The sequence below is a fragment of the Peromyscus eremicus genome, chromosome 3 (genome assembly GCF_949786415.1).
Source record: "Peromyscus eremicus chromosome 3, PerEre_H2_v1, whole genome shotgun sequence".
Taxonomy (NCBI): Eukaryota; Metazoa; Chordata; class Mammalia; order Rodentia; family Cricetidae; genus Peromyscus; species Peromyscus eremicus.
The window spans coordinates 147,957,352-148,101,530 of NC_081418.1; the positions used below are offsets into that span (position 1 = coordinate 147,957,352).

Below are 144,179 nucleotides of genomic sequence, written 5' to 3' on the forward strand. Positions count from 1 at the left end.
CCCTTCTCTGCTGCTGTGACCTAGAATGTAAATTTCCTGAGAATAACAGAAATGTCTCCTTTACCCTCATATATTTAACACTTGATGACTTTGAAAAGATATGTCTTTAAATAGTTCAGGTAGGTTTATAAGTGATACTATATGTGTGTGTATGTGTGTGTATGTGTGTGTGTGTGTAAAATGTATATAAAGCATTAGTGTGTATACATGCATGCCTACAAGGGATTCTCTAAATTAGTAGTGATATTTTGATGTCTTATTATTCACAATAATGTCCACTCCACTCATAGCTAAAGATACACATCCAGCAGTATGGAGTCTATTTCCTTGAATATAAGACACTCGACCTCACTGTCAAGAAACTTTTCAGAGACCCTGTATCAGAGGACAAGATGGGGACTGGGGAGATTGCTTGGTAGTTAAGAGCACCAGCTGTTCTTGCAGAGGACCCATGTGTAGCTGGAGATTTTCTCTCCAGCTCCCACCAATCCCCAGCAGTCCCGCAGCCCACTTACAAAATAAAAACACAGACGCTTATATTATTTAAACTGTTTGGCCTAATGGCTCAGGCTTCTTGTTATCTAGTCCCTATATCTTAAATTACCCATTTCTATAAATCTATACCTTGCCACGTGGCTCGTGGCTTACCTTTACTTTACATCCTGCTCCTCATCATGGCGGCTGGCAGCGTCTCTCTGCCTCAGCCTTCCACTTCCCAGAATTCTCCTCTCTCCTTGTCCCACCTATGCTTCCTGCCTGGCTACTGGCCAATCAGCACTTTATTTATCAATCAATCATCCACAGCACCCATGTTTGTGTCCCAGCACCAACATGATGGATCACAACTGTCTGTAACTCCAGCTCCAAGTGATATGACATCCTCTTTTATCCTCCATGGGCACTGCACACATGTGATACACATATACATTCAGGCAAACACTCATACACATAAAATATTTTTAATCTAAAAATAAACGGATTAGGTGTATGGTGCCCTAGGGAACAATATCTGAGGTGGTCTTCTGGCTGCCACATAAACAACACACAAACACACACACACACACACACACACACACACACACACACACACACACACATACACACATCTATAGCTATTGCAATAGAAAGAAAAGAAGGAAGGAAGGAAGGAAGGAAGGAAGGAAGGAAGGAAGGAAGGAAGGAAGGAAGGAAGGACTCAGTCTCCACCCTGCAATTTAGTGTTTGCAATCTAAGGAAACACTTAATAAAAAGTCACTAGACAGTCAGTATTATTTTAATAAGGTAGAAGTTAATTCATCAAAAGCTCAATGGATTATAAAAACAGCAGTAAGTACACATGCATGAAGCTTATTTTATAATTCTTGCTGTGGACATAAATTTTCTGATGGCTTTGAAATAATCCTAGGTCTTCCTAAATCCATGGCCTGGTGATTCAAAATCACTACAATTCCTTTAGGTAGCTGAAGCCTGCCTAAAGCACAAACAAGCAGTATTTGTATTTTGTACACATTTTAAAGGACAAACAAATAACGTGCATGGAATCCAAACCAGCAGAAATCTGAAGGAATGTGAGCATCAGAGAGTAGATAAAGACTGATCCAGGGACAGTGAGAGGCCAGTTGAATTTAGAGAGCCACAGGACAGAAATAGGTCACAAGATTCTAAGTTTTCTCGTGTCATGTTCTTCATCTGTATCAATACAGCAACGCTTATTATAAAAGATACACAAAAACATACATTTAACTTGACATCTGACTTTATCTTCTCTTGCCCTCAACTGCAATATACGATCCAATTTCTATGATAAGGCTCTGCTTTATTTCTGTGCATCTTCAAGGGCACCCTAATAGATGTCCTTAGTAAGAGACCCGGCGCTTATTAAAGAGCTCAGAGGCCGATCACATGGCACCCATGGGTTTTAAATAGCTCTGCTCTTCCACCTCATCTAAAGCATGCTCATTGCATTAGCCACTCACTACAGCTGGGATTCCTCAAACTGCCAAGGCCTTGCAGCATACTGTGAGGTGAGAGAAAAAGACATTGTTCCCATCTTTGATCTTTGTGTACATCTCTCAAACACATAGAAAAGAGATAAGATGTTGCATATCAATGTCTTACCACAATTTCACTAAAGTAATTCTTCCCTTTTTTTATTCATAGGTCCCTCAGAGGGAGGGCTAGTTCAAGGACTTGGTCCAGTGGCAGAGGCTCCACCCTTCAATGACCAAAGCTGTGCTCCAGGGCCCAGCTTGTCTATTTGACACTTCCCAGTGTGCATCTCAGCAGGCTTTGCCAGCAGTCTCTCTGAATTCCTGTCTTACAGAAATCCCATGGTGCATCTAGGTCAGAGCAGGCTGCTTAGGGCACCATCCTGACAGCTTTCAGAAACAGAGCTGTGTGTGATTCTAGACCTCACACCATTATTCTGTGTGCTCAGCTGCCTCTAACATCTGGTTGAAAACTGTCATTGTTAAGGGATTCATGTAATCAATAATGAAGGTAGAATCTCTACCCTGTAACAGAATTACATGATTATAGTCGATGTGTTCCTACACTGTCCTTTTGGGGGGTATTATACAGAAATTCTAAAGGAAACACTAGAAAGGACGGGACAGGCATGTTACATGCTTTACCTGCCTAAAGCTCTCTTGCAGAGTACCTAACCTAACGAGTGGTGAAGGTACATGGACAATGCTTTAGGTCTAGTCAGCAAGCTGGAGCCATTGTTACCTGTTCGACATCATCATTCTGTCTCTACTCTGTCTTCTCTCTCTCTCTCTCTCTCTCTCTCTATCTCTCTCTATCTCTCTCTATCTCTCTCTATCTCTATCTCTATCTCTATCTCTCTCTACCTCTGTGTGTGTGTCTGTCTGTCTGTCTTCTGTCCGTCTGTGTGTATACATGTGTGCTTATGTGCATGCACATCTCTATGTATGTATATGGAGACCAGAGGTCAGCATTAGGTGTGTCCTTCCTCAGATGCTGTATTTTCACTAGCTTTGTTTGTTTGTTTGTTTGTTTGTTTGTTTGTTTGTTTTTGAGACAAGGTCTCCCAGAATGTAGGCTAGGCTGGCTTCAGATTTACAAAGATTCTGCCCTCCTCTGCCTCTGCCTCACTTCCAAGTCCTGGGATTGAAAGACGTGCACCACTACACCCTGCTACACCTAGTTTTTCTTCCCATGGGTTCTGAGGCTTAAACTCTGGTCTTTGTTCTTTGCTGATGAGCTATCTCCCCAGCCTCAACTCTTCTGATGTTCACAAGATGATAAAACTTGTTCAGTTATATACTACAAGTTTCAGAGGATTGATCCACTATAAGACAGTACTCCCCTAACTTTCTGTCACCTACAACACTGCAATCATCTTCACAAGAGGACAAAGGTCACCAAATGACACTGTTTCAGGATACATCTTTTCGTTAAATGTCAGGTGCGTGTATATGTAAAAGATATTGAAACCCAGAGGGCACAAAGTTTATTCAGTCTCAGATGTGACTGATGGCAGAACCCAAATCCACTCCACCACAGGGTATTGTCTCTCTCACACTTCTCTGTTCTCAGGTGTGCTGAGCTGCTTTTCATCCCTGCCTCCCTGATATTCTTCCCACTAGCATGGGCACACTGATCTCCTTTTTATTACTCTCCCACCACACTCATGAAAATGCTCTTTAGCAATATTTATTAGGCCCTTGTGTCAAATAATGTCCAGTGAATGCCTATGTATGAGTTAATAGATACCCATTACACTCAAAGCTTTCTATTTGAGGTACCAATTCCAAGCCCACAAATTCTGTATTTGTCAGAGGAACTGAAGACTTGCCTCATGCTTATAGGTAAAAATGTATGTATATACTATAAAACTTAATTAAAAGAAATATTTATTCTTTATTCCATTTGTATCAAGACATATTAAGTCATTTGATGAAAACACCACAAAGAATATATTTATCTGTGTTCTTCTCTAGCATGACCCATCAACTATTCATTGTATGGTAAAAGAGTATTAAAAAAAAAAAAACCACAGCACTATGGGTGCACAGAACAATTAGGAGCTGCTATATACCATCAATGCTTTAACTTTGGTCACTTTAAGGAAATGATTTGCATGACTGAGGAAATGTTAAATCTACCAAGTAACATAGGATTTGTAAGTCCCAATGTTTATATTTGGTGCAGGAAAATAATAAATTTCACTTCCCAAGTGAAGTCACTTCCCAAGACTTCCTACTTTTCTGGGTGCATTTGGAAATCACTTGTGTCTGGAAGAATATTCCTCAGCCAAGTGATGAAAAAAAAAATCCCTCTGCTAGTGTATTTGATGGATATTTTAAGTTGATTTATGAGTGTTGAATATTTGGCATAAAGCTTGCATTATTCTTTCATTAATTCTTTTCCACAGTGCTGCAGGTTAGTGTTATTATTAACATATGCAAAAGTTCACAGCTGATGACAGATTCGTGTGAATATGTTATTGCTGTATTTTTTTGAAAAATTCTCCTTTTAGAATTGACTTGTCCAATTCACAGAGACCTTTCCCACTGCTTGGGATTATACCACCTCCCCCTCCCCACTATCATTCCAAAAGGCCCTTCATCTATTTTCTCTGTAGGACGGACAGACGAGGAATTCATTGTTGACAAGTTATAGGAAGCAAAGTGGAGAACAAGTCAGAAAGTTGAAGGTGGAAGGACTTGGGGGAGGAGGTGCTTTCCCTGATGTTCTGGATGGATTTCTGGGCACTGAGCATCCAGCTACAGTGAAAGAACATAAGTTACAGGGAGTGAATTTGGGGATGTTTGAAGCATTCTCTAAAATCTTTCATTATCCCTTTACCCCAGGCCTGGCTTGGGATACTTCGAACAAAAATACTAGAAAATTGAAGATAATTTTCCATGTGGAACTGAAGTAAGATTCTGCAAGATGAAGTAGCTGGATGGGGAGACTAGATAACATTGCATTCCATGTCCCATGATTGAGTTAGTTTTTACTTGCTAAGTAAATTTTTGTCTAAGGCAGAGAACAGGTTGATCTTGAACTAAATGTCATTGATAACTTCTATTTATTCAATATCAGGAAAGAAATCACAGGCAAACACATGCTCAGCAATGGATTACCTTTGGGGCCTCAACCAGTGATGACATCAGGGATGATAAAGGGATGCCAACACCTTGCAATTGCTCAGAAACCCTGTCCCCAAGCACAGAGGAGGCCACCCAGCTGTCTGGGGACTTTCCTCTCAAGCTGCCTCCTATTTTGCATATACAGAGAACCCTTCCTTCTGCCTTGGAATGTGGCTGTAAATAGCAAACATGTAGCACTGTGTGAAACTCCTTCTTTTCAATGTGTTCTAACACGTTTCCCTGACAACCGTGTTGGCTTTCCATCAAGGCCTCCATTCCTTTCATGTCTCATAACTAACATCTTCATCCATACCCCACTTCCAATGTCTCTTGACCTCAACAAGTCTGTAATTGTCATGACTGTATGTCCTGAATATTAGAAAGCAAAGTTGAACAGGCCCCATTGGGGAAAAAATTAAATCACATGAACAACCGTTTATTTATACATATAATACAAGTCATATCTTTAAAAAGAAAAACAAGTAATTGCATATATAAAACCAGAAGAACATCAAAATGTTAACTGTGATTATCTCTCTATGGTGGAAAGTCAGATTTTTTCCTTTCTTTTTTGTTTTTGTTTGTATCATAAGTATTGATTGAATAAACATATTTTTCATAATCAAAAGTCATACATTTAAGTAAATGAAGTAATCAGAAAATGATTCCATCACATGTGCAAGGAAACATTACCTTCTTCATTCAAGCAGCATAAAGAAAACATATGACCTGGCCTGTCTTTCCCCACAGACCTGCAGCACTGTGTGGTACCCAAGCTCCTGTGGCAGTCAATAGATCCAAGGGTGGTTAAAGGCAGAGAGTATTTGACTGTATTCCTAGTGAATAATTGACAGAATCACTGAATTTGGAGGGGGAAATTTTAATGGAATTAGTAACTGTTAAGACTCTTGGAGAAATAGTCCATTATAGTATTAGACCTAGGCTCTTCAGGGTTAACATTGGAAACAAAATATTTTGATATAAACCTATTGTCTCCAGGGTATCAGATGTTAGCATCATTTTTAAAATTCAAATCAGCACGGTGATATATTGTGCACCCCAATAAAAGTTATCTGGGGATCAGAGGACAGAGCCAGCCACTAGATTAGACATAGAGGCCAAACAGTGGTGGCACACACCCTTAATCCTATCACTCGAGAGGCAGAGATCCATCTGGATTCTGTGAGTTCAAGGCCACGCTGGGAACAGAGTCAGACAGTGGTGGCACATGCCTTTAATCCCAGCACTTGAGATCTCATGTCTTTGCTTGGAAGGCACACATGCCTTTAATCCCAGGAAGTGACATGGCTGGGTGGAGAATGGTATATAAGGTGTGAGGAGACAGGAACTAAGAGCATTTCAACTGAGACCCTCAGGGGTGAGGACTCAAAGGCTTTCAGTCGGAGGATTCGTGGAAACAGGATCAACTGAGGAGTTGGTGAGGTGAAGTTGGTTGTGGCTTGTTCTGCTTCTCTGATCTTTCAGCTTTCACTCCAATATCTGGCTCCAGGTTTTGTTTTGTTTTAATTATAAGATGTAGTTGGAAGTTTTCCTGTGTCCCAGCCAGCCAGTGGTTGAAATAAATCTCTCGCACTCACATCCCCCCAAGTAAATACACAGAGGCTTATGTTAATTATAACTTCTTGGCCATTACCACAGGCTTATTACTGACTAACTCTTACACTTAAATTAACCCATAATTCTTATTTATGTTTAGCCATGTGACTTGGTACCTTTTCACAGTTCTACCTTGTCATCTTGCTTCCTCTGTGTCTGGCTGGCGACTCCTGACTCAGCCTTCCTCTTCTCATAATTCTCTTTGTCTGCTTGCCCCACCTATACTTCCTATCTGGCTACTGGTCAATCAGCATTTTATTTATCAACTAATCAGAGCAATACATATTCACAGTGTACAGAAAGACATCCCACAGCAATAAGACCTTTTAAGATTTGTGTTACAAATCAGTACTGAAAAGAAAGATGCATTCAATTGTATCTGATTTATATGTTCCTTCTCTTTCCATTTTCAGGTGGTGTATGATGAAGTCTTGGAGCTCCAAGGCCATGTCTTAATGCTTATTGTGAAGAGCAAAGCTGTATTTGTGGGAGCAATTAACATTCAACTCTCCAATGTTCCCCTCAATGAAGAAAAGTGGTACCCACTAGGAAACAGTATTATCTAACCAATGCCATTAGCATATGCATTATTGATTAAGTACTTGCAAGTTTTTAACTTCTAATTCCCTCTATCACATAAACAAGATATCTTTCTTATGGAAGATAGCAGAGTATGAAGGACATAGGGAACCAGATCAAAATCAGTCTTTTTTAGTTATTTTTCTCTATTCTTTCATTGTTTCCCTATCATAATATTCACCATGTAAAATTCCATATACAAAATAATGGAAGAATGATTAATTTTAATATATGTTTTGAATCAAACATAGGTGCACATCTTGTCTTAATTGCTTGTTGTAGTCAAAATTATACTTTCAAGATGTTTTCTAAAGAATGACAGCTAGGAAATGCTCGTGAATGAGTTTGAAAGCTAAGAACGTCTGCAATTGATTTAAAACTTAAATATGTGTACAACCCACATGTCTAGTCATGATCATATTTATTGAGAGAATTGGTGAACACCTGTCATGTATTATAATTTTTCTATCAAGAAAACTAAGATTTTTCTATTATTACTTAGATTTTTTTCTTTACCAATTTATGTGTGTATGTAATGGCTTTCATTACTCTCACCTCTCACCATATCTCAGTTCCCTCCCACTCCTATCAACAACCACTCCTCCCTACAAATTTCTTTCCCATATTCAGGTAGGGATTTTTCTTTTTGAGACGGGCATCTTACTACATATCTGTAACTGGCCTAGAACTAGCTATGTAGACCAAGCTGGCCCCAAACTCACAGTGGTCCACTTGCCTCTGTCTCCCTACTGCTGAGGTCCCAAGTCGTTGGATGTGGCCTGGAATTCTTAAGTTCAGCTCTTAGAAGGACTTCCTTTTGATATCAGTTAATTCATTATCATTGTTTCTCCCAGCCATGATCATGTTCACACCTTAAACCTTGCTAATGCCCAAACCCAAAACGTCAGACCTTTGAGTTCACTGTCAAAACTCGTTTTCATTTGTTAAATATCATCATTGCTCTTGAACCTTCCCCTGTGCTCACTATGGCCTGACTAGATAATCTTACAGAGTGTTGCCTGCAGAGCAGGCAGACCCAGGGTTGTATGCCTTCAAAATGATCAAACTGGACATTTAAAAATTAAAACATCTGCCTTGTAAATGGTCATTGGTTTTGTTTCTTTAATCTTTATTTGCTTCATTAAAACAAGGAATTCAGATTGTTTTGTTTGGTCATTTATATAATCATATAAACATATGAAAGCCTCTATATTTAGTCACTGAAAACTACATCAGTGACTTATATGAGCCAACAGGGTCTCACTAAAATGCGTGATGGCTCCATCCCGGAAAGTCATTAACATTGTGAGCAACTGCTCTGTTGCTTCTTACACTGTCCCCTGTTCTGTCTTATAGACAATGGTGACACACCCTCTCTTCTGCTGAAACCTCCTCAACATCTTCTCCCTTGGTCCACATTCCCCCCGGGGGACTTTCTTTCCTGCTTGGACTCCATCAAAGGAAACTTCCACAGTCTTCCACAGCTGCCCCCTGCCTGCAGCACTAGCAGCTTCTGTGGTTCACCTCCCTGCTGGAAAAGAGTGATGGGTGCTTCTCCCAAATCAGTCCCCAGCTGTGCGTTTGACACAGCTCCTTAACCACATCATCCCAACACTCTGCTCCTCTTCACGGTTTTCAAATGGCTGTCTCTGCCTTCTGCAGTTTCTGTCTTTCAATGTCCTTCCATGCCCGTTAGAGGCAGCTGTTTATCCCACCACTTCAGTGAAAACCTCCATGCAGCTAAACCCAGCTCTCTGTTTCCATCTCCGGTCTGATCTCTCCCATCAACAGGATCAGGGCCCTCAGTGACTGCTGTCCACACACTCTCTTCCAGTGACTTCTCACACACCCTCCATGCTCTCTTTTTGAAACCTTGGCCTGTTGTTCTCATTCTCCAGCACAAGGGTCTCGTGCCTCCAGGAGACCCCTGGGCTGCAGTGACCCAGGCTCCCTACTCAGTGCTCCCTTCATCCCTGGTAATGGTCTCATCCATTCTCAAAGCTTTAAATGTTATCTGAATGCTAATGGTTCCCAGCTTTATATAACTCCATCCGACAATCCCTCCCAAACTCCAGCTGTGAGTGTCCAACTGACTGCTAAATATCCCTCTGAGTATCTAATAAAGATCTCAAATTTGCTGCTGTCTCAAAAACAGAGTTCCTAATCTTCTTCCCCTACATACATGTCTTATACACAGTGTTTCTCTTTCTCTTGGTTAATAATAAGCCTGCCTTTCAGGTGTTAATAGCCAAAAAAGTAAAGCCCTTGAATCATACTTAACACCTCCTTATTCTCTCTCTCTCTCTCTCTCTCTCTCTCTCTCTCTCTCTCTCTCTCTCTCTCTCTCTCTCTTTCTCTGTCTCTCTCTCTCTCTCTTTCTCTGTCTCTCTCTGTCTCTCTGTCTCTCTCTCTGTCTCTCTCTCTCTCTCTCTCTCTCTCTCTCTCTCTCTCTCTCTCTCTCTCGTGTGTGTGTGTGTGTGTGTGTGTGTGTGTGTGTGTGTGTGTTCTAGTCAATTAAGAAGGCCTATTAGACCTATCTTCAAACTACATCCCAAGTCCAATCACTTACATTCTTTTCCTACTTCCTCTCTAGTCCAAGTTCCTGCTGTCATCTTTATCGTGGGTTACCACACATGCCTTCTACGCAGCTCCTGGTTTCTAGGAACCCTCACCCCTTACATTTTCTTCCCAACACCCTGGCCTCTGGGATGCTGATGTCATTCTGCTCTAAACTCTTCGGGGGCTTCTAATCTCAGAGAGAAGCCCTAGCCTTTAAAATAACCTAAAAGGCCCTATTGCTGACTTCTCCACAGCTGTCTGTCTCTCTGATGTTAACTTTCGTTGTGTCCCTCTATCCTCACAGATCAAGCCCATGGCCTCCTTTCTGTCCCCTGGGCACCCGGGCATGCTTCGTCCTTGGAATCTTTGATCAGCCAACCCCTTCTTCCAAAAATGGTTCTTTTGGCCCCTATGTCCACTTTTCTGACTCCCACACATCCTTCAGATCTTGAGCAAATGTCTCCATCTCTGTCAAGCCCATCCCATGACACTATAGTGACATAGCACACTGTGCTGTCCCCAGATACACACCAGGTCCATCCTACTCTACTCTGCTTCTGCGGACACTGTGAATATTCACTTTTCATTTTACATCTTATTGATATCTGCTTCCCTAAGCCAGGTTTTAAGCCCTAAGCCTACACCAGTTTTTCTCATTGTCAGTACATCCTCAGACAAAGCAAAGGGGAGCTCTTACCCTGGTGTCCTCACTGTGGAGAATCCTGCCTCCTCTAGACGTGACTATGAACCACACCCAGAGCCTCATTCCAGACCAGCCTTGGTACAAAGATCTGCTAATTCTCTCTCCAGGCCTTTTAACTCCTCTCTGGATCTGCTCACCTCCAGTCTGACTGTACCACCAATGAGAGAATGAAAGGGCCCCGGAATGACCAAGGGAAAGCTGGATATGATGTGTGTGTGCCTGTTGAGTGACCACAAAGATGTGTGGTGACATTTTATTTGTGCTGAAATGTGGTGATATTTTATTTGTGTTTTAATAAATAAAGCTTGCCTGGAGACCAGAGGAAAAGGCCACCCATTATAAGTAAACAAAGTCAGGCAACGGTAGCACATGCCCTTAATCCTATAACTTGGCAAGCAGGAATCTGTCTGGATCTCTGTGAGTTCAAGGCCACACTGGAAACAGAGCCAGGTGTGGTGGCACATGCCTTAAATTCCAACACTAGTTAACCATGGAGGTCTGGAGGTCTGTACAGGCAGACGGGAAGTGACAGAGTTGGGACGGTAAGAGGAAGTGATGTAGCTGGACAGAGAGAGCAAATCAGATGGCAGAACAGCAAGGCATATAGTCATGGGTAGACAGGAAGTAAGTCGCATTTGGAAACTGTGGAGTTGGTGAGGTAAGGTTAGCTGTGGCTTTCCCTATTTCCCTGATCTCTCAGGTTTTCACCCCTATATCTTGCTCCATGTTTTTTTATTTAATAAGACCATTTAGAAATTCATCTACGAAGATGGACACAAGACCACCCATGGTAAGGAGCAAGCCAGGGAAAGAAAGAAAAACAGCACATGAGGGGCTCTGGACACAACCAGCTCTTCCACCCCGCCACAATCCACAAAGGATTCTAACAGTCAGAACTCTAAAACCTGTCTTTCTAGGTCTATATAGAAGTATACTCCTTTTAAGAAGGGAAAAACACATTGTATTTAACAATGTGTTGACTTTTATATGCAATATCTAAATTTAGGCAGATGATTTGTGAATATCATGAAAGAGAATGGAATTTATCCTGACCGCACAGTTATAGCTGGTTGGTAAAATATAGTCAGTATTTGCCAAAGGACCAGCTCTGAGAGAGTGTCATTACTTTATCTCATTCAGAACTCTCACAGTGCTGAAGTGAATACCCAAGAAGAATTTTCCCAGGTCATTTTAGAATCTCTGATTCTACTGACTGAGGTAGCCAGACAGCCCACTTGCCCAGAATATTTAAAGGCAAGTGTACTAGTTATGTCTGCTGAGAACAAGGAGTAGTCGTCATCATGACAACAGACTAGCTAAAAAGCCGGTGTGGGTGTGGGTGTGTGTGCGCCCGCAGGGACAGAGGGGACCACAACAAAGTTAGGGAATGTAACACCTTAAAGAGTGAGGGCCGTGGGACTGAAGAGATGCTCCATGGTTCAGAGCACTGGCTGCTCTTGCAGAGGATCTGGGTTTGGTTTCCAGCACCCACATGGTGGCTTACAGCCACTCATTACTCTAGCTACAGTGAATCAACTCTTCTGTCCTTGAGTTCCCATACTTGTGTAGCCACGCCCCTCACACAGACTCACGTGCATAAACATTGACTAAAGAAAGAATCTATAAATTAAAGAATAAGCACCTGGAAATTTTTCCGTTAATTCGTGGAGATCTAGAAAAACACACAAATGCCCAACGTAAATTCACAGTGAGAGAAGACGAGAGTTTATTGGAAGTACCCATCTCTGGCGGCCTTCCAGACTATGCAAGGTTGGCATAAAGGTGAAGGTGGGATGGAGATCCAGATGAAGGATTTATTTATTTACTTAGGTTCTAGGAGTTTAAAGAAATTAGTCAAATTATAGTTGACCTCTAAGCTAACTACAAAGACGTCAGATACAACAGAGAACACACACTTTAAAACAGATTCAAAAAGGCACAAAACAAACTGTGATAATACTTCAACAACAAAAGCAAGCACAACCTGGAGGCAAGAAAATGTGATGGTTAAAGTTGCTACTTTACAAAATTCAAAATATAGAGTCTTCTGCAAGGAAGGAAAAAAGAAAGGGAGGGAGGGAGGGAGGGAGGAAGCTGGGCATGGAGGGTGGCAAGTGTAACCCCAGCCTCAGGATGCAGAAAGAGTGTGAATTTGAGGCCAAACTAGGCTGAAAGTAGGACTATGTGTCAAAAATGAAATGAGATAAAACTGAGAGTTATAAAAAGAAGGGGAAGAAGACCTTTAATTATACATCAGGCTTTACCTACAAAAGTTAGGGAGATGGCTCACTGATGGAGTATTTGCCTGGAAGGTGAAAAGCCTTTCTTTCAGTCCCAGGCAATACAAAGCAAAGCAAAGAAAAGAAAAAAAAAAAAACCTGCCACAGTTGAAGAAGAGGCCACTGTTATTCCAGAATGTTATCATTTAAATACCTGGCTTTTTAAAATGATGTATGATAACAAACCACAGAGACTATCCCACTCAAAGGAAACTAATCAACAGCAAGTGCTCTTGGAGAAGGGCCTCGGGGCAAATCCACGTAATAAAGCCGTTAAAGCCTGTGTCAAAGATGCTCAAGGCCTTGAGGAAGATGCGGAGAACACTGAGCAACATGGAAGGATGGATTTGAAGAAAATCTGACAAGAAGCCAAAATTAAAGTTCTACAGCTAAAAAAGTAAAACAATCAATGTCCAAAGTTCAGTAGAAGAATTTAAAGAGAGATTTCGGCAGGTAGGATATGAAAACAGCAAATACTAAGATGAAATAGTGCGGGCTGAGAAAAGGAAGTGGCTATAGGCCTGGAGGAAAGTGCAAAACAGACTTACACAGACAAGAATAGGAGCTAGGAGGGGAATGTTACAACCTTGTCTTGTAACATTTTGATTTTTATATGATTTAAGAAACTAATGAGGGGCTAGAGAGGTGACTCGGTGGTTAAAAGCACTGTCTGTTCTTCCAGAGGACCCGGGTTCAATTCCCAACAGCCACATGGTGGCTCACAACTGTCTGTAACTCCAATTGCAGAAGACCCGACACCTTCACAAAGACATACATGCAGGCAAAACACTAATGCATATAAAATAAATAAGGAACTTTTAAGAAGAAATTAATGGTTAAAAATCAGTTATTAGTCTGTGTATTTGGATCACTATGTATGAAGATGTGATCTTGCCATATCAGCAAGAAAAAGGGGTGGTGCTGAAGAGTAAAAGGTGAAAATGTGTGTGTGTGTGTGTGTGTGTGTGTGTGTGTGTGTGTGTGTGTGAAAGAGAGAGAGAGACAGAGAGAGAGAGAGAATATGTGTGTTAAGCTGTTATAAAATCATAATTCCAAAATATTAAGCGTAATCTCCTTATAAATACAAAGAAAATAGCTATAAAATATACACCAAAAGAAACTAGAAGAGATTTTTAATTCATCACAGCAAAAATAGTTGACTAAACATAAAAGACAGCAACACAGAAAACCAAGAATGTAAAATCAATAAAGTAAACAGAAAATAACCACAAAATGATCAGAGTTCTTTCTTATCAGTAAATACTCTGATGTAAATGTATTAAACTCTCTCCAATCAAAAGATGCAGATTAGAAACTTCCTTAGTGGGATAAAATCATAGCTATGAAATCCACTAAACATCACTCTCCATGGAAAAAGACTTAAAACTTTCTGTTAAAATCCAGAACAAGGGACCAGCAGGAGGGCTCAGCTAGGAAAGGTGCTTGCTGTCAAGGCTGACAGCCAAAGTTCAATCTCTGGAACCCAAATGGTGGAAAAAGAAAATCGACTCGCATAAGTTGTCCTCTAACACACACACACACACACACACACACACACACACACACACACACACACAAATAAATGTGAAAAATAAAATAAAATGAAATTTCAAAGCCCAGGAAAAGGGCAAGATTGTACTATTCAACTCCATACTGAGTGTTGCAGTTGGAGCAATTAAGCAAGAAAAGGAGATACATTCAATAGAAAAAGAAGAAAGACATCTGTGATCAAAGATGAGGTATCTCACATGTATAAAACCCTGAAATTTCCACCAGAAAAAGAAGAGCAAACAAATCTAACCAAGCAGTATGAAATACAACATAATAGTCAACTGCATGTCTGTTCTTGAAAAGAACAAAAATGTAAACTTGCACTTCTTAATTTCCAAGCTTACTACAAGGCTACAATAATCAAAACTGTGGCACTAACATAAAGACAGTCATATGACTGGTGGATATAATTAATATCCATGAAATAAATCCTCCTATATATGGCCAGTCCATTTTTTGATGAACTTGTCAATTCCACTCAGTGGTAAAGGCAGTCTTCTCAACCAACAATGCTGAAATTACTGGATATTTACATGCAAATAATCAGAAGGACCTAATGCCATATGCAAAATTAACTTTAAATATATGCAAGATCCAAACATAAAATTGTAAACTATAAACTCTCAGAAGAACACACTGGGCAAAAGCTTCATGAAATTGGATCTGCCAATAATTTTTGTTGCTGTGGAAACAATATGTGGTTTTGCAAAAATGAGAAAAAAGGAAAAAAAACAGACTTAACTAGGTTGAGTACACAGCTCAGTCATCTTGCTTTGCAAACATGACTATCTAAGTTCATACCTCCAGAACCTACATGAAAAGCTGAGTGTGGTGGTGTGTGTCCATACCCCCAGCAGCAATGAGTGGGAGAGGAAGGCAGACAAGACAGATACCTGGAACCTCATCCATGATGACGTTTGCGGACAGCGAGAGACCTTGTCTCAGCAAAATATTGGAATACTCTTAAGATACAACACTCCAGTTTTACTCCGCCCTCCACACACAGATGTGCACCTGCACCCATACACATGAACATGCACATACATACACGTGGCCCATGCTTACATGCAATAAATAAATAATTTCAAAAGCAAAATTGCTGTGTGATTCTGCAATTCTCCTTCTGGATTTAACCCCCAAACACTGAAAGCAGAAACTCAAAGAGATCTATGTGCGTCTGTGTGCATCTTTGTTTATAGCAGCATCATTCATAGCTAAAATGTGGGAGCTATACAAATATCAATCATCAAATGAATGTATTGTCAAACTACAGTGCATACATACAGTAAGATATGACTCTACATGGAAAGTAAAGGGAATTTTGACATAGGCTACCACATAGACAAACGTGTGTGTGTGTGTGTGTGTGTGTGTGTGTGTGTGCGTACACATGTACATGCATGCCATGGTGCACATGTAGAGGACAAAGGACAAATTGTAGGAGTCAGTTCTCTTCTCTCACCATTATGGTCCCAGTGATTGAACTCATATCATCAGGTTTGGTGGCAAGCACCTTTACTTACTAAGCCATCTTGCCAGGAATACCACACTGTGGTGGTATTGTGTTCCCCAAAATATTGTGCACCCTAATAAACTTAGCTGGGGTCAGAGAACAGGACAGCCACAATATTAAACATAGAGATTAGACAGTGGTAGCACATGCCTTTAATCCTAGCATTCCAGAGGCAGAAATCCCTCTGGATCTCTGTGAGTTCAAGGCCACATTGGAAACAGCCAGGCATGGTGACTCACACCTTTAATCCCAGAAAATGAGCCTTTAATCCCAGGGAGTGATGGCAGAAAGCAGAAAGATATATAAGGCGTGAGGATCAGAAACTAGAAGCTTTTGGCTGGTTAAGATTTTAGGCTTTTGAGCAAGCAGTTCAGCTGAGATTCATTCTAGATGAGGACACAGAGACTTCCAGTCTGAGGGAACAGGATCAGCTGAGGAACTGGTGAGGTGAGGTGGCTGTGGCTTGTTCTACTTCTCTGATCTTCCAGCGTTCACCCCAATACCTGGCTCCAGGTTTGTTTTTATTAGTAAGTACCTTTAAAATTCATGCTACACCACACAGATAAACCTTTGGAAACATTGTGCTAAGTGAAATAAACCAATCACAAAAAGCTAAATACAGTCTGGCTACATTTATTGGGGAGAGAAAAACAGAAAACACAGAATAGTGGTTACTTGGAAGTACTGAATGAGGAGCAAGATACTGTTTAATGGACATTTACTATCAGTTTTCAGGATCAAAGAAGTTACAGGATGGATAGTAGGGGAAAAATGCACCAAATGAATGTGTTTAATACCACTGAACTACTCGCCTAAATAGTTATAAGGATCTGTCATGTGCACTTTACAACAACAAAACAGAAAAAAAGACCAGTATTGAAGTGTTTAGGCTTAAAATACTTTTGCCTGCATTTAAAAGATTATTTGATAAAATAATAATTCTGAGACTATGTCAGTGAACACATCAAATGAAGTTGTATTTTGTGACAATAAAAACAGAAAGAGAGAGATGAAGTTACATAGGGCCACAGCTTTCATAATACTTGATACTGCATTGATAACAATGTGAACTAGATTATTATACTCTAAGATGTTAATTAGGGTGTACAGGCATAGCATTAAGAAAATAACTATGCTAAGAGAAATAGGAATAAAAATGTTATTTAATATGTCTAACACAAAAGAATAAAATCATAGAGGCCCCAAAGAACCAGAAGGATGTCATCATCAGAAAATAAAGGGAAATTGGTAGGGTTAAGCACTTGTGTCTCTGTAATTACATTAAATGTAAATGGATTAAACTCTCCAATTAAAGGCAGGGCTGGAATAATGCATTTAGTAAAGCAAGATTTAATTATAAACCATCTACAAGAGACTGTATCCGATGATGTAAATAAGCTAAAAGGGGAAAAATAGATTCATGCAAATAGTAACCAAAAGAGCTTAGTAACTATGCTAATATTTGAAATAGAGAAAATAATACTGAAATTGAGAAAATTACAAGAGACAAAGAAGAAATAATTATATGTAACTTATTATATATGGTTTATGTACAACTAAAATGTTTTACAGCCATGTCTAGGTTAGTTATATCCAGTAACACTTGTAATACTATAACATTAATAATATATATAAGGATAAATCCACTAAAAAGTTATAATGAACACACAAAACAAAAAATGGACAAAATTGAAGGAAGAAATAAACATCTTATCAATATTTGAATATTATTTTGGTGTCTCACTATAAATAACAATGTGGATAATATAGACAATCTATGGGTACATAGAACACTTCAGCCAACAATAAGAGTACAATATAATCTCAAGACCTCAAGGACCATTTCCCAGTACAGATAATTGATTAGGTCACAAGTAACATTCTAAACTTCAATGTATTGAAGTCTATGTATCTTATTTCAATTTTTCTATAAATATAAAACTATTATAAAAATGAAAGTTATTTAAAAAAACATTCCCCAAAAGACAGGTGTCTTAAGTGAAGTTCCTAAACAATAGAAAGAAAAATTGTAGTTTCAGTACACAATTGAAGTGCCTGCTTTTCCTAATGCTGTAGCTTCCATCATCAAATAAAGTCCATCCTTTATGCATGACAGGGCCAGAAGTCCCCTCCTCACCCCAAAATGGCCTCAGGTAATACACTGTGTTTATTTTAATTTTTAAACTCATTTTTACTTCTGTGTCTATATACATGTTTTTCTATATGTGCATCAGATGCATGCAGGTGCCCACAGAAGCCTGAAAAGTGTGTTAGATCCCCTGGACCTGGAGTTACTGGTGATCATGAGCTTCCAGGCATGGATGCTAGAAACCAAAGTCAGGTCCTTTGTAAGAGCAGTAAGTTCTCTTAACTGCTGAGCCATTTTTCCAGCTCCTGAGAGACATTTTGACACACTGGGGTCCTAAATAAGTACTCGTGACAAAGGCTGCCTCCATTACAAAGTTGGAAAGAGTAAAGAGTGCAGGAATCATTCACATTATTACCACCTAGTTATTACTTAGTTTGTGACTAACACTTAGCAACGTGGCTGCACAGAACCTTAGAGAAACCTCCCTCCAAGGCAGTGATCATGAACCATGAATCTTCACCTCATGTAGCCTGATGGGCACTTGTCAGAGCTGAAACCCAGGTGAGTGTGTTCATCCACACTCAGTCTCACATCCTGACTTCTTGTGATACTCTGTGGAAACACTCAACTATGTCTTAAAAACATAATTTTACTAAAATAATCTAGTTTGGGGTATAGATTAATTTTCAAGTTTTTAAGATAACCTTTTCTTTTATCTTACCCTTTCTGAGTGAGCCTCGTTGTTTACCAATTTCTATAAAATATATTTAGTATAGCTAATTTAATATGGTATATGATATAGAACTCTGTAAACTAAGCAATGCAGCAATTTCTTCCTAACTTTGAGTTTTAATTCCCTCCCATTAAAATCCATGCTGATAATTTTCTTATTACTGAGAATGTAAACTTTTAGGTTTTCTTGCTGTCCTCCACCTCAATGCATTAAATCTAACCTCTATTTTTCTCAACTACTGCCATGAACAGATGAGATACCATGCTATTTACTTTAATCAACATACTACAGTGGATGTGGTACAATGAGACTCCTTTCTTGCACTCTTGGAATACTTCTACCAGCCTTTGAAGCAGTCCAGGAGGAAAGATAATGTGGGCCCAGCTGTATCAGCCATCACAAATGAGGAACTCATAACGTAAGTGAAGCCATCTTGGAACACCCAGCCCAAAGTCAACTCTACAGCAGAAATTCCCAATGTCATTTCCTGAAATGACAGAAATGCTCCCCCCTATCCAATATGACAGCCACTGACATAAGCTGTTGAGCACTGGAAATTATGGCTATGACTTTTGACTTTCAATTTTATTCAATTGGAATGGATTTAAATATAACAATGAATTGAACAGATCTAATCTTGGTGACTATAGTAAAGAGTAACCCAGGTAAATCTGGCCAAATTACAAGCTCACAAACAGATGAATGATTGTTTCAAATACTATTTGGGGTGGGGGTACTTTTGTGATCATTATAGACTTCTTGATATAATAAAGTGACAAAATCAGTGTAAACGTGTCTATCTCTGCTTTCATCATTCCTCCAATTTTACATAGATATCTGCAGGAGCTTCTGAGAGTCATCTTGTTTACATAGATATTTCCAGGAGCTCCTGACAGTCATCCTGGACCCATGAGGCAGGAGACTACTGGTAAATGGAGACAAAACTGCATATAGAACAGAAAATAAGAGGGAAGCAAGGTCCTATTCAGATATTTGGCCATTTAAGTCTCTTTTGAAGCAAAATTCACCCATTCTATTTAATAGTAAGGGCCACTAAGCCTTGTTGCTCGCTTAAGCCAATTTGACACATTCTCTGTATTTTATAACAGAAAGAATAATGTGTAACCCATGTCTCATTTTTAATGTTTTTCTAAATGTCCTCTTAGCAATCTGGAGTTCAGTGAAATTGTGTGGAATTGCCTTTGAGGTATCCCACTGAGTGTCTTCCAACTGAAGAATGCTGTTTTGACTTATTCATGTGGTACCTATATTATTTTTATAGTTAGGTGTAGATGTAACCAACCATCTTATTCAATAAGAAACACAGAACCAATGCAAAGAAGAAAGCCAAGAGATCAGAGCTAAGAGCCTTACCCGCCTGCTGCAGCTAGCCTCTTCAGCCAAGAGACCTCTCCGAAAGAGACCTACTTCCTGTGTGTCTGTCTTTATAAAGACTTTCTGTTCTGCCTTCTCATTGGTTGTAAACCCAACCACATGACTGCCTCATCACTGCCTGTCTGTACAGACCTCCAGGTCTTCTATGGTATTGAGATTAAAGGCATGAGTCTCCAATGCTGGCTGTATCCTTGACCACACAGAGATCTACCTAGCTCTGTCTACCAAGTACTGGGTTTAAAGGTGTGCGCCACGAACGCCCAGCTCTGTTATGGCTTGCTATTAGCTCTGACCCCCAGGCAGCTTTATTTATTAACATACAAATAAAATCACATTTCAGTACAAATAAAATATCACCATAGTTAGGTATTTAAGAAAAAATGTATTCCTGATGCTACAGTGACTCTGATGTAGACTGCAAAGAGATACTGCCAATGTGTGAGAACAAAAGCCTCCGCTTTCAGAATGTCAACCACTCAAACCAATAGTGACAGTGGAGAGACAAGCAGTGTTAAAAGGGAGGAGACCTAATCAGTATGCTCCTTCTGAGAACAACTAACACAGAGATCCTGAAATATCAAAGCCATCTTCGTAAGGCCAACAAGAACCTTGTGATTTATTTATTTTAGAAAAAGAGAAAAGGGAGGCCTGGGCTGTGAAGAGTTAACAGACCAGATGGTCTTGACTGGTTAGTGATCTGGTGGATCATTATCTCCAGTCTGGCTCTACAAAGGATTCTGGGGATGTCAAAATCACTGTCATCACTTAAAGGGAACAACTGAATTTCATGAAATGATGACTCTGGCTTCAGAATACAGCTTCACAGTTCTGGGTTGTTGTCCTCATGTGGAAGGTGGTCTGCCTTTGAGGTTCATTTTTCTTTGGGGGCAATTTTACTTCTTTGTCATAAAGACATTTGCAAATCCTGAAGTTGACAGAATCCAGTGTGTGGTGGTATTGTGTTCCCCAAAATATTGTGCACCCTAATAAACTTATCCGGGGTCAGAGACAGAACAGCCACTAGATACAAAGGCTAGAAAATGGTGGCACTCACACCTTTAATCCTAGCATTCCAGAGGTAGAAATCCCTCTGGATCTCTGTGAGTTCAAGGCCACATTGGAAACAGCCAAGCATAGTGACACACGCCTTTAATCCCAGAAAGTGAGCCTTTAATCCCAGGGAGTGATGGCAGAAAGCAGAAAGATATATAAGGTGTGAAGACCAGAAACTAGAAGCTTTTAGCTGGTTAAGGTTTCAGGCTTTTGAGCAGCAGTTCAGCTGAGATTCATTCTGGATGAGGACTCAGAGGCTTCCAGTCTGAGGGAACAGGATCAGCTGAGGAACTGGTGAGGCGAGATGGCTGTGGCTTGTTCTGCTTCTCTGATCTTTCAGCATTCACCCCAATAACTGGCCTCAGGTTTGATTTTATTAATAAGACTTTTTAAGATTCGTGCTACACCAGTGTAACTGAAGAACGGGATGATGCAGGAGAAAAAGACCTTTAAATGACAAAAATTGAGGAAAACAAAGTGGACTTAAGTCAGTAACCATTGTTCTCCTTCCAAATAGTCCTGCTAGCCAGGCTGAAATAGAGAGCCTGGCAAAGTGGTTGTGTGCATGCGGGACAGTGGGTTCTTCTTAGATGCACCTGCTCACAAACCAGCCCCACTCTCTTGCCTTCCTCTTCTCAGCAAGGTTCTGAAAGAGGAGTCAATATTAGAGAAACCAGATTTCTGGGAAGATGCTTTGAGGAATAAAGAAAGACGTTTTGCTTTTGTAACCTTTGGGAATCTGAATTCTTGTGCAAATGATGAGAGCTTACATCTTCCTTCTGTCTCCTTGTATAAATACAACCATCCCTAAGGCTGTATTTCTGTTCCCACACACATATATTGTTTTTCCTTACTATGGGTGAGCACTGGGCTCAGCATCAAGCTTTATCGACAGGAGTTCTGGTGACACTGTATAGATACTACGGAGGGAAGACTGACTGGTGATCAAAATTTAGTTTCTAGAAAGCTAAAGCAGGCACATAACCCACAGTGAATCTGCAGTGTATCAGGGTGGCAATGAGTAGAGGTCTAGCCCACAGTTCTCCATTCAACCACCAATAACAACAGTAGCCTCAAACTTGAGAATGAATCTGCATCACCAGGAAGGCATTTTTAGATCACAGGCTGATGGGCCACAGATTCTGAGTTTCTAATTCAAGTGTCCTGGGGTGGCCAGGCTGGGTAGCATATGCCTATAATCCCTTCATTTAAGAAATGGAGGAGAACGGGGAGTTCAAAGTCATCCTGTTCTATATAGCTAGTTCATAATGAGCCCAGACTGTGTGGGACCCTGTCTATGAATAAACAAGAATTTTGAGGTGGAGTCTAGGGGTTTGTATTTCTGAAATATGTTCTGAGCTAATGTTACTTTTCCCTGTGGTGAGGGTCATATTTGAGGTCACTGCATTGGAGTGGCCTGAAGTACTCAATGAAATCACTGTACCCAGGGCAGGCTGCATATTTCATCACAATCTCTAAAAATAGAATGAGGGCATCTGGCTGTTTTAAGATGCTCTCTGTGATTCCAGTGAGCAGATGAAACTGAAACCACTGGTCTAGTCTAAGAACAACACTAAATGTTCCTAGGAATCTTTATAAACCTTTCTACACTGAACAGCCTCTTCCATTTGACTTTGCGCAAGGCTCATTAAGTGGTTAGAACTTCAATGATTGGAGAATCTGGAATGTTCCAAGTCCAGAGACAAATATCATCAGTCATTTATTGCCCTTCTCTGTTCCTGACCTGACATCTTTGTGACCATTAGGTCAGTCCTTTGAAATGTACAGAGTATGAGGTCCTAACCAAAAATAGGGCTTAGATGCTACCCAAGAGCGTCTGAGGTCTATGACAGACTCTCCCGCTCTACTTCGCTGTAACCCACCCAGTTAATGTTCAACCACCATGCTTGGAAGAGGGTCTTGATTTATGGCCTTGTTCTTTTATGTTAAAAGCTTCATCATACTGCTACCACATGGAAACATGGAATCTGGGGTAACCTAAATCTCTACTTTCAGGCCACAGTTTCTCACATTCGGCTCCAGAGTAAGCTATCTCTTATTGCCCATGAGTGAGAGACTGTGTTATATAGATAGATGCTAAAGGTTGAAGTATAAATCTACCCTTTATTTTGGCTTAAATGTTATTTACCAGCATCAATATAAAGTCTATAGTATTTATTTATAAACATACATAAGTCTGTTTGCCCTTGAGTTGTGTCTAAAAGTTATTTTCAATCAAACATCCAAAGAAGTCAGTTGGAATTTTAAACTTTGTAAAGTAGTGATCTATTGGTGAAATTATTAAGGCCACTCCACGTAGTTAAAAGGAGATTTATTTAATGGCATAACTTACAAATTAAGGGATAGGTAGGTCGCGGGGTCTGGGGAAGGTGTATTGCAGTCCAGCTGTGTTCTCTGGAGCTCTGCTTGGCCCACCTCCGCCGTCTGGGGTTCCCGAACAGAGAGAGTGCTCACTCATCCAGATCTTGGGTCTCCAGGCGCCTCCCTTGGCCCCACCTTGTAGGTGTGACAGTTGCTGAAGTCTCAATGGGGGTTGGAACTTCCAGATCAAAGCTGGAATGGCTACCCACTACAATGATCCATGTTCCAGACATGGGTACTCTTAAAGAACTTTTAGCATGGTGCTTCAAGTATCCCTTTTCAGAGTGCTAAAGTTAACAAAATAGATATGAGAAATATACTTTTTGGTGGATAAATAGTATGTATAAAGCCTGTGGGTTGTGTACAAATACTTTATGAGCTTGTCTCTACCAGCTTCTGTCAAACCCTGTGTGCACCAGTCTAGAAGAGCACTGTATGCCTATCATTCATTTAGTCTTTTGCTTCTCATTCAGGGAAGTTCCCATCACCTGACTGAATTAAGTGTTGGCTAATCTTGCTGTCAGAGAATGTATTGTCAGTCCTGAGGCAACTCTACCATTTGTGTACCATTGACGCCATTTATTTGTCAAAATGCCCAAGAGAGAACCGTGACAATGCTGTTTGTTATTGTATAACCAAGATTTATATTTCTTCTATGTTTTCAAATATGATTGAAGGTCATTTTAATTCATGTGTCTAAATGGCACAGCATGCTTAGTTTTGAGATCAAACCTCTGTTATCGTCAAGATACCATTTCCATTAATACCAAAAGTTTCATGGTGGCTCCCTTCTACATATTGCTTTTCCAGCCCCAATCCCAGTGTTGTGTGATACTATTCCTGGGATGACATGAGCAAAGGTCTAGTCTCCTCACCTCAGATAGGAAACTGACAACATATCAAAGTAATGATGCCACCAAAGTCCAATTTGGTCAACCAATGAGTTTTATCAGGGTTACTTACAGGAATACAGGTGAGGGGTTACTTACAGGAGCAGAAATGACTCAAAGATGAGTCTATCATGAAAAGTACGCCCCAACATGAGTGACAGCTAGCTGGAAGCCTGGAATGTACTGCATAATTTATAGGCAGCTCAACAAATTGCAGAGTATCCGTTCCAAGCAGCTCAGTTGGTGTGAGTCTCTTTGAGGAAGATCAGCTGGTCTCTGCTGTTTCCAAGCAACTAGGCTTATCTAAAAGTGTCTTGACAGCTTGTGTAAGTTTGGAGAAGGGATCTAGAGAATCTTGTCAAATTCAGGGACTTCCTGGAGCTTTTGAGTTGTTTACTTACTGAACCTAAGAAGTTTCCCTGCAGATTGGAATGTTTCACCTCCCCATAGAACATTCTACTATTTCACTTCCTCTTAGAACATCCCTGGCTTAAGGAGCTTCCCTCCAAGATTGACAGTTTTATCTCATAGGAAATTGCGACATTACATCTAGTTACTGATTTCTTCTGCTACAATTTTTATTCATTTGGGTGATTTTTTTTTAGTTTCATTGATATTGATGCATGTATCAATAGTAATCTTTTATTTCATTTAATAATGTTCTATTATATGGAAATAACACAATTTATTGTCCATCCCCTGACATTTGAATTGTTTCTAGTTTGTGATTATTTTAAATCAAGCTGTTGAGAAGATAAGGAAGTTCTAAATGTATTGTGTTCTTTCTGAAGCTTTGTGATTTTATTCTATCATCAAACTGGTAGCAGTAAGACTTAAGGAAACAATAAATTTATTACTATATCTAAACACAGTAGCCACACCCATACACAAGGGGGCCAGACAGTTGAAGCTCATAACTTATATAAAGTTAAACAAAGTGGTTATGGACTTGGACTTCTGGGAAAAAAGAAGAGCCAACATGGTATGGAAGGTTGGCTAAGGAGACATACCAGGGAGAAAAACTGACTCACTGTGCAGGTAACAGTGTCTCCCAGGTAACAGAAAGCTGGGGTCAACTCTATGAGAAACAAGAGACACCCCCCCACCCCACCCCACCCCCACCCCCCGCACGCCAACCTCTTCCTGTGAGTGGAAAAGCTTACTTATATCTACTGGCTGTTTACTTCACTGGTGTAGTTTTCCTTTCTAGATATATGGACAGCTGTGTTTTACAGAAGGTCAGTCTGTGTCTGCAGAGGCCTGCAGTTTCTCTGTGTAACAGAGAAAAAAATCAAGGAAACATATCTGTGGTGGAGTATTTTCCTCTCCACTCCACTGTGTGAAATCCTTGTTAGGACACATGTTTTGCTCCTCTTGAGGTAATATCTGGGGGCAAATAGCTGAATACCTGAATAGGCAGGTGGTTAATATATTCATTACATTCTGTTGCTGTGATAAAACACCACAACCAAAAACCACTTATGGAAGAGTTTATTTTGGCTTACGGTACCAGAAGAAGAGTTTATAACAGTGGGGAGGCATGGCAGCAGGCAACTGGAGCCAGAAGCTGGGAGATCACAACCCCAATAGCAGTAAGAAAGCAGAGAGAGCAGAAGGTAAGTGGGCCAAAGCTGTAGACTCTCAAAGCCTGCCCCCCGGTGATGCAGTTCCTTCTGCATGGTTCCACATCCTAAACATCCCATAACCTTCACAAATAGTGCCACCGACTGCACACCAAGCGCCTATAGGGGACTTTCTCACTCTACCCACTGCACTTAGCTTTATTAGAAACTGCCCAGCTGATTCCAAAGTAAGTGCTCCATAGGATGGATGTGTGAGAGCTCCAGGTTTCTACTCCTCCTCAGAATTTTCTGTGGGAATCTTATTCTAGGGAGAGCTAATTAGTTTTAATTTGTTTTCCCCTGATGACAAATGATATTCAGTTGATATTTTCAAGTGCTTATTTGTCATGCACATAGTTTCCCTTGGGAAATAACTATTATTTCCAATTATTTGTCTCATTTTTCTTATTGTTATATATGGATCTAGTTCATATCATAAACATGTGTGGCACATACCATGTATACATTCTACACATATACTAACACATTACATATGTAACATATTATTTATACTATTTGCTCATATTAATATTTATGTCTGTGCTGGGGATGCTGTGCATGTGTTGCTCTGATTGATTGATAAATAAAATGCTGATTGGCCAGTAGCCAGGCAGGAAGTATAGTGTAGGTGGGATAAGGAGAGAGGAGAATTCTGGGAGGTAGAAGGCTGAGTCAGGAGACCACCACATCTAGGAGAAACAAGATGTAAGATACCAGTAAGCCATGAGCCACGTGGCAAGGTACAGATTTATAAAAATGGGTTAATTTAAGATGTAAGAACTAGATAGCAAGAAACCTGAGCCAGTAGGGCAAACAGTTTGAATAATATAAGTATCTGTGTGTTTATTTGAGTCTGAGTGCCTGCCGGCCCAGGAGGGACTGGAAATAGCTCTAGCTACATGTCTAAGTCCCTTTTCTGTTGATGTGAAGAAACAATATGAACAAGAGAACTTATACAAGAAAGTGTTTGATGAGGAGTTGCAGTTTCAGATGGTTAATCCACAACCATTATGTCAGGGAGCATGGCAGCAGGCAGGCAGACATGGCACTGGAGCAAAGCTGAGTGCTCACATCTTGAGGCACAACCACAAAGCAGAGTAAAAAAGCAAACTAGGAATGGCATGGGCCTTTTAAATATTAAAGCCACACCTCCTAATCCTTCCCCAACAGTTCCACCAACTGGGGACCAAGTATTGAAATATATGAGACTATGGGGTTCATTCTTATTCAAACTACCACATATAACTATAGATATGGTTATATGATATATAATATATAAATATGAAACTATTTTCAGAGGGTTGTTACATTGAAAATAAAGCAATTCAACTTTTTTTCTGTAGTATTCATAAGGATTTTAACCAATAGTAAACATTATTATTTTGGAAACTCACAGGGTCTTAACTATCAACCCAGAAGAAATGCAATGAACTCATGATCTTCCTGTAGTAGTCTCAGGAGTGCTAGGATTATAGATGTTGTGGGAATTCTGCCATTCGGCCCAGTGACCAATTGGATGGAGCCCTTTGGATTTATGGGTGTGGCCTTCTCTAGGATACATGACACCTTAAAAGCCATGGGGCAGGGTTTGTGTGCTTTCTTAGGTGGTCTGAGCAGGAGCAAGTGGCAGAGAAGTATGGCTTGCAATTTGTTCCCATCGCCCTTGGGCAGAACAGCAGGACAGTAACAGCTGGATCAGCAGCGGCATCTACTTTGTTTTGTGTTGTGAGTATACCTTATTGATTTCATTCCCTAATAAACTTTACCTGGCCCATTGAATCAGTGTCCCACTTTATATAGGCATGCATCAGAGCCCAGCAACAGTAAGGAATTTTACTCACTACTTACTTCCAACATGATTCTCTCCCTGGGGAGACTCTCAAGTCTCCCCTGTGATGGGCACAAGGATTCTGGTGGAGGCTCGATTCTACAGTGCATGCTCTGTATCAGAAGAGACATCCACAGACTCTTCCTTATGCAAAATTCAAAATGTAGAATCTTATTTTTGATAGCTGAATGGAAGTTGCTTTCAGAGACAGAGCAGCTTCTCTGTTTAGCAACCAGCTTACCATTTAACCTATAGTGCTCACCATTTCCCACTCTGAAGTCAGGCTCATTGAGGCTGAGAGATTCTGTTTTGACTTTTTTGTAACTGAAGGCTCTGAACCAGCAGAAACAAATTGTGGTCAGAGTATAGTATATGAGAGAATCCATTTTCAATTAAAAAAATAAATTTAAAAAAAAATGCTCAGAGTTGACAGCATTTAACTTCCATGTCACTCTGATCCATGTAAGATAATGGGAGATGTCTAAGCTTGTGCCATTTTCTCCAGCCACAGAACCCCACAGCCAAATACAGTTGGATGCATTGCTCTTTGCAGAGAGGGGGATGCACACGGGGATCACTGGATGTCTCTGTAGAGCAGAGGCTCTCAACCTGTGAGTGGCAACCCCCTTGGTGTCAAACGACCTTTTCACAGGGGTCGCATATCAGAGATTTACATTACAATTCATAATAATAGCAAAATTATAGTAATGAAGTAGGAACAAAACAATTTTATGGTGGGGGTCACCACAACATAAGGAACTGTGTTCAAGGGCCACAGCATTGAAAGCAGTTATGGAGGGTCTCTACTGGATACAGGCTTGGGTTAGGTGAGTTAAGTCAAAGAAGTAAAAGTCTCCTCTGTATTGGACATGTCAGGATTAGGTACTGAAAGCCCTGGAGAGGCGGTCCTGTCAGTAAAGGCCTGCTGAACAAGAATGAGTACTCACTCACATAAAATGTCCAAGTGTGGCAGCATGCACCTAATCCCAGAACCAGAGAGGAAGAGATGGGAGGAGGGCTTTCTGGCCAGCCAGTCTAGGTTCAGTGAGAGATCCTATCTCAAAAAATAAGATGAGAGAGATAGAAGACAACACCTGACATCAATCTCTGGCTTCCACATACATGTGCAAACATGCGTACACACACACACACACACACACACACACACACACACAGAGAGAGAGAGAGAGAGAGAGAGAGAGAGAGAGAGAGAGAGAGAGAGAGATAACAAAAAAAGAATGAGAAGTGAGTCCATGATTGGAAAAACCATCTTATCTATACACAGATATAAATGGAAGTTAAAACTGTAACTGGTGATGAGTCCACCCTTTCACATTAGCCAGAATAGGGGAGTACTGGACACTTCAGTGTTCTGACAATGCCTGTGTCTCTGACACACACTGAGCATTGATCACATACTTGCTCCATCACAGTAGAATGGGTGGATCTGGAGTTGTTTATGTTCTGCAAGGAAACCTCAATCCCAATAGAAATTCCACAGCAGCTTCTAGCCACCCCAATGCCCAACTCTGGGTGCAAAGCCTGTACCTAGCTGTCAGTTTTACCAGTTGTAAGCAAAACCAGGAAATATAACCTAACCTGAGCGAGCATGCACAGCTTCCCTGAGGAACTGACATTTTTACTAAGTCTGAAATGCAAAGGCCTTCTTCATCATGGTCCCAGGAGTTCATTTAGCCTTTTCTTCCCGTCATGACACTATTATTTCTTACAAATGAATTATGCTTAAAAAGCAAGAGTTGAAGCTGACTTCCCACACTATTCCCAGTCTTCCTAAGATGTGAGAACATCCCACGGCTGTGGAGCTTCTGTGGGCAATGTCAAATAAAAATTCTTGGGAAAAATATAATCAAAAACATCAGTTCAAATAGTAAATCCCAAACAACACACATTTTTGAAATGTAATCAAAAATGTTTAAGGACAGCACAAAATGGTTGGATGGGAAGTAAAACAATATTTCTTCAAAAATTATATACAGAGCAGAATATTTAAAAAATTAATAGGCAGGGGTGGGATGATAGTTTAGTCAGTGAAGTGATTGCTTTGCAAGCAGGAAGAGCTGAGCTCATCCCCCAATACCCACATAAACACATACATACACACACACACACACAGAGAGAGAGGGCGGGGGGAGAACAGTCAATCTCTGAGGACTGCTGGATAGCCAGCCTAGTGATCTATGAGTTCAAGTGAGAGACCCTCCTTCAAAAAACTAGACTGATAGTTCCTTGGGAATGACGCAGGACACCTATGGCCTCCACATGCACATACGCACACGTGCATGCACACAAGCACATACAAGTGCCGCTTCACAAACACACACAAAAAAATAGCTTTCAAAGTCAGTGAGTGAGTTTAATTGGTACCTTTGGGAAAGGTAAGAAGAGAAGGCATAATCGTTTTCTCTTCTAGTTCAAAGCCCAATGAAGCAAATAAGAAATAGTCTATTCCAGTGCAGAATTAACGCATTATTTGAAAAATTTACTTGAAGGAAGCCTTTAAAAGCCAGTGGAATTCCAGATCTTCAAAAGACCTTGGAGATTAGAGGTTAGAGCCTTGAGTCAGTGGCTGAATGCTCCCCACCCCTGCTGCTGGGTTTACAATAGAGAACTCAGCAAGATCCACCCACTGTCTGCTAAATGGAAGCTGGGCATTACTCCTGAGAAACCTAAGCACTGTGGAGGGCAGATTTTCCACAAAAACCCATACAGCCCTTAAAAGAGTGTAAGACCATGCCTTGAATGCCATAGGACAGCACTTGCTCTTTAATCTTGGGAATATCAATTCACGAGGTATTTACATTTTTAGTATTTGGTGATGAAGGTGACATCTACGAAAAGATTGCTAGATGAGCCATCAAAGGATAATGAGATTGGAATACATATTAAATAAACAATTATATATTGGTTTTTAGTTACATACGAAGCTGGATTTGGGGGTGCTAATTTGCCAGATGTACTGATGTGTCAGCATGGAGGGGCCATCATTAATGTTTTTTGTTGTTTGTTTGTTTTTATCTGTTTGTTTGGGTGTTTTTTTTTTAAGAATAGTTAATAAGGAACCGTATTGTCCACCACTTTTAGCCAAGTAAAATCTCACTGTTGGTGAAAAATTGAGGACTGACCAAGAGACAATCTAAAAGTACATTAAGGACAGATTCAAAAATACTGCAAATTAATTCAAGACCCAAGCATGTAAGTATGCATAATAGATTTCTTTTATAGATACGGAGCCTGACTATAGTGGGAATGCAAATCAATTTCATACACACTTATAAAAATGTCTGTATAATTACAGGGTACCAAATCAAGCACACTGCATCTAAGAACTAGATTGAGAATTCAGGGGCTAATTACTCTGTAGGATATAAGAGGGCACAAAGGGCCTGGCAATCTAATTCTTTCCCACTGCAATAGGTGGTGGTGGGTGTCAGGAAGTTAAAATGTTCTTCAATTTCACATCTTCTGTACTGCTAAATATTGGCCAACATGTCTTTTTTTTTTTTTTTTTTTTTTATTTTTATTTATTATGTATACAGTGTTCTGTCTGCATATACACCTGCAGGCCAGAAGAGGGCACCAGATTTCATTACGGATGGTAGTGAGCCACCATGTGGTTGCTGGGAATTGAACTCAGGACCTCTGGAAGAACAGGCAGTGCTCTTAACCGCTGAGCCATCTCTCCAGCCCCTGGCCAACATGTCTTATATGAACAGGAATACTTTTAAAAGCTGTAAATTCTACTCATTAAAAGTGATACAAGCAATTGAAAATGCAACCCTGGAAGCAGACGCACAGGAGAAATCAGCAGCTGGAGAATGGCACGTGTGCACCCTCTGATGCCTTCAATTTCCCCCTTTCTGTTTTGCCCATTTAAAGGGGAATGCATTGGGTATTTCTGACTTAATGAGTTTTTTTTTATTTTATGATTAATAAAAGAAAAGGTACCAACATTCCTTTGGACTGTTTATTGTGATGTGTAGCTAACATGTCAGGTACATTTAGTCACTCTCTGATGTACCAAACGTAAATGAACAGTGAAGAAGGTTCAAGGTTTGCACCTGCTTTGGAAAACAGAGGAACACGACGATAACCTATGGAAGAGGAATTATATCAAATCAGAAATAACAAATTAAGAGTGATGGCCTCTGTTGAAGAAGAAGGTGTCATCCGCTAAGCGTCTTCACATAGTTATTACACTGTGGCTGTAGTTATGTTTTTTTCAACCTAGTATGATACTTTTCCACAAAAATGAAACATTTCTAGCTTCTGTTCTAACTTCAATAATTCTGTGTGTCCCCATGATGAGTCTACACCTCATGTGTCTCCTCTCACAAGGGCATCATGATCCAAAATTACCCATCACCCTCTGCTTCCAAAAGAGCCTGCCCGCTTCCTGTATGCCTCAGCTGGTGATAGAAAAGTGAGCATCCTGAGAGGAAGCCATTTGTAGCACTAAGTAAACCATTCTGGGAAGGTGACTCTGCATCATGCTGGCAGCCCAGAAAATGATCCAAAAAGGTCTCGCTCCCAGGCTCTTAGGGCTGTGCTCAGGCAGAAGAATGAGTCAGTGTTTCCTTCTGTCTTATCCCTCTCCTTCACATCTTCTTGTCACCATGACTACCTTTTACTGAAAGAGAAGATTTACAGTCCTGGCAAAGAAGCACAAATCAAGTTTCCCTATCATCCTAGCACGCAACATCCCCACATCACTGTCTACACAAAGAACATATCTCTGCGGTTCCACATAAGAAAGTGCATGGATCCACTTCAAACTCCCTTTATATCCCACTGATGTAGGTAAAGAGACAGAGAAACTTGATATGACCAAAGTGTGGCTTTGATAGAGGTAGACATAAATGATAATAAAATCATCTTACATTTGATAACATTACCTTTGTTCATGCAAAGAACTGGTAAAGTGTACTGCCCAAGAAATTCATTTCCTGTTATAAAGCCTTGATTTTCAACAACAAAACGTATCAATGCTAGTTCTGGCACTTGAATAACAAATGTAAACGTTTCATTCCACCTCGGACTAAAAGCTGAAATATAAAGAAGGGGATACAAGAATATCACAGATACTTTCTCTAAGGAAAAAGCAAATAATAATAGATCTCCACAATTTTTCTTTCTGATACTTGGCCAATAAATAACAACAGTAATAATACGTATTTTAGAGCACTTAAGTGTTTAATGTAGTCAGTGGGTAGAAAAATTGCCTAACAACAATGATACTGGGTTTTGAAGACTTTATATAGATCGAAGCCCCATCAGGTTTAACAAGTGAGAAAACTTCAAAGATGTCACCCCACCCCCTAGTGATTCATAGGACAAACTGTAGCGCAGAGATGCAAGCAGGGACTGAATCCTTACGCAACATGACTGAAAAGAAGACCCTCCCTTCACAAGGAAATGGAGACATGAGGAAGTTAGACGTGAGGTTTTTCTGTACCAGATTGTTACATGAAGAACTCCACACACAGCTGGACAAGAAAGGCTGTGAGGCGAGCGCTCTGCCTTACTTTTCACTAATGATGATTTCAAAGTCCCAAGTTGATGAATAATTTGGGACTCTAGTAAAATAAATCTTCCCAAGCAATTAGTCCCTTGCCACAGCAAGAAACCCAAGTTGTTTTTTGACTTGACCCAAATCATCCAAAACTTAGACCCTGAGTTAATGGAATCAGGATCACACCCAGATAAAATCTGTGCTTATAGGTCCAAAGGTTGAAAGAAAATTATGTCTGTTCATATACAAAGACAAACCTTCCAAGTCATGTCAGCATGACATTCTTTGTTATTTTTAGGACCACTGACACATTTGTGAATGATCACAGTGATACCTATGGTATCTACAGACCACCTGCAGTCACTGGGTCACCTTTACCTAGCCTTCCTTATCCAGCTGTACACAACCTTCATGTAACAACCTGGTACACAGAAACCTCACATCTAACTTCCTCATGTCTCCATTTCTTTGTGAAGGGAGGGTCTTCTCTTCAGTCATATTGCATAAGGATTCAGTCCCTGCTTGCATCTCTGCGCTACAGTTTGTCATATGAATCACCAGGGGTGACATCTTTGAGCAGATTTCTCACCTGTTAACCCTGATGGGGTTTCAATCTGTATAAAGTTTTCAAAACCCAGCATCATTGTTGTTCTAAGTGGCAGTCCTGACTGTGCTCTTTGCCTATGGAAACAGTAAATTAATTATCTTATGCTGGAATAATGACCTTGACCTAAGAATGGAAATAATTCTGTAGGGCGAAGGGGTGGATTTAGAGTTGATTCTTTACAAACATTTGGAACCTCCATAGAAAATCTGTATGCAAAGTCATTGGACCTCCTCTAACACCATTTTATCCTGTGTCCTACCTGCCTCCCTCCCTTCCCCATATCTGATCTCTGTGTCTCACTCATATACACATCTATGCAAAAGTAACTTGTAACTTTTAGAGAGAGTATGCAAAACATGAAATTTCATTGGTGAGTGTATTTTCCATGTGTGACTAAACTGATGAATTAACTATGCCTTATCCAAATATGATCTTTCTTCCCAGACATTCATATCTCTAATTACACTACCATTGTCCTAATAGTCTCACAGTTCTTGCTGTCCACAACCCTAGATCTTTATTCTGTGGGGTGGCTCGATTACACACCCTCCATTCCTTTCTGGATGTCATCATCTTCCTTGTAACTTGCCTTCTATATCTTTTAATCACTGGATTCATATCCCGACATTTTGTATTTCTCATTTCTCTCTTGTATTTTCCCCCTTACCTACAGAAACAATCTCCTTAAAGCTCAGTGTCTTATTCCTCTCAAGATGTCTTAATTTTATCTATGCCTGTAGAGAACTCCCTAAGAGCAAGCATGGCTTTTGAAATTGTCCAACAGCAATCCCAATATAACTCACTCACTCTGTCGCTCACTAGTCTTTCCTGAGCATTCTATATTCCACCCAACTTGAGCTTCTAGGCTTCTTCCTAGCATCTCGTAATTGTGTCTTCTTCATGTTTGAGAGTCATGCTGTTCTTTCTCCCTTAAGTCCCCCTATCCCCAACTGTGGAAAAATCTATGCTTTTTCCTATGGCCTTCTTCTGGTGCTTCTAAAAATCACGAGGCTTTAGTAAAGCAGGAGCTCAAGTCTGATGAGCCAAACTGAATTTCCTCAGAGACATTCCCACAAAACCCAGAAGTATAACCAACATTCTCTCTGATGAAATTACTTTTAAATTAAATTTTTCTAAGAATTTGTTTCTAAAAAAAAAATAAATTTTCTCTAAGTAGTGAAAGAGCTCACCGTTTTTCTTAACAACACGAGTCTGGTGTTTTACGTGGTCATTTGGAACACCGTACACCTCCACGATCACTAATGTGTCGTCTTTGCCAGGGAACAAGCTGACAGGCAACTGGATCCCACTGATGAGCTGTGCAAACACAGAAGAGCAGGAGAACTTAGCTAGCAGGAAACTGCATCACTACTTGACCCTAATCAGGTGGAATATTCCCCCAAAACAAAGGCTCTAAATCAGCTATAAAAAAAGAAAGCTGGCAGAATCATGGTAATCTTACATTTTAAGCCTTTTACTATCAAATATCACTAGATATTGACCAAATAACTCACTTCCCTCAAGTGCATTTATGGTGGAATTCACAATGTCCAAGGTTTGTGATTTATTTGTATATATTTTCATTTTAAAAACAATCATTTTTTACTGTTTCAATCGTACTGCTTTGCTCTGATAATCTGCACTGTCTTTAAATGTATGTTATATATACTGAAATACTTCAAAAAATATGAGGATTACTTTTCAAATATAAAACATTGCACTATATTATTTTCATAATAGCATTTTCTGAAAGAATTTACATTTGAATCATTTGAATTCATAAAATTTGATACTATCCACCGCTACATTACCATAACAAGGAACTGGAGCCTGATCAGACCAACTATCTCATATGTAATTTAGGGACAGGGACCAAAAACATACTTTAACAAGTTACAAGTTATATTTCTATTTAGATTTTTTATTGTTTCAGCTAATTAATGAAGCAAAATGTTGTTTTTATTTTAAGAATAAACATAGAGCCGGGCGTGGTGGTGCATGCCTTTAATCCCAGAGCTCAGGAGGCAGAGTCAGGTGGATCTCTCTAAGTTTGAGGCCAGCCTGGTCTACAGAGTGAGATCCAGGACAGGCACCAAAACTACACAGAGAAACCTTGTCTTGAAAAAAAATAAATAAATAAACATGGAGTATTTGTAATGTGTTGATTTAAGGTGAGAAATAAAAGTTACAAACCTACAACACAGCGCTTGCTATAACTACTGCTAGGAGCCATACACCTCCTACATGCCTCCTGACTACATACCCAAGCTTCCTAAGATCTCCTCTCCACAGGCATCTGTTAACCAGAGCTTCCTCAAGATACAGCAGCTAGACTTGGAAAGCCACACCAGAAGGCAGGAGAGGAGAGGGCCAGCTAGAGTTGTGCTGACTCTTGGGTAATATCTTTTTACACAGACTAGCAAAACGACTAGAGATAGAGCCCACAACCCTCAATACAAGTTCCATAAAAGAAAACAGTGAACCAACCCTCTTTCAACTTAATTTTCTCTTGAACATTGTACATGTCTATACTGCAAGAGGAAACTTGACAAACAAAAACAAAGACGCAACTAACAAACTGCTTCAGATTCACAAGTCCCAGAACAGAAGTAAAAGTGAAAAACAAACAAACAAAAAACCTTAAAAAAACAAGACAACATGTCCCACCCAAAAATGACTAGTCCAATAGTAATGAATACCAATGAAAAGAACCAGGAAAAGCCTCCAGATAGAGTTCAAAAGAACAATCATAACTATGTTCAAACATCTCAAAGAAAACGAAAGCAAAGTGCTGAATGAAATGCTGAAGTCAGTCAAAGATACAAAAATTCAATTCAAAACAGATACAATAGAAAAAATAATTCTAGAAATAAATAACTCAGTAAGGAAAAAAAAAACAGTGAAAAACATTCCCAATAGAATAGGTCAGCAGGAAAACAAAGAATCAGGCTAGAAGACAAAGTAGAGTAAATGCATTACTCAGTAACGGTGAATAAAATGTAAAATATATATAGAAGCTTTGGGATAGGACGCCATGAAAAGACATAAGTTTTGAATTGTGGGCATAAAAGAAGAAAACCATAAAAAGGTGCCAAGAATATTTTTAATAAAGTCAGAGAAGACTGCCCAAACCTAGAGAAAAAGATTCCTACCCTTGTACAAGAGACTTACAAAAAACCAACTAAACAAGACCAAAAAAACAACCCCCTATTATATATTATAATTAAAAAATTAAAAACAGAGAATAAAAAAGGTATTGAAAACTGCAAGAGAGAAAGGCCAAGTCACTTGTCAAGCCAGTTCCTCCAGAATAAGAACTGATTTTTCAACAGAACCTTTTAAAATCAATAGGGTCAGGAAAAACATATTCCAATTTCTGAAAGACCACAACTGTCAACTCAGACTATTATACCCAGCAGAATTATCCACTAAACTAAAGGAGAAATAAAAACTTTCCATAATTAAAACAGATTAAACGGACTTATGAACAGTAAGCCAGAGCTCTACAGAGGATACAAGAAGGAATATTTCAGTATGAAGAGGATGATAAACACACCAAGAGTCATAGGGAATAAGTAAGCAGAGCAAAGACAATTAATCAGAAGTCTAAGAAAACACTACAAAATCAACAAAATGACAGGAATTGATATACATCTTTCAATAATATAGCTCCCAATACTAATGTATGTAATTCCTCAAATAAAGTGATGCATTGTAGCAGAATTAATGAGAAAATAGGATTCATCTTTTTCCTGTCTCCAAGAAATGCACCTTATCATCAATAATAAACACTACCTCATAATAAAAAGATGGAAAAGGGTTATACCAAGCAAACAGAACTAGTAAATAAGTAGGTGTAGATATAGTTATTCTAGTATATGACAATAAATTCAAATCAAAACCAATTAATCAGAGAGTATAAGGAAGGTCACTTCATAGTCATTAAAGTAACAACCCAATAACAATGCAAATGCATACACCAAATAGGTGCACCCAACTTCAATGAAGACATGCTACTATATTTAAAACCATAGATAAACCCAACACACTGGTTATGAGTGGATTTAATTCCAACTGTCACCAGTAGACAGGTTATCTTAGCAAAAGCTAAACAGAGGAACTCTGGATACCATAAATCAAGTGGACTTAACACATCTACAGACTATTGTACTCAAACACTAAAGAATACACATTCTTCTCAGCAGCCCATGGAACTTTGTCCAAAAATGATGATATATTAGGACTTAATCAAGTCTCAATAAATAGGAGATAATTGAAATAATATTTTGCATGCTTTCTGACCTTGATACAAGACCCGTTCTGCTGAGTCTGTTAGAGAAGAAAGTTGAAAGCTATATTTCAACCTACAGGCAGAAAAAAGGACTTTCCAAACAGGATCCTGACAAGACAGACATAAAGACAGACAGCTCATGAATGAGACTTCATGAAACTAAAAGGCTCCCACACAGCAAAGGGCATCATCATTAAACTGGAGAGACAGCTTACAGAATGGGAAAACATCCTTTATCAGCTATAGATCTGACAGAGAGCTAGTATCTACAATGAACTAAAAAAACAAGCAGACAAACAAAGAAAACAACTAAGCATCATAAAAACAAACAACCAATTAAAAGATGTGGCATGGAACTAAACAGGGAGAATTACACTGTACATGTATATTAAATCTCAAACAAAAAAGCTATAAGCCTAAAGATGCAGTTATAAAAACTGAAGCACAGTCTCAGTCACTGAAGATGAGTATATGTTTGTATATAAATAATTACTCATATGAAAAAATAAAAGAAAAGTAGAGAGGCAGAACAGAGAATGGGAGGGAAAAGGAAAAGAAGAATTGCTGGTGTGTAACCTGTCCTAAACCTACATGTTGTGACATCAACTATATACTAAGGTGACTAAAAATAGTGGCCTTATTCAGGAGGCAGAGGAAGAACATTGTTTACAGATATTTACTACACTACTCCCAAATATGAGTGCTTGCCAGCTAATTATCAGCTATTCAGGGAAAGGGACTTACCAAAATGGGCCATTTCAGTGTTAGTACACTCTGTGCCAAAGAAAAGAACAGAATGAGCTAAACTAAAACTCTCAGTTCACAAGTGACAGAATAAACTGGAAGTGCTGATTGTCTTCATCAAGGACTCCAGGAAGCTTACAGTTAATCCAACCAAGCCTTCTGGTTTCCAAGTTGTGCTCCCATAACCTGTAAGATTAAAGTAACCAACTACAAGGCTCCTGAGAATAAGCACGAGGGGAGAACTCACTCATGTGGCTGAGGTGTGCAGCTGCAGTGGGTGGCTGCTTCCTGGGAGACTCACTAACCTGTCTGAGTCCAAGCCACTTAACACCTCAACATGAGATTCTCGGAATACAAGCCCAGAACATTCATAAGCATCTCTGAGCACAAACTACCTTGAAACTTCCTTTCCAACAAGATAGCACAGATGCTCTGTCCTATTCTCAGCATGCAACAGACGACGTCACTCATTCAATTAACTTCTGTCTGTGAAGCATGTGGTTCATGTCAGACCCTGTCAATGAGGCTTGAACAGAGCACAGTTCTTATCCTTAGAGAATCCTTAGATAACTCTGAATAAGGACAAGAAAATGACTATAATGCAGTATTCTAAGTGCTATAATATGTACTTGTGCAAGTTGGGACAGAAAAACAGAAGGAAACTATAAAGAAAAAAGAAAGGGGGGAAAAAAGAAAAAAAAAGAGGAAGACAACCAAGAAAAAAAAAGGTTTCCAGAAAGTAATGATTTTTAAGTCATGAGTCAGTCAGGTCATGTTATCTAAATTTAATCCCAGCACTCAAGAGGAAGAAGCAGACAAACCTCTATGAGTTCAAGGCCAGCCTGCTAGCCTAGATAGCAAATTCCAAAGTAGCTATGGTTACAGAGTAAGATCTTGTCTAAAAGAGATGGAGAGAGACAGAGACAGAGACAGAGACAGACAGAGATTGGAGAGAGAGACAGAGACACAAAGAGAGGCACAGAGAGAATTCAACAGAAAACTGAATTATAAAGGGAAAAAAAGATTGCAATTCAAGAAAGTAAATCCTGGTCATGGCTATAGAATAAGTTAAGGCTAGACATGGTGAAACATGGGTAGGGAGAAGTAAGCCAAGCCCTGACTAGGAAAGTAACTGCTAGACAGAAATGAATGTTAAGTCCTAATGAGATCATCACTGCAGCAAAACCTAGTTTTCTTTTTAATGTCAAGAAGAGTGGTTAGGAGGATGGGAACAGGCTGTTTTAGTTTAGTTTCTGTATTGTGATAGAATACCCTGGCAAAAGTAACCTTAAAGAAGAAATACTCCTAGCTCTGGGGAAGGAGGGGGGCAGAAGCAGGCAGATCTCGGTGAGTTCAAGGCCAGCATGGTCTACAAATCAAGTTCCAGTTCTGGCTGTCACACAGAGAAACCCCATGTCAAAAAGGAGGAGGAGGAGGAGGAGGAGGAGGAGGAGGAGGAGGAGGAGGAGGAGGAGGAGTAAGAAGAAGAGAAGAAGAAATGCTTGTTCAGCTTACAGTTCATCATCATTGTGAGGAAGTCAAGGCAGGAACATGAAGGAACTGGTCACATCCACAGTTAAGAGCAAAGAGAATCAATGGATGCAAGCTTGCTGCTCAGCTTACCTTCTTTTATACATCCCAGGACCCAAACCTAGGGAATGGTGCCACACACTTTCAGGCTGGGTCTTCCCAGTCCGTTTAACCCAATAAGACAATCTCTTACTTGGAACTATGGGTCTGTGGCTGCACTCCCACTGAGGTACACCTGGCCTGGGCTCCAGAGAGTAGCACCTAGCCATATTCCATCTTTTGTTTAGCAGACACCGTTTGTTTCTCTTGTTGCCCTATGTGAATCTTGTCTTAGAGTCTCCTAAGGATATAAAGGCCTGTGCAAAATTTGGTTCAGGAAACCCGAAAACGGTGGTGCCTGATGAATCGAGGAATTTGCACTTGGCATTGTATTTTTGGGAGCTTCTTTCAGGTTGTTTTGAACATATGGAAATCAAGTGGCTAAAATGTAAATATTGAGAAAAATAAAACTGCCCTGGGCAAAGGGAAAGTGCATCAGTCCTTAGAGACTGGATCCCCCTGCAACTGCAAAAGGCTAAATTCATTCTTAAGGTTCCTGAGTTTTCTTTCTATGGATCCGCATGAACCCATACACGTGCCGCCACATTTCGAGATATGGGTCAGTGGTTAAGAGCACTTGTTGCTCTTCCAGAGAAACAGAGTTAGATTCCCAATACTCGCTTGGCAGCTTACAACTCCAGCTCCCAAGGATCCAACACCCTCTTCTAGCCTCCATGGGCACCAGGCATGCACAAGGTACGTAGACATATACACAGGCAAAATACCCATAAACATAAAGTAATAAAATATTTTTAAAAGAAAATCTCTTGTAGACATGCCCAGAGACCAACCTAATCCAGTCTCTCACTGAGACTGTCTTCCCTGGTGGTTCCAGACTAGGTCAAGTTGACAGTTAAAACTAACCACCATGCAGGTTGATTGGACATATTTAAAAAGCCAAAAGAAGAGACCCAGTGATGGATAATGAATTCCTGAAACAGGACAGCAGCAGTAGCTAGACCAAGGGAATGGATAATGAAGACATGTGGTGGGCTGGATAGAATTTAAAAATGGATGATATAGGAAGTGAAGGAGATGTATAATACCATCCTGTTTTCTGGTCTGAGCTGGTCAGGTGAATGGTGCCATTCATTGACATGTCAATAAAATATTTAAAGGAAGATTGACTAGGAAGGGATGTTCAGGTTTAAAGTTTTTAAGTAAGGATACTTACTGATTTAAGAGTGTGGATGCTTAGTAGATTGTTTAAAACATGCTTTTCTAAAAAAAAATCAGATCAGGTTAAAGATTTGAGCCTTATTGGTGGTTAAAATCATGAACCATTGCATAAGAGAATTTGAAAAGAGTCATTAGTTTGGAACAAGGGTTAGATAAAAGCTTTATTCAATATAAATATTTTAGGAGTAGGTATAGAAAAAGGAATCCATCAATGAAAGTAAAACAGAACAGATTCCCGTGGCAGATAGACAAAGAATTCAGTGCTAGACAAGCACTTGAGTGTGCTGTGAAGGGCTCTTAGGAGTGGCTAATCCACCTTTTCCCACTGAATCAACTACTTAAAAGATTCAGAAAAGAGACTAATATGATGATCCCCTTGTAAAAGAAGCCCAGTGGTTAATAATACTTCTCCAGATGCCAGAAAAAGTGTCAGCTAATCAATACTCGGGGTACCTATTGTAGGTGATTTCTAGGTTTCTACTTTGACTGGATTATAGTGTCACAAAGCCAGCTGTGTACCTACCAGCCTCAAAGCATTTCCTCCCTGGCCATCTTTGCTCTAGTCTCCTGTCAAAATTGTTTTTGGAAAGTGGCATAAAATTCCTCCTGATCCCTGTTCTTCACTGGGATTAAATGGCTAGGACCTGAAAGCAGGGAGAGTGGGCTCCCAAGCCCTGTAGTGTTATGACAATGCCGACAGAAATGAAACAGAAATTGTAGGTGAAGCATATTCTGGGGACTCTGGGGTTTCAGGCACCACAGCCAAGCTGGCATAGTCCCAGTATAGACCATATGGCTGGAAACAGCAAGATCGCTGACCGGAATTCCAGAAGAGCATCTGAGATGGTTCCTATGGTTGTAGGAGCAACTAGTCAAACAGAAGGAGGCACTCTATAGAGGCCATACCTGCCCAGTTCGTTAGCTAACAAATCCTTCAGTTGCAGACTTTCTAGGTAGAGGTACAACCTAAAGGAGTGGCTTGAAACTAAGTGGAGAGAAAAATGCAACCAGGCCTCTGTAAAGGTTCAGTGACATTTTACAAAGTAAATAAACACTGCATTTAGGTCATAGAGAATGAAGAAAAGTCTGTGCTAATAGAGACAGCTGCTTTTGCTCTCAAGGAAATTGTATAGGAAGCAATAAAGCAAAAGGCGAAATAATGAGGCAGGAGAACAGGGAGGGGCAGGATACAGATAGAGATAGAAAGGAAGCAACATGAGGTAACTGGCAACTGGAGGCTAAAAGTGCAGGAGAAAATGCACATCTCTATTAAAAACGAAAATAAATTCAGATACAGGATTCTGAAAGGATGGCTCAGAAGTTAAGAGCATGCACTGCTGAGGATGAGAGTTCAGTTTCTAGCACCCACAATGGGCAGTCCACAACCAGCTGGACCTCCAGCTCCAGGAGGACCTGATGCCCTCTTCTGAACTCCACAGGGACACACTCATACACACACACATACACACACACACACACACACACACACAACTAAATAAATAAAATAAACAAATCTAAAAATTAAATCTAGATTTAGAATCATCTATGTAGGGAATAAATGTTAAAGCTCTCCCAAACTACAGGGAAAAAATTGAGAACATTCTAAACTTGTAACACATTAATAGACATCCTTGTATGGATGGGTACAGAAGAAAGTATATACATACCTTCCTTTATTTGCAATCAAACAGAGTTCAGAGACTAGTGGGGAAAGAATACTGCACCACAGAAGTAAGAGATTAATGAGAAGGAAATAGCTCCTAGAATGTGCTGGTGAAATTCTTTAAACTTAAGGGACAAAAAGTCGCATGTCCACAAGGTCATCAGCGGGCAGAAATCAAACCACTCCATCACAGTGCTAAATGGCGAAATACAATGGAATAATATAAATAGATCTCTCGGAGGAAAAGGTTTTAGCCTCAATATTTCTATTCCCTGGCAGAAAATCATTCATGTGAAAATGCACAGAACGACATTTTTCAGACAACAGGAAAAGATGCTAAAGCGGCACCCATTAATTGTGTCTAAAAAGATTAACAGGAATTTAAGAGGCATTAGAGCAAATCAGTAGGATTGAAATATTAATGTACACTATCTAGTTTACGTAACAACCAGCAAATAAAAGAACAAGGCATTCTTCTTACTCGTATTGTGAGAGTAATTGGGCGGCCATTTCTTGTTGCTTCATTTGGGTTAAAGTTCAGGGTTGCATCTCTTAGAAAGTCTGGCTTCAAAATGTATCCAGAGCCTCCATTATCCAAAAATTTCCCATTCTGCAAATCCATAGGCAGTCCAGGGGTTTGGAAATTCAAGGCCACTGTGATAAAGAAGTATGTTGACATTGTCAGGAAACAGGGAGTGCAGTTAAAGAGACTCAGTTCAGTGGTGTGTCAAAATCATCATACACTGCTTATCTTCATGTATTCCAAGAATATGGATCATTCCCCTAATAATTCATGGTTTTTAAATATTTTATTGCTGTCTTACTGTGGTAATTTGAATGAAAATGGTCTCCATAGACCCGTGGGAGTGACACTATTAGGAAATGTGGCCTTGTTGAAAGAAGTGTGTCACTGAGGGTAGGCTTTGAGGCTTAAATTACTCAAGACAGACCCTGTGTCTCTCTCTCTTCCTGCTGTCTGAGGATCCAGATGTAGAACTCTCAGCTACCTCTCCAAGATCTGCCTGCATGCTGCCATGCTTCCTGCCATGATGATAAAGGACTAAATCTCTGAACTGTAGGCCAGCCCCAATTAAACCCTTTCCTTTATAAGAGTTGCAGTGGTCATGGTCTCTTTACATGTCTCTTCAACCAATAGAAACCCTAACTAAGACACTTGCCTATGTTAATGTACATCTGTGAATTGTAACATTTAATTTGTAAATTAAATTATTATATAGTTGTTGGTTGGTGGGCTAGTTTTTGAGACAGAGTATCATATATCCCAGGCTGGCCTCAAGTTCTCCATGTAAGAGAGGAAGACCTTGAACTCCCGAAGCCCTTGCCTCCCTTTTCCCCAGTACTGAGATTACAGGCATGTCTCATGATATCCATCTACTATACAGCTTGGAATAAGGAAATAAAAGTGGCATTCAGTATGGATTACAGAAAAGCAATGTGTGTGTCAGATAACATTCACTAAATATAAAAATATAAATATAAAGAAAATAAGGCTGGGGCTCTAACTCAGGGGTAGAGTGTTTGCTTAACCTGTGTGGGGCCTTAAATTCACTCATCAGTACTGGTATATACTATCAAAGAAGAGAAGGCACCAATTATATCACAAATATCCAGGTCCAAGGGGTGGATATGTTCTCTAAGAAAGTGAGTATATATAGTGCCTAATAAGTGGTCCTGGTACACAGTCCTCCCACAAGCCCTCCACATTGCATCTGACCCCACTCCCCATCTCCTCAGGCCTACATGTGCACCTCTCCACAGTCCAGGAAACAAAGAGTGATGAGTGACAATGACACTGAGTGGTTGGTGCTGGTGCCATGTCTGCTCTTTGGTTCGGAACAAGGAGAATCTGGCATGGAGAAATAACCAGCCCGGTGACCCTACTCACCTTTTGAGGCTGTGAATATCAAAGCTTTCACAAAGTGAAACGATGGAGGATACTTGGCTTGAAGAGGGCTTGAGCCTAACTCAAGCAAGGCACCTGGTCTTCAATTCCCCTTCTGTCCCTCTGGTCTCCCTGTCCCTCAAGTATACATGTTCCAGTATCAAGTCCTTGTGAATTAGTCTAAAACTTCCAACCCTCTCTAGTCATTTCGGGAAAACTTAAGCTCTAGAAACCAGTGACTTACCATGAGTGCCTGATCCCACTTCCAGGACCAAAACTTTTCCAGAAATATCCATTAACTCACACAATGAATTAATTTCTACTTACATTTGCAGATAGCTCATTATCCTATGTAACATACCCATCTGACAGCCTACATTCCAAAACTCTTGAGGGTTAAAATTAGAAGAGTCTGCTCTTATAAGTTTTGGGTAAACTCTGGTGATGAATGTCCTGGTGTGGAAAATGAATTCATGTGCTAAAAGAAGAAAAAAGTAATACAACTTTGTGAAGCATTTGTAATCAGTGAAACAAGCTATTTTTGTATATTACTCATATGTGTGAAACAATTCTTTGCATGACCTTGACAAAAAAAATTATCAATCACAAAATAAAAGAGAATCCTATACATTTATGCTTGTAGAATAATTCATAATATTTTATAATAATTTCATGGAACAATTTATGTATATTGACTATATACTTGAACTATTTCACTTTTACACATCCAAATTAATTCCACATTAATACAAGAATACACACAATTTCAAAATAAATTTTTTTAAGTAGCACATTTACCAATTTGTTTTTTTTTACCCTCAATTTTCATATTAAGATGGACTCACATGTAAGTCATACAAGGCTATGTGTTTCTAGTTAAATTAATTTAGCGATCTTTTCACATATTTATAGACTTTGGAGGGACCATCGATTTATCTGGCTTAGTCCCCAGACCTCTGGTCCAGCATCTTTCTTTTCAAGTGTATCCAATCTCTGCTTTCAACCTTCCATTTTATATCTCATATCTCTGTTGCTGGACTATCTACTTGCTTGTAATATGTACATATGTATGCACGCATATGTAATCAATGTGTACTCTGTATTTCCGCTTGTCTATACCATAAGCGGCTTGGGATTAAAAACTGATTTGCATCCTTCACCATTTGCCTGACATCCCTTTAGGTTTTTTGAACACAGATGCCATGTTTTCTTCAGGATTTTGCTTCTTTCACTGAACAGATCTCACTGCCACAACCATTTCTGACAGTATGACAATCAACACTGAGAGAAATGGTTGCTATGTATAGCCCATGGTATTTGCTAATGGGACAGAACTCTTTCCTCCTTGTCCTAAATATTATTCTTTAAGAAGTATTGCTAACTTAAAAGCCAAATGTTGTTTTGAAATCATGCTCCCTTCTGTTCTCTGAAGAAAGTCTATCCGTAAGCACAACATGCACACTTGGGACCTAGAGCTTACCATCTACATAGTGATACATGAATGATAACTAAGGCTTCGGCAATGTTAAACTCAGAGTGTCAACATGGTTGGGTTAAGAAACACCCAGGCATCAGTGAGGCACAACTACATGTGTGCCCATGAGGGCATTTCTACAGAGGATTAACTGAGAAAGACCTCCTTAATATGGGTGACATCAATCCATGGACTAGGTTCTTGCATTGTTAATAAAAAGGGGAAATGAGGAAAGTCAATTGATCACAAACATCCATCTCTCTTGCTTCTTTATCTAAAGAGATGTGAGCAAGCAGCTGCTTCATGCTCCTACCACCATGGAGTTATAGCCATCATTCTTTCCAGGCAAGGATGGACTATGTTTCCCCAAACTGTGAGTCACCTCAGCTTCCTTCCTGAAGTTACTGCTCGTCAGGCATTTGGTTATGACAACGAGAAAAATAGCTAACACAGTCTTGTAATGTGGCATCACTGTGTTGCTTCTGAAATTTGCCACCAGAAATTACACATAATTTATTACAAATGCACTTCATGGTCTTCCTAGAAACATATGGAAATCAAATTAAAAAAAGAGGAAACAAAACTACATACAATCTCATCACTCAATTAAGAATTACCAATAACTGGATGATGTGTTTCTTTCCATTCTTTTCTATCTATATGCTAATTTTTCAAATGGATTTATGTTATGTATTCCCTTTTACTGGTTGCCTTTTAAAAAAAATTAACTGGAATAATGTGAGAATCATTCCATTTTTGATAACATTCCCAGATTTTATTTTTGTGATGTGTATAATGATAAATATAGCAATACTAGGTATCTATGCAGTCAAACCTTTGCCGCTATTATTAATTATTTAATTACTGACTTTTGGTACAAGAAAAAATGTTCTACTCTCTTTATGATGCTATGCACTATATCTGGGCTTACCCCTACCCAATAACTTTTTAAAATTGTTTGTGTGTGTTTAATATACAAGGAGTGAGAGAATTGTGACCACTCCCACTATGCCCAGAGTTCCTGTTCTTATAAACCTAAAAAGCTGCCCAACAGTTTGAGGTGTCAGATGCCAGCTAGTAAAGTAGGTCATCTTGACCATACTGTGCAGTAAGTAATATACACAACCTAAGTTTGGGTGATGAGTCAGCAGATAAGAGTTCCCACTGAACAAACATGCAGCCCCAAGTTTACATCCCCATTACCCATATAAAAACCCAGCCTGGCTACATGAACACCTATAGCCTCGGTGCTACGGCAGGATGGGGATGCATTGGGTGGATCAATGAGGCTTGCTGACTACCAGCTTAGCTCCAGGTTCAGTGAGAGATCCTGTCTCGAGGGAATCAGACAGAGTGACAGAGTAGGAACCTTATATCTTCAACTGGGTTCTGCATGATCACAAGTTCATACACCCACATATACATATCAGTCTCTCTCCTCTCTCTCTCCTCTCTCTCTCTCTCTCTCTCTCTCTCTCTCTCTCTCTCTCTCTCTCTCTCTCTCTCTCTCTCTCTGTCTCCCTCATGGTTTCATAAAATATTCCTTCTTGTTCCATTCTACTCTGTTTTTTTTCATTCCATACCATTGAATAGTACTCTATCTTTTTCTTTTATTTATCAGACCCTCCTGCTGCTGTGCAATGCACCTTTCCAAAGCATGCAGTAATTCATGCCACTCTTAGATTGCAGCCTGCTTCTGCTTACACTTTCTCCGAGGGAAACCCCAAGTGTTTTACAGTGAGCCCTGTCACTCGTCACTCTGTAGTGCCATCTGCTCACCACAGATTTGCCCACAGAAGGGTTCACACTTCACACTCTCAATTAAAATGTCATGACTTAAAGAAGGCAATTAAAGCAAAATGTTGACACACCTTTAATCTCAGCACTTGGTAGGCAGAGGCAGGTAGGTCTCTGTGAGTTCAAGGCCAGCCTGCTCTACAGTGTGTTTCAGGCCAGCCAGGACTCCATAATTATACCTTGTCTAAAAAATCAAGGCAAAGTTTTGTGATGTAAAAGAATGCAATTCAAAAATACAACCCCTTTAATTTTAATATAACCCCTAATAATTTAATAAGAACATATATTCATAAATATGCCCAACCCATGTTAACCCCCCTAGCAGTGAAAAGAACTAACTTAAATACTCTATCCTTTGGAGTTTTAAGCATTTACCTCTCAGTTTTGAAAGTTTTCGAGCTCGAGACTCCCCAATAGAACTATTCTCATTAAATTGCTGATAGAGTCTTGAATGTTGTAAGCTCCGGAACTTCTCAGCTTTAGTATAAATGACAAGATCAGATAAGGCCAGAGCTATTCTTAGCTTCCTGCTCTAAAAATAAAATGCAGTGATTTCACATTTTTACACTAATCATTTGAAAAGTTCCTTTTCTAATAACAAAAATATGCTTTTAAAGAGATCATTTCTTAAGCTTATTTCCCCCAAAATTCTTTGGACTAAGTCAATGTGATTGTTCTTATGATCACAGTATTTAATAATCATATGGACTAGACTGAACTTAAAAATCTAATTAATGTTTCAAGATCTGAGAATAGTAATTTTTACTATTTTCTCATCCCCCCAAAAAAAATCTCAGCTTATTCTTATAAATTTTACAAATTTAAAAACTGTAATCATGAATGTATTTCCAGTTTATTCTGACATTTGGGGAGAGTTTCTGTTGTGTAGTAGATATTTGCTCCTCCACTGCAGTTCCCTCAGTCACTTCTGAGTTTGTGTAAAACAGCCCTTACTCATGCTCATGCTACACATTATTATTTAAGTTAGTACATAAATGACAGATTTCTTCATGACATCCTGACACATATGTATCATTATACTTTGCTCAGACTCATCTATCTCCCACACTGCCCTCCCCGTGATCCCTCTGGCTGCCTCCTCTTCTTTCCCTCCTCAATTTTTATGTCATGTGGATTCCACTATCTTCCCCTAGTCCCATCTCAGTCCTTTATATTTCTTCATCCCCTTTAGTAGTCCTCTTCCTACTTTTGAGTCGTGTGTGTGTGTGTGTGTGTGTGTGTGTGTGTGTGTGTGTGTGTACACGTGCATAAATTTAAATATTGATTTCCATATCAGAAAGAACATGCAGTGTTTGCCTGAGCCTGGCTGGTCTCCCGTAGTGTAATGATCCCCAGCTCAAAGATGGTAGGTGTCAAGAAATAAAGAAGACCAAAGCAAACTAGGATGCCTCCATCATACCTCTGCAAGGCTCAGGGAGCATTTCAGAAGGAGGAGCAGAAAGATTATAGGAGCCAGAGGTCAGGAACATTGCTGAGAAATAATGTTTTCTAGACACAGCACAGCCGCTGCACCGATGAACCCACAGCAGGTGTGGTTGCCTGCACCAGCCCCCCACAAGATCAAGGCAGCCAGAACTCTACCAAGGAGAGGAGAGGAGCACCTGCGGCTCCTTGAGCAGTTTGGGATCACTGAAGGAAAGAAAGCCAGCTTTCTTCAGCAGTGTGGCAGTGATAGGTCGCTCTACACCCATGAGCATATCGATGAACATACAAGATCAACACACAGGCAGCATTAGCTGGACTACAAGGAGGAGAGGGAAGGAAGGAAAGAAGGAGGAGGGAGAGGAAGAGGAGGAAGAAGAATTCACTAAGTGGCAGGAGTGTATGTGGGGGCAATGAAAGGAGGCGCAAGGGAAACACGGAGTGGATATGACCTAAACACATTGTGTCTGTGTATGAAATTACAAAAAAATAAAAATAAAAATTTAAGATGATAAAAAATAGAAACACATATCAAAGACCTGCAACTGAAAAATAATAGAAATCCAGTCAATTTAAAAGATAAGACAGAATTCGATGAAGTGGAAACTAAAAATTGACACATAGAACCCATCAAACAAAAAGTTAGCTCTTTGAAAAAATAAACCAGATCAACAAACCTCTATCCAAACTAATCAAAAGAGAGGATATCAGAAGAATAAAGTTAGAGACATAGAGGGTGTTACAACAGATTCTGGTGAGGTACAAGGGATTATTAGGAATACTTTGAAAACGTATATTCAAAAGAAAAATCTAGAAGAAATTGACAGATTCCTAGATGCATATGGCTTCTCCATGTTTAAATACAAATCATTCCACAAGGTCTTCCCAGACAGAGCTGACCACTCTAGTATCAGCAACTGGTGCAAATGGACAGACCATGGCAGACACTCAAAACAAAATGTCTCTCTCTTAGATAGGCATGCACTGTGTTTGATCCCCTAAAGTATACAAACCTGAATTTTTGCACTAATCATCCCCAAATACACAGAAAGCAGGACCAAAGATGCACAAAGAAGTCTGGCTGCCTGATTTGAAACACCACATCAAGCCATCCCTGAATTAAGATTTGTTCATGCAAGGGAGGAAATAAGCTCTCATCTCATGGATACTAGCATATAACACAATGCATGCATTTTAATATAATATTGTATGTAATACTAATACATATAATACTGTGCAGCATTAACATTGACTCTGTTGCTTCTGTCTCTGCTGCAGGACAGAGAAATTGTGTTATTTACCTCTGCATCCTTTCTACTCTGTAATGTCTATTACATAAGAGCTTTACTCCATAGAAAGTATTTTAGAAAAAGCTACCTCAGAAAGAGAGAGAGATTTTGAATGTTCTTATCCACTGCCAACCTCTTTCAGGTAAGATTTTTAAATTGGACTCAAACTTTCATTAAGAGGAAGCTGACTCCCTTACATAAAATTATTTCAGCTCTCCACTGACAACATTAGAAAGCTTTGATAGCTTATAAGATTCTCAAAAAAACATGTTCTCACCCTTTTGGTGGCAAGTACTCCTCCGGTCAGCTTTGAGAAACTTATCTCCTTTGCCTTCTGGAGCCGTGAGAAAAAGACGTCTTGTGTTTCTGGTCCACTTAATAATTCATCATCATCATCTTCATACATATCTTCTTCTAACTCTAGCACCTGGCCCTGTTTTTGAGTCCCCTTCCTCTCACGGGTTTCCAATAAGGTTCCTATTTTTTTATTTTTCACTAATATTTTGAATTTTAGTGCCTATAAAAACAGTTGGAAACAGACCAGATTTACAAGTAAGTCATCACTGCAAACTTGAGAGGTACCCCAACATATATACAATGAAAAGGAAGCAGGACTGAATCTGGGAATTCACCTACAGTAGCAAGATATGGCAGGGACCTCATTGTGTTTTAGAACACTATTCATGCTCATTAGGACCAGCAGTGTTGTAGTACTGACCATAACTCACCATAAAAGAAGCCTCCTGGGACTTACCATAAGTGATCTTTTTTATATTCCACAAATTGCTACTAATTGATAAGTTTGAAATAGGTTGAAAAGTGTATTATGTGCATTGAAATGTCATATTGTTGAAGACAAAGGATTACAACTTCTGGCAGTAGATAACCATACTCTTATCCAGCAATAAAAGCATCCAATGGGAGTGGGTATATAAAAATGCCCATCAGCCTGTCTGACATCTAGTATGGATTGCATTCAAAACGTCTAAGGCTTCTTCAGTTGAAACTCATACAAGTATCAATGACTTAGTATTTCCAGTCCATCAAATCACAGATGTGACAAAATTTACCACCACCGGGGAGAGTCATTAACTCTGAATTCAAAGCCTTCTGCATTTCTCAACTATCTCCAACGCTTTTCAACAATTCATTAATATATTTGAGTGCCTGCTATATCACATAAAATACTGAAATACACGTTCTGAAGTAAAGCTTGCCCCTAAGGAGTCCTTAGTCTTCCTTTCTTCTGTCATCCTCATACCTTGATTCTTCTCTTTTATGACGGCCCTTACATTACTTTCTAGTATGTTTACCAAAATGTATTCTGTGCCTGCATACCAAAGGCACCATGAATGATGCTTGCTAAAGAGACACATTTTGGGTCTGTATTTCCCAACTAAGAAGTCAGAATCTTAAATCATCTTTCATGACTTAAACATCCATTACCTGCATGCAATCCTTCCTCATCACATCATATTAACCCTTTTTAGTTCCCCACTGGACACCTGAATCATGAATGAGGATACAAAGCTAATTGTTTTTCTAGTCTAATTCTGTTGTGGATTTTTTCCATTCCTTTTGATGGTGGATAAATTCATAAAAATGCAATTCATAGTGAAAGTGTAAAATCCAGCATGACTCTCCACAGCTTCAGAATGGCTATCCTAACTGTAGAGGAATTGGTTGACATCCATGGACTCTGGGTTAAAGTCTTAACAAAAGCCTTTTAAATCTAAAATTGTGGGGCTAAAATAAGGCTAAGTTACCAAATTCCCAGGTAATTATCTTTCACACTGAAGACTGAACACAGTGAGGAAAAGGAACTTTCTCTCTAATCACTCATTGATTCCTCAGAAATCACCCTCTACAGCAGTTGTGGGAGCTGAAGCCTCATTGGAAGCCATGGAGTAGAAAGCAAGAAAAAAAGACATGCTAACAGGATGCAATATTCAGAGAGGGTTATTTAAATTTTTCCCAAAATTGAATCATGGCTCTGAAGTTACATCTTGGGTGATTTATGTCCAGCATTTTGCATAAATTCTTACAGCTTTTATCAATTAAGCATACTTAGCCTTAGAGCATTCTTCCGAGGTAAAAGAATCATGATTTTTCCACTCACCAATAAGTTTATGTTGTCTGTCTTAGTTGTACCATGTGAGCACATTCATTTTTTAAATTTTTCATTCATTTAAATGACATGTGGAAAAATATTCAAATATCACAAAAATAATGCTACATTTCCAAAACTGTAGTCACATCAAAACTCAAGTATTGATTGTTAGAAAATGCTATTGAGGAAAAAGAAAGTTCACTTATCATTTTATGGCATTGGGAGTTATAGGTCAGCCAAAGATATCTAAGAGAAGTGAGTTTGAGAGAGCAGGTCACACTGCATCCATGCCTGAAGCAATGTTGGAACAGAAGGCGGCATTTTAAGGTAAGAAATGAGCAGAGAAGACTTGGGTCCTGTGTGTTGCTGAGGAAACAGATTGTGTGTATTCTGAGACAAACCCAGTGGGATCCATCAATAGAAAGACTGGTGGTGACATGGTAGAGCAGCTCTCTAGGGCAGGCAAAGAGGACATAGACAGAGGAGAGTCCTAGGGTCTGACTTAAAAGGAAGGGAGTTTACTCCCTGTCTGCTGATATTTTGAATATGGATTCTGCTTACAACCTGGGCATCTCACCTCCTTCTTAACCTTTTGCCTATAAAGTATATCAAATTCTTGAAGTTTTACATTAAAATGCCTCCATAGTTTGCACTTATGGATGAAGTAAATCACGTCACCAAAAATGGATTCTACATCTATCTGCTTTGGTTTTTTTCCTGTTACTGTTCTAAAATATCTTGACAAATCCACTTGAAGGAGGAAGGATTTATCTCAGGTCACAGTTCCACATTACAATCCATCACAGCAGGGAAGTCACAGCAGCCGCAGGAAGTCGAGGAAGCTGATCACACAAATGCATGCATGCCAGTGCTCAGCTTTCTCAGTTAGAACAGGTTCCATTCACAAGATGGGTCTTCCCACAATAGTTAATGCAAGCAAGGCAATCCCCCAGCAGGAATGCCCAGAGTCCAACTTCCCAGGAGATTCTAGATTATGTCAAATTGACAATTAGCAGAAATCACCAGTTTCTATGAATGTCCTTCATTTGCATGTTCTCTTCCTTCAACAACATAACTTAAACTTAATAAAGCATTTTTAGGCAACGTGTAGCAAAGCACCTTCTCTGTCAAATGATCAAAACCAAGCATCTGTGCTGGTCTCTAACCTACTCGAGAAGGTGACCACAATGTTCTTTGTTTTTTGTTTTTATTTTTTTCCTTCATCTGGGCATCTCAGACAAAGCATTACCTCTGGAGACGGCAGTCTATCTGGAAACTCATCAAGCATATCGGAGAGTAGGAAGTCTCCAAAGGTACTCTGCAGAATGTCAGCCATCACTTCCTGCTGGCCAGGGGAGCAGTGGTTCTCCAAGGACAGCACCACTGGGTACTCAGATGACTAGAATATGAACCATTGCTATGGTTACGCATCAGAACTTTTAAATTGCCCTAATGCAATTCATCTAAACATTTTATCTCAAAATTCATCTCCAAGAGTCTTTGCTTATGCTTTAAACTGAAAATTATCTTTTCAACTGACAAAGCAAGGGCTTTAAAAACCTACATAAAGAGTATTCACCGGGCTTGGGGTTTAGGCTTGTAATCTCAATTAATCAGGAGGCTGAGGGGAAAAGCACCCACACTCAAGGCTAGCCTGGGCTAAAGGGTCTAAGGGCAGCCTTGGCAACTAAGTAAGAACTGGAGTTAAAATAAAAAGTAAAAATAGAGGTGGAGATATAGCTCATTGGTAGAGCATTTGCCTAGCATGCACAAAACCCTGGCTTCAATCCTCAGTGCCCAACCCTGGCCCCAAAAGATTTGTGAAACTATACATTACCATAGAAACTGTTGTAACATATTCTTATGGGAAGAAAACTTACCTAGAAGACCTTGGGTGTTGAAAGTCCCCCAAAGGTGAGGGTAGATTGCTTAATTAACAAAACAATGAATTTCATTATAATACTCTCATAGATGTCCATCATTGTACATTGTAATATGTCTATATTCACACATATTATATGCTATTCACCATAAATGAGATTTCTTTTTAAATTTCATTTTCACCTAGGTCATTTTTTTAAAAAAATGTTATTAATTTTTATTCTATAAATTTACTGAATTCATTTACTAGCTCTCATAATTGTTTGTGGGATTTTGGATTTTTTTTTTTTTACATTTGTTATCATGTCACCTGAAAATAGAGAAAATTTTATTTCCTCCTTCATAATTTTAGTGTCTTTTACTGATCTATTTCTATGCTTATACTTATTTAGTGTGTGTGTACACACACATGTATGTGCACACCCTTACCATACACATGTGTGGAGGTCAGAGGACAATGTGAAGAGTGTTTCCTTCTTCTGCCATGTGGGTTCAGGGATCTAACTCAGTTTGCCAGACTTGGTGGCCCAAACCTTTACACACTGAGCCGTCTCACCAACCCATCCTTTTATTATTCTTGTCCAATTGCTCATCTCTGTTCTTTGGAGTCTTAGAAAATTTAGACTTTTACATCCTTGTGAGGACTTTGAACTTTAAGACTGTATCTATTACCTTGTAGTATCTTGCTGTGGGATGTTCTGTATGGCAAATGTGTTGCTCTGATTGGTTAGTAAATAAAACACCGATTGGCCAGTAGTCAGGCAGGAGGAAGTGTAGGCGGGACAAGGAGGAGAAGAATTCTGGGAAGTGGAAGGCTGAGTCAGAGACACTGCCAGCCACCGCCATGACAAACAGTATGTGAAGATGCCGGTAAGCCACGAGCCATGTGGCAAGGTATAGATTTATAGAAATGGATTAATTTAAGATATAAGAACAGTTAGCAAGAAGCCTGGTACAGCCATACAGTTTGTAAGCAATATAAGTCTCTGTGTTTACTTGGTTGGGTCTGAGCGGCTGTGGGACTGGCAGGTGAGAGAGATTTGTCCTCACTGTGGGCCAGGCGGGAAAACTCTAGCGACAGTATCTAGTTATCCTAAACTAAGTGAGGGATGTCATTCAAACATTTGGGAAGAGCATTTTAGACAAATGGAGCATTAAGTACAAAAGATTTTAGATGTACCAGAAAAAACAAAACAAAACAAAACCCTAGTGAATAAGGGACAGAGAAGCAAAGGAGTTCAGAGGTCACAGAAAACTGGTCACCTGGGACCTGGTGAGTCAAGGGTGGAGTCTAGTTTTTGTTCTGAAAACCTTTAGAAGTGGGAATGATGTGGCTCTGATGCACATGATGGATAAGAAATAAATATAACCCAATTTCTAGTTTATGTTTACAAATTAAGTGATGTATTCAGAGGGGAACATTGAGTTTATTGAACCTTCAGGTTTTCTCTTTTATGTACATGTTTAGTTAATCTTTTTCCCCCCCTGGAGCTGAGGACCAAACCCAGGGCCTTATGCTTGCTAGGCAAGCGCTCTACCACTGAGCTAAATCCCCAACCCCTGTACATGTTTATTAAGTAATTACTGAGGAGGATTTAGTTAAATCCTTTGATGGTACAACAATTGTCATTCTTTTTTTTTTTTTTTTTTTTTTCTGGTTTTTCAAGACAGGGTTTCTCTGTGTAACAGCACTGGCTATCCTGAAACTCACTCCAGGCTGGCCTCCCAAGTGCTAGGATTAAATGCATGTGCCACCATGTCCTGCCCAACAGTTTCAATTCTTAAGAAAATAATTCAGCTAAATTTCACAGCAGTCTAAAGTTATGCCATGAGCCAGCTTAGAAAATGGAGCCAAGAGTTACTTAAAACTCCTTTAAAAACTGTATGAGAGATTGCTCAAATCAGCCCAAATCAAATCAGACTTGTCAAGTGAAGTTAGTTCTATGAAAATTTAGATCTTTGCATCTGTAACTAATGAATTAGTCAATCTAAACTTGAAAGTACACTTCAGAACACTATTTGTTATTATCATTGCTGTTGTAAATAATGTCAGCAATGGAGATGATGCATAGTTGACACATTTTATTTTTGTCTTAAAAGTAAAATATTTGGGCATGGGCAAAATGGTCATTATTGTCTAGGTTGGTACATCTCAAACTTTGGGTTTATGACACATCAGAAAAATAAATATATTTCTTAGCATAACACAACACACACAAGACTGAACAAGAGGTCCCATGAACACTCACTACCTTTCACTTTGATAAATGTACCTTTAGCTACTAACGACAACCACATGGATTTTGCTGCCCATTGTAGCTCACAATTTAAAATGTCACAGGTTTAAAGAAAGGTCACACTTTGCAGAATTTGGGAGCAGTAAACTCTAAATGACTGTAGCAGAGACATGCACATACCATGAAGGCGTACTTGTTTATTGCTTGGATAACAGTTTTGAAGAGAAGCTTGCTGGTCAATGTGTAACCGTGGTACACAATAGGTTCATTTTGTGCCCCATCCCAGCAGTCAATTTCCAGACAGCGGCAGCCTTTCACAAGAGCACTAACAAAAGTTAAGCAAAATAGTGTCATACCCAGACCATGAACAATGGGTAGATTAAGATCAAATATTTGGACTTTTAAAATAAATATATAAGCCAGTCTGCAATAGAGAAAAGTTTTGAACCTTAGAAAATTGCAACCTTATAAAGTAGAAACATTCGCGTCATACAAACAGACTGGTTCTCCTGAGTCAACCATTTTACTCTGTATTGATCTCTTTACAATGCTTATATGTACTAGGGTGGAAAAGATGGCTACCTCCAGTTACACTTCTGAAGCTTTATGCCCCCAACACAAACAGTATTGCTAATGGTGCTACAGCTGTTGACTTTGTCATCCTTGTACTGTACAAAGGCATCTGGAAATAGTAAAATACATTAATAAGATCGTATCTGATTCTTTTAATCACACTAAGTTTGGGGGAGTGTACTACATGGTGAGAAGGGGAAGGAGAAAAGAAAAATCATGGCTTGTGCGAGTGAAAAAGAGTGAGCTTGACAGCCCAGTAAACATGTTTGACTGTCTCATGTCACCTCATGCAAGGACCACTGGAGCCCTATTCCAGCTATACAAAACAAGAAGTCTGCATACCTGCTTATCTATGCCGCTTTGACTCAATTTCTTTGGAGAAAATTTTGAGTGACTGTTTCAGAATGCACAAATTTCACAGCTTTCTCCAAACTGAGGAAAATAGATTCCCACTTCTACTCAGATCTAAAACTAATTTGATTTTCCATCTATCAAATAAATCGGCTTCTTGATCTATGCATAAATTCTATCTTGGGTTCTGAAGTCAGTTGCACCCACTGAGTTTAAATGGATTTTCAGTGTTCTTACCCAGAGAGTGACTGACACTTTAATAAACATATACTTTTATTTAAACCATGGCAACTAAAGCAGATGGCATTCAGATTTTTCACTGAGTTGATAATGGTGAACGTGCGTGAAGAGAGCTGTTGCTAAGGTCTTCAGGGATAGCCTTGGGCAGTCTTTTACATCAGTGTGAAATAGGTTGGGCTTTTACCAGAGTTTACTATAATTTCTTGATTTTGTTGCAAAAAAAAAAAAATGTTTTACTGTGGTGGGGATACAGCTCAGTGGCAGGGTGCTTTCCAAGCTGCACAAAGCCTTAGCTCAATCCTCAGGATTACAAAAGGTACATTTAGGGAGTCATTCAAATGTGCATAATAGAAATGAGATTTTTGTTTCACATGTACACACAGTTGCTTAGAACTAAATACATCTTCCTTCTTTTGTTTTCCTGTGTTCATGTCATGATGGGGACTAACCTATGCTGACACAGTGCAAAGGTATGGTATACTGCCATAGGTTAGACTCCCACTGTGTCCATTGTTTATTGTGCTCTGAGTTCCATGAAAATGGGAAGCTGCATGCTCATAAAAACTGTCTAACACAGAATTAACAATCCATTGGTGTTCTGTGTTTATATGAGAAAATGACAGGAGCCCTGGTGCCTAAGAAGAAAAGGAAAGGAGACAGAACTAAACTACATCTTTGGAGGAAGCAAAGCTGCATAAAACCAAGCTGAGTTGAAGCACCAGAGTCCTAAAAGGTACTCACTTACTTGAGAATGGGTTAAGCAATTCTCTTGTCTAAGCATAGAACTACTCTCTCCACAAAGAAAAGACTGAAGGCTGACTTTTTCAGAAGAGTCTTATGTTATCTGTTTTGTCTAGGTGGCCAGTTCCCAGGTGGAGGTGTATTGAGTCCCAAAAGATGTCTAGCAATGTCCAGAGGTGGTTTTGGTGGCCACAATTGGGGATGGTGATGAGATTTAAGCAGACACCTTGGAGGTGCATGCAGGAATGTGGGTAAACATCCTACTATGTGGAGCATGGATCTCTCCCACCAAGGGCCATTTGATTCAAACATGAGAGTGTGAGAAAGGCTGGCTCCACATTGTAGTAGCATGGGAGGGAGACTGTGGATTGATAGCCATTGATCACATGCTGCATTCAGGGAAACAATGAAATAACAGATAAATGATGGGAAGAACCTGAGACCCAGGGCAGCTGAGCAAAAGAGGATGGATGGATTTTCTATATTTTGGAGGCATCACCAAGACCATCTTTCTTGGATGTTCTGGGGGTTTAGTTTAGTTACGTTCTGTGTAGTTTTTCATGCATACCTCTCTGTGCGGTTGTGTGGTGATGGACCATAATGGAAAGCTGCAGAGTTGTGGTCTGTGGGAACCTGTCTGGAGGGCTCTGAGAGGGGAACTGATTAACTAACATTAATCCTTGCAGAGGCAGCTAAGGCATTGTCAAATTTTAGGAACATTAAACTGGACTAAGTTTGTAGAATTATAAATGAACACGTTTCTAATTTTTTTTTTACAGGTATTTAGATTTTTAAGTTAGAAAAGATGGAACCTTTACTTGTACTGTTTCCTAATTCCCATGATAGAACATCTGCTTTGCCCTCCTTTTAGGAATTACCAGACCAAACTATGCTGTACTTTTCCATACAGAATATCCATTCTCTAAAGTTCTGTTGGGCAATGAACTTGAACTCTGTACCAACACAAAGAACTGTCTAAGACTTGATGTGGAAGAAAACTTTGAACAAAGATTTGTCAACAATACTGATTCTCACTGCTTCTCTAGACCGTTTCGATTTTACCCATAATTGAACCAACCTTTACAAAAACTGCACATTCAGAACTTACCGTTTGGTCCCTCCTAAGAAGGTTTTAAGTGGGTTGTACTCTCTGGTGCTAGTCACTTTTTTCCTGAGGCATGGGATCTGTTTGTTAGTCACTCCGGTTCTTTTTTGAGAATAAAGGGGAATCATTTCTCATTCACTAAGGGAATACTCTCTCTTAGTAGCCATGTTATTTTCAGGTCACTATAAATCTTATGGCTAGTTCTCTTCTCCCTTAGTTTCAACTGATAGAGGTCCTTTGATCGGGTACTGTAGCATGTGTACAAGACTTTGTGGCATGAAACTCCTACTCTTAACTTTATTTCATCTACTAATCTTTAAAATCTCCCTTAGATACTGCCTAGACAACAGTATAAAATATTATGGTTTTTATTTATGGGAAATTACTTTCTATTGTGTGAATGGTATTTTTTTTTTTTGTAAATGAATTTTAACTGCAAATAAAAAGGTCTGCATTGGGCTGGGGGATGTAGCTTAGTTGGCAATGTGCTCTCTCACCTTGAAAGCAGGAGGCCCTGGATCCTATCTCCTGCACAATGTAAACCATGCACCTCAGGAAACACTTATGGCCTCAGCACATAAGGAGTAGAAGCAGGAGGATCAGAAGTTCAAGGCCACCCTCAACTATATCATAAGTTAGAGGTCAGCCTGGGATACTTGAGACCCTGTCTCAAAAAACAGCCCTCATATTTGGAGAGCTTTTGGTGAATTAAAATGTTTTAATGTTAAATATGGTGCTGCTGGCTTTCTATTTTAAAGATGAAGTAGAGCTATGTGAAGGTTGTAGCTGTCATGTGATGAAGAGGGGAGAGGAGAGAGAGGTAAGAGGAGGCCCAGAAACTCACACACTGACTCTGGTGTACTGCTTTCATCATTTGCGGAGAACAAAGACATTTGGAAGGATGCTCTAATGCTTATCTTCCAAAGGTGTTTGAAGGAACAAGAGAAAAAAATGCAACTAAACACAAACCCAGATTTTTTTTTTCAGTTGATTGGAGCAGTTCTTGGAATTCAGAAGTAATTTCCTGTATGTCTGAATAGATGAAGTTTGAACTTATTTCCCTCTTTAAAAAAAAAATGGAATAGTATCAAAATCTCTAACATAAGGTTGTAACTAGGACTATACTGAATTCTTAAATGATAAGATTTATGAATTTCTATTTTTAAGTATTTACTTGGGGTTTAATTTGGACACACATCAATTTATTTATAGTTTTATGTTATTGTAGGATTCTATCATCCCTATATGATATTTTCCTTTAACAACACTATTCAGTCTCATAGTTTTAAATATCACCTATAAACCAATGGCTTCCAATTACATTTTTCCAGCTTGAAGGTTTTTTCTGAACTACAAACTCACATTAAACTCATCTGCCTACTTGACAAAGGCCTTGGGGAACAGGTTGGTGTCACAAACTCAGCGCAGAAGCCCTAACTCTCTCGCTTTGACCACGTCCTCCACACCGAACCTTTTGAGTAAGCATCAACACTTCAATCAACAGTCTACCTACAGGCTTGGCTACTGGGCCAAGCAACTTGATTTCTCTCCCTAACTTACACTGCTTTCCAAATCACCTGTCACACTTTCATGGTTCTGCCTCCTCAAAGCATTTCAGCTTGTCATCATCTTGGTTGCTCCCCCATGTCTTCACCATCTTACAGTCATCATCACCCAGCACGTTATACCTTCCCTGCTCCTAGGGTGTCAAAGTGTGACACTGTCTCAGGAAAATCTCACTGATGATTCCCCCACCTTTCCATGATCAATAAGATCTTCACAAACTGACTCTCCTCCCCAAATGCAAACCCTTCATTTACCACACACCTGTGGCCAGATGTTTTCGCTAACTTCTAAGATTTGAATATGCCAAGTCTTATTATTTCTCCATTCCTTCATGTCTCCCTCTTTGCCCTCAGCCAGGATAGTTGAGAAACCTTTTCTGACAATGTTAAGTAACACCCTGAAGCCCATATCGCACTCTCTTATGTTGTTTGGTTTATCTTTTTCATAAGTCTCATCAGCCCCTGAAAATACTCATTTACCTTTTTTATCTGCCAATTCCCATGAATTTGTATGAAAACAATGAGGCCTCTAGAAATTCTCATTTTCTGCTAGATCTCTGCTGACAAAGCTGGACCCACTGTTACAGCACTGTGTCTTATAGGATACAAAAGTGGAGTTACCAAATGGCCTGATTTAATCTCTGTAAATTATTTAACATATTGATTCATAAAAACCACTATCTAGAACACCAAACCACACAACTTACTATATTTATGAATTGGCTTTACTAAAAACATTGTGTCCTGATGTCTAAGAAACGATACTAAGTATATTTGTTAAAATCTGGTGTATTCCAAATAAGCATAACAGTCATTATTCCCTGTAAGAAATGTACAAATTGGTCAAGAAACTTCAGAGAGTGTAGACCCATGGAGCATAGGTCAGCAGGAAGGACCAGAGGGGAAACCTGTGATGCTAACATACACAGTATGTTGTATTTCCATTTCATCCAAAGGATAGATCATCAATGTAGGAACAAGCTACAGTTCCTAGTCCCTCTAAGTTTTGTTTTTATGCACAATCTCCTTATGACTCAGCACTCTTACTGAGTCAGTACAACAGCAGCTTTATGCGCAGGAGACTTAAAAGTCAAAATAGCTGATTGTGGTGGCACATCCAGGTAGGATATGCTGAAGAGGCAGAGGCAGGAGGATCATGGGTTCAAGGACAGCCTGGGCTACAGATTCTAGTGGCTGGAAAGATGGCACCGAGGTTAAGAGCACATACGGTTCTTGCAGGGAACCTGAGTTTGACTCCCAGCTCTTACATCCAGTGGCTCACTCCAGCTCCTTGGAGACCCAACACCCTCTTCTAGCCTCTGTGGATACCTACATTCATCTTCACAGAACTATACACAAACACATACACATAAACTTAATGAAAATAAACTTTTTAAAGAATCAAAATAAATACCTTACATATCCCCAAATGTCACTTGATCCCACTAATTGATCAGATATCAAATATGTGTTGTGAGAAGATGAAATAAAATAATCATTTAATGGCTGATTCATATCTTGATAGACTGTTTTACACTTTTCTTTAAATAGCAGACATTCTGGTGAAGACATATATCTTGCAAAACCTTCAAACGACATCTGCCCTTTATTCTTCACTATAAAAAAATAAGTAAAAAGGATGCAGATATACCATTAGTAACTTACAAGTCTTATATCTCATTTGTAAACCTAGTGGTAGAACATATTTATAAAATAGATATTTAGAATTAATATTAATATATTTCTAAGTCTTTCCTGGGAAATAAACTCTTCTTATCTATGTGTGTGTCTGTGTCTGGTTGTCTGTATAGACATCACATATATGCAGGTGCCTGCAGAGGCCAGAAGAGGGCACTGGATCCTTTGGAACTGGAGTTACAAATGGTTGTGAGCCATGGTATAGGTGCTGTGAATCTAACTCGAGTCCTCTGGAAGAGCAGCAAGTGCTCTTAACCTCTGAGCCATCTCTCAAGCCTTGAGAAACAATTTTTCTAGTTCTTTTAGTTCTACCTCATCAACAGTTACACATGTATTATTTTATTACCTTTGATTTTTGCTTTATCTTATAACTATACACAAGTATGGCTGTTATAGGTGACTGAACTTCTGTTTTGGATAACAGTCCAAGGGCCGACCATTGTGGTACCCAGAAACCAGCCCCTGTTGACTCTTCAGGCACTGTACCAAATCAGTGTGTGGAGACATAAAGCACAGATTAGTTTTCCTTTTGTACTTTGTGTAGATAGATTCACATAGTGTGCTTTTGTTGGTTTGGTTTGTCTTTAAGATTTTTAAATTTTTTATTTATGTGTATGTACATGTGTCTAAGTGTGTGTATGTGCACATGAGAGTAAGTATATGCTTTTTAAAGATGTTTCTTTTATTCATGGGTGTGTCTGTGTCTGCTTGTGTGTGTGTGTGTGTGTGTGTGTGTATGTATGTGTGTTTGTATGTCTGTGTATATGCCCACATATATGCAGGTGCCTATGGATGCAAAAAGAGGGTGTCAGATTCCCTGTAGCTGGAGTTATAGGCAGTGTGGGTACTGGGAACCGAACTCTGGTCTTCTACAAGAGCAGCAAGTACTTTAAATCCCTGAGCCATCTGTCCAGCCCAGTATGTGGTTTTTATGCTAGTTTTTGCTGTTGTTTGTTTTTTTGTGTGTGTGTTTTTTACTTTCTTTGTGAGGTTTATTCCTGGGTTACCTACAGTCACACATGACTCATTTCCATGCTTCCTATAGAATTCCATCAGGCAAGTGTACTATGCTTTATTCATGTGTTCCATCCTTCATTAGCATGTGATTTTCCATGAGAAGCTGTCACAAGAAGTTCTGCTGTGAACAGTGAGTATATGTACTGAGCTGTGAATATACATTTCTGCTCTGTGCAGGCCCAGACTATGATCACCCTCAGCTAATTAAGTCTCAACTTTTTACTCACTATAATGTACACTGAATTATAAACCTATGCTCTGGATCCAGAAAGCCAGGTTTTGAATGTATTTGTTTGTCATGTGACCTGGAGGATGCTAGTTAATCTCTCCCAGTACATGAAAAATAGTTACCAGAAGAGCTACCCCATGTAGAGTATTTAGCTCTACAAATGTCCATTGCTATTGTTGCTGTTGATTTCTGTTCAATTCAGAAAAGGAAAATGGAAATGTATATTCACTTTAGACCAGAGTTGCCTTTCACTCTAGAGCCCGGGCCTTTCACTCCAGAGCCTGGGCCTTTCACTTTAGAGTTGGGTCTTTCTCTTTAGAGTTGGGCCTTTCACTTTAGAGTTGGGTCTTTCACTTTAGAGTTGGGCCTTTGACTTTAGAGTTGGGCCTTTCATTTTGACTAGTGTCTGCTCCTTTTACTTTAAACTAGAGTCTAGGTCTTAGAAACCAAGTTAATTTCTAGAAATTAGTCCTGAAGAAGACAAAAGCTAGATAAAAAGTGGTGTGCATACATACTAGCATTAGCATTATTTATGAAAGCAGAATAAATAGAAGGAAGGAAAAAAATGAAAGCTCAAGGTTTTGGACAGTGCTAAGTAGCCATTAAAAATGGTGTATCATAAGAATATAGTGATATAAGCCAGCCAATGTTTATGATAGAATAAAAGTGTAAAGACAGCTTTCAAAACACTGTCACTAAAAGAAAAGCAAACAAAAAAATCCTGCTGTTCCTATTTTAGCCAAAACATAAAAATCTAGAAGAAAACACATAAAATTTTATAGATACACAAACTGTTTCAAAGCCATATAAACTCAAGAATATGGGGATGTTTCAGAACAAAAGCATCATGCAACTTAACAACTATAGTTTGCATTAATTTATTCATTAGATTTGGCTTGTAGTCCTTTAAAGCTACTGAATAGTTAAGTAAATGTATTTAATAATAGGATAGAAAATGAAAGACTAGGGAAATGGCTCAGTTGGTAAAGTGCTGTTCAAGCACGAAGACCTGAGTTCAAACTCCAACACTCGTGTTAGAAATAAAAGACATGTCTTTAGTCCCAGCATTGTGGAGGCAAAGACTGAAGGTCCCTGGGCCATGATGGTCACATGCCCAGCCAAACTACTGAGCTCCAGGTTGTATGAGAGACCCTGCCTCAAAAAATACAGTGGAGAGCAACTGGGGATGACACCCAACATCAACCTCTGCACACACATCTGCACACATGAACACATACACATGCAATAAAGAGTAGAAAACAGAATAACTTTGTGTCACTTAAAACCATGAGATGGAGAGCTCAGAAGATGGCTTAGTAGGCAAAAGGTACTTGATGAGCAAGCTTGCATTCCATACCTGGAACCACTGTAAAAAGAAAACCAACTCCTGAAAGCTGTCTTTCACCACACACATACATGCTTTCTCTCCTCTCTCTCTCTCTCTCTCTCTCTCTCTCTCTCTCTCTCTCTCTCTCTCTCTCTCTCTCACACACACACACACACACACACACACACACACACACACACACACATAAGATATTTTACAAATACTTTCTAAAATTACCAGATTGTAATGAAAATTAATCTCAAGGGTTGTGGTACATATGACATGCAGACATGAGACAAGATCAGGGAGTTCAGCAGCATTGAGGACTATAAGATCTTGAATTACACTGGCTTTTAAGACTAAAAAGTGATCGATAATTATATTGATAATGTAGACTTGACTTCATATTACAGTGTCTATGAAAGGTAGAACTTCAAAAGATGGAAGGGAGAACAATGCAGTGCCCAAATTAAAATGAAAATACAACTCCACAGTGCTGATCACTATCCTTTTGTATATTTAATTTGCCACCCAGAGATAATAGTGCCAGTGTGACTTTTTTTTATAATGTTTACTAAGTCAATGCTTCTGAAAGAACTCATCTGCAAACGACTATTCCTAAACAACAGCTACATAAAGAGCATTAGCCAGACCATCCATCAACTCACAACATCCTTAGGGAGAGCCTGTTATTAAAAGAAGAAAAGGTCAGCTGAACTTACCAGCTAGTATTGGTGACTTGACTGTTAGCTGCGTCACATACTGGTGCAAGTTCTTTATGTTTTTGCAAAGCTAACAAAGGTCAACGGTGTTCAGGTCAAGCTATGACTAGCACTGTACTTCATCATGTCAGTAACAAAGTGGGCACAGTCCTCCCAATATGCTTAAAGCTGTCCTGAAGCTCCAGCCCTAACTCTGGCCTAGAAGGTCCTCTGTGATTTACCTCTGCCTGTCTATGAAACTCATCTCTCCTTCATGCCTCAAGTTCTAATCACCCTCATCAGGGAAGATTCTCCTTGAAGTAAGATCCAATCAACACAGAGACCCTCAACTGGTCAACATGCAAAGTATGAGACATTATGGAATTGCACAGTGCTAAATGGCACTTCTATGCCACACCAGTGCCCATAAGGCTCAGGGATCATTGAAAAAGAAATGAAGGAAAGACTATCAGAGCCAGGTGTGGTAGATGACGTCAAAAAAAGACTATTTCCCAGGCACCACAAGGCAGCTGCCTATGTGAACTCATGCCACATCATAAGCACACTGCCACACACTCCCTGACACACACTCTCTTTGTGACACACTGACTTGCCACAGGTGTGGACCAACAGGGATAGTCATGGGTTGAGACCTCTAAAAACATGGGTCAACATCAGTCTCTTCTTGTTACAAGCTGATCATCTCGGAGGGTGGGGTACAGTGGTGGAAAGCCAGCATCTCTGTATACAAGACAGTTGATAAAAAGGGAGACCATGACTTTGTACATCTGTTTTCATTTAATTCTCATATACGCATTTCACATGCCCATCGTTTCTTACTTAAACATATTTAAATATGTTTAAAACATAAATATGTTTAAAAATGCATAAAATGGCAGGCTGCCTATAGTTTTGTTTTATTTTGATTTTGTCTTCATCATATCCATGAGATTTTGACATTTTTAAAATATATGCATGTGTGTCTGTATGTATATAGTACTTTAGAGTGTATGTGTGTCTGTGCATGTGTATCTACATTCACATGTGTTTGCATATGTGTGCGTGTGCATGTGTGTGTGTGTGTGTGTGTGTGTGTGTGTGTGTGTGTTAATTAACTTGCAGAAGTTAATTCTCTCCTTCCACTATGTGGGTTCTGGGGATCAACCACAGGTCATCAGGCTTGGCAGCAAGTGTCATTACCAGCTGGGCCATTTCAATGGTCCTTCAAGATACTTTTCTTTACAGGCACAGGTAACAGAACTGTCATCTTGCTTCTACAGTAAAGGATCTGAACACTTCTGAAGTTCAGTTCAAAGAAGGGATCTAGCCAACAGAGTAGGGATGAATGTCATTGCTGCACATTATAGCTTAAAAAATACATTGGATATATAAACACAAAAGCAAAATTTATACTTCCTAGAAGCTCATCCATCCCCAAAATTTTAATTTGATGATCTTAATTTACAAAAGCGCTTTACATATGAATATACTGATAGGTTTTAACTGTAATCTTACCTTCGTCAATAGGCTCATACTTTTGGATGATCTCTGTTGAAATGGAATAATTTAACTCCAGTTCATACTGCTCTCGGGTTAAAAATTCAGTCAGATTTTTTTCAGAAAGAATTTTCCGGTTTTCAGAATACGTGTTGAAAATCTCGATAATTTCTTCTCTGTGTGCAATACACCGATAAATGGCTCTAAACTCTTCTATGGTGATTTTCCCTTGTCTCTGTATGTCATTTTCCTACTAAAAAAAATGACTGGTGGGCTCACAGTGGAAAAGTCAAAAATACAAAGTAAATGTCACCATATTCATATACTGCATGATAATCCATAAAAGTTAAAACTTATGTGGGATCCTTATTGAAAATATTATGCACTAACCTGCGTGGAGTGATGTCAAAATCAAAAATGGTTAGTAGCTGGTCGAGTCAGAGAGAAGGTAGAAATGGGTACAGGGGAAGATACAGATTCAAGATTTTTTCAATTATGTATTGCCTTTTCATACTCCATTCCACTTCAACTCCTTTCTGAAGCCAGACCAGGCTGTGATCATGTGCTGCTGGTTTATAGCCTGGACCATACATGCCAGATACAGTCACGATTATGGCAGACTGTAGAGGCTGTGATCCTTAAGAAGCACCTTGAAGAGAAGTCTCAGCAATTATTACAAGGTTTGGTACATGGACAAACAAGATGGGTTCTACCAAGTAAGAGTGAAGTCATCTGGTAGTTATGGGAAATTTATATTTAAACTCTATGAGATAAAAGATAAGGACAGCCGGGCAGTGGTGGCGCACGCCTTTAATCCCAGCACTAGGGAGGCAGAGGCAGGTGGATCTCTGTGAGTTCGAGGCCAGCCTGGTCTCCAAAGCAAGTTCCAGGAAAGGCACAAAGCTACACAGAGAAACCCTGTCTCGAAAAACCAAAAAAAAAAAAAAAAAAGATAAGGACATAGGCCAGGCTTGGGTTTTAAAAGTAACAAAAGCACTATGAGGTTCTGAATCAAGAAAAATGCCTGGCTGAAGTAGGGAAATCGAAAAAGAGCTGGGAATTGGGCTCAGCTTGGGGGTGTTTGCACACCATGTATGACACTATGAATTTGCTTCCCAGTACCATACAAATTTGAGGTAGTGTTGCATGTCCACAATCACCACGCATGCTTGTGAGAGCAGGAGGATCAGAAGTTCAAGGCCATCCTCTGCTACATAGCAAGTTCAAGGCCAGACTGGGCTACATGAGACTCTGCCTCAAAATAGTAATGCAAATTTTTTTAAATAAATTAAAAAGTAGAAGTGGTATGGCTAATTGTTTATTAATGATTGGAAGATGTGGAAAACTGCAGAAAATGCAATTCCAGTAGGAAATGGTGAACACAATAAAAACAGCTATCACTGGAGCAACGGAAGAATTCAGAAAGACTGGGCTTTGCAAAGATTGTAATCACAGTAACAGAATTAGCGTACTGCAAACAAACAAAACCCCACTAGGAAACAGAAAAGTCACGGGAGGAGTTGTGATTTCGAAAAGGGCTTTCTGAGAAAGTATATTGACTCTCTCATTGTTCCGTATGCATCTTGAATACAAAGAACCCCCCCCAGGTTGGAGGTCATCAGGTTGAGGTAAAATGTTTACAGAGATGACGTTGCCTTTCAACCCCCAAAGTGTGGTGGTAGTTTGGAAGCCCAAACTAAACTCTCTGAGTTTCTTATTTTTATCTGAAACATAGGAGCAGATAGTCCCACTTATGCCATCAGACTGCTGTGAGAATGGGAAACACACACCAACTAGTAGAACTGAATAGGGGTGAGTCGTCATGTATTATCTATGTCTGTTCCCTCACATGTCCAGCCGAGCTGTGTCTCATCTTTTGAAGTTTTTCCTGTGAAGTACACAACATTGTAGAACCCCTGGGGTACAACAGGAGACAAGCACACTGGAAATTACCTTTTCATTTCACTGGAAAGAGTTCAGGGGTGATGATCAGAGAATTTGCCAGGAAAGGGTTTAAGAAGCAATCTGAGCTGGGACTCCAACAGTTCAGAAAGGCGTGCTGCCCCACATAAAGAAGTAGCGTGGAGAAGGGTCCAGCTACTATGCCAAGGGGAAAAGAGGGAACAAGCTTTGGAGGGGCCACTGTCCATGCTGATCAACTCAGATCCCAGCTCTTAAGAGTTCTGGAGACAATAACAGCACCTTAAAATTAAATAAGTTCGAAATAAACTACCCTGGCTACAATTACCATTTTAAATTTTGGAATTTGAGGCCCTTAAACAGTGAATATCATGGAATTAAAATAATTTTGTTGTAGTCCCATCCCACTCAATTCTTCATTAAAAATCTTCGTTGAAAATCAGTAAAATTCAAAGTGGGTCTGTAACTCACAAAAGTTCTTGTTACACTTGATTATACAAATCAGAACTCCTAGACCCCCTGAACAGCAATGTGAAAGAAAATGTATGTTACCCATCAAGTATCACAAGTGTTCTTACATTCAACCAAGATACAAAGTTGATCATCTTGAATGTTCTCTGCTGTCTTGATTTTAGGTGTGTGCTTTCCTAGTAAATTAAACGTGCCCTTTGGTACAATAATAATTTGGAGCAAAGACCAAACCAAACTTCACAAATCCACATAATTGTTTCAACTAATCAATACCAAAAGATAATTGTGGGTCACAAATTAATCAAAATACCAAAAATAAAAGCTACAAAAGATAATTAGGACTATACCATTGAATGCGGGTGGTGGGGCAGCTAATAAAAAGGAAAGAGCAGTGGAAGCAGTTTAGAAGTAATATCAGAAGAAACAGGAGGAAGAAAGACAATGGGTAAGAAAATTTAAGCCTGATGCTGAGGCATAGAACAGCTAAAACCTTGAGTATCACTGTATTAATATGTCCCCTGTATGTAAACTGTAGCCAGTCCCATCAATGTACAAGACTAATCTACAGACATGAGTACAAAGAACGCATTCCATTGCACAAACTAATAACACACTTGCACAAATAAATTCTCTACCATGCAAAGCTAATGATTTCCGCTGTCTCTTAAATGATCTCTATTTCTATATATGTACTATGTATGTGTTGTCATAGGCCCCTGAAGACACAGTGGCAGTCTCTGCTCTGTCATCCTTGTGCCTCACACAGCAGATGTCCTGAATTAGTTACTGTTTACACAACATAGGTGCTATGCTAGCCCCTGGGAGGCAGAAGCTGTTCTCTTAGTGTGTGATGCTCTCCATTGTCATCTTAACCTGCTAGCATCTGCTAATCTGTACATAACTGTAGAAATCATTGCTGTTTCATATCTGTTCCCTGGGTTGCATTAGGTATCCATCTCCTAGATCAGTCAATGAGTTTGTTTCTTATATTCTTGTTATTTTAAAGAGTACTTCACTGAAGGTGTTCAGAGCTGTCATTCACGTAAAGGTTTTAGATTTACCAAGAACTTCTATGAATTAAGAATATTTTAGTACATTTATTTGTGTGTGCATCTGGGCACATACATGCCATTCCACACATGTGGAAATCAAAAGACAACCCTCAAAAGTGGGTTCTTGGCTGGGCGGTGGTGGCGCACGCCTTTAATTCCAGCACTCGAGAGGCAGAGGCAGGCAGATCTCTGTGAGTTCGAGGCCAGCCTGGGCTACAGAGTGAGTTCCAGGAAAGGCATCAAAGCTACACAGAGAAATCCTGTCTCGAAAAACCAAAACAAAACAAAACCAAAAAAAAAAAAGTGGTTTTTTTTTTCCTCCACCTTGTGGGTTCTGAGATTGGATTATCAGTCTTGGTGGCAAGTTCCCTTACCCAGCGAGCCATCCCACCAGCCAGCCATCTAACAACAGACTATTACAAAGAAGGAAAAATAAACTCCTGAGCAGCTGACTGGTGGACTAAGCATCTCACACATGAAGTTCTCAGACAGAAGTGTGTGCAAACTGTTTCAGTGGATCATGGAACAAGTGCAGGAATGTAAAGGAGTCTTCTGCTGCTTACTAGAGAATGTAACAGAGGAGGAAGATGTGCAAAGGAAGAGCAAGGTAGAAGGCAGAAGCAGGTGAGCGAGGCAGAATGAAAGTGGCTATGGTTTGTGAGTAGAGGCAGAGGGGAAGGGCTACCTCTACCCAGCTTCTAATTTCCAGTCAATTCTATACTGCCACCATATTATTTACCAAAAATATTTGATGCTTTCCTAGTCATAACTTTATGTCTATCCATTGTCTACAAAAAGGAAATTTAAATTCTGAGGTCTCCCCTCTAAGAGCTCCACTATTAAGCCAGGTATGTTGACTCATGCCTATAATTTTAGCACTTGGGATGTAGAGGCAGGCAGATCAAGAGTTCAAGTTCATCCTCAGCTGCACAAAGTATCTGAGGCTTGCGTGAGCCACATGAAACTCTGTTGAAAATTAGAAGAGAAGAAGGAGAGACGGAAATGAAAGTTTAAAAAGAAAGAGGAAGCTTGACAGTGGTGGCGCACACCTTTAGTCCCAGCAGGGGAAGCACAGGCAAATGAATCTCTGTGAGTTCGAGACCAACCTGGTCTACAAAGTGAATTCCAGGACAACCAGAGCTGTTACACAGAGAGACCCTGTCTCAAAAAAAAAAAATAAAATAAAGAAAAGGAAAGGAAATAGAAAGAAAGAGGAGTGGGGAGAGGAGAGGAAGGGAGGGCAGATGGGGCAGATGAGGGACCTAAAGGGAAGAAAAGGAGGAGGGGGATTTCAGGGAAGGAAAGAAAGGGAGAGAAATAAAGGGAAGAGAAGAGGAAGAGAAAAACAAAGAAAGAAAAACTTTCTGCCTTCTGATCCTAAGCCACTTTTCTCCCTAGCCCCCTCTAGGCATCCTTCTCCAGCCACATTTGATTATTTTGTGTTCACTAAATACTCCTGCTGTGAATTCTCTACACACTGCTTCCCCTTCTGTCTCACAGTCCAGCTTTTCTGGGATATTCATCACCGTCTACTCAGAGGAAGTTTAGTATTCCTTTCTCCTGAGAGAAAGTGCCTCCCTCCTTCCCCACAGTGCAGACTTTCTAAGGGAGTGATGTATTTAACAGTGGTTGCTAATTGCCTGGGTCTACGAAGACCTAAGTCCTGTAGTAACAAATGCTTGATATTCAAAAGGATACAACTTCATACTTGACTGGCAAGCAAAGGTATGATCGAAGACTGGGTACATGTATTGAGGTCACATGTAATACTACTTATAAAATATTATAATGCAATAAATTAAAGACCATTACAAGACAAAGCAATAAATCTTTTTATAAAAGTATAATAAAAAGAAGTTCAATGGATTGTTGCTCAATCCACGACCCAATAATTCATCTTTAGAAAGAACTTCGGAATATGTCCCCAAGATCATAAATTTATATGTTTTTTACCCAAATTTATAATAAAAAGTCACCTTGTAAGAAAATAAATTTATGCCGTAATCTATGTCAGCTCCTTAGGAAATCAATGTATTTGAATAATTCCTAATGAAACTTCATTTGCTGCTTATTAAGACCATACTTTGTGCACATACAAGGTATATCCATAAATAATATCTTATTTATGACTTAGAACAATCCTGTGGGATTAATATCCCCATTACACAGACTAAGAATTTGTTTAGGAAAGTTTTGGTTTGCAAAAACAGTAGCTAAGCCTAAAATCTCTATACTTTGAGACATTGTCGTATTTTAGTTACCCAAGTCAGCTTTATTTCATTAGATTTAATTCAACAGAAAGTGCACCCAATAGATAGAAAAATTTAGCAATTAGAGTATGATGAGAGTTGGATGCTCTGGACTGGAGACAAAACTCAATAGACAAAGCCCTTGCCATGCAAGTGTGAGGATTGGGATTCTCAAAGGGCCAGCACCCACCCGGAAAGCTGGAAGCGGGTGACAGCCCACTTATTATCCCAACTCTCAGGAAGCAGAGACCAGGTTCCTCCAGACAAACTGATTAGTTAACCTCATAGAATTTGCAAGCTCGGGTTCAGTGAGGGATGCTGCCTTGGTAAATAAATGGGTGAATAATCAAGAAGATACCTGATGTCAACCTCTGGCTACTATGTGCATGCCCACACATGCAAACATGTATACACACTTCCATGCACACAATACACACATGCATATGCCTGGAAGACTTGAATGTTCAAGATGATTAATCTGAAGACATACACAAAATTCACTCATCCAATACACATTCCTTACCTTTGAATGTCAGTTTAGCCTAACACAACAAAGTAGCAGAAGGCTCATAGGTAAGTTTACCACGGTCAACACTATTGTTTCTAATATTGTCAAGGTCATGGGATCATATTTTAAGGTTTTTTTAATGTATTCTAAGCATATTCTGGCTCTAATTTTTTTTAAAAGTGCATTCATATATTTACATAAATGGGTATGTATCACAGCACATGTTAAGGTCAGAGGACAAGCCAGAGTTAAGTTCTCTCCTCCCACAATGAGGGTTTCAGGAAGAGAACTCAAGTCATCAGACTTTACTTGACAGCAAGTGCCTTCATCCAATGAGACATCTCCACTGACCCCTCTTCCCTAATTTTTGTGAACATTATTATCATAGTCAGGCCAAAAATATTTCTCCTAATAAAATAAACATGTAGACATGCCCATGTCTAAACAATATAATTTCTATCAGTGACTCATCTCCATACTTTGATAACTGTAAAGTGCTTTGCATGTGGCATTTGCTTTACCCAATCCTGGTTCAGATCATCTGTGTGTGAAAGAAATTCCAAAGCAATGTAATGATGTATGGGTAACATTTATATCAGCTCACATTTGATATGTTTTAATACACTATATATTTATTGCATGTGAAGTCTGTTAAATCAGGAAGAACACGACTTTCTCCCTCTTAGGAGATGCTATTAGATAGAAAACCATATGTGTATACGTCTTGTCCAGGGGCAGGGAACACTTTTTGTGTTATTCAGATGTGAATTTAGAAATGAGCTGATTCCTCACCTCCAATATATATTATTTGGAGGCTCAGTATCCCTAACTATCTAGATTGGCCTCTGGCTTTTTTAATTTTTTCTTTTTTGTCTAATTCTCAAAAAGAGAATTGTCAACTTTCCAGTGGTCTTCTTGTTTTATTCAGGATCATTCCCTCTGATGCTTAGTGATGGAATCAAGCCAGAATCCTTCTTGCTAGTTCTTTAAACAAAATCTAAGTAGAGTTTCTCCCTTGGTGTAAGTGAAATAAGAATATTTCTTCAGGTTATTCATTCTTTAAATTACATTGCTGGGCCATAAATGACATATAAAAGTTTTACATGCATTGAGCCAGCGAGATGGCTGAGCAGGTGAAGGAGCTTGCCACAAGTCTCACAACCTGAGTTCAATCCCCAGGACCCATATGGTAAAAGAACAAAACTGACCCTTAAGGCTGTTTTCTGATTTCCACATGCACACTGTGACACATTTGTACACATGCACACTCACACACACACACACACACACACACACACACACACACAAATGTAAACTTTTTAAAAAGTTGGCACATTTAAAATATCTGACTTTTTGCAAGAATGTTAAGAATCCAAAATCAGGTCCTCAAGTCAAGTACTTTGCCTACTACATTATCTCCCCAGCTCTGACAGTTATTTTTAATTGAAAAAATATTTTTTTATATTTTATTTTATAATTTAATTTAATTTTACAATCAGCCACAGATTCCCTTGTTCTCTCCCCTCCCCCCCCCACGCCTTCCCCCCAGCCCATCCCCCATTCCCATCTCCTCCAGGGCAAAGACTCCCCTGAGGATTGAGTTCAACCTGGTAGATTCAGTCCAGGCAGGTCCAGTCCCCTCCTCCCAGGATGACCTAAGTGTCCCCATATAAGCCCCAGGTTCCAAACAGCCAGCTCATGCACTGAGGACAGGTCCCAGTCCCACTGCCTGAATGCCTCCCAAACAGATCAAGCTAATCAACTGTCTCACTTATCCAGAGGGCCTGATTCATTTGGAGGCTCTTCAGCTACTGGTTCATAGTTCATGTGTTTCCATTTGTTTGGCTGTTTGTCCCTGTGCTTTATCCAACCTTGGTCTCAACAATTCTCGCTCCTATAAACCCTCCTCTTTCTCACCAATTGAACTACCAGAGCTCCACCAAGGGCCTGGCCGTGGATCTCTGCATCCGGTTCCCTCAGTCATTGGATGGGGTTTCTAGCACGACAATTAGGGTGTTTGGCCATCCTATCCCCAGAGTAGGTCAGTTCGGGCTGTCTCTCGACCACTGCCAGTAGTCTATTGTGGGGATATCTTTGTGGATTTCTGTGGGCCTCTCTAGCACTTTGCTTCTTCCTATTCTCATGTGGTCTTCATTTATCGTGGTCTTTTATTCCTTGTTCTCCCTCTCTGTTCTTGATCCAGCTGGGATCTCCCGCTCCCCTAAGCTCTCTTGATTTTTTAATATGATTATGTAATTTTATTTTACTTTTCATTTGGTTGATGTGGTGGATAAAAATGGTTTCTGTATATTGAACCATCCTTGCGGGCAAGTGGAGGATCTCTTATACTTGTGGTTAAGTATAGGATTTGGTCATTTCACAGAATCCTTCTTGAAGGTTGTTAAATTTGGCTTGCTAATATTTTGTTGAAGAATTTTGTACTTATGTTAATCAGACATAATGGCTTGTAGTTAACTGTCTTGAGATGCATGTTTAGCTTCCACATCAGGATTTTGCTGTATTTATAAAGTAGCACTATAATCATTTCCTCTTGTTATTATACAAGTGTTTAAAAAGGAAGAGTCTTGATTCCTTTTAGATCTTCACCTACAAAGTCATTTTCTTTGGGCTTTTCTTTGTTGAGTATTTCGCTTTATTAGTGACTGTGGGTTTTTTGTTTGTTTGTTTGTTTTTGTTTTTTATTGTTGGTCTGTTCAAGTTTTCTAATTCTTTCTGATTCAGCTTTTGCAGGCTCTGTAAATTTAGATATTTCTCCATTTTCTATAATCCAGCCAATCTGCTGCAATGTGGTGGTTCATATTCCCTCATGACGTTCTTTGTTTCTGTGGGGTCAGTTGTAATATCTTCTGTTTCATTTATAAATTCATTTCTTTGAGCCTTCTCTCTTTTTCTTCCTGCCTTGCTAAGAGTTTGCCAATTATTTAATTAATTACTATGATTATTGTCTGTTAATCATTTTCTTTTTTAAAGCAGATCCCATATAGCCTAGACCAGCAGGAAACTCACTATACATAGCTGAACTCTTAATCTTCCTAGTGCTCCCAAACAGGATTAAAGGCACTCCCACAACCAGCTCTTACGCCGATCTTCATCATTCTGTTCCTTCAAGTTTCTTTTCTCCTATGTCATCAAAAACAAAATGAAAAAACAAAACAGACAAAACCACTACCATTCACTTTTCACATTTAATCCTGGTTCAACCGGTCCTAACGTTCATCTTCATCCTAGATCTGGTGTGACTGTTTCTGTACACTCAGGAAACTCTTTCAAGCCAATGTCCTGGTATTGTTTCAAAATTTATTAGCCATTACTTTATTCTGTTCTTAAGACACTGTTTTTCCACATGTATTTTTAAACACTTATTTAGGTGCATGTGTATGTACCTGAATATACATATTTGTGCCACATACTTAAAGGAGCCCAACTATGTCAGAAGAAGGCATTAGAACCCTAGTTCCAGGCAGGTGTGAGGCAATGTGTGCATGCTGGAACTGGACACAGGTCCTCTACAAGAGCAGGAAGTGCATTTAACTAGTGAGCCATCGCTCCAGCCCCATGTGTATTTTCTAAAGAAGTACCCAAATATCTACGAATATCTACTTACACTGTAGCAAATCCTTCATAGGTTGTGACAGGCAGGGGGAGGGCATCATCTCACCTTAAAAACATTCTTCACATGAGAAAAGCTGCATGGAATATCAAGTTTTTCAAGCAATTTGTAAGTATTTTCAACGCTGATTTTTCCACCTCTAAATTCATCCTGAATCTTTGACAAAAACCATGTATGAAGCACAGGAAGTTAAGGAAATTCTCAAAGAAAGTCACTTACTGAGGCTTTAAAATTCTTAAAGAAATCTTTTGTCTTCAGTTTGAATGAATCATCTTTCCTGTGCTCAGGCAGAAGTAAATAAATACTATTTACAACAAAATACTATTGTCACCAATTATAGTACAGGTATAAAAGATATAAAAAAGACACAGCCCAGTTAAAATGCAAGATGATTCTTAAAAACTGGAGAAATAAAGTTAGCACATGGGAAATTCATTATACAGTTGTTACATCCTATTTGCCCAGAAGTCTGATCCTGAGAGCTACTGGACTCCAAGATTCTCCCACCTGCCTGACCTCCATCATCCAGAAAGATGACCAAATCAACACTCAATCTTATAGAAGACAGAGCATTAAATAAGTTCACAAGACATCGTTAAACATAGGCTGAGTGTTCAGTAGTGACTATGACTGATTTAATTACTGCACTAGTCAAATGTCTTGGTACAGGCTTGCCTCAAAATTGGTTCAAGTACCTTCAGAAAGGGTTACAAATATCATAATGTGGGCTGGGGGTATGGTTGAGTTGGTAGAATGTTCTCTTAATCATGCTTGAGGCTCTGGGTTTAATCCCCAGTGCCACATAAGCCAGGAGTGATGGTGCATGCTTATAATCCCAACACGCCACAGGTAAGGGCAAAAGGATCAGAAATGCAAGATTCTCTTTGGCTACATGACAAATTTGAGGCCAGCCTGGACTACCTGGGCTACATAAGACCTATTCTCAAAACTATAAAACAGTAAAAGAAAAAGAAAAAGAAGCTACAATGAGTATATATTTGATATGAAAAGAGAAAGTAGAATAATCAAGTCTACTTATTATATACAGATAAATGTCAAAAATTAGGGTTCCCCAACGTGAAAAAATAGATTAAGAAGAAATAATAGGGTGAGCTATAAAGTCATGGAAGCTACGTTTGCTCCAATTTCTGCTCAATTTTAGGTTGTTAAAACTAGTGAGTAACTCTTCAACTTAATGGCTCTGACTCAATATGGAAAAGTCATTTTCTTATAGCTAGTAACAACAATAAAACACAGGAATCTATAAAAACCCAGAAAACCTCAGAACTGTATAAACAAACAGAAAGTTAATATTGAAATAGTAGACACTTGAGTTCAGTACTCTGTAAAAAGAATGAGAGGCACACGAAGAAGAAGAATCGAGAGCAAGAGGGAGAATGGGGTGGAAAGACCTGAACGGATATTTTGCTTCTGCATACTCATGATATCGAGTTTCCATGTTTTCATGATCTGTGCCACGTGTCCTCCCATAGAGGTCTCTCCGCCTAAGGTGCTGTCACTTAGTCTTGGAAGTAACTCTCCCTCTTTGTGATAGTCATCAGGTGTTCTCACTGCTGCAGCTTTTCTAGAGAAGAGGCAGAGAACACAGTCTGTTGCCTTTGCTCTTTGAAATTAGTGCACACACACATAGAGAAAACATGAAACACACACACACACACACACACACACACACACACACACACAGAAAACATGAAAGATGTGGTCCCTGCATAAAACATTTGACTTCTTATGTTCTGAGAATTTTCAATCCCCCTGGCATTTTCAACAAACTCCGTTTGTGTTTCTATTTGGTGTGTGTGTGTGTGTGTGTGTGTGTGCGCGCGCGCGCGCACTTTCATAGCACGTGTGTTGAGATCAGAGGACAACTTGCAGGAGCCTTTTCTCTCCTTCCACCATGTTGGGCATGGGAATCAAACTCTGGCTGTCAAACTTGGTAGAAAGCACCTTTACCGACTGAGCCATCTCTCAGCCCTCATTGTATCTCATTAGATTTTGCCCATTTTGTTTCTAACCCCTCAGACCTTTCATCACAATGTTCACCCAGAAGGGTGGGGCAGCTATCCTAAGGGCCTGAGTGGAAATCAGTGCCGTATGACAGCTGAAGAGACAATACACTGTCCAGCATCAACTACAAACCCCAGGCAACTTCTCTAGACTGCCAAAAACACATAATGGACACAGAAAAAGACACACCACTTGCGAAGAAGACTCATCAGGAAGCAAGTTCTTAAAACCTTCACAATTGGTATAGCTGGTGGGCTGGACACCACAGTGTCAGGGTGACTATCATTTTCTTCTTTGGTTCTGAGCACTCATTGTGACATCATTCAAGTTCCATGCTTCTCTATGACTTCACCAGGAGATACAGAGCTTGTCTGACTGCCCATCTTCATGCGCGGACATACTGATCTAAGGCTTAAATGATTAACACCTTGAATGGGCATGGATCGCTTTCTCACCCTGTGAACACCATTCATTTCAGAAGCTTTGCTTCTGCTGCAACTAGACATGTCACTCAGCGTCTTGAGTAGGAAAGAGAAAGAGAAGGTCATCCGCAGACTCTTAGTCCAGGCTCCTCCTGGGGAATTTGTGAATGCCTTTGATGATCTCTGTCTGCTCATCCGCGATGAGAAGCTCATGCACCATCAGGGTGAGTGTGCCGGCCATCAGCACTGCCAGAAATACTGTGTTCCACTCTGCATCGATGGCAACCCAGTCCTCCTGTCTCATCACAATGTGATGGGTGACTTCCGGTTCTTTGACTATCAGAGCAAACTTTCCTTCAGGTTTGACCTGCTCCAGAATCAGCTGAGAGACATCCAAAGCCATGGAATCATTCGGAATGAGACTGAGTACCTGAGATCTGTTGTTCTGTGCGCCTTAAAACTCTACGTGAATGATCACTACCCAAGTGGAAATTGCAATGTGCTGAGAAAAACAGTCAAAAGTAAAGAATTCTTAATAGCTTGCATAGAAGACCACAGCTACGACAATGGTGATTGTTGGAACGGTCTTTGGAAGTCTAAGTGGATCTTCCAGGTAAACCCATTTCTAACCCAAGTAACAGGAAGGATTTTTGTGCAAGCTCACTTCTTCAGATGTGTCAATCTTCACATTGAAATCTCCAAGGACCTGAAGGAAAGCTTGGAGGTGGTCAATCAAGCCCAGTTGGCTCTCAGTTTTGCAAGGCTTGTGGAAGAACAGGAGAATAAGTTTCAAGCTGCTGTCTTAGAAGAGTTACAGGAGCTGTCCAATGAAGCCCTGAGAAAAATTCTACGGAGGGACCTTCCAGTGACCCGCACCTTGATTGACTGGCAGAGGATCCTCTCTGACTTGAATCTGGTGATGTACCCCAAGTTAGGATACGTCATTTACTCCAGAAGTGTGCTTTGCAACTGGATAATATAAAGGACTGCTCCTGGCTGTTGTCTCAAGCTAAATGTTTGTTTTCTAGGGAGTGGGTGCTTGCATATAGCTGAGAAGTTCTTGGACTTGTAATTAGCCTGCTGTTAGTCCTATGCAATTTTAAAGAGGGAAGAGAATAAGAAATAATTTTATACAGACAGTATCCACAAATATGGCAAGAAAAAGGGGCGGATACATTTCATAATGTTAACTGTCACAAATTCAGAGATACTTATGAAAGCCTAAAATAACTAGATAGAGGGGGAATTGCCAGGATTAAGACTGTGACTCCTGTGTGTGTGTGTGTGTGTGTGTGTGTGTGTCTATGTGTCTGTGTATCTGTATCTGTCTGTGTGTGTGTCTGTGTCTGTGTGTACGTCTGTTGGGGGTGTTTTTAGCTTCTCTGTGTGTATCTGTGTGTCTATGTGTATGTCTGTCAGTTGTGTTTTTGTCTTGTGTGTGTGCGTGTCTGTATGTGTGTCTGTGTCTTTGTGTGTGTCTCTGTGTGTGTGTCTATATGTATGTCTGTGTGTGTGTGTGTCTGTGTGTCTGTGTGTCTGTGTACCCGTGTGCCTGTATATCTATATGTTTGTGAATTCACCCTCTCTTTGGAACTGAGTAGGTCTGCACATGCATATCACTCTGAAAATGCTACCTCACATTATTCCATTCAGTCTGAGACCAACCAGAAGTAGGTGGACCTTAATAAACGACATAGGGTTTGGATATCCTATGAAATGAGCTCATCTCAAATCTCTCAGTTGTGGGGCAAGAGAGATGGCTCCGTAGTTAAGAGCACTGGCTATTCTTCTACAGCAACTGGGTTCAATTCTCAGTACTCATATGGCTCACAATTGCCTGTAACTTGAGTCCCAGTGGCTCCTGGGTCCTGCATATACATAGTGCCCAACATTGCATACACCTACAAGAAAAACACCCAGACACACGAAAATGAAGGGGATTAGTAAAGCTGCTTCCACCTCCCTCCCCACGCCCTCGTAAGGAGGAGGTGGAATTGCTGTAAGTCTCTGGGCTTCTAGAATAGCAGGATCTAAAAACCTAATGCTTGCTTCATAGCAAGCTTTGTTCTAAATGTTTTACACACAGCATTTCCTATCTGTCTGGTTCTAGTATTAAGCCCATTTTATATTAAAAAAAAATTAAGGTTTCAAGTTGCTCACATCACCAAGACATATAACATCTTAATCTAGTCTGTTCAGGCTGCTACAGTAGCCTATGAAGTGTGGGGGCTGTGAGATGGCTTGGCATATAAAGATACCTGCTGCTAAGCATGAAAGGTCCCTGCTACCATGCCTGAACCTGAGTTCCATCCTCAGGACACACATGGGGGAAAGAATCAACACCCTCAAGTTGTCCTCCAACCTCCACAGGAGCCCCCATCCCCGACTCCATGCACACAAAATGAAATAAATAAAATTCCAAAAAAAACTACCATAAAATGAGAAGCTGTCTAGAAAACAAGTGCTCACCAGTTTAGGGTGGCCCAGGATCAGGGTGAAGGCTGAGACAACACCTGGAGAAGGCCTGCTTACTCATGGATGGTGCTCCTTGTCGTATAGCACATCTTGGAAGGAGCAAGGCAGCTCTCCAGATTCTGTTTTATAAGGAGACTAATCCTGCTCATAAAAGCTATACACTCATGACCTCCTGGAGGCCCCTGAGGCCACCACCCTAGAAATTACATTTCACCATTCAGACTAGCATGCTTAGTGGCTGGCGTGAATGACTAAATATCATACTCCTTAAGATCAGCTACCTGGAGAGGCTTGTTTGATCGTCATGTGAAGAATCCATCATGAAATGCTCCCCTCCCATGGCAAAGGCCTTGATTCCAAATACTTAGTCTCCAACTGATGCCACTATTTGGGGGAGTTTCTGGGAACTTTTAGAGCCTGGGCCTGATGGGAAGGAGCAAGTCACTGGGGACATGTTTTTAACTGGCTGCTCTCTGCTTCTTTATGTCTGCACGAAGCGAGCAGTGCCCTCTCCCACATGCTCCCACCCATCATGATGTCTACCCAAACATGGTCAGGACCCATGGACTGAACTCTGAAGCCATGAAGAAGGGAACCCTTCCTCTCCTATGTTGTTTCTGGCAGACGTTTGGCCACAGCGATGAGAAAACCAAGTAGCACACAGGCGTGGTGTGCTCAGCCGACCATTGTGAGGGCAAGCGCAGCACACAGCTCAACCCAGTCCTGGATGCCATCGCCCGATCCATGCTTCCCTGGATCTTATCTCTACCTACTGTTCTTTCAGTGAGTTCCCAGCTGAAATCTCTAACAAGGACTGGGACGCAGTCGGTAGACCTCATCCTCCAATCCTGATTTATCTGTAAAGGAAAGCAGTTTGTATCTTGAATTCACGCAACTGAAAAATGTTCTGGTTCTGTCCCATAAGCATTAGGCAAACAAGAGCCCATGAGGAATTTTTAAACCTCAAACCTTCCCCCACCTAATGGTTATTATGAATCCATTGACTTCTGTGTGTACATGGTGTTTGCATGCTTGTGGGGGTGGGGGTCGGGGGGTGTGCACATGGCTGTGGAAGCTGCATGTCCATGTTGGGTGTCTTCTTTGATCATTTTGACAGTCTCTCACTGAACATTGGGCCCACCAATGTGGGTAGCCTGGCTGGCCAGTGACCCTCCACGACCCTCCTGTCTCCACATAGCACTCCTAGATGGTGGCCATGCCAGCTTCTTTTCCTCAGGTGCTGGGGATCTGAACTCAGGTCCTCGGCTTACACAGGAAGCACGTTACCTGCTGAGCCGTCTCCTCACCCCTGGCTCTTTAGCTTTATTAGAGAATTCTCTGGGTATGTCTTAAAAAAACACAAATTCTCGGAGTCCATTCTGAAACATTCTCTCTCTCTCTCTCTCTCTCTCTCTCTCTCTCTCTCTCTCTCTCTCTCTCTCTCTCTCTCTCCTCTCTCTCCCCTTAGAGATTGAACCTAAGACCACTTGCCCTTTATTACTGAGGTACACCCCCCAATATCTACATTTTAAAACAAGCATCAGAGGTGTCTCTGATACAAAGGTTACCAGTCAGGACCACACTTTAGGAAATATTGCTGTAACCTTACAATACTATGCCTAATTTCTGTTTACTTAACATCATTTCCCAGAAATCCATTGCCCAGTGAAAGCCATTTTGACTGCTCACTGTGTATGGACCAAATCCAGGATTTCATCTGCTATTTATAAAAAAGAAAGAAAAGAAAAACAAATCCTAAAATAAAGCAGAAAATAAAATTGTTCTCCTGAACTAAAATGAAGCCATCAGAAAAATCCTTTAACAAAAACATGAAGTAGTTTGTGATCACAGGTATAAGTAGTTTTCTAGATCATTCCAGAACAGGACCCAAGAGTTTATGGAAGAAATTCCAGAGACATTTAGCTCCCCATCAATATTATTGCTTTCTTGCTACTATGATAAAATACCCCAACAAGAGCAAGTTAAGGACAGGGAGGGTTTGTGTTGTCTAATGGTTTGAGACTATGAGCCATCTTGGCAGGGAAGTGCTGGTGGCGGGAGCAAGGTCACACTGTACCCACTGTCAGAAAGTGGAGGGTAAGGAAGCCTGGTGCTTAGCTCATGTTCCCTTTAGCATACCGTCCAGAACCTACTCCCAAGGAAAGATGCCACCGACAATTGGGGTGAGTCTTCAGATTTCTAGTAACTCAATCATGCATTTGCATTCCTAGGGGTTAACCTAGCCTAGATAATGCCTTACTGGTAAGGCCAGGGCCTTCTTTCCTGGTTGAGCCTAGATTTTGTCAAGTTAGCGATCAGTACTAATCATCACACACTCCAACATTTGGCCTTGACAATAACATCATTAGCTGTGTTTGCAATCCCAGCCTCCAGAAGGCTGAGACAGGAGGATCACAAACTCAAGTTGAGACTGGCCTAAATGATGTCATATCTCTAAAAGAAAAATAAAAACCATTAAATATAAAAATATTGTTGATATTTTTAGATATCTGTCACATGTACAAATTGTGGGAAGTATTGATCTATTTTTCTCCATCTAACTTTGTGGAGTTGTTTTCAACATTAAGGATACATAACAAAAATTTATATTTGATAATCTTTTACATAATGCATGTATCATAAGCATTGGCCCCATATCATTCAAATTTTCTTAAGCATGTCAATTTAATTATTTACATGGTATTCATTCTATAAATATACCATAACAAGACAGCCATTTCTTTCTTCATATATAATTTAAATTTTTAGGATTTCTTCTATGAGTTATTCTACAATGAGCATATATTTTTCTACACTTTGGGTTATTTCTAAAACAAATTACTGAAAGTTTCATATTAAAAAGAGACATTAATGCCCACACTGCATGTTTCCAAATGCTCTACAGACATATTCTTAACAAATTTATAATCCCTCAGCAACATTGGGAAAGTGCAGAGCTGGGCAAGATGGTGTACATCTATAATCCTAGCACTAGGGAACTGGAAGCAGGAGGATCAGGTGTTCAAGGTCATCCTCATCTATATGAGTGAGTTTGAGACCAGCCTGGGCTACATGATTTCTATCTCACAAAAACACAAAAGGAAGGAAGGGAGGGAGGGTCTAACTAACCACAGAGGTCTTGATAACAAATATCAATTTAGTATTTAAAACAATATGGTACAAAACCTTGAAATGTATTTCATTAGCTTATGCCACATCAATACCAAGTATATTTCCTGAAGGAAACTTTCTCTATAAGGTGACTGGCATAGCCAGGAAATTGCAGTTACTAACTTTTCTTCTCTCTCTCTCTCTCTCTCTCTCTCTCTCTCTCTCTCTCTCTCTCTCTCTCTCTCTCTCTGTCTCTCCTCTCCTCTCCCTCCCTCCCTCCCTCGGAAGCAATGTCAAGTGAAAACTGCTGGTACATTTATTTTCCCCTTTCCTAAAAATCATCAGTTTTTGTATTTCTGTCTCTGTAAGAGCTTTTCTTGTTTCTTTTCTTCACCAACTTATTAATAAACTTTGTTACTTCCCGCTTAATAAGTTTTCTAATTGGCCTTCCTTCATTTCTTATTCTATGAAGCTCTTCTCAATTAACTTCCATAACCCTTTACTGACTACCTGCTGATATCATTCACAATCTTGATTAAACACCTCTTTGTCACATCAACGGACTAGAGAGTACATTTCAAATTCCCTTAGCCTTCCAGGGTCTGAGAGCTGAGCAAGCTTATTACTCTTTACTATGGACCACTCTGGTTCCTGTGGGCTTCCAGAATCTTTTCCAAAAAGCTGGGACTGATCACCATGCACTTTCTCTATCCCTAGATTAGAGCAAAATGTATTTCTAATTAAGCATGAGACTTGTTCATCTTAATCTAGGTGTACATATTTTCCTGTTTCTCTTAACAAAGAAGAAAGTGTCTTTCATTTATTAGCAAGGGAGCAGAAAACTATGAGACTCTGTGTCAGGACACCCAAGTTCAAGTCTTTATTCTAACTATTACTACTTCTACAAGATGGGGGGGGGGGGTGAAAATGCATTACTTCACTGATACTCAGTTTTTCCTTCTATTTCAACACTGAAATGAGACACTTCTCCAGCTGTAAGCCTGCAACATCAAGGTGATATTTTACTGATTTTGTGTGAGCAGTAAGTGATTGATGAATGAATGAATGAATGAATGAATAAGTATCCAAAACAAAGAAAACTTCTCAGACTGCTTGCACATTTCAGGATTCTAACGTCCAGACGTCCTTATTCCAAGCATAGCCTAGGATTTTAAAGGTCTTTTTTGCCTAGGACATTCTCCTGACATGTGACCTTATGACTCCTAGTGTCTTTATTAACATAAAACTGACATCAATTCCTTAAGGAGGGTCCAGTGTTTCTCTAAAAACTGTGGACCTCAACACAAAATATGGCAAATTGGAAAATACAAATGTTTAATAAAAAAAGGCTTAGGGGCAAATATATGGGGCCACAAAGAGAGGTGAAGCAACACGAAAAATTCAGGTCTTCAGGTCTGGATGGCTACCAGACACTAAGAGCCAAGTCTCTTCAGCAGGTCACCATGAAGGTGCTAAATATAACAACAAAGAAACAAAACAATCTCAGCAGTAGTGAGCCTGGAAAAAGGAAGCTGACAAATTATTCCTTCAGAAATGTTTATTGAGAGAAAAGGTCATTTGATAGAAACTGCATAATATATTGAAAATCACAAAACAGGACCTTAAAGGGCTTCATCGACAGTGGGACTAAGAGGGACCAGAGAAAGAAAGCCTCCCTCCGTGGGAGGGATGGCAGGTGGGAGGCCTGAGGGACAGGGAGAGAGAATGTTGCCATTGGAGGGACTGCAGAGGGGAGGTCAGAGGGGCCTTTTCTGCAACGATCCTCTGAGTAATCTCAAGAGCAAAGGAAGTGCCAGACTTTTATTAAGGTTTTGGGGAAGCTGGCAGGAAGTTGCATATCACGTGATTTATTTCAACATAGTGCCTGACAAAAAAACATGGAGGAACCAAGTACTGGTTAGGACCATAAATTAGAAGCTCTTGTTACGCCACAGCACAGGCAGGTTCTTGGTTCTCTATTCCAGGAAGAGCTGCAGAGAGGTGTGGCCTGATCTCTGCAGGCTGTAAGGCCTGGCTGCTTTGTCTTAAGCGGTACCTGCATGTGCTTAAAAAAAAGGTATGGGCCGGGCAGTGGTGGCGCACGCCTTTAATCCCAGCACTCGGGAGGCAGAGCCAGGTGGATCTCTGTGAGTTCGAGGCCAGCCTGGGCTACCAAGTGAGTTCCAGGAAAGGCGCAAAGCTACACAGAGAAACCCTGTCTCGAAAAAAACAAATAAACAACAAAAAAAAAAAATATGAAATCCTTAAGGAAGGACGTTGCCCAGATGAGGAGACCATCAGGGAAGTATCAATATGATTCTTCTACCTTCTTCACTCTCCAGACTCAACAGCAAACCCGATCAGAAAACAAACCCGATCAGAAAGCCATTAGCACAAGCCCGCTCACGCTGGCAGAGGAAGGCCTCGCAGGAAGCCAATGAAGAGATCGGACATCGTCTACCCAAAGGTAGACACTTTAAAGAATTTATTGGGGAAATGAGTATCTAACACTAACTCAGTACATTTTATCTTTTAGTTCATTTAGTAAAGTCATTAGAAACACACACACGCACACAGGCAGCTTTTTTGAGTAATTTTTTTGTACATTACATTCTTTTTACCTCTACTCAAAAAGACAATTCCCTCTTCTTGGTTATAAATACAACAGCTTTCTTGAATTAATTTTGTTACATAAATTTAACTTTTAGCATACTGTTCTTATCTCCCTAGCCACTTTTCACTCTTATTTTAGAAGATGTAAAGCACCTCACTTTTCGAGGACTCTGTTCAGGCTCCATCCTTATAAGAATAAAGAATTTGTAGTGTGGTTATGATTTGCTAACTGGACAGATTGGGTTTTTCCACTCTGGAACGTGATCTGTGACTCTAACAGTACTCAGGTGCCCCATCTTTTGGAGAGAATGCTGGCCGAGAGTATCTTTACTGATTAGTTTTAACAGTGTTGTCCTCTCAAGTCTGATGACAATACTTATGTATGTGTATTTGTGAGTACATGTGCAAGTGTGTCTGAGTGTGTACATGCATTCTTGTGCATAGATGTGTGCAAATATCCCCATAAGAGCCAGAAGAGGGTACCAGAATTGGAGTTATAGGCAGTTATGGGTGCTAGTAACTGAACTCCAGTCCTCTCTAAGAGCAGCAAGCCCTCTAAATCCCCAAGGTCTATCTCCAGTCCCCCAATATTGCTTAATAAATATTCCCACATTCACTTCATCAATTGTTTTCATACCTTATTCTTAATTTTTTAAGTATACTACAGGTGAGAAGAAAGTAAATGAACTGTGAGGACTGGGAAGGAAATGGTTCAATTAATAGCCAAAAGAAGAGAAGTGAGGAGCCAACCCCAAAAGAAGATCCTGAGAGCATAGCAAGGGAAATAGAGGTAGGAGACGGCCAAGTCTGTAAAGGTCCACAAGCATAACCTTCCATCCCTAACTCCTGAGTAAAAGCCGCATGTGGTACTTTCCTATAACCTCACAGAACCTCAGTCCTAACGAAGCAGAGATAGGAGGATTGCTGGGCATTGCTAGCTTTCTGGTCAACCCAAATCAGTGAGCTCGTGGTTCAGTGAGAGGCAGATCTAAAAAAAAAAAAACAGGTGGAGGGCTTACAAGATGACTCAGTGGGTAAAGCCTGAGTTAGATCCCTACAATACACACACACACACACACACACACACACACACACACACACACACACACACACAGGCATACACACACACACACACCAGAATGAACATGGAAGGGAAAATAAAAAGTAAAAACTGTTTTGCCCGTTCAGAAGCAGCAGGAACTTAAAGATGACCTGAACTACACCTTCTCACCACACACTCTCTCCCTGCTTTTACCTCCCACATCATTTCTGCCTCACAAAGTAAGTGGCAGGTCTGTAGAAGTAGGGCTGAAGCTGAGAGCAAGGTGAGGTCACCCGGGGCTTTGACAAAGTGCCACTAACACATCTGACACTGAAGTCTTCAAGCTGAAAGTGAAGGAGTTGCCCTACCACTGTTCGTGCTGGAAGTGAATTTGACTTCGTGTACTGGCATTGGTCCAGGCCATCGATTAGAAGATACTGAAAGAAAGCAGACCTGTAAGGAGTTGGAATTCTAACAGGTAAACTTCCAAACTCAGATATTTCACAGCAGGCCCAAAGATTCCAAAAGCCTGATCATGAAAACCCAACATAGCTTCATTTGGGGCTCACTCGAAATTATAACAAGTTTCCTTCTTCTGGAACTGCTGCACAGAGGCACATATCCATTTCCTACATGTCCTGTTTCTCACCCCGTCACCTTCAACTCCATTCATGTCTATCTGTATGCCACCCCTCCCTCCTTAATGGCAAAGAAAATTAGCTGAAAGAAGTTGCTGAACTATTCGTTTTTTAAATTTCTACTTAGGATAGTTCAATGAATATGTCAGGAGCAACGGAGTCACAAAGACAAAATCCATTTCTTGTTTTAACCAAGAGCTACACTGGGAGAAATTAACTGTAAAATTATTAGTCAGATTTCTTTTTTCTGGGAAATTACGGTGAAGGGAAAGCGAGCTGTCATTTTTCAAATGGGTACGGGAGATGCTCTGGTGCCCTTGACTACAAATCACACACACTCCCAAGAGGCCCTGGAGTTTCTGGCACAAAGAACAGTGTGAAACTGAGTATTAGATAGCCAATTTACATCCAACCCAAAAATGTGATTCTTCAAAAATATCATACTCTTCTGCAGTTCATTTCATAGCAGTAGGAAAATATTACAGACATTACAATAGCCAAACTCAAAATATATACATGAATATTTTAAGTGTATAACTGAAATGCAGCCCTGGGGCACTGAGCCAAAGAGCATTTGGAATCGCGAGGCAGAGAAGAGATTTTATGAAGTCATAAGAGATTCCCTCCCTCCTAGATTGTAAGTCCAGACTCAGAAAACTAGCTAGCATCCTAGTTACACTGCTGTTGTGACAAATACCATGACCACCAGCAGCTTGAGGAAGAGAGGGCTTGTTTCATCTTATAGGTCACAATCTTTCATTGAGGGGAGTCAGAGCAGAAACTCGAAAAGGAACCTGAGGCAGGATCTGAAGCAAAGGCCATGGAGGAATGTTCATGCTCCCCATAGCTCACTCAGTTTACTTTCCTATACAACTCAGGACCACGTGCCCAGGGGTGGCACCACCTATGTATGGTAGGCTGAGCCCTTGCACATCAATCATTATCAAGAAAATGTCCCACTGGCTTACATATAGACTAATCTGGTGGGGGCATTTTGTGAACTGAGGTTCCCTCTTCCCGGATGATCCTCATTTGTGTCAAATTTGACAACAAAAACAAATAAACAAACAAAAAACTAACCGCACCCTAGAAAATTCCCCTCTATCTTCTTGGAAATGCAATGATGGAAAATCCTAAAGTAAAGCTTACAGTAAACACTTCCCAAGGGTATGATGTCATGGGAGCATCTGAAGACGAGTTCAGCAGCGATCAGTAGAGCAGAGTATAAACTCTGACCCACAATGTTCTACAGCACTGGACTTTGAGCATATAGAATTTCTATCAATTTTTCTATAAGTTATGGTTATGAAAATGTCCCTGTACCAGGAACTGTGAATCTTGGAAAACAATCCAGGCAATGGGTCTCTGTTTGTATCTTAAAGGTTCAATGCTAGCAACACAGTGAGGAGACACTTGTATTTTGGATAAATGTCTTCACAGAGAGCAATTCTTGCTATAATTTCTGTGTGTGTGTGTGTGTGTGTGTGTGTGTGTGTGTGTGTGTGTGTGTTGCATGTGTATATGCACATGTAGGTGCAGGTGTGCGTGTGTGTTTGAAGCCAGAGATCAATGTCAGGTGTCTTCCTCTGTCACTCTTCCTCCATTACTCTCTGCCACCTCATTTTTAAATGGTTGTTTTAATTATATTTGTGTGTGTGTGTGTGTGTGTGTGTGTGTGTGTGTTTGCATGCACATGTACCAAGGTGCATGTGTGAGACCAAAGGACAACCTGTAGGAGTCAGCCCTTGCCTTCTGCTGTGTGTTTCTTGGGATTGGTCTCAGTCTGTCAGGCTTTGGGACAAATGCCTTTACCCATTGAGCCACCTCACTGTCCCCACCGCAAACACACATTGCACGATCTCCAACTCTAATGCGGGATTGAACTTGCACGTTCCGCTCTTCTCGGATGCAAATGTCAAATCCAGTCATAAGTATTTCATGGAAATAAACCAAGCTCTGACTTACAAGACATGTGCTTCCAAACAGCTGTTCAATGCCTTACTCAGTGAGCTCCAGATAGCTTCCTACCTAGTTGTCAATCTCACATAAGCAAGCAAGGGTATTTATTCATTCAGTTATTATTTACTGAGCCCATTCCGTGTGTCAGCCCCTGTATTCAGCACTAGGAACACAAAAAGAAGTAAGACAGCATTCCTGTTTGTAAGTAGGTCTCCTCTGTGCAGGGGACAGAGGCCAGTGAAAAGCTAATCATATAATAAGTAGCAACAAACCTCACCCTGTGGGAGAGCAGAAGAGGGTACCAGACTCTCTCTGAGGATGTCAGAGAAGGCTGGTACAGTGGCTGCTGCCAGAACCTCTACCCTACCTTCACGGCTGGTGTGACCACACCTCTCGCTATCAGGAGCCCCACTAGGGTCATACACATGATCACAGCCCCTTCCCAGGAGCAGCTCACACTCACAGTCTGAACCACACTTGGAAAATCTGTGATGTCTTAACACATACACACACACACACACACACACACACACACACACACACACACACACACGGCGGGGGGGGGGAGGAATAGACAGGCAGATATTCAGATGAATGGACGGGGATGGACACAGAGAGACAGACAGGCAGACAGATACATGGACGAATGGACAGGGACACAGATGGATACATGGACGGGGACATGGATGGGGACACACACACACAGATGGGGAGTGGAGGGGGAGGATAGACAGACAGATATGCAGACGGACAGACAGGGACCTGGATGGATACATGGACGAGGATGGACACAGAGAGATAGACACACAGATACATGGACAAATGGACAGGGACTCAGACACGGACACGGATACATGGACAGGGACACGAATAGGATGGATGGACAGACAGACACACACACACACACATACACACACACACACACACACACACACACACACACACACACACACACACCTGACCAGGTCAATAAAGCTGTGTAAAAAGCTCCCAGGCATCTGCAGGACTGGCTAGGCCTTTGCTACATCTCTACATTCCTCCATCCACTTCTAGCCAAAGAATAGACAAACCTTTCTAAAGGAGCTGGGTAATAAATTCAGCCTCTGCAAACTACAAAAGGTAAACCTCAGCAATATCTTTTTCTTTTCTCACAATTTTCTTAAAAAGACGTAAAAAAAAAATTATTCTCTCTTAGCTCAGAACTGTACACAAACAAGCCAGAGACAGAACTGGTTTCCTGAAGGCTCCTCCAAACAGCCCCCAGCTGCTCATTCTAGAAACATCCAATGAAAGCTGTAAGTCAATCTCTGTTTGGAGGCTGCTCCTGGGAGCCCAACTGTGAGAAAGGAAAGTCATGGAGACAGGCAGTTTTAACACCAGTATGCTAGTCAGAAGTGGGGTGACAATGTTAAACTTGACCTTAATCCTGCGGCCCTAGAAAAATAAGTTAATCATCTTTACCCATTCTTTCCCAAAACCCATCTTCCTTTTATACTCTAAGAAAGCCTTTTCTGAAATGAAACCTTCCCCAGGTAACTTCAGTAAATGCTTCTTCAAACTTGTCCACGCATGGCTCCTGAGAAACTTGTACATGATCCTAGGTATTTGGGTACATAACATACAAATAAAACATTTACTAGTAGTCAATCACAAATTTATTTTAAAGCAGTTCTTTGGTATACACATGATTTTACCACTTATTAAAGATTAAAACAAATTTGCATACTGATGAGGTGATGTGCTTGTTTGGCAAACATAGAACAATACAAAGATATGCTAATTTGATATTTGCATGCCAAGGATTGATAGCAGCAAAATATTAAAAAAATCTTTGTCTTCCATAACTAAACCATTTTGTATGGGTACAGAAAGCTTTGAATGTACAGCCAAAACACTGTAATCCCAAACATAGACAGTCTCTATTCTGAGCTGCATTTCAGGCAGGTTTTGTTGGTGGTATATGGTGTGATGGTGTGCAGTGTGCAAAGTGTGCATGTGTGTTTAGACCTAGGCTGCAAAAATTCCTCATGATATAATATAGATGGTAACTACCAAAGACATCTCAATTCATTGCATGTTTTACTTTGAATTAATTTGGGGGCTTTGAACATCCAGAAAACTTTTACACTTGCCAAAATCTTTATAGCTCCCACATCCAGTCACACAACCCCAGATGGGGTCATAACTCACAGTTAAAGACACTTTGAGTTCACTAAGATTCACAGCACAGTTGAACTTTTCCTCCTCACTCCCATAAGACACAGATGACTCCTTCCTTTATGGATGATAAGGCCAGACACTGACACAAAGAATTTCCGTTCTTTATCTCCTACATGATGAACTGAACTGTGTATCCCCATACCCTAAAGAAAATGAGCATGACACAGGGATGAACATTACGTATTCATCTGTCTAAGAACCCCTTCTGGTGACATAAACTATCACAGCTGGCGAACCATTCTGGCTGTATCTTGTCTGCTCTTCCCACCCAGCCCAGGCACTCTGACCTTCAGCTCTGGGCAGCTCTCTATCACAATATTCTAGAAATTTCCCATTAGTTGCTTGTTCTCGTTTGTTCCTTTGATAGTGAAGACATAACTGTAGAAACATAGTGTACCAAGACACCAGGTACAAATGGCCTGATTGGTCAAAAACACTGAGCAGTTTGATGTTGGGGACATAGAGCTCTGGCGACATTCGGGTGGACAGCAAGCTGAGGACATTGCATATTAAAGCAAACTTTTGATCTTTAAAGCTGTGGTGTTCCTGCCTTTGTACTGGCTCCTCTTGAAGACCAAGTGACTTGGCCACTAGCAGAGAACAAGTCCTACAAGGGAGAAAAAAATAGATATTAAAGCTGTCACCAAAAAGAACACCGTACCCTGCAGTGGAGACCTCTGGCTGGCAAATCCTTAAAATCCTCAAGAAAAACAATAATGGAAAACTGTATGTCCACTAGTACATTTTTAACTCAATATTAATACTGAAGTTTCTTTTCCTGGGTTGCTGGAATTACAGACATGTACCACTGTGCCTGGCTACAAGGTGTGTCTGTCAAAGTTTAAAGAGTTCTGTAGAACTGGTGGAGTTTAAAGATTTGCCAGGCTGAGTACATCACATATTAAAGCAAGCACACACTTAAGTGAATAGAAATGAGGAATTTTTGTGTGTGATAATATCACTCAGCTCTTTAAATTCTATTAATTTTTTTAAAAATTCATTACGGTCATTTAGTGTGTATGTGAGGGGGAGAACATTCATGCCAAGCAACTGCAGATGAGTAGAAGCCAAAGGACAACTTGGAGTTGATTCTTTCCTTCACTGTGTGGTTCCAGCGGTAAAATTCAGTTGTCAGGATCAGCAGCAAGCACCCTTTTACCCACTGAGCCATCTTTCCAGCCCCCTTTTGAATTTTACACACACACACACACACACACACACACACACACACACACACTTCTAAAATAATGTCAAATGGCAATTTGTTAGGGTTCTTCTATTGTATTGACCACAGATAAGTTGAAGCTGCCTTGCTGTACAAGGTACTGCTATCCCATCATTAAAGTCAATAGGATTAGTTTAGAGTATGAAGAAAACCAGGACTCTTCATGCCCAGCCTCATGCCTGTAAATCATTCACTCTCATCTTATTTAATCAGACAGGGAAGGAGCAGCTGTAATATTACATTTAATTCATTTTTGAAACAGGTCAAAATCCAGGAACATCAGGGTCAACCTGTTCAACCAGTGGGAAAATGTCCCATGTACCTTAACTGTGCAAAGGCAAACTATGTTGCTAAACCATCAGCTAAATGGAGTGGCAAGGTTTAAGTTTTCATCCAGTAAGTGTTTGTTTACACATATTTTTAGAAATATAAAATTCAGGGCTGGGATCATGGCTCGGGTGCTAGAGAGCTTGCCTAGCATGCACAAAGCCCTGTGGGTCCAATATAAAGCTTCCTTTGTCTAGAAGGCAGAGACAGGAGAATTAAAAACCCAAGGTCATTTTTTCACGAGAGAGTGAGTTCAGGGCTAGCCTGAGATACATGAGACCCTGTCTCAATAAAACAAGAAATATGAAAATCATTGTGAAATAGTCAGATTCTTTAATATTTACCTAAAGCCATTAAGATAAAACATTTTCATATCTAATATAACATAATTTATCTATAGTCTTCCAAATTGGAAATGTGACAAAATGCCATATCATATACACATGAGTATGTTAGACAGCTAGGTTTAAGCGCTCTTAATGAAGTGAGAATAGTGGTCTCAATTGGTTTATAGTCCTTTGGTGTGTGTGAATGCATGCATACATTTAACTCAGGTGTTCAATTTCCTTGTATAACTCAATAAGAGATATGTATAAAATAGACCCAGAACCAAAATTTCCTTGCATTTTATGACAGAAATTATATGTACTGCTAAAAATTATTTTATCTATCAGTTAGCATATTTTTGCCAGCAGAAAGCAGAAAATATTAAATATTTTATAGATGAATGAAAACAGAGTAAATATTTTATGAGGTTGGACATGGAAGCTACAGTCTAAAACCCCAATACTGAAAAGGCTGAAGCAGGAGGATGACTGTGAGTCCCCAGGCAGTCTGGTATGCAGAGTGAGACTCTGTCTCAAAACTAACAAACAAAAAGAATAAATATCTTATGAAGTGACTTAAAAATAAGTTTACTTGAGCAAATGATGAACTCCCATCTAAAAGAAACAAAATGTTCACCTACAAATTGCATGCAGCAACCTTCAAAAATTTAATGGTCCCAATTTTCAGTACCATGTAAAAGAAGCACTTAATGTTCAGCTAGTGAAGCCCTGGGTCCAGCTGTTGACTCTTCATCTTGAGCTATGAACACAGTTGTGAATGTTTCGGTCATTACTGGCCAGAAGCCCTAGTCTTTCCTGAAAATCTCTTTCCATTAGGCTCTCTCTCTAATACCTTCTTTTGTTGTCGTTTGGTTTGGTTTGGTTTTTGAGACAGGGTCTCACTATGGAGCCTTGGCTGACCTGGAACTCACTATGTAGACGCCAGGCTTTCTGCTGGCAAAAATATGCTTAAACCTAGCTGTCTCCCTAGTGCTGGGATTAAAGGCATGCAACACCACACCCAGCACAATCTCTTTAGAAGGGTGTATTCTTCTATTCTTCTCAAAGCAGTGGAAAAAGCTCATTACTGGACCACACTAGCGAAGTTCAGAGCACCGACAGAGCTCAGATGTCCTTCTCGTAGCATCTAAAGCTTTTCATACCCTGGGGAAACACCTTAGTGAGATGAGGTGGTAGGAGGAAGGGCTATGAGAAGGAAAGTAGCAACCAAGACTTTTCTTGAATTCTATGAATTTTCTTGAACAGTATTAACTGTTCTCTACAGACATGCTACAGGAAAACTGCAGTGTATAGAAATTGGGCCTCTAGAAGTTATCTTTTACTTTTCATTGTAAAACTCAAACATAATTCTCATCCCATCTGAACACTGAAGCCATCTGCCTCTCTCCAAGTTACCAGCGAGCAAGCTGTTGCCAAAAGCTAATGTAATACAGGGATGTGGGGATGGAAATGGGTGGGATGGAATGGACAGGATGGAATGGAGTGGGAGGAGAGGGGAGGGAGAAGAAGGAGAGGAATGGAAGAATAGATGGAGTGGGATGGGGTGAAATAGAGTGGGATGGGATGGGACAGAAAAGGTGAGGGGTGGAAGGACAGATGGAGTGGGATGGGGAGGGGTAGGATGGGAGGGGAGAGAAAAGGTTACTGAAGACAGCAACAGGAACCTCACTGTCCAAGCACTTGAAGTAGCTCCAGGAAAGAATGTGTCCCTCCTGTTAAAACAGTATAAGAGTTGGAGTGACAGCATGCTTGCAGTCCCAACACTGAGGAGGCAAAAAGGTGAATCCTGGAGCTCAGTTCCCTACTAGGTGAGCTGCAGGCCAGTGAGAGAGCCTATCTCAAAAAAGAAGCAGAAGATACAGCACCCAAGGAACACTCAAGGTTGTCCTCAGGCCTCCTCACACACACACACACACACACACACACACACACACACACACACACACAGCATAGAAGGCAGGACAATTGACACCAGCAAGAGAGAGAGAGCTGGGGGATAAATCAGAACAAAGTATGATTACATGTACTTTGTCTGGAAATACCACAATGAAACTCTGTAGGCTGACTTTAACAATTATTTTTAAAAGCATTATAAGTAATGCTTGTTTATTGCCTAACCTTTTTGACAAGAAGATAAAAGATATTTTAGCGGAAAAATTTCAGACAAATGCTTGTGTTTTATAGTCCTGCCTGTTCAAGTAACTGGCATATAAAGAGACTCATTGAAGATGTTCAGTACACGTAAAATAGGAAGGGGCCTCTTTCTTGGCTAACAATTTATCTAAATTGGGTAATACATAATTTTGTACTTTCCAAACTATCATACACATGTGTATGAAACTTTATCTGCATGCAATAAGTAATAAAAAGGAATTTGACTGTGAAAACTGTTACAGAAGACTGTGTATTCTTCACATTGATGATGATTAAACGTTAAAGAAAAAGAACGGGAAGGCATTCTACAGAAAACCAAGCAGAAAAATTACTTGAGTGCTTTAATTTCCATTTTAAAAATTAATCTTGCAGCATTTCCTCCTGAATCTTATAATTGGTTCTATAGTTAATTAAAATTTCATTAGCGAGCAGATATGAAAAGCACTGCTTATTTGAAGTATTTATTATTCTTTCTCGGATGGCTAATGAATTAAAGCCTCAAGTGCCTCTGTTTGAAAGTAACCACCCTACCCATCCATCTACTCCCAGAGAGTAATAAGTTAAAACCAAGATGGTCCCATATATTTGGTACTATTATTTTTCATAACTAAATTGCAAATGTAAATTAATTCGATGGTACATCCTGAAAAATTAACTACTGTTTCAGCTAACGTCGTCCGTTCCACTCCACTCACTTCAGTGATTAAGATTCTATTTGAATTTCATTTTCATTTAAGCATATTATAGCTTTTGTCAACATTTTCCTCTTTGCCCAAAGATCTATGTGAAGTTGTATCAACAGCATTAACTTTTTTGGCTTTAGGTTCTCCGTGGAATGAGATGCTCTGTCTCTGTCTGGAGTTTGAGTCGCATCCCATCACCTGCTTTAAAACATTTCTAAGAACCCATCAATAGAAACCTGGGTGCTGCTGAAGACACTTTGGAATGGTTTGTGTCAAGATGCCCCGCCCCCACCTCCCCAGAGGCCTGCACTGAAGCTTTGGTTCCCAGTGCCGCAGTGTACAGAGGCCTTGTGGGTGTTTTGGTTCTGAAGGTGTCACTGGTATATCAGCAGTCATTTTTAGTGGATTGTCGGGAGGTGGTAGAAACCTTTGGAGCTGGATGGTCTTAGCTGGGCAAGCAGGTCACTGAGGGTGGGTCCCTGAAGGATTCTCTCTCTCCCCTTTCTCCCCTCCACCTCTCTCCTCCCTCCCTTCCCCCTCTGCTCTCTCCCCACTCTCCCCCTTCTCCTCCCTCTCCCTCTGTGTCTGTCTGTCTCTGTCTCTCTCTCCCTCTCCCATCTCTCCCAGCACTTTTGCTTCACCACACATTTCCTGACATATTTCCTCCTCACAAGCCCCAGAAACCACTGAACTAACTGACCATAGACCTGAAACACAAGACAAAGGAAGAAACTTTTCCTCCTTTCATCTGATTCTCTAGAGTAGTTCTTCCCAGTGACAAAAACTCTGACTAATATATTATTTCATATATTTCTTAATAACACATGATCTACTAAAAACGGATTCAATCGTCTACAAAGCAAGAGCAGGTAAGAGAGATGCTGACGTTTTTATTAACAGTGAGTTTTATTTAGATCTGTCTCTATATTCAGAAAACCATGAGAAACATTCCTTAAGGGCTTAAAACATTTCCTGTTGTGATCACTTCTCACTGCTAATTAAAAGTCAATTCAAAAAAAAAACTGTTGTAATTATGAACATCAAAGCAGGCTTACTAAGCTGAATATAGGAAGCGAATTTTTCCCACCTGAAGTGGAAGTTAGGCACAGTAGTGAAGGGCATATGTAGCTTTTGGAATACTCTTATTTACACACAGACACAGACACACACACACACACACACACACACACACACACACACACACACATAACCTCAAATCCTAGATTCATCTAAGAGAGTAATATGGGCACTGGTGGCTACAGCTACCCACTTCCTGTCAGGAGACTGACTCACATGAACTTGCTGCTATTTGGTCATTAACTGAACTGCATGACTGGCAGTTTCTTACAGTTCAGCCTACATGGTTGGTGTAGGTTTCTCTTGGTTTCTATTTTGGTGCTGAAATTGAATTCAGCCACTCGAATGTATTAAGGACAGGCTCTTCCACTGAACTATAATCCCAGGCACATCGCTCCATTTTCATCTATTTCCTGTGTGATTTTGGAGCATGCTAGGAGTTCTGTGGAGTGCCCTGCTCCTGAGGAGTGGCAGGAACTGGTGCCATGTAAGAGGATCTTGTGGCAGGCTCTAGGGACCTGTCCCTGTCTGATCAGATAATCTGTCTTGTTCTCTTTAATATTATGAGCACCTAGTCATACACTTAAAAAGAAAGGAGACTTAGCCTTCCAAGAATAATTTTGAATCAGATACATGGGAAGGAGAAAGCATGAGGTAAATATGGTCAGAGTACATGATATATGAAAATGCCTTTGTGAAACTCGTCACCAAGCACGGTGAATATCTAACAAATGACCCAACTGAGAAAGTGCTTGCTGCCCGAGTGTGGGGACTTGAGTTGGAATCCCAGCACCCACATAAAAAGCTTATTGTGAGGGTGCATTCTGTAAACATAGCACTGGGAAGGCAGAAATAGAGGATCTCCTGGAACTCTCTGACCATCCTGCCAAGCCAAATTAGTGAGTTCCAGGTTCAGTAAGAGACCCTGTCTCAAAAACATAAGGTGAAAAGCAATTGAGCAAGACACCCAAATATCAACCGCTGGCCTCTACATGCACGTATATACACACCCACCTGCACACATGTGCACACACACCCACAAAAGAAAGATGTAAATTAAAATTCACCAAAAACTCATAGATACATTACAGAGTCGTAGAAAGATATTGAAATCACAGTATAACAAAATGCAATGACTTCATCCAGTATCCTCACATTAGAGCAGTTGCTGAGGCCCCAAGAGAAGTGCTGTCTCCAAGGTAACAGGCAATTTTTTAGCAAAGTCATCATAGAACTCTTCACCTTACCATCAAATAGCATTATTGCTTCACAAATACATGACCCAGGACCTCCACTTGCTAAGCCATGCCTCTAGTCTTCATGCATGCTTATGTGCTGTGATCTCTAGACTTTCTCTATTTGCAGTCCGTATTCTCAAGTTTCCTTCTGATAAAAGATATGTTGACCATCATGTATACAAGTATTTTAACAGTTCCTACTTCCGTTTGTTCTACACACATAACTGTTTTAGTCTCAGCCTACCAGAAGTGGAAGTACAAACATCAGGTGTCGCTTTTCAGGGCTGCCTCCATATTTCTGCCACTTTCCAAATAGGACCAAATCTATAAAAATATCACTTCAGAATCAGAAAGAAAAAAAAGGAGTTGGAGCACTTTCCATAATAAGAGTGAAATGGAGCATTCTGGGTACAGAAATGGACTGCATAGTCATCACAAAGAAAATCCTAGCCACCCTCCCACAAAGCAGAGCTAGTACAAGAGCTTGAAAGATGAAAATTGCAGCTTATTTCTTTAGCAGATGCAAACCACTCTTGCATAGCACTTGCAAGAGAGCATCTTGATGGAAATAAAGCATCATCCTTAACTAAGTAGACTGCTCTCAAACGGAGCAGTTATAGAATCCAATGTAAAGCCTGTGGGTTAGAGAGGTGATAGAGATGACCTCTGCCTGTGAGGCTCACCTCTTCTGTGAGTCCACGCTATGTGAATTCTCATGGGAGAGTTTAGAATGGCAACCCCAAGGGTCTGGATTTATCACCCACCAAGAACAGAGGGGGGCTATTCAAAAATGCAAAAATCATGTCATTACACCTTGCTGTGCAGGTACTGTATATGGGAGTGGCATGTACCAAAATCTAAAACAATAATAATAGAGCAATCACAAGAGTTCAAACAAGCAAACCTGCTCAAAAAACATAGAAATGTTTAGAGACCCAGAGAGCATAAACAATTTATCACTAAGGTCAAGGGACATACAGAAACTAAAATAAAACACGTTTTCCCTAAGATCTGGGTGTTGGTGTGTTTAAACTTTCATCTATCTGGATTTTACCTTGTTAGTCTGTGTGAAATTGCAATCAAAATGTTTTCTTGTCCACCAGCAATGATGCCATCAGGATTAAAATCCTCAACCCTAGCTCTAGTGTGTACAGCACCCTTTGTGATATACTGAATTCCTATATACGTTTGAGTCTGTTTTCATCCATCTTTCTGTGGCCCTTCCTTTAAGTCTCTGTCCCTCCCCTTACATCCTCATCACATACTTTCAAAAATGTAGCACTGGGATTTTGTCATGGCTCCTTATTGAAAGTCTTGACTGTCTCAGTGTTTTTATTTTCCACTCAATTAACTTTAGAACTTCGCCAAAATTATTTTTCAGTTCAGCTGGGGTTATGTTAGATTATCATCAAGTTTGGGAAAACTGACAGCCATTCCAACATTTTCTAATTATTGTGATTTTCAAAACACTGAGTTACATTCTGTAACTCAATTTATTCACACGAACCCTAGGACAGGTCACTATTATCACTAATGTAAATAGCCAAAAAAAGTGAGTTTAAGAAATTTTTCTTTCTCTTTCCTATTTTACTTATATTTATTCTGCATTTGATTTATTTTGAGAAAGGAAGGAAGGGGGTGCACACACTCTCCTCTCAGCCTCCATGCAGAGTGCTGACGGGGGCTACGTGAGGGCAGGATGAAGGTTGGTTTTTCCTAACGTGACCATTTCCCTGTTACTGAGTCTTTGCCGTTTCTGGTGACTCTTCCTCTCTTCGCTCTCTTAGGTTTTGTTGTGAAAGCAGAGTGGGGGAGATGGCAGTGGACCTTTTCATCCCCATCTGAACGTGCAACTTCATTAACTTTCCCAGAAGTCACTCAGTTTGACCACAGTATTTGCTTCCTGCTCCTACTCTCATGGATGCAATTAGCAAGCATGGGACACAGCATCAAATATGACATACAAGCCTGGAAAGGGTGGAGCACCAAGGAAAGCCAAACAAATCTTACTTTGCATTAGGAAGAAAATGCTAAACAAGACTCGGATAAACCAACTTGATAAAAAAGTGACTGGGAGTCTCTCTTACAGCTATGGCAAAACAATACAATCAATATATTTAGGAATCAACTTCAGAAATGTAAAGAAACACAAATGTAACGCTCTACTGTTGTGCACTTGATGGAAGGTAACACTATGGTTTAGATTATTCTTTAACGGGTTTCACACTATAGCCCAGCTGACCTCAAACACACAAATCTGCGCATTATTTCCCTACCTCCCACCACCATCCTTGCTACTTCTCCAGTGCTTAGATCACAGACTTGAGTCACCACACTCATCCTCCACAAAGGCTATGTGTTAAAGGTGTGGTTCTCAGTCTGTGGCACTGTTTGGAGGTGGTGGGACCTTCGGAAGGTGGCCTGATGGGAGGAAAGAAGGTCACTGAAGTGTGTCTGTGAAGGACACTCAGACTCCAAGCCTGCTTCTTGCTCTTTGCTCCGTGGTGGGCATGAAGTGAGTAACTATTCTCCAGGACACAGTCCTGCCCTGACGTCCTGCACCATTACACATCACAGAGCAATGGACCAACCATCCACACACGGCAACCTCTTGACTCTGTGCTAACCAAAGCTTTCCTTCCGTATGTTGGTTTTTCTCAGTTATTTTTTTACCCCAGCAATGATTAAGATCATGGCTTAGCACCTAACAGACTCAAGCTGATTTTCTAGGTTTGCCACCTATTCCCTCTTCAGAATCCCCAAAGCTCAACACTGAGCACATAGCTTATTTTGTCCAGTATGTGCCGATCACACATGGAGCCTCAGTGTGTTCCCCAGTATCCAATAAAGCTACACATGGCAATGCACACCAGTAATCCTAGCACTTGAGCAGTGGAGGCAGGGGGGTCAAATTTTTGAGAATATGTTCTACTACATAATGAGTTTGAACCAGCCTGGGCTACAGTGGTCCCACCACCTCCAAACAGTGCCACAGATGCATCTCTGTACAGATGATGACTACGGAAGAGGGGCGTGAGTCTGAAGGGACACACACGTGTTTTCACTCCCAGCAAAGGGTGAGCTGCACTGCTCCTGGAACTGTTAAATGAACAATTTTCAAAGACTCCATGACTTTGGAGCCTACATTTTCAGATAACTGGCATGATTTTTAATTTCGTTCTTAATGATTACATTAGAAGGTTTTCTACATCTTGAGTGGATTTTAATACTTTTACCTTCAGAAAGTTATTCGTGTCATTGAAATGTTCACATTGTCTACTTTGATGTGCTGAAACCTCTTAGGATTTCACTCTCCTCTCCACTTATTGTTCATTTCTCTGTCTTTTTATTTCCAAGGGCTCGCATATTCTTTTTTTAGGTTTTCCATTCATTTAATTTATTTTATAAGCCAGTTCTTCTGAACATTTATCACTTTGATTGGGATTCCACTTCTTAATTTTCTTATTTTTAATTTATGTATTATATATATACACACACATTATTTTATATATATATATATATATATATATATATATATATATATATATCCTCCCACTAGTATTTTCTTAAGTCTTTGTTAGTGTTGTATGTTTTATTCCAATCTTTAAGAATTTTATTCATTTCATTTCTTTTTTTTTTTTAATGTTCAACGTGTGCACCCATTTACCCTTAGGTAAGACTACCTTTGGCCAAATAACATAGATTTCATGTGTCATATTTTTTTGATAAGCTGTTAAACTTCTGTTTTCTTTTTGGTACTAGAGTAATCAGTGGACATGTCTTAAATACCTAAGTGGTTGAAGAAGTCTTATTAAAATCATAATATTAATACTAACTTTACTTTCAAGAATCAATTTCCCCTCCTGTGGTCTCTGCCTTTCTGGAGACACTTGTTATCCTGAATTTAGTAGTCATCATTTTCAAATTTTTAATTATTTTTACTTTTAGTTATGTGCATGTCTGTCCATGGGTATATGTGCATAAATACAAGTGTCCATGGAGGACAGAAGATGAAGCCAGACCCCCTGAAGCTGGAGTAACAGACAGCTATGAGCCACTCACCATGGGTGCTAAGAACCCAACTCGGTCCTTCTGCAAGAGCAGCACACACTTTTAACCACTGAACTATTTCTCCAGCCCCTCATTTTTTAATTACTTAAGTTGGTTTTATTTAAGAATTTTCAACAATGACAGCTGTTGTAAGAAGCATCCCAACACAGAATACAGAACTTCAGAAGGCAGCATTCTCACAGCTGCTAACAGTCACGAGAACTTCCAGCCTTCTTTGAGATACCTGAGCTCACTGGTGAGCTCTGCTTCCAAGCCCTCCTGTAAAACACATCAGCTTCAGTTCATGTTCCCACACTTCCATATCAGTAACAGAGGAGAATACACACCATACAGCATCCACGGTAGTTGACAGATGGGGAGGGAAGTACAAGCATCATTTCACTTAACACATTCAACTAAAGTGGGTTTTCAAAGAACAAAGCTTAAAGTCTTCCAATGGATGATGTCCTTTGATGCAAAAACATTCTCACATTACTTGCTACATTACTCTCTGCATAATCTCTCACCAAAGCTACAGGATTGAGTGACACACTCACCAAGTTAAAAAATATCCATTTTTCCCATCAAGTCTCTGCATGCACCCTCTCTCTCTCTCACTCATATTAGCCTTGCATGCTTCTGTGTCACCATCAATCTCACACAAGGCTTCCAAATTTCAAACAGCCTTCTGGTTCCATATCATAGCTTTCCATTCACAGCATTGGTGTGACGCCATGAAATAACAAGTAGCAGATAAAAATAAAAACCTACCATCAAGGAGCCAGCCTGGCTGGGCAGGGTGATGATGAACTCTTTCATGAGAAAGCACGTAGACAGGAGCATTCCTCTTCACAGCACCTCTTTCAATGAAGTGCTTCTTTACCACATATTCACAGTGAGATGAACCACAGAGACTAAATGAAGGATTCATATTGTACTTTCATATATGAAGGAAGACAAGTATTAAAAACAAAACCAAAAGAGCCAAACACCATGACATCATAATCCCCAAAGGGAGGTGTTCCTAAGGAAAAAAATCCATAGCGTATGATCCAAATTAAAATAAGGAGAAAAGAGTATAATTCTAACCAATGGTTTCTACTTTAAACATGCAAAGAACTTAAGAAGTCCAATGACAAAATGTCACAAAGACATCTTCTGGGATGAACTGTTGTGTGCTGGTTTATCAGTTGGACAAACAAGTTCACATTCAGCCACCCAATATTTTAATCCTTTATGTAACAAAACATAAAATTCATTTAGCTTTTCCTCTTTTTCTGAATAAAAATGTCAAAAAATAGCACTGAATGTACTTGAAATTGAACAAACCACTCTGAAAATTTTAGTACATATGTATTTTATATATACTTATCATGATTTCTGAAAAATTTGAATTCCTACCTTTCTATACCAACCAATCAACCAAAACCCACTGCCTCTACATTCCCCAGCCAGAGGATTTAGAATCCATGCTTAAGCCAAAGCCTCCATCAAGACCACTGCCTGGCCCTGCATTTGATGCTGGCCCCAACCAAGACAGGCACCAGAATTAGAGCCACTGTAGGAGTTACTTCCAGAAGCAAAAGCCTGATGTGGCTCCCACTGCATGCTGCCCTGGCTTTGTTATTACCAGGTGGGCTTGACTGGCTCTGTGAACCGGCCAGTCAACGTGCCCATCATCCCTCACCTTCTCTGCAGGAGTCTCTGCTGCAGCTGTCACCACTGGATTGATGCTGGGGACTCCAAAGTGCATCCCTCCACCCATATTACCAACCTGGTTATTTCCTAAGCCAGATCCACCACCTCTATTGCCAAACTCACCCTGATTGCCAAAGTCACCTGGATTACCACCAAATCCTTCATTTCTTCCTAACTATCGGTCACTATTGTGCTTAGTTCTGCATTAGATACATGCCACTGATTCCCTTAATGATCGAATCCTCTCCACAAAGAGATTTTACAACCTTATCGTTGTAAACACAGCAAAGGCAAAAGCCCAGAATGGTTTGGGAATGAAGACACCCACCACTTCCCCATGCTGACAGAAAAACCACTGAAGCTCTCTGGCAGTCATGTCCTCAGTACAACACCCAAAGAACTGACTCCTCAGAGGCTCATCTGGGCTGTGTTTAGATTCAGAAGTTTACAGTCACACCATTGGCTGTCTACCACATGGCATTAGGATATTTCTTTCACTTGGGTTTCATATTCCATAAATGGAACAAAGCCAAAGTCTTCTAGTGTTAAGATCTCTCTAGAGGTGCACCATAGGACCATCTCTGAAAGTGTTGACAAAGTCTGTAGGGTCTTGTGCTGTGGGATGGATGGTCTTTCTGTATGCTGTGAATATGTGTTGTCACCGTTCGTTAGTAAAGAAGCTGCTTTGACCTATGGCAAGGCAGGATAAGAGCCAGGCAGGAAATCCAAGCAGAGAGACAAGGAGAAGTAAGGCAGAATGAGTGCAGATGCCATCCAGCCGCCCAAAGAACAAGATACCAGTGGGCCAGTTACACTACAGCAACGTGGCAAAATATAGGTTAATACAAATAGGTTAATATAATATATAACAACTAGCTATCAATAAGCCTGAATCATAGACTAAACAGTTTGTAATTAATATAAGCATATATGTGTTTATTTGGAACCGAGTGGCTGCGGGATATAGGAAAACTTCCAGCTACAGTCTTGCTCAGTTGTCTTCCACTGGTGAGTCCAGGCTGCAGTTTCCAGGTTGACTGCTGAGAAAGCAGAGCTCTCATGCATTTTCCTTGTGTTATCTTCACAACAGCAGACAGCTTGGACCAGATTTCCCCCAGCCAGCCGCAGGGGCATTCAGAATTCCTTCCCTGAGCCAGACACCTTTCATACACTGAGACACTGGGTTCCTATAGCAGCAGGCCACATGCCCTGGAAACTGGGCTGTAACTGCGAACAGCAATAACATGTCATGGTCTTCTGTTGGTGTTTCATGGGCTCATCATTCTCATCTTCTGTTACCAAATATATTCAGACATCCTTGCTTAGTTCTCCACCAGGCTGCTGCCATTATGCATGTCAGGGAAACTGAGGCAAAAGGGATCTTGTATGAGCCGAGGTACTCCTTCACACCCACAAAACCTAACCCCTCATTTTAAATTGTATTATTCTATTAACAAAATATATTGCCATGTTCTTTGAGATTTATATGAATACCATATTCTTTATTTTACAAGCTTGAGCTTTGGCTAAATCACATTTTAAGATCCATCCATGGCTGCTTACCATCAGAGGTTACTTATTTGAACTGCTTTGGAGTTTTCTATGGCCCTGTATAATCCACCAACCATTCAGCGTATTCTACAGACAGGAGAATACTTGGCACCCCACGTGATGCCACAGCACTCAGGTGTGCCTCGCTTGCTGCAAGAGGGCAAGAGTTGCCACAAGACACCTATAGCTCAACAGGAATGACAGGTAAGGCACATCCTCACCTTAGTATAACAGGAAATTGCATTCAGAAACAACCTGCACGCCTTCTGCTTTTGAAATATGTTGAAGGTTTTCTTGGGTTTTGGCCACATCCAGATTTCATTTGAGTAAGCGCTCCTCTGAAAAATGAAAAGTATTTTCTCTTCATGAGTGACAAAATCATATTCCAAACTATGAATTTAAGATTATTGATCAGTTTTTTCAAGATTATGTATGGTTTATGTCTTCCTACTCTAATATGGAAGTTTGGGAGAGTGTTAAGATCATTATTCTTTTAGTTACTAGTAGTAACTAAAATACTAGTAATAGTAGTAGTACTAATAGTAGTGAGGTGTGTGTGTGTGTGTGTGTGTGTGTGTGCTTGCATGAGTGTGTGCATATATGCATGTGTATGGCATAGTACACACAGAAAACAACTTGTGGGAATTGGCTTTTCCCTTCCACCACGTGGGTCCCAGGTCCTCAGGCTTGGCAGCACGTGCTTTACCGGATCAGCCATCTTCCTTGCCCAGGGTCCCTACTACTTCTCTGAGGATTCTACTTTATGCTTCTAACAAAATCTGGAGTTTCAAGCTATAGTTTATTACATTAAGGTATTTTGTTTCAACTTGCATCTATTTATTGATATTGTGAACTAACCATTTTGTTATGATCTTTATTGTTACCTGCTTATCATTCTTTAAATATTTTCTTAATTTTCCTGCTGTATCTCTTTGCCTCTGTTTAATTTCATAATGATGTGCTCCTGCATGAAGCAGGTCTCTTAGCTAAAGAAAAATTTCTCCATTAGATGGAACCTTATTAATATGGAGATTTAGTCCATTTATATTAAATATCATAATTGCTTCCTTTGCTTAGGCTTCAACCAGGTTATTCTATGCATTCTTTTCCTGGTTCCCTTTATTTATTCTCTGCAGAAATTATTTTAAAAATCAGGTTTGTTCCTACTCATAAGTCTGATAAAAGATTTGTGATGACCTGTATTAAATTAACATCCATGCTCATCAACAGAGCAATATAATTTCACTTTCCCTTCTGAAAAGTAGAAACTCAAACTCTGAATGCCTGCCTTTCTTTCTAATCTCTCTACAAATTACTGGGACAATAATAATACCAATAAAATGGTTATTATTTATTGAATACCTAACTTATTCCACTCACTGTTAAGTACTTTATATGTTGGTTCATTTTACCCATATTACAGTCCTGTGAATAAGTGTTGTTCTTGTTCCCAAATAAAGTGGGAAAAGTGTGCTGCAGAGGGTTAATTTGCCTTGCTCTAAAACCTACAATGTATCAGAGTCAGTCTTGGAACCAGTAACTTTGGAATCAGCCCACACACACTTAACTACTACACTAAAATAAGTCCTTGTAAGTTGATAACCTATTGTTCTATTTTATTGTCTAGATGTTTAGAGAAAACTCAGTATTTAATTTAATGTATTTAAATAGTTATTAAAACTACCTTAATTGAACACCTCATTCATGTTCCTAGTCAAATACTACCACCACCTTCTCACCCTTGACCTTCATATCTAAAATCATAATTATATATAATATATGATAAAGTAATAATAATGCTTCATTCTCCCCATCTTCCCCCCAGACTTAATTCATTCTGCCATACTTATCATCATCGACCCTTGCATACATTAGCCTTGCTTATCTTCCCTCTTCACCTCTCTACTAGAATATAAGCTGTAACACGAATTTCAAAAGGTCTTATTAATAAAAACAAACCCAGGCCGGGCGGTGGTGGCGCACGCCTTTAATCCCAGCACTCGGGAGGCAGAGGCAGGCGGATCTCTGTGAGTTCGAGGCCAGCCTGGGCTACCAAGTGAGTTCCAGGAAAGGCGCAAAGCTACACAGAGAAACCCTGTCTCGAAAAAAAAAAAAAAAAAAGAAAAAAAAAAAAAAAAAAAAAAACAAACCCAGAGCCAGATATTAGGGTGAACACTGAATGATCAGAGAAGCAGAACAAGCCACAGCTAACTTCACCTCTCCAGTTCCTCAGCTGATCATGTTTCCTCAAACTGGAAGCCTCTGTGTCCTCATCCAAATGGATCTCAGCTGAACTGCTGCTGCTAAAAGCCTAAAAGCTTAACAGCCTAAAGTTCCTGGTCCTCACACCTTATATACCTTTCTGCTTCCTGCCATCACTTCCTGGGATTAAAGGCATGTGTTACCATGCCTGGCTATTTCCAGTGTGGCTTTGAACTCACAGAGATCCAGATGGATCTCAGCCTCCAGAAGGCTGGGATTAAAGGCATGTGCTACCGCGGCCTAAACTTATATTTAATATAGTGGCTGTTCTGTTCTCTGACCCCCAGATAAGTTTATTGGGGTGCACAATATATCAACCACAATAAGCCTCATGGGGCAGAGTGCTCACAGCTGCATCCCAAGCACTTCAAACAGTGCCCAAGACACAATCCTCACATATGAACTCTAAGTGAGAAAATGGGGTAATGACTGACCGTGGTCACCTCAAGGCCTTCGAGTTGTTAATTTCATCATTCCTGAGCTTCTGTCTTTGATTCCCTTTTCCTTCCTTCTTGCACAGCCAAGGACTTTGAGTCCACAATGAAAATGTCTAGTTATGACATTGCTTTTTACTTTTCCCTGGAACTATGTGTCTTTTAGCCATTATCTTATAATGGTCCCTGACACAGAACCAAATTCTGGGGATGATTTCATTTTTATCTCCTTATATGTAATTTTAAAAGTCATTTTTAATGGAGACAGATTTTTGAAAAAGGAATATATATCTTACCTCGAAACCTCCCATTATGATGTAAAACAAAATGCTGTGTTTGAGAAGTTCATCCACTGAGATATCATGCAAATGGAAAGAGAAAGAAAAAATGAAATAGTTAAGTTTTAATTTATAAACAATAAAGAAAATGCCAACGGATCAAGCAGAAAAAATTAACTAAAGTAAGAGGCTAAATTTTTCTGTAAAAGGAAATTGTCCTTAAATAGATTTAGGAAAATTTTGAGATGTATTGCTTGTAACCATTTCCTTAACATTAAGAACATTAGCAACCAACCACAAGGCAGGGTTTGGTCTCTTTTGGGTTTAATCACTGTGCAGTGCAGCCTGTTACCATTTTATTAGCATGAATGTTACAGTGGACCAGTGTTTGACAGGAAGACATCAAAAGACACAGGTAACTTCATAGCAGATACCTACGGTGGCAAAGATATTGAACCTTAACTGCGCAGAGGTGGCTAAGAGCAGAGGTGAGGGCAGAGTCGTGGTTGCATGAGGTTACTGTCACTGTGCTAGCAAAACTCCACCAAGAGCGTGCATGTCTTGCCCTGTACTTCTGGAAGTCACAGTCTCCAAGGGTTGGCAGGGCTGTGTTCCTCATAGAGAATCAGGAAGAATCTATGCCCTTGTAGATGCACCTGGTTTCCTTAGCACCTCACCTCAGACTGATTCTATCATTCAGTCTCCTTCTCAGACTCAGTCCCCTCCCTAACCCTATCAGGACCCTTGTGATTTCATCAGCCCCAGCAGGATAATCCATTATAATTTCTCCTTTTGGAAATCTGCAGTTGAGGGACTGGGGAGGCAGCTCAACTGGTCAGGTGTCTGCCATACAAGCATTAGGTCCTTAGTTCTATCCCCCAAAACCGTGTAAAAAAAAAAAAAAAATGAGATCGACTACATGTGTAACACCAACACTTTGGAGACAGAGGCAGGGGGATTCCTGGGGCTTCTTAGTCAGCTTAGACAGCTCAGTGAGCTACAGGCCAGTGAGAGATCATGTCTCAAAACAAACAAAAAAGGTGGAGATGGCCTGTGAACAATCTGCACACAAATGGACCCTCACAAAAACACTCAGGCACACACAAGAAAAGATCCTTAATTGAATCACATCTGTAATATCCCCCTTGCTATGTAAACTATCAGATCTACAGGGGTGAGGTATTAGGAAACACAATTGCCCCAAATTCCTCCTATTCCATGTGTTATGGACAGTATAGGAATATGATAATACTAATAATTCAGTGTCACGGACTGGCACATCGGGGGTACCACGACCGTAGGGGGACCAGAGCTTGGGTAGTCAGGAAGGCAAGGATTCGGCAAATGACAGACAGACAACACACTCAGAAGTGGTTTGAATCTGTTGCAATTTTACTTCTACAAAACAGTAGTTTATATACAGAAAAGAAAACTATCAAGTCATACAAGGAACAACAAGAGCTTGGCAATAATTCAATTACATCATCTTTAAAAAAACAGCAAGCACACAATTATTAATCGGCGCTAGACATATCCCTTTACCCACAAGAACTTTATGACCCAAAGAACAGTCTGTGTTTTTTAAACTTAGTACAGTCCCTAGACTTGTGAAGGCTTCTTTGCGATTGCGGCTGTGTCCTTCATCTTTATCTCAGCCGCTCGCTAGTTTATTATGCACTTCTACTTTTCTGGTTCTTAGCCAGTTTGGATGCTGCAGATCCTCCCTAAGTCTTTCTTCAGTTCTTTACCATGTATCTCTTCTAATATAAAACCTTTATATCTATTAAAATATGGATTCATACTTTTACGCCTGTAAGGGGAAGGGGTTCTGTTGTAGTCCTTAAGTTTTCCATGCTGAACTTCCTCAACAGAGGGGCCCACCATCTGCCTTCTATGAGATAACATCTTTTGTTATAAATCACTTTATTTGAGATTCCTAAAAGATTCCTAATGGGTGAGTGTTCATTCCCTAGAAGTGCCTGAACTATTATACTTTCTATTATCTAGCGGTTTGAGGTCTTTAAAGAATAGCTCATTCTGCTATATCTAAATAAGGTCCATGTCCAGCTTCCCCTTTCCTCCATAGTTCACAACCCAAGCATTCATTAGTTTTGGCTGTGTTTTATAGATTAATTAGAACATTATTAAAAAAGCAGTTATACAAAACCCATAGCCCAGAGAGCTCATGATCTGTAAAGCACGTCTCCTTCGAGAAGGAGGCATAACACGGGCACTCCGCCAGGGACCTCCAGGGAGCTGTAATACCCGTGGGACATGTATCTCCTGTCCGCTATTATTGACATAATTGTTCATGTCACACGGACGACACTGGAGTTGATGTGGCAATTCAGTAGAGTAGAGAAGGTGATTGATTTTAAAGAGGGAGGGACTAAAGACAATATAACAGCAAATTCTTAAGAAGAAGGAGACCCAAAGCTCCATCTCCCTCTCTGACAGTGACTTGTACATTTTAGGTACTTGACAAGTATCTGCAAACACTATAAATATTCTGGAGGACAAGCATTTACTGAGACCCTACCAAGAGACCAAAGCTTGGTTGCTACATTTGCCTTACCCTCATCAAAATTAGACAGTAATGAAGTTATGCAACAGTAATGATTTGAAACTATTGCTGTGAAATAGTATTTAAGAGAAAAAGAAGGATTGCACACCCCAATCTTACTTATGAGGCAGAGACAAGAGGATAACAGATTCAAGGATCTCAAGATTCAAGGCTGAAGAGATGGCTTGGCGATTAAGGGCGCTGACTGTTCTGCCAGAGGACCTGGGTTTGGCTTCCAACACCTGCAATGAAGCTCCCAAACTTCTGTATCTCCAGTTCTAGGGGACAATGCTCTCTTCTGGCCTCTACAGGCATCAGACACACAAGTGGTGCATAGACATACATGCAGGCAAAATGCCCACATACATAATATAAAATATTATGTTTTAAAGTATTTTTTTAAAGAGAATCCATGGTGGTTCTCAGTTCATAGTGACTTCAAGGCCAACCTGGGCTACATGAGGATCTGTCTTTTTAAAGAATATTAGAAAGAGATAGAAAGAAAGAAACAGAGAGAGAGAGAGAAAGGAGAGAGAGAGATCAATTTGAGAATAGTAAAAATCTAAATAAAAACACTAAAATTCATAAGATATTGCCAAAAGTAATATTTAAAAGAAAAATACCTTTTTGAATATGACAGCAGCTTAAAACTCAAGAAGGAAGTCAAATAAAGTTGAGAGAAATGACACAGTGAAGAGAAGAAACAAGTACACATGGAAAAGACAAAAATCAGTAAGAATTGATCAGCATAATCAATGGGAGGCAGGCTCAGAGCACAATAGCTCAATTCATTCACTGCAGCCCTTGGGTGGGAGGATGAACCCTCAGCTCTCACTCAGCCCTTGCAGAAGGCAGAGGGGCTTCTTCCTTATCAGCGGGACCTCTGGATTAGAAAAGAATGTTCCCCTAGACAGCATTTAACAGGAAGCCTCCAGCTATAGATTTCCTACACTAAATGAGAACTGGGTCAATGGGACATGACTTCTGGGAGAATGGAGTTGTCAGCACTCAATTCTCGGGACTGTCAAAAGGGAAGTGTTTAGGTTGTTCCCAGTTTCTGGCTGTCATGAATACAGTCAATGAATGTGGCTGAGCAAGTGTCCTTGTGGTAGGACAGAGTATCCTTTGGTTATATGCCCAAGTATAGTATACCTGGGTCCAGGTAAATCAATTCCCAATTTTCTGAGGAACCACCATATTGATTTGCATAGTGGCTGTACAAGTTTACACTCCCATCAGCAATGGATGAGTGTTCCCCTTGCTCCACATCCTTGCCAGCATGAGCTGTCACTGTATTATTGATATTAGCCATCCCCATTCTGAGAAGTGTAAGATGGAATCTCAAAGTAGTTTTTATTTTTATTTCTCTAATGGTTAAGGATGTTGAACATTTCTTTTAAGTGTTTCTTAGCCATTTGAGATTCCTCTATTGAGAATTTTCTGTTTAGATTTGTACACCATTTTTTAATGGATTGTTCATTGTTGTTGTTGTTTTTTATATCTAATTTCTTGAGTTCTTTATATATTTTGGATATTAGACCTTTATCAGATATAGAGTTGGTAAAAAATCTTTTCCCATTCTGTAGGCCGCCTCTCTGTCCAATTGATGGTGTCATTTGCCTTACAGAAGTTTTTTTTAGTTTGGTGAGAGCAGGTGTATTTCTGACTCTTTTGCCTGCTCTTGAGACTCTTTTCCTCCTATTAGGTTGCCTTATCCAGCCTTGACAGGAGAGCTTTTGCCTTGTCTTATTGTATCTCGTTTTGTCCTGTTTGGCTCTTGGAGGCCTGTTCTTTTCTGAAGAGGAAACAAAAAGGGAGTGGATATGGGGAAAGGGGAGGTGGAGCTGGGGTGGTAGAGGGATGGAAAACTGTGGTTGGGATGTATTGTATGAGAGAAGAATTTATTTTCAGTTTTTAGAAAGCGGGGGTTACTGTTTACAGCTGTGGCACTCACCACCTGGGCTCCTATCACCTGCCAGTCTCTCTCCTGAGCCAGGGGAGGGTTGGGGACTCAGACAGCACATGAAGGAAGGGCTGTTCTTTGTTGTCTCTGAACATGTTGACTGCTCATGGCTGGGGCCTTCTTTAGTAAAGCTAGAAACTGGGCAAGGCTCTGGTCAGTGTGGGGCTGGTTTTCCAGTCTTATGCATTGGTAGCTATTTCCCAGAGGAAAACTCTCACACCATTGACAAATTCTAGGTCAAATTAAACAAATAATCATTTAAAAGGTCACTCAGAGCAGGACACAGCAACCCCAATACATGAGAGGCTAAGGCAGGAGAACTGTGAGTTTGAAGCCAGCCTGGACAATAGTGAATTCAAGCCCAACCTAAACTACATAGTGAGAACCTGTTTCAAAAGATAATAATAAAAGAAGTGGGACTGGAAGCCAACTCAGTGATTAAGAGGCCTTACTGCCCTGCCAGAGGGCTCAAGTTCAGTTCCCTACAGCTACATCTGACTGCTCACAACCACTTCTAAATCCAGGGGATCAGAGGCCTTCTTCTGGCCTCTACAGGCACCCACACGTGTGTTCACACATGCACATACACATACATATAAATAAGTAATATAACACATTTTCAAAGTTATTTAAAGAGTACCAAATATTCTTAACTATAACACTGATCTAAACTGGAGGACCAAGTAACATTGATAACTATTTATAAAAATAGAATTTCTAACAAAGTAACAAAAATGACCACATAAATGAAATCAATAAGACAAAATGTAAGTGGTTGCTACAGAGTACTACATTGCCACAGATTCCTTGTTAAGCTTCACTAAATTTCCAAAAATAATAGATCCACAATAATAACATCCTAGAATTACTCAAAACAAAAAGGCACAAGTTTTCGTGTGAAGCAAGAACAGCTTTGATTGCTAAATCTAAAAGGGAAATGCCAAAAAAGTTTGTTAGACTAATCTCAAACATCCTAGTATAAAAATTGCCAGTGGTCCTGCTGGGACTTCAGATTGATGTATCACAAGGAAATTAATCAGCATGACTCATCACATTAACAAAGGACATAGCTGACAAAAAAACCAGTTCCAATGTTGTCTAAACGAAAATTTTCAAGAATAATTTTTAACTGACCTTCAAAGGGCATTGCTATTTCAAATTATATGTGGATTGCTTAGCACACTCAAGGCTATGAGTTTAATTTCAGTAACATACACACAGTTCAAGTTATATGCTGATGCACTCAATACAGATCTATTTGAGTCATTCCTTAAAAACTACCAGTGAATGAAGAACATTTAACTTTTCTACTTGTATTTTAGGAATTACTGACAGATCATGTGTTAATGTTTTATGATTGTATTATTGTTATTTTTACTTTACGTATATGAGTGTTTGTATGTATGTATGTGCACCACATGCATATAGTGCCCACAGAGGCCAGAAGAGGACATCAGAACCCCCAGAGCTGGTGTTATAAATGGTTATAAACTGTCATGTGGATGCTAGGAACCAAACCCAGGACCTCTATAAGAGTAGAAGTGCTCCTAACCGTTGAGCCATCTCTACGTCCCCATGTATTAATGTTGACGATAGTACTTTAACAAGGGAAGGAGGTAACAACCTTAAGAATGAAGATACAAGCCGGGCGGTGGTGGCGCACGCCTTTAATCCCAGCACTCGGGAGGCAGAGCCAGGCGGATCTCTGTGAGTTCGAGGCCAGCCTGGGCTACCAAGTGAGTCCCAGGAAAGGCGCAAAGCTACACAGAGAAACCCTGTCTCGAAAAAACCAAAAAAAAAAAAAAAAAAAAAAAAAAAAAAAAAAAAAAAAAAAAAAAAGAATGAAGATACAGCAGTGCACGCCTTTAATCCCAGCACTCAGGAGGCAAAGACAGATGCATCTCTGAGTCCGAGGCCAGCCTGGCCTAAGAGAGGGTTCCAGGACAGCCAGGGCTACACAGAGAAACCCTGTCTTGAAAAACAAACAACAACAATGAAGATATAAATGAATCAGATCTTTAGCTAGAGTGAAAAGTGCTTAGAAGGACATACTCAAACTTCAAGTGATGAAGCTATTACCAGAGGCAATAACCCACCAAGTTCTAAGTCACAAATTCAATTGCATTTCCTTCTGAAGTGATACCTGATTAGCATAACTGAAACACAGAATGAATTTCACTGATAATAGATGTCAGCATTTTAAAATGAGAAAACGTTCACTGAATTTAGGTCATTGGGTTTGGGGTGGGTTTTTTTTTGTTGTTGTTGTTGTTGTTATTTTGTTTTAAAACAAAAAAGTACTTCAAAAGTTGTCACCATATAATGTAATTCTAGTTGGTAATGTTAAGTGTGGAGAACATCAAGACCATGGTTGGTTTATAAAATAAGTTAATGGCAATAATGAATTGTATTTATGACTTAGTATGTGGCATTTTCTACGGAATGTACTTAATCATTAATCTTGAGAGGTAAATTCAGTTCTACTTCCTGCTTTATAAACAAGGAAATTGAGGATGAGAAAGCGCAAACTCTGCTGTAGTTTGGGTAGGAAATGTTGCCTGAAGACTCGTGTGTTTGAACACTTTATCCTCAGCTGCCAGCGCTCTTTGGGGAGGTTTGCAGAACCCACAGGAAGTAGAGGAAGTAGCATTGTTTGGAGGAAGTGGGTCACTGTGGGCATCGCTTTGGGGCTTTATAACCTGACCCACTTCTTGTTCACACCTCACTTTCTGAGTATGTGCGCAGTGTGACCAGCCAGCATCCTATTTCTGCTCCCATGCCTTCCCTGCCTGGTTTACATCTTTCTGTCATGATGGACTCCATCACTCTGTAACTGTAAGGCAAAGACAAACTTCTCTTCCCTAAGCTGCCTTTGTCAGGGTATTTTATCACAGCAAAGTTTAAAAGAGCAAATTAGAAACTTGATAGTGAGAAATGGAGCTATTGTTATGTGATAAGCTTGACCTCGGGAATGGCAGGCCTTTTGAGCTGGTTTGTTGGAGGAGTGTGGATGACTTTGGAGCTCTGGGCTGAAAAAGCCCTCAAATGCTGTAGTCTGACAGATTGAGAGACATGGCATCTCTTTAGAATATCTTCATTTCTGCCAGCTAGTCACACGACTAAGAAAATACTTTGTCTATGATTACTATCTAGCAGAGGCTGGACTCAATGACTTCCCAGGTTCTTCATATAAAGTGGTACCACATCCTGCACCCGCCCCACCACCCAAACACACACACAAAGTATCAATGGCAAACTGATGTCATCTCAATGACAAACTAATGTCATCTCATGAAAAACTGAGTCATCTCTGGGTATGTAACTAGGCTGAGGGATTCAAGACAGCTTCTCTCTAATGTCAGTAATTCTGATGAAAATGGCAAAGGTCAAACCCAATGGAGTCAGTCAGCAAAGCTCCTACATACAGCATCTCCGTTGTGAAACCCTGATGGAAGTCCCACATGATAGCTGGTCAGTGTCAGGAAATGTCCTCCTAGGAGGGAAGTGGGGCTGTTGTTTTTGGAAGGCCATTGCTAAAATATGAATATCACTTACTTCTGCCATATTTGATTGATGGGGTAGAGACTCATACCTCTCAGATTTGAGCACAGAGTAAAAAGAGATTTGTAGCTCTTCTAGTACTTAGAACTGCACTTCAGCAAGGGGCCCAAACACTACAGCTCAAACTCCACCTGGTCCCACCGGTGACTGAATGTGTTGGGGACCCACTATAGAAAACATAGAACTCCTTCAGCCACCTTCACTCAAGGACACCACAACATCCTTGCCCAACCTTCCCAAGATGCACAACAGTTTGAGAGTAATCATCCTCCCCCATCTCCTTCACTCTGGGTCAGCCAAGCCTTGCTATCTGTCTGATTTCCAGGCTCTATGGATTCTTTGTTTCCACAGAGGCATTGCCTCTAACAAAAGCTGTGCATATTTGATTCTAGTGGGCCATCTAGTTCTCAAAGAACTCACATGAATATAAAATTTCTATCAGTGCAAGGAGAGCTGAAGGGTGTGTGGCTATTTTTATCTATTATTGCTTATTCTATGCCCTGTCACTGAGTCTCCTCAAAGTAGCCGACTTCACCTGCAGTATCTCCAGCCTGTTGTCCTGCCTCTCTTGCAGCTAAAGATGAGTGAACAATCAAATTCAGGCAGCCCACAAGCTGGGTGGAAAAGTCATGATGTTATATGTATGTAAGTATGCGTATGTGTACATGTATGTCTTTATGTATGTATAGGAAATATATGCATGTGAGTACAGGTGTCTGTAGAAGCCAGAGGTGAGGTGTCAGATTCCCTGGAAATGGAGTTAGAGGAGGCTGTAAGCCCCCTGGCATGGGTGGTGCTGAGAGCTGAACTTCAGTCCTCCACAAAAGCAATCCTCTTAACCACTGAGCCATATGTATCTCCAGCCTTCTTGTGGTGTCTTTTTTTTCCGTTTTTCGAGACAGGGTTTCTCTGTGTAGCTTTGCGCCTTTCCTGGGACTCACTTGGTAGTCCAGGCTGGCCTCGAACTCACAGAGATCCGCCTGGCTCTGCCTCCCGAGTGTTGGGATTAAAGGCGTGCGCCACGACCGCCCGGCCTCTTGTGGTGTCTTTTACTGTTAATTCAACGACAGAAACCCTGGGCAACAAACCGTATGAAGTGGCATTGCCAAAACATCCCCAGAAATAGGAGGAGTCAACATCACAGCAAGACAACGTTACTGGGGACCAGAAAAGATGGAGAGAAGAAAAGAAAACCCACAAGCAAAAGTCAGTGCCAAAGAAGAGTACCATGCAAGCCTGAGGGCAAAGTGGTACACATTCCAGAGCTGCCAGAGTCCTGTCTCTAGAGGCCCAGCTGGGATGTGCAAGGTGTTATGGCTTGAATTCCGTCCATCCCCATATGCAAACATTGAAGTCTTAGCTTCAAGGACCTCAGAATGTGGTGAAATTTGGAAATAAGGTCCTCGTAGATGTAATTCATTCAAATGAGGTAATACAGAAGTAGAGTGGGCTCCTTGTCCAATACATTGGTGTCCTTGGGGAGTGTGGGGACACAAATACAACCTGTGAGAAGACTGTGTTAAGGCAGAGGCAGTGTGATGCTTCCACAACCAACAAATACTACAGCAAGCCAGAAAAACACCAGAACTGGGTGAGAGACCACTTCCTCGAAGACTTCAGACAGACCAACCCCGAATCCTCCAGAACACTGAGGTAATCAATTCTTGTTTACACTGCTCAGCCCATGTCACTTTGTGAGGGCAGCCTTTGAAGCTAATCTAGCCCCACATGCATGCCAGCTCACCTGAGTGGGTTCCTGTTCCAGGAAAAGCAATCATCGTAACAGGAACGCAAGCACCTGACTTTCACTGCCTGAGCAGAGGGAACACCCTGCCCGGACCAGAATTCTGCTCGGAAATTTATTTTTCATCTCCTCCAGGACAAAGATAAGTGAACAATGAATGGGAGAAATTTAAAAGTTCTCTTCTAAGAGCATGATGAAAATAGTTTTAGCCCCAAAAAACTTTGAAGGCAGATAAAACTAAAATCCTGCCTTGGGGAAAGACACTCTCAACCAGACATGTTCAGAAGTCCAGCGTTTCTGCAGGATAAAGCAGTCACCAGACACATAAGTCATTTTCCATGGGATTGCTGTTCATTGCCCCAATAAAATCTAGGGAATATGTTTTAAAACACCTTTAGTTTCAGACTAGAGGAGTAGATTTTTTCCCCAAAAAGTGAACTAGCAGGGCTACTGTGTGCACCTTTAAAACCTGTCTTTTGTCTTCAATCCCAAGTGTGTGCCTCTGGCCTACACTGAAGCTGCTCATTCTGTGATTGTTGCAATCCAGAGCAGACTGTTGCTCAGGTCAGAGTGCCAACAGCAACCTTTCCCCTCTCCTCAGTCCCACAGACACCGGCAGGCACCCCACTGAAAGCCCTACCTGTGAATCGTTAGCCAACAGACTCCCAAGTATTGAATTTCTCAGGGGCAGAAGTGAGTCTTCAGGCTCACACCATGTCAAAGGGCCACCTGTGGTTACTGACCACTGCACCTCCTCTTGCTCTCCCACTTCCCTGCTGCATTCTGGGAAAAATCAAAAGCCTAGATGCAGACTTTACTGAAACCTTACTTCTTCTCAGAGACCTACAGGAGGGACTCAGCTCAGCCACATGGGCCTGATCACTCTTCAGCACGCCCTCCTGCCGATGCTGTCCATCTGTGCTGCGGAGGCCTGATCTCAGAGGCCAACCATGAGGTTTTCTGTCATCTATGGCATTAGTAACGCTTCTAACAGACTCCTTCCCCTAACAACGCCTATCACCCACATCCAAGACCATTCAGTAAAGGTAAAATGGATACTTTTTTTGCAACTTATTTTTATTTTATTTATTTTTAACTGGGGCTGGCGAGGGCATTCATATGCCAAGTGTGGAGGTCAGAGAACAATTTGCAAGAGTCAGTTCCCTCTTTCCATCATAAGGATCCCAGAGACCAAATTCACACCTAACTGTGAGGCCCTTTACCTGCTGAGCCATCCCACTAGCCTGAGAAGACGGTGGTGATGATGATGATGGTGATGATGATAATGATGATGGTGATGGTGGTGGTGGTGGTGGTGGTGGTGGTGGTGGTGGTGGTAATGAAGAGGAGGAGGAAAAGGAGACTGAGAGGAGTGAATGACAAGAAGAATCCAAGTATAGGCTGTTACTAGCTCCTTTATCTAGAATATATTAATCATTACAAACACCACAGAAGCTGAGTGTTTCTGAACATATAAGCCACAAATTATCTATTGTTCATTTAGCAGATGTGGAGCAGCCATATACAAAACCTGACTATTCCTTGTCTAAAACCCTGGCCAAGGAGAACCATACTTCAATCAAATAGGCACTTTGAATAAAAAGTGCTATAAATTCACGGATTCCTTTTGAGAAGATAACAAAATACGCCTTTTAAAATAGGAGACTTTGAGAAGGGCAACGTTTCTAACCTGAAACCTGTCAATTAGTCCTCCCGACACTGACCTTTGGTGTGGGCTGACCATTATATGTTTGCTAAAGACTAGAATTCTCTAAATCTCATCACCTTGTGTAAACCATTGTAAGCTTTTTTGAAATTTCCTTTCCATAGAGAAAAGTTCTTCCATTTAAGGAATCGTCCTGCAGATATCTATAAACTTCAAGGAAGTGTCCCCAAGTGCTTGACTTCCCGAAAGATGTGTATCTCCTCGTAAACACACAAAGCAACCCAACTTCCTTTCCCTGACTGGTTGACTATTCCTCATTGGAGACCTGCCCTATTAACAGTCTCTTTTAATTTTTTTGTTCACATGTGAATAGACCAAAAAGAATTATAAGGCTGTGTTGGGGAAGTGTCACCATAAGCAAAGGTCTTGCCACACAAACCTGAGATCTGAGTTTGAATTCCCAGCACCCATGTGAATGCCACACATGGCAGCACAGGTCTGTAACTCCAGTACTTCAGGGCAAAACTAGCAGATCCCACTGGCCTGGAGTCTAATCAGTGAGTTCCAGCTCTCAAGAGACTCTGCCTCAAAAAATAAAGTGGAGAATTGATAGAAGACTACCATGTTGACCTCTGACCTCCACATACACGCACATGCGCATATACAAGCATCCATTACACACACACACTCACTCACTCACTCACTCACACACAAATAATTTAACACTTTAAAATTTTATACAATTAGTGTACACAATGTGTTTTTTTAATAGGTGTACACTAATCTATGAACATGACATCTTTCTAGTTTCGGATATTTTAAATTTTCACTCAGCTGTGTTTTGTAGTTTTCTGTGTATAGTTTATAAATTTCTTGATAACCTTGTCTCTAAGAATTTTATGACTTTGATGTTACCGTGAATTATGTTTTTTATTCCATTTTCCAGTTGTTTTTGCCTTCACATAGACATATCAACCTGATAAACTAGAGCTTTGCTCAATTTACTTCTTAGCTATATCAGTCTCTCTAGGCACTGCTTAGGGTTTTCTATGTTAAAAATAAAGTCATCTGAGAGTAAATAACTTTGATTCTTTCCAACCTTGGCTCTTTATTGCCTCGCCTTGCCTTATTGCTCTGAGAGACCTTCCAGCACAGTACAGAGTATAAATAACTGAGCAGATATCCTTGCCTTGCTCCTGGTCCTCTTAAGGAGGCACCCAGCCCTTCACAGTTACATATGATGTTTACTGTAGCTGTCTGTACCCAGTTAACGAGGCACATCTCTGTTCGCCCTAAAACACTTAACACCCTGAATCCAAACGTGGTCTGCATTGCCCGGCTTCTGTTGTCACTCTGAGTTCACGTGGCTCCTCCCTGTCATCAGCAGGCTATGCTGGTGTCTGGAGTTCAAATATGACAGTCATGCCCCACCTTGGCATGCTCACATTTGTATTTGTCTCGGCTGCCTGGAGTGCCATGCCAGAACAACAAGGCTCCCTTGCTCTGGTCTTTGCTTTAATTTCACTGAATGACTGAGAGACCTTTTCTGGCCACTTAAAGAAAAGAAACACCTCTCCCTCACTTGACTGCTCTCTGCTCCTTTCTCCTGCCTGGCTTGTCTTCTTTGAATTATCATCATCTAACATAGTATACACATCCTTGGGTATTTTTTAAGCTTTTATTACTTATTTTCTCTCTCTCTCTCTCTCTCTCTCTCTCTCTCTCTCTCTCTCTCTCTCTCTCTCTCTCTCTCTCGTGTTTATATGCATTGCCACATGTATGCAGCTACCTGCAGAAGCCAGAAGAGGGTGTCCTGGACTGGAGTTACAGGTGATTGATTATGTACCACCTAACATGGGTGCCGGGAACTGAACTCAAGTCCTCTGGAAGAGTAGCAAGTGCTCTAAACTGCTGAGCTATCTCTCCAGTCCCATTCTTTAGGTGTTCAAATGTCCTGCAATTATCTAAGATTCTTGAAGGCAGACACTTTAGAGATGTTAGGTAATTTATATCATACCACAACCTGCTTCAAATTCTAGTCCAAAGATCTGGGTTTGGCAATTAAAATATGAGATAAAACCTGATTCTGGGATATAATTACCATGGCATGATTGTCAAAACTACACCCAAGGAAGAAATCTTGAAAGGCATTTTTCTCTAATAACTCTAGAAACACTGCCCTGAACTTTGTCAGTCCCAGATCTTCTTCTAGTTGGCCCTTGACAGTGACTGTTTTTAACTCAAGAACAGCTGAGTGAAAAGCTTCCAATAAAGGCTTTCTCCTGCAGGGTTGGGGAAGTGGCTTGGTAGTTAGTGTCTGCCACGCAAGCATGAGGCCCTGAGTTTGGGAACCTAGCACCTATGGAGAAGCCAGCTGTGACAAAGTGTGGTAGCTCTCATCTGTAATCCTAGCACCATGGAAGTAGAGCCCAGGCACTTACTGACGAGCCGGTCTAGGCAAACTGGTGAGCTCCAGGTTCATGGGAAATCTCTGTCTCAAAAATAAGGTGGAATGTGCAGAGGAAGACACCTGAAATTGATCTTTGACCTGCACATACTGGCACATGTGACCACACACACTCATAAATAAAAACTTGAGGAAATGTCATGTGTTATTATAATGGTCCTGGGTTGTTACTTGGTTGGGATGACTTGTGAGCTCTATGTCTGGTGTGTAGAGAGCTTGACAAGGTGCAATGCTCTGGATTTTAACATACCCCAAGGACTTGTGTGCAAGGCTCAGCCCCAGCTGGCAGGACTGTTAGGAGCTTAGCGGTGGGGCAGGTTGGGGTCCTGGGGGTGTGCTGTGAAGGGGACTTGGAATCTCTATCCTTTTTTCTCTGCTTTTGCTTCCTAGCCACCAGGAAGTGAGCAGTTTTCTTGCCTCCAACATGGCATTGTGCCTCACCACAGACCCGAAGGCAACAGGGTCAAGTGACCATGGAATGAAAGTTTTGAAACTGTTATCAAAAGCAAGGACTTCCCCCCATGTCAAAGGGACAGAAAAGTAACTGTCTGATATATATGAAGTCCCCAAATCTTGGAAATAGAAGACATAATGTTAGGGTTAGAAAGATATGTGTGTATTAAAGTGGAATGTGTCAACTACGGAAGCAGAAAAGAAGGAAGGGGTGGTGGTGTGAGTGAGCTGTCCCCCCATAGTCTCGGGCATTTGAATGCTTGGCATTGGTAATACTGTTTGGGAAGGCTTTGTAAGTATGGCTTTGCTAGAGGAAGTATGTCACTGGAGGTAGGCTTTGAGACATCAAAGACTCTCGCTGTTTCTAGTCTACTTTTTCTACATTGTGTTTACTATTCACGATTCGAGCCCTCAGCTCCCTGCTCCTGCCAACGTATTCACTCTGCCATCCGGATCTCTGACCCTGTGCAGCATAAGCCCAGATAAAGACTGTCTTCCGTAAGTCCCCTTAGTCAGGGCGTTGTATCACAGCAACAGAAAAGTAGCCAACATAGACAGTCAGGAGGGATAACACCACACCCAGGGCAGAAGGAACCTCCGTCTTAGACACTGGGTCTTCACTGTTCCAAAATTACATGCAATATAATTGTGGGAATGAATGCACGAAGTGTTCTTACATTGATAGAATTTAAATGTTGAATGCAAGTTACTAACACTTTCTGATTGTTACAATGATATGCAAAAGAGATTAACTAACCAGAAAATTAAAGCAGCCTTTTCCTTTGATAAAACTGCCCCTTTCTCTTTTTTCCTGGCAAAAAACCAAAAAAAACAAAAAAAAAAAAACAAAAAAAAAAACACAAAAAAAAACCACGAAAAAAAAACCAAAAACATAATTTACAGGATCTTACTGTCAAAGCCATGTCTTGAGAGTCAGTGTCCACACACTATCACATGCAGCAAATGGAATATTCTGGACAAAACCTTAGAAAACAAAGCATCTCATTTCACTTCAATACATGCAGATTTAGAGCAAATCTTAGGAGCTCAAAGGAATATGACATGCTGCCAAGGTGCAGGGTCATTTAAATAAATTGAAATGATGAGCTCTTTCCTTTAGAAAGTGGTTACCTACACAGGAATCCATGGTTACACTTATAATACTAGTTATAAGGGTTAAGTCCCAGTATTTTTAAAGTCTGTTCTTCAAACAAGACTTAATAATCAATGCACACATGGAAAGTATATTACATATTCTCACTTGGAATTTTATATAAATCAGGTGTGGTCATTCACACGCATGACCCCTGCATTCAGGAGGTAGGGGGCAGAAGGATAGTGAGTTTAAAGACAGCCTGAGTTGTATGTGAGAACCTGTTCCAAAACAAACAAACAAAAAGGAAACAAACTTTCTTTTAAACAGTCATTTACTAATTGGCTTTGATTGGCAGCGCCCAAAGCTGGATTTACTTTTTCAGTCGACGTAGTATATCATCCTGCAGAAAGGATTATGGTTTTTATCTCATACTGATGACATCAGTTAAATACATCATAAGTCATGACTGTTCACTCCCAAAAAGGTGTAATGTGTTCACCAGAAACCATGGCGTGCACTATATGATTGCTTGTGTTACTTTGCAATTGGATTCGGGAAGATCAGTGTTTAATTGGCTGTGTGGAATTCGGTATGTCTTGATAATCAGAGCATCTAGTCCTAAACTGAAAACAAGAGTGAGTTGCCACGCTCTTCCCACAGAGACATACAAAAAGGTTTCTATTTAGACATCTGAAAGCAATACACACAGGCACACAAGCAAAACCATCCTAAGGGGGTCATTTCCACCATCCCTTCAGGAGTAAGGGAGTTTGAGAAAACTAAAGTCTCACCTCATCACACTCCGTTCTCAGCAGCCCTACACTCCGATTTTAATACAAAATTCCAATGTTAGTCACTCACTGTCGTATCCTTTCTGAATACTGTAACAAAATACCCTGGCAAAAGTGACTTAAGGGAGAAAAGGTCCATCCCAGCTCACAGTTCAGTGCACAGTCCATTATGACAGGGAAGGTAAGGGATCAGGAGCCCGCGACAGCTGGTCCTGACACGTTCAAAGTAAAGAAGCGGAAAGCAGTTGGTGAATACATGCTAATTCTCAGCTCACTTTCTCCATCAGACACTCCAAGACCTGCCCCTGCCCAGGAACACGTTTCATCCTCAGCGGACAGGTCCCCCGATCCCAGTTAAAAAGCAATCAAGATAATCATCAGCCACAAGCATGTCCAGAGGCCAGTCTCTCAGATAATTCTAGACTTTATTGAGTTGACAGCACTCACCCTCCAACACACTAACTCATGGATGCTTGAAGAGTCATGCCATGCATATTTTATTTAACAGAAATAATCCTCAAAAGGAATGAAAGCATAGCTCCCCAAAAAAGAATCTTTATATTTGAAACTAGATACCTTGGTAATAAAAATGGAAATATAACTCATATATACACATTTGTTATAAATATCTACAAAGTCTAGGGCTGCAGATACAGTTCAGTGACAAGAGTGTTTGCCTAGCATTCACCTAGGGTTCCATCCTCAGCACCACATAAAATTGAGTTCAAGGCCAGCCTGGTCTGCATAAATCTCTCTTCTCTCCTCTCTCCTCTCTCCCTCTTCTCTCTCTCTTCTCTCTCTCCTTCCCTCCTCTCTCTCTCTCTCTCTCTCTCTCTCTCTCTCTCTCTCTCTCTCTCTCTCTCTCACACACACACACACACACATACACATCTACAATGTCAAATTGGTCTTTAGCTGGAAAATTAATGCTCTGATACAGGTAGACATTGTTATTCCAAATATAAAATATTATCTTTCTATCATAGAAAGTCATTTGGCTTTTATTTTTATTTGTGTGTGTGTGTGTGTGTGTGTGTGTGTGTGATTCATTTGTGTTTACTTCATTCTACAAAGAATCAAAGCAGTGAATGACACCACTCTACATAATTCCACAATGTAAATGAGTTTTAGGTCCTATCCTTGAGACTGTTTATTAAACAAAACAAATCTAGTCATCTTAACCAACCACATCAAAGAAATTAAGTTCAAATTCTTTCCTAAATATTGGGATGTAAAGTACTGGTCTAGTATTCGTCTGTGAATGGAAACGAAACATGGTATAGCACTAATTTTATTTTAAAATGCTATAATCAGATTAATTCCATCTTCAGCTATGTCTTCAATGATTCTTATTTACTGTCACTTTTGTGGAGGCCCAGATTACTCAGGGTCCGAAAATCTGAGCTTGCATTACCCAGCAGGCCTGCATAAGAGAATAGTTGAACCACAGGCCTGGGTACCAGGTGTTTGGAAGGGTCTACACTTGGTTGCATCTAGCAAGGGGGAAGTCTTTTGCTCTTCCCCTTGGCATTGTTATAAAAAGCCCTTTTGAATAAAGTTCTGGGCCATCTGGTATTGACCCAGGTCCTCCCGAAGCTATTCTGTGTTTCTGTCTTTCTTCTTCTCTGTTATGCCTATCATTCTAACTACAAGTTCCTTATTCCTCTCTCCTCCTCGTAGGAACCCTGGAAAAGGTGGAGGCTGGTCCCACACACTCTTGTCTTTCAGATTTTAATGCTTTATCCTCTGTGCTTTGCTGGGATCCAGATGATAGCTATGAGTTAAACTGTAGGGACAAGAGAAAAGCGGCAAGCCCACAGGGTATTGTGTAAGTCCCTTCACCCTTATGTTTATTGTACGATCTTTTTAGCTAGGGCTGGAAAAAAACCTCTAAGCCAATTAATTTACAAACATCTGACAATTTGGACACCTGATACAGAGGCAGAATCCTAATTTAGCCTCATCTAGTTGCTCATACGATGACTAAAGAGCTCAAAATTAATCTAAAAATTTGCACCCATTATTCATACCCCGTTGGTGTTCTGCTATGATGCCTGAGAGAAAGTGATTAATTCATGTGGAACACCAAGGTCAAGTTTATTTTGGAAACAACACCCCCATAGCATTAAGTTTATATTCAGTGACAGTTTAGACAGCGTCCATGCTACATAGAACCAATGGGAGCCATACAACAATAACAAAAATAATCACACTACTTGGTGACATTTTAAATACTGTTTGAAAGAAAAAAGATTATACATTCGTTTTTCGCATATTTTAAGAACACAGTAATTTCTCCCTGTGTCAGTAGCCTGATCTGTGGGGAAAATACACTCTCATTTCCACTTCTAATCTCTCTCTATTTTCAAATAACCTTAGCATAACGTAGCTTTAGCTCATTAACTATAGATATCCATCACTTTTCAAATTAGATATGCTTCATTGAGTTTGGCCGCACTGCGAATTTACACAGACTAAGTTCTATACTTTTTCAGTGACCTCCCAAATATAATAGGAAATGTGATAACATTGAAAAGTTCTCCTCATAAACTTTTGGCACAAGAGGTAAGAGAGGAAGGGCTGGCTGGACCACAGGGGCCCCCTTGGGGTAGAACCCCATGTGGCTCGGTCTGTCATCAGCTTGAGATGGAGCTTCAGGCCTGATGTTCTGCATCACTTAGGAAATTGCCCCCGTAGCATGGGAGAGACCTGAGAGACAGACATCTTCCTGGATCAGAACAGGCAGCTTCAGCTCCAGGCCTGTTTTGGTTTGTATATGAAATGTCCCAGGATGCATGTGTTTGAACACACACCCACAACCCCAGTGGGTGGAACTGCTTTTGAGAGACTGTGGAACTTTCAGGAGGTTGAGGCTTACTGGAGGAAGTATGTCACCTTGAGGTTTGTACCCTAGGCCGCTCCCTGTCCTCACCACAAGTGTGTGAGGAGCTGAGGAATCCCAGCCGCAGGCTCCTGCCACCACAGAGTCAGGGTCATGTGGACTGTGTCCTTCAAACTGTAAGCCAAAAATAAGGCCTCTGTCCCTTAACTTACTTCTCATCAGGTTTTCTTCACCACAGCAGTGAGAGAACTCAGGCAAAGGCCCTCTCGAAACTCACCCACCAGAAGGGCATGCTGATAAGCACGTGCCCGGTTGTTAAATGCTAAGCCCCAGGAACCCAAAAGACCTCATGCCTAAAAGGTTTTTGCAACAAAACAGAACTGACCTGAGTCATTTGGCTGCAAAATTCAGCCTGTAGCAGAGAGAGGTTATTTATAGACTTAATTAATGTCGGTTTGGGTGGATACTCATGTTTCTATGCCAAGCTAGGAGTCTGTTTGTACCCTAGAGAAACTTAGTAACTTGATTAAATTGCACAGCTGTAAAAAATACTAATAAAAAATGTTAAGATCTCTAAAGACTCAAATCTGATGTCTCTTTGGAAAATAATGAGCCAGAAGTGGTGGCTCATGCCATTAAAGTAAGACAGGAAAATTGCTGCAAGTTCAAGGCCAGCCTAGACTACAATGTGAAACCCTGTCCCAAAGGAAAAAAACAATTATCCATGCCCATAGCTCAGTTGGCAGAGTGACTAGCATAAATTAAGCTTTGGGTTCAATCTCCAACACCCGTAACCTGAGCATGGTTGTGCAAACCTGTAATGGCAGTGCTCATGAGGTGGAGGCAGGGGGTTCAGAAGTTCTTCAATATCATTCTCAACTACCTAGTGAGTCTGAGGCCAGCCTAGGACACGTAAGACCCTGTCTCAAAATGAACCACAAAAATATTTTAATGAATTAATTTCAAATGTGAGTAAATGACAATCTCTATTGGAAGATGCTTGTATTCAAATCGTCCTTCTGTATGAGGTAATGATTTGCAGGGGGAAATGTATGGAGATATTAGCCAGGAGCAAGGCCTGGTAGTAGGTCTGCTACTACCTTAGGCAAAGTAACCGAACTAAAACCCTTCCAGTTGTAAGATGTCTGAGAATGATATGGTCTTTCCCAAATAGCCTGAAAGAAATGTAATTCCGGAGAATTGGAGAGGATATTTGATACCTTGAGACTCTAATTCAATGTTCTTACATATTAAATGAAGTATTAAATAAAGGAGAATTTGGTCTGATTGCTCAAGATTTGGATGTCAGATATGTTTACACATCTGGCCAAGCATACTTTTATCTTCTAGAAATCTACATTTTCTCTGCTTGGAAACAATTAGGGATTTGAATTTTATGTATCCTCTGAGTCTTCCACTACCGTGGAAGGACTGTGAGAAGGAACCATGCTGTGTCTGTGTAGAGGAGCCCTAATCAAAGAAGCCTTCCACGTGCGCAGCGTAAACGGTGTGGAGAGGGGTGGGGGCACCACTGTCTGTCTTGGCTGTGGTACTTGACATTTGGTGTGGCTGTGGGAGATGCAGGGCTCCTGGGAGAGGAATTACTAAGAAGGTGGACAGAATACTTTACAAAACCTTACTTTCTCACTTTACTGTTCCTTCATTTCTTGATATTTAATTCATTCTAATTAGAAACTCCCTTATCCTGTTTTGTTTATATCACTTTGATTATTTCCTTTTAGATTTATGCTTCCTTCTGCTAAACTCTTATACTACAAAATCCTTGCCACACCAAGCCTCACCAGAACCCTTTCATAACTATTGAGGTTCATGTTTGATTATTTGGACTTTCTCTCCCAACTGCATCCCAGCTCATACTATTTTCCTCAAACCATGCAATGTACTTAATAACACATGTGCATATTATCTTTTCAGAAAAGCATTCATCTTCGCTTGGAACAGTATACTGTCTAACAGCAAGCTTTTCAAACATTAGGGGGTGATTATTTGAATTACAAAAGACTTCTTTAAAAGTGACTCCCTTGGTGTGTTTAAGTGTCTATTTACTTGACTCCTGGGCCTTTTATAAGAAAAGCAACTGAAGCAGCCACTGAGAAATAAAGGTCAGTCCTCAGAGAAATGCCCACCAGGACAATCAGGGCAATTGTCGGGAAAGTGCCATTACATCGCCATTAGTGTTCACCTCATCATTTAGACAAAGCAAAACATCCTTGCAAGAGATAGTGGAGGCCTGGGCGTCGTCATTGATGAATGCTCCACCATTTACAGGTATAAAGTAAGCCTCCTATTTCTGATTAATTAAGCAACATCCATTAAAATATAGTTCAATGGTTGCCAAGAATTAGAAAAACAACTTTAATTAAACTCCGTTGGTGACAAAAATATTACCAACCAAAATAATAGCCAAAAGAGCACGGATATAGGAAGGGGCCTTAGTAGAAAGAAGTTCAGCAAGAGTGAGAGAGAAATAAGGAGGATGATAGAGCTGAAAATGACCAAGATGTATACATACGCGTGCATGAAGCTGTCACAGGATCTTTCCAAATTAAGGAAGAATCAGACAAAGAGCCAGTAAACAGCTGTGGGAGGGGCTAAAGAGATAGCTCATCAGATAAGAGAGCAGTCATGAGGACTAGAGTTCAGATCTCAGTACCTACATAACAAGCTCTAGGCATCCCATGCCTGCCTGTAACCTCTGACGCTTCCTGGCTTCCAGCCCAGCCGATGAACATAAGGTACAGGTTCAGGGAGACACTCTGCCTCAAAGGAATAGACAGAATGTGCTGCATAAGGATACCCAACACCCTCTGTTGGTCTACACACACACACATACACACATTTGAATACACACACATACACATTTGAATATACTCACACACACATACACACACATACACATTTGAATATACTCACACACACACACATTTGAATATACACACACACACACATACACATTTGAATATACTCACATACACAGACATGCGCACAACACAGGCAAACAATTGTTTTAAAAAACACTATAGGACACTATAGTGTGCTTTTTATGCATTGAGCATGTAGATTTGTTTTTTAAAATTATTTCTATTTATGAGAGAGAGAGAGAGAGAGAGAGAGAGAGAGAGAGAGAGAGAGAGAGAGGGGGTACCCATGCCACAGTGTGCTTGTAAATGTAAGAGGACAACTTTGAGGAGTCAGTTCTCTCTCCACAAGGTGGGTTCAGAGAACTTGAATTCAGTTTGTCACGTAAGTGCCTTTCGCTAATGAGCCACCTTGCTAAGCACTGTAGTTTCTTTCAGTATTGCTAATGATCAGAACTATCCCAAGATCTACTGAAATAATTGTTATAGAATATTGCTCCACAAAGGAAATAATAATTATGACAGACTTTTAAAATGTGTTGTTTATCTCAGAGAACTGAGGCCTGCTTATAAACAATGGGATAACAATATGTGTTAGAAAAACATACAGCAGAGTTAAACAGCACATGTAGCACATGAACATATTTTATTTCAAATCTGAGGGAAGGAGATATTTCTGAAATGGACCCTTTGTCTTCCATGTTGCTGATCAGCTTTCAGGGTAACTTTGTATGAGTTCTTAGCCTAGCACTGAGTTGGAAGTGTGGTTGAAGGGCAGAACCCTGTGAGAAGGGATGACCCAGGCAGAAAACAAACTCATGCAACACAGTATGAACCTCCTGAAGTGAGAAGAGATCACTCTCAAACTCACACCATGAATAGTAATTTTTAATCCAGCCTCAATGTGTTGCTATTACTTTTCAGAACTTTGAATTATTTTTAGCATGACAAGGATCAGACCCATGACCAGCTTAGTGGAGTTCACATTTAGTCTTTACTAACTGGAGACTCGTAGCTGTTAAAGGTCATTCAGTAGGTCCAAGTAGCCTCAACACTATGGAGAAATTTCTAGATAGAACAAAAGCAGGAGTGGCTTTGGCCATCTTGGTGCACCCCATGGAAATGCTGAAAGGTGGTAAATATTAATAGCTGATAGTATAAGAAATTTAACTGGAAGCATGGGCCCTTTTATTGAGTTTATTTCAGAAGCCAGAATCAACAGATTTACTCTAAAAGTCCCTGATAGACTGTTTCTCTACCCTGAAAACCCAGTATACCAGCCTGCTGAGTACTGAACATTAGCATACAGAATTCATGTCCGACAATCAGCATAGGAACAAATGTTAGAAAGTATGCTACAGTGAGCCATCCAGTTAGGAACATTAGAATTGATTGGGTCAATCCCAACAAAAGAGATCTTTATCTATCAATTATTCAAAAATCACCGGTGTCATCATAATAACGGAAGTCTGCATAAATGCAAACTTATGAAGTCCATAAGAATGGAGGTAATGCTAGAGTCCTTTGAGAACAGAACCTAATGATGTTTGAAACTGGAGTCACCACAGTGGCTGATGTCTACACAGAGGAAGACAGAGCAGTGCAAGTCCCATGAGATGGGTGGGTGAGAATGTTTTAGCAGCCACTTCAAGCGCATTCCACTTAGGCAGCAGAGATGTGTGGTGTCGCTTATCTATTTGCACAGCAATGATATGAAACTGTTCACTCCAAAACTTACAGCTAGACAGGACATTTAGTTATCGTGCAAGTCAGTGGGTTAGCAGTTTGGACTGAACTTGACTTGGCAGTTTTGGTCTTAGCTGGGCGCACTCATGTGTCTGGCAGTCAACTGCAAGTCAGCAGACCTTGAATGGCCTCAGCTGGATCCAGAGCAACTCAGAACTGGGTCTTTTCTGCAGCAAGCCAACCTTTCTCACTGCAAAGTCTGAGCAGTAAAAGCAACAAAAGCCAGGCATGCATCTTCAAGCCTCTGCTTACACAGAATGTGCCAACCTCCCACTGTTCTGATTAAGTCCGATTATTGCCTAGATTGTCCATCCCTGACTCTGCTGTCTCCCTTAAAGCGGTTCTACAAGCAGACTCAAGAGGTGATGTAATGGACTCATCTCATTAGTTAGAGAAAACACAAAGTAAAAGGCCTGGAGTGGCTAGTTATCTGTTATGTCTCCATTAAAAACCATCTCTAAACTTTTAATATAAAACAACTGCCATTTAGCCCACTTCCTGTTCAGGGTGACTTTTCGACAGCTCTTTCCTAAGCTCAGTCAACACTGCTGCTGAGGCTGGGTAATCTACAGTGTCCCTACACAATGATGGACAGCTGATCTACCTATCAGCTGGACCATACATATGAGTACACTAACCCAGAATGCCCCTTGATAAGAGGTGACAATCCCCAAGGCTTGATTAATTGCTTTGTTTAGCGGTTGCAAAGGTTCCGTTGGCCAGAGTGAGTCATATGGTAAAAATGAACAAACAAGTAAAAAAAAAAAAAAAAAAAACCACAGAACAAGCCAGGATAAGTGTTGGAAGAGATTACACTAGCGTGGATACAGGAAGAGGTGAGTGACTGTTAGTACACCAAACTACAAATGATGTAAGGGCAATTTGGGAGATCGGCCTAAGGGCCTCATCAATGCAATGACTGTACCACAAGAAGGATGCTAGGAGAAGAATTCAAAGAGTTTCTCGTAGTATTATGACTATTTCTTATGGAATTTCAACAAACAATAATAGCAAATTTACGTTTAAGAAATTTTGATTGAGCCGGGCGGTGGTGGCGCACGCCTTTAATCCCAGCACTCGGGAGGCAGAGCCAGGCGGATCTCTGTGAGTTCGAGGCCAGCCTGGGCTACCAAGTGAGTTCCAGGAAAAGCGCAAAGCTACACGGAGAAACCCTGTCTCGAAAAACCAAAAAAACAAAAAAAAAAAAAAAAAAAAAAAAAAAGAAATTTTGATTGAGGCTGGAGAGAGAGCTCAAAAGTTAAGAGTGTATACTGTTCTGGCCAAGGACCCAAGTTCAGTTCCCAGCACCCATATTGAGCAGTTCACAATTGCCTGCAGCTCTAGCTCCAACACCTTCTTCTGACCTCCACAGGCACTGGACTTGCATGTACAAATCCATACACAGACACACACATATAAATATAATTTAAAAATAAATACACTCAGGGGTCCCTGAAAGTGTCAAGTTGGTACAGAAATGATCAGGTGAAATAAGAATGAAACTCGGTTCAACGTGACTTAGCCATTACTGGTTCAAACTTCTAAAGTCCCACACCAAGTCATTTATATTTAAGCCATATTTAAACACAGTGCAATTTTGGGGGAAAAAAAGTTTTCTGATGACAATTAACCCAGTCCCATGTGTACAACAAAGCTTAAGACATGTTTACATTGAAACTCTTTACAAAGTACATGTAGCTTCTTCCATGAAAATGGGTTCTGCTGACTTAGAAACAATGCTCAGGGTAAGGGTCTAGGGAGAATGACTGAGGTGACCATAATGACCGTGGGTGTCAGGATTGGCCTAAGATAACACAGAAGTCACTTAGGCTATTGTAAAGCCCAAGTGACATCTTCCATAAGGATGCGTTTAATGGACTTGGAAGCAGTGCTCAAGATTTAGGGGGAAACGGTCTGGGATAAACACAACAAATTCTGGGAAATACAGGTGAGGCCTGGCTCTACAGATAGATAGCAAAGGATCACCAGGTTGTAAACTACATCGTTTCCCAGCATTGTAGGAGGAGGACAGGCAAACATCTCCTTCCTTTGAAGAAATAATTCTGCGTATTTAACTTTTCCTGGCTTCTCCAGTGCTCATGTGTGTGCACAAGGAACTCCTGCCCTCTCCAAATGCAATTCTTAAAAAGAAAAGTTTTGGTGAGATTTTGCTATATGTGATTTTCTTTCCCCTCAATGTATATAGTTCAAATTAACAACATAAAGAATTTGAAATGTTTTTAATTAATCCAGTTAGAGGTAAGTCTTTAGCTACAGAAGATGTTTCTTGAATCGTAAGTCTCACAGAGTTGGGCTTTCAACATCTCCAGTTTCTATGCATTATATACTGATAAGTTAGTTCAAATACATGAAAACAACTAGTCATTTTTTCTAAGAAATATATACAACCAGAAAGCCCTGAAAACTAATATCTTCATGAAAACAGAAGGAAAAACAGTAACCAGATATCTTCAAGGCTGGCCCCCAGATTTCACAGACTTCGGCATCATCTGGTTACAGCCTAGCAGTTAAGATGGACGAGCCAAGGTCAAGTCTGAAACAAGATCTGCCGGATTCACTGAGCAAAGACACCTGGTCTAAGCTAGGCCACAAAACTCTTCCCATCCTAGGAAATCAGACTCTGAGAATGGGAAATTCCAAACAGAATGACTGGCAGAGCTGAAGCAGATGGCCCATGTCACTCTCCTAAAGTCTCTGAAGACTGCCAGCTTCCTTTCCCCTTAGGTCTTTTATGCTGGCTTAGACTTCATAAAGTATTTAAATATTTATATTTCCCATAACCCCTTTCTCCTCTCTTTCTCTTTTTTTTTTTTTTTTTTTTTTTTTTTGGTTTTTCGAGACAGGGTCTCTCTGTGTAGCTTTGCGCCTTTCCTGGAACTCACTTGGTAGCCCAGGCTGGCCTCGAACTCACAGAGATCCACCTGGCTCTGCCTCCCGAGTGCTGGGATTAAAGGCGTGCGCCACCACCGCCCGGCTCTCTCTTTCTCTTTTTTAAATCACTTGGAACAATTAGATTCCTATATGTAGCAAATAGTTTCACGGCCACTCAGCACACCCTTCAGTACTCATTTCCCTTGACAAGGCAAAGCTACACAAGCCTCCAAGCTGTCCCCTGTACCAGAGGACAAGAAGCTGTCTCATTCTATTTCTGGGGCAGCCTGTGCTATATCACTGTTTCTAGAAAAGACTCAGATTGACTACCTGGTGGCAATTTCATTTGTTTGGACTCCTTGCCTCTCAAACACAAAGCCACCCTAACTGACTAGAATCGGTGCAAATTTCAAGGGTGGGATTCCTTTCACCTCTGCCAACTCCTGGAGATTCCTTCTCTCTGAAGGCTTAAAGAGTATCCTCTCCCCCGGCACAGCCCCCTCTTAACATCCCCTGTGTTGGGTTGTGTAGTGGGTAGCCATTCCAGCTTTGACCTGGAAGTTCCAACCCCCATTGAGGTTTCAGTAATAGTCATGCCTACAAGGTGGGGCAGAGAGAGGACGCTGAAGACCCGACATATGGATGGGCCAGCTCTCTTGGTTCCTGGACCCTGGACGCTGGAGGTAGACTGAACAGAGTTCTCCAGAGAACACTGCCGGACTGTGCCACACCTTTCCCAGACCCTGTAGCCTATCCCTTCACTTGTAAGTTACCCCACAAAATAAACCTCCCTTTTAACTATGTGGAGTGGCCTTAATAATTTCACCAATAGGGTTGAGACACATTTTATGGAACAGCATTATAGTAGGGAGACTATAGCCCTGGGACTGATTGCTGTGGTTATAACTGTCCTAGCAGAAGTGAAAATATTCTAGAGGAAGACACCCATGCCTTTCCCTTCAGCTATGAGACTATAAAAATAATAGACTCCACAGAGTTGGAATTTCCCCCAGAAGTTCATGGTATGGATAGGAAAGGCTGAAGCCCTGGTGACAGCCAGAGGAGGAACCCGTGTTCCAGAAAGAGACTTCACATAGTTCTGACACCTTCCAGTGTAGACAACAAAGAATCAGTGATTGTTAGGACCACACTTTGACAAGGACTGGTTAGCTATGTATAGCTCTTGTCCTTTAGTTCAATCTAACTCTCATGATCAGTATCCTGAAGACAATATCACTGTGGTCGCTTACTCTGTACTAAGAAGAGAGTACAAAGTTGGTGGAGGGGTTCACAGAAACACGATCGGCTCAACAAGACCGTTGTCATATTTTACAGAAGAGACATAGAAGCTTGAATGATTTTAGAGACTTGTGATTGCCTAAATATGGCTGACTCATAAAACTACAGTTCACAGTGTAGTAAGGGCCTCTTTACTGAGCAGGAGATGAAAGGGTAGAAATTAACACTCCTTCCATGTGCTTCTAGAAGCTCTTTGTGCATATAGAGCCTTTGCCAAAGCCAAGCCAAAACACTTTCACCAAAGCAGCCATCTTAACAATCCTGTGTCTGTTTTACGTGCACATGGTGGGCTCTGTGAGAAGGCGCTCTGCAGAGGTGGCTATAGAGGTCACCAACTGCATCTTAAATGCAGAGACATGGTTTTGTGTGACATTAAAATTTTGCTTGCAAATGGTGGGCTTGCCCGTGAATTATATAGAGGGCTCTGCTCTTTATCCACAATTTGATCCAATCCAATAAAGAGGAAAGATAGGAACAAAGGAAAGAAAGTAAATAGGGAAGGAAGAAAAGAGATAAAAATGTTGGCATCATTTATGTCTGAAGATAGAAGTGTAGCATTTTCATTACAGTTCCGAAATTTTATGCATTTATAAGAGTTCTATATAAAAAAATAAAACATAAGGAAGGGCTTAAAATTTACGATAGTCTCAAAAAGAGTGAAGAACTGCTGCTGGGAAGCAAAGGGGAGAAGAGGCTGGTGGTCCACTGAGGCCTCAGGGTACCCTGAAATGAAGGAAGCAGAGCCATTTGGGGCCAAATCACTCGACCCAGAGAAAGAACAGTTAATGGAAGGCAGTTCTCATCGCTTCCCATCCAACTGAGTCTGCTCTTCCTTGGTGATCTGTCTGTCAAATTGTGTATGAAGCTGCAGAACTGGTGGTATTCACAAGCACAGACTACGAGTCAGTAGGCTAGTGAACTCATCCCCTCTATCAGAAATAGTCAGTGTCCACAACCCCCAAAACAGGTTCAAAAATAATTAATAACAAAGTTAATGCTGTTGTTAAAAGGCAAAATTGGGGAAATAATTTACATCGAGTCCTCTGGACAATGTTCCTAAGAAACTCACAGTAATTGGTCGCCAAGCTTGCCACTTTCTCTGCCAACGTGTCTCCAGAGTTTATTTGACCAAACTGCATGCTCAAACAGCCCAGATATTTATAGCTTTTTATCTCTCCAGGCAGTCATTAGAGTGACCTTTCTAAGTGAACTGACCACTTAATTACCTTGTCATGAGATTGTCGCAGACCGTGTAAGGAACCAGACAGAGAACTGTTACTTTATTTTTATATCATCTACAATCTATCCTCCACACTTTACTCCAGAATACACTCTTTCATGTAATTCAGAAGAGGAAAAAAATATATTAGAAACAAGCTCCAGCCTGTCAAGTAAAATCCGAGGCAACCGTCTTGCTGGGTACTTTCCCCTCAGTGTTCTGTAGTTTGAACTGTCCTTATTTCTGAAGGGCAAATGAACCCAGCAGGTGACTGAGTGATGACGGCTTCTGACTCTCGGAGCTCATTTTTAAAAAACATGAGCTGCTTAAAGCTTGCTGATTGCCATCTCGAGCTCTCGGTCGTTCTCAGTACACGCCTCTAATTTGTGGACTGAGTCCTGCCTTGCCTAGAATCAGCAGCCGAGTTTCAGCTCCCAGGAGGGCAGGAAGACATACCACAGAATTAATTCTCAAAGATATATTTACAGTGCTCTGTTTTCCTATTCCAGAGATGAATTAGAGGAAGTGGTTTGAAACGCAGCATTCTTAATGAAGTGAATGGAGAGGGTTGCTGCTGTAGACTCTATTTCATCTCAAACACACCCCACTTGGGTGTCCTGGGGAAAAGCTTCTTATTCCCCCAGGAAGTTATAAAAACAAAGGCAGTGAGATAGCAACAGGAAAGGAAATCTCATCCTCTGGCATCATCTCCTCTATTGATGCTTTGGGGGTGAGGGATGGAGAGGTAGGGTAACGGGTAAAGCAGCTCCATGCAAGCATGAAGACCTGAGTTCAATCCCGAAGAGCTGCATTTAAAAAAAATCTAGACATAGTAGTGTGCATTTCTAAGCCCAGGACTGTGGATTGGAGACAGGTAGCTCCCTGGAGCTCCCTGAACAAGCAAGCCAACCAATCAGCAAGCTCGTCAGCTAGCCAATCAGTAAGCTCCAGATCCCAGAAAGAGACTAGTTTTTAAAGGCCAGGTAGACAACTCCTGAGAAAAGACACTTGAGGCTGACCTCTGACCTTCACATGAACACACACACACACACACACACACACACACATACACACACACACACACACACACACACACACACACATTGTGAACACATACTTTCACACACAGCAAAAATGCTTTGGGTGTATTCTTGGAATTCCAACTCTGCAGTTTTGTTGCTTATTAAAAAAAAAATCATGGATTTGGTTTTTTTTAATCTTCAATGCAAAATATAAAAACTATAATAGGCTGCACTCTAAAGCCTGCTATGGTTGCCAAAAGCCATGAACACACCCTGACCTTTGTCTCCCAAAAGCACAGTGTGGTTCTTTGGCAAGAGAAGGGACACCTAGTGCAAAATCTAATCACGTGGAGGACTGGAGAGTGCCAACTCTGGAAAGAGACTTTTGCAAAAACTAGAAAATGAGGACACCTCCATATGCTTCAAGGTTGTCTCTGCAGCCCCTGGACCTCGATGGCTTCATCACTTGTCACTTTAAAGCAGTGCATTAATCAGAGCACTTTGCACTCCGGCCGATGTGTAACCTATGGGCTTTTAACAAACATAACAAGCTACATCAATAAAATGCAGCTGTTGTGGAGTGAAATGGGGCCATACATCATAATATGAGTGCCAGGAAGATAAAGATGACGAGTACATAAAGTTGAGAATGCTGGCATCATTTTTTCTCCCAAATCTCGACTTGCTATCTCAAGTGTAAGTATCAGGTGGTACAGAAAAATAAACATTCGAAGCCGTTCTGGAAAAGCACAGAGGGATGCTGGGGAGATAATTCAGTCGGTAAAGTGTCGGCCACACAAGGATGGGGAAATAAGTTTGACTCCCAGCACCTCTGTTAAAAAGCCAGGCACAATAGCTTTTAATGTCACCACTGGGGAGGCAGAGACAGGAGGGTCCTTAAGGTTTGCTGGCCGGTCACCTTAACCAAATCAGTGAGCCCCAGGTCCCAGTAACAAATCCTGTTTCAAAGAGCAAGATAGAGACTGGTTTACAGAGGCCCAGAGGACCTGAGTTCAATTCCTAGCACCCACTTTGTGCAGCTCACACTGTCTGTAACTCCATCTCCAGAGGATCCAATGTCTCTGGCCTCTATGGGCACCTGCACTCACTTGCAGAAAACTCCACATAGACACTCATGCATTCACAATTGAAAATAATTTTTAAAATCTTAAGAAGAAACAAAACAAGGTAGACAGCTCCTAAGGAATCATCCAAGACTAATCAATGGTGTGCACAGTATGAACATACATGTGTAACTACACATACACGGACTCATACACACTTGTGTGTGTGCACTTGTATGTGTACAAAGAGAAAATCACAGAGGTGGGTGTGAGAATAAGGTAGATAGAGGGAAGTGAGCATGCTCATTATTTTGAAAGGCTGTCTGGATCTACTTGGTTCTCCAACATTCCTGGTCGGTCGGGCTTTTCACTGTTACTAGCTATACCCAGTACTGACTGGATCTCCATAGAGTTCCATTCATCTTACCTTATACTTACCTAGAAACTGGACTTAGTGCTTTAGAACATGGAAGCATTCAAACATAGATCCAGCTCTCCAACATACTATACACACACAC

At 40.5% G+C, this 144,179-nt stretch overlaps 3 protein-coding genes and 1 pseudogene across 5 annotated transcripts in view; 2 read left to right on the forward strand and 2 right to left on the reverse strand.

Annotated features, from left to right (window-relative positions):
* Positions 1-7,802, forward strand: part of Pik3c2g (phosphatidylinositol-4-phosphate 3-kinase catalytic subunit type 2 gamma) — a 323,855-nt gene extending 316,053 nt beyond the window's left edge. Inside the window, exon 33 of the mRNA XM_059256988.1 lies at positions 7,151-7,802. Within this exon, the coding sequence (XP_059112971.1) occupies positions 7,151-7,303 (153 nt within the window). The 3' untranslated portion in view covers positions 7,304-7,802. The remainder of the gene's footprint in view (positions 1-7,150) is intronic.
* A 24,082-nt stretch (positions 7,803-31,884) lies between these two features.
* Plcz1 (phospholipase C zeta 1) lies at positions 31,885-80,912 on the reverse strand. 3 transcript variants are annotated; one of them, XR_009378411.1, is made up of 15 exons: positions 80,780-80,912; positions 79,988-80,150; positions 78,614-78,735; positions 68,753-68,984; positions 63,680-63,881; positions 57,871-58,015; positions 54,822-54,971; positions 51,740-51,979; positions 49,106-49,262; positions 45,821-45,937; positions 44,038-44,210; positions 35,241-35,367; positions 32,827-32,976; positions 32,248-32,561; positions 31,885-32,025 (listed from the first exon to the last, which is right to left on the reverse strand). XR_009378411.1 is itself a non-coding variant. In XM_059258729.1 (14 exons), exons 2-14 carry the CDS (start codon positions 80,022-80,024, stop codon positions 31,937-31,939), a joined length of 1,941 nt encoding a protein of 646 aa, XP_059114712.1. In that variant the 5' UTR covers positions 80,025-80,150; positions 80,780-80,912; the 3' UTR covers positions 31,885-31,936. The 3 variants fall into 3 exon arrangements, 2 of the variants coding, with proteins under 2 accessions (XP_059114712.1, XP_059114713.1); XM_059258729.1 differs by lacking the exon at positions 32,248-32,561; XM_059258730.1 differs by lacking the exons at positions 31,885-32,025; positions 32,248-32,561; positions 32,827-32,976; positions 35,241-35,367 and adding an exon at positions 41,891-41,935.
* Capza3 (capping actin protein of muscle Z-line subunit alpha 3) lies at positions 80,646-82,020 on the forward strand. Its single transcript, XM_059258732.1, has one exon. The coding sequence runs from the start codon at positions 81,095-81,097 to the stop codon at positions 81,992-81,994; it is 900 nt and encodes a 299-aa protein (XP_059114715.1). The 5' UTR covers positions 80,646-81,094; the 3' UTR covers positions 81,995-82,020.
* Positions 82,021-107,609: 25,589 nt separating this feature from the next.
* LOC131906206 (TAR DNA-binding protein 43-like) lies at positions 107,610-109,185 on the reverse strand (annotated as a pseudogene).
* Positions 109,186-144,179: the final 34,994 nt, after the last annotated feature.

Coding starts and splice junctions, on each gene's coding strand:
- Plcz1 (XM_059258729.1), bottom strand. CDS start 80,024: ATGGAAACTCGATATCATGAGTATGCAGAAGCAAAAT. Junction 54,972..57,870: donor TAAACAAGTACGCCTTCATG/GTATGTGCATGT, acceptor TTCATATTCTAG/TCATCTGAGTACCCAGTGGT. Junction 49,263..51,739: donor GAGTACTTGCCACCAAAAGG/GTGAGAACATGT, acceptor TTTTATTTTTAG/AGCAGGAAGCTAAGAATAGC.
- Capza3 (XM_059258732.1), top strand. CDS start 81,095: ATGTCACTCAGCGTCTTGAGTAGGAAAGAGAAAGAGAAGGTCATCCGC.